This window comes from Falco peregrinus, chromosome 15 (assembly GCF_023634155.1).
Source record: "Falco peregrinus isolate bFalPer1 chromosome 15, bFalPer1.pri, whole genome shotgun sequence".
In the NCBI taxonomy this organism is placed as follows: domain Eukaryota; kingdom Metazoa; phylum Chordata; class Aves; order Falconiformes; family Falconidae; genus Falco; species Falco peregrinus.
The window spans coordinates 7,861,854-7,983,749 of NC_073735.1; the positions used below are offsets into that span (position 1 = coordinate 7,861,854).

The following is a 121,896-nucleotide window of genomic DNA, read 5'->3' on the forward strand; positions in this document are numbered from 1 at the left end:
TTGTGTGTGAGGAGCGCTCAGCCCACAGGAGCCGACAGTGCACGTAACGCACACCTACCCACGCACGTCGGTGAGCACTTAATTGGGCCCAGAGCAATCACAGCCGATTGTTTCCCCAACAAACAATGTCAGTGTGAAGTTGCAACTCGCTGCAAGCCAACCCCAAAGGGAGCTCCTGTCCAGCTCGTGTGGCACTCATTACACTCAGCAATCAAAGCCTTCATCACCTTGTTCTTCCCCTCTGAGCTGCGAGAGGGCTGGCAGCCCGCTCCCTCTCATCCTAGCACGGGCAGGCTTTGCCTGCGTGACAGCGCTGGGAGCCAAAAGCCTTTTTCTCTGTTGTTACCAGAAGGAGTTTTATTCCAACTGAAGGGAACAATGTGAATGGGCTCCACGGAGCGCTGGCTGGCAATGAAAAGTTCCTCTGAACCAACAGAGGTTTGCTTCAAGGGGGCCCGTGAAGAGATTCTGCTTTAATTATGAGGAGGGAAGTGCCACATAAACTAATTAATATATGCACACAAATACGTACATATGTAAGCATACACACACAGACATCCCCCAAAACACACGGAGCATGAGAGCACTGCAGAGTAGCGTCCTGGTGATCTGCAGTTCACAGACCAGACTTCTGCACTGAAGTCACATTGCCACCAAAGGGAAATGAAACACAGATTTATTTTTAACTTGGTTATCTAGAGGGAAAGAGGAAGGAATTACTTGCGGTGGAAGAAGTAGATGAGGACCCTGGAGATCTTAGCTTGGTTCTTGGCTCTGCTACAAATTCCCCATGAAACCTTAAGCAGGTCACTTCATCTCTCTGCGCTTCATTTCCCTTCTAAAAAGTTTGGAGAGCGTGATCCTCCCTCCGGTCTTGTCTGCCTGGGTCGGGAGCACACATTTATTTTATTCCAGTGCAGTGCATGGAGTTGGCACAGTGTGGGAGATGACTGCCAGCCAGGGAACTTGTGGGGCAACTTCTCCCGTTGTGCCTTCATGCAGGCTGCCTGCTCATTTCAAAACAGAGCTGCACAGAGGAAAGGTTTTCTTCTTAAATCAGTAAAACATTACACAGGGATAAAGCAGGTCTGGAATGGCTGTGCTTCTTGCAGCATGATTTGCAGACACAATCTCTTTTGTTGTTCCCTCTCCTTTATCGGTCTGTTCAGTCTGCAAACATTGGCTTTAGTGGGAAAGACAGAGTCTTAGCCATGTTGAACACTGCCTCGACGTTGCCTGGCAGGTTTTTATCCTGAGATGTGTTGTGGCCAGCGGGGGGAGGACCGCGTCCTGGGCTGTGGCTGGGAGCAGCCCTGCGAGGGGGCACCACAGCCCCCGGGCTGTTCGGAACCAGCTGGGACAAGTGTCCCCAGCTCAGGTCCTGCTCGTGGATCTTCTGGGAGAATATCCGCAACTGGTGAACACCTCGTATGGGAATTTTTAATTGAGGAAGAGGATTGGGGGGTGGAGGGTTGGGGGTTTGGTTGGTTTTTTTTCAAGTGGCATTACTTTAAGGAAATAAAATCAGCTTTGCACTGGCAAAATGCAAACCGAACCGTCCATGATATGAACAGCAGCATGCCTTTCACCCCGTCATTTTGAGCATGGGTAAGGTTTGGGGACCCCCACTGGAAAACAACGTTTGCCACCACATCGCAGTCGCGTTCTAAGAGGAACACAAACCATCTCCAGGCAGCAAAGTGGACAAAGAGGGGGGCTGATGTGGTGGCAGGCAGGCGGTGGGCAAGCCTGGGGTGGTGGGCAGGTGGTGGGCAAGCCCTGGGTCCCCAGTGCCAGAAGGAGCCTCCGTCCCCATCACTGGGGAAGGTCTTCCTCACCACAACCAGCATTTTGCCCTTTTTCACTCTCTTCCCTCCGCTCAGGCTGTTCTGCTTTCTCTTCCGCCTCAACGTCAGCCCTCGGGATGTTGGGGGGTGGCCTGTCCTCCCCAGGACCAGGGCAGCTAAAGCAACACAGAACTTTCTGACAAGTTGTGTTTTACAGAGTACTTGCGGGGTAATTTTGCACGTCCTTGTTTTGTCATTTAGGGCACTTAAAGTGTCATGGAGATTTTGCTGTCCTAAAAGCTTATCTGTCAGCATCAGTGAGTTATTCCATTTAAAATGTATCATCAACAGCAGCGGGCGGAAAAAAAAATAAAAAAAGCAAAAAAGACATGCCTGAAGGTTTTCTATTCCAGGCTCTCTCCCGCTGACCTTGAGCTTGGACCCTGTCAATTCCCACGGCCAGTGGGCAGTACTGGCAGCGGTGCCTGGGGCTGGGCTGCCCACAGCATCCCTGCTGCTTCCAAGCAGCCGTCCAGCTTTGACTAAACGATCTGGTGGGGGATTTTGCTGGGAGGGGTGCCATTCCCTCGCCCACCTTCATAAAGGCAGCAGCGTGCCGGTGCTGCAGGCTGCAGATGTGCAGAAGCTCTCTTGGATGGTTGCAATGGAGCCAGTGGCTCTGCTTGGGAATGGAGCGAGAAAGGGCACAGTCATTTCTCTGGGAAAAGTGGGAATTCAAGTGTGCTGCTCTGAAGCCAGGCAAAAGCAAGAAGTGCAGAGGTCTAGTTCTCTCTTCCTTTGCTTCAGTGTAGCATGAGCTGATCTTTTGCCTGATTTTCATGGTTCACACCCGAATAGCACAGCGTGGATGGATGAATAGACTGAGAGGTGCAGGGAAGGGCAGAGAAAAATTAGTTATACCTGGAAGGATGGATGGATAACTGGTTATGCTGCCATCGTGGCAGCTCGACTGCCTTGTGTCCGGAAAGGAGCTTCCACATGGAAAACCCGCCAGTCTGGCAGTGCCTGGAGCTGCAGGGACTCTTGTTATGAACAGCAAACCAGAAAACAAACACACCTTGTGCAGTAAACAGGTTTTAATGTGCTGTTAACTGTCTTTATGCGGCTTTCTGTCCAGGGAGGTGGATTTACATATGTATTAACGGGCTTTCACCCTGCTACGTGACCGCTGTGCCGTATTTCATTTACTTTGGAAATCCAGTGGCAGGCTGGATCATAGAAAAATGTTGTATACAGATGCATAAAATATTTATTCCGAGCACAGCAGCAAATAAAAGAGTTGGTGGGATGGATTGGGAGCCCAGGGGCACATCGAGCAAGAGGAATCAGAGGGAAATCGCACAAGTGCCATTTGCAGGTGTTATTGGAGGTGCTTCCCCACCCCAATAATGGCTTTGCTGAGCAGAGAAGCTGCACAGAAGGAGCTGGAGAGGAACCGGGAGGCAGGGAAAGACCTTGTCTGACTGTGGGCTGGGGCCAACAGAGCCTGTGCCGCTGCCTCATTTCTTTGCAGAGAAGGCTGGGAAGGAAAATACTCCATCCCACTGTCTGACCATGCTCAGGAGCAGCTCTGTGTGCAAAGGGCAAAGATGCTGTTATTAAAGCGGACAGAGAGCTGGTGTGGGATTTTTTTTTAAGTGGGATCACTGCAGCTCCAAGCTGTGCTGAAAGCCTCCTGCGGGATCTGGAGCCGGTTGACAACTGTTTTGGTTTTCTGGGTGGGTTTGTTGGTTTTTTTGCCAGATATAAATAATTAGAGCTTGATAGAGCGTGGGGGAAAATGTTGGCTTATCTCTTGAAAAGGGAAGCACAAAATATTTCTAAACAAAGCAGGTTATTTATTGGTAAACCTCCCCCGCCGGAGCCAGCTGCGGGTGCTGCCTGCACTGCCTGCACCTTGCCCTCTGTGGGAAGAGCCCTGGGGTCTGTCCGCTGCTCCCTGGGGCACTGGGGTTATTGCCTTTGTTTTAATGATGGGATAATGCTTTTGCCGCACCTTTCAGCAGTGCTGAGGGTGTTTCCAACTGGAGCAATTCCACAGTCAGGGCCAGAATGGCTTCAAAACCTGGGCAGAATAACTGATGCAGTTTTTTAACTTGCTCTAGAATTGTATCCATAATCCATGGTTACATTATTAATGTAGTATTAAAAGGACTTGAGGCCTCTCAGCAAACTCCTATTTCAAATAAATAATTACTGGAGCCGAGATAATTTATTAAATTAAATTGAAAAACCCAGGCGCACTCCATATTTGCCTTTGAGTAATTTTTTTTTAACTACCATGTCCAAAAATACACTGTTATTCACGTTGCCGTATCTAGAAGCTGTAAATGGGCTGGAATGTTGATGGCAGCAGCGGGTGGTTTTGGCAGGACTGAGTCCACAGCCTGGGTACCACGTTGCTGGGTGAGGTCCCATCTGCATTTCCCATCTCCAGGCAAGGGCATGGACATACTTCCCAGAGTTCATTGGAAAGCAAGCAAACAGAAGTCCATATTGAGTTTTATGCCCAAGACACCTTGGCAGGAAGCAAAGGGATGTGCTGCATGTTATGTCACTTGTGTCCCATTTGCCTCTTACAGAAAGGAGGGAGGGAGATGAAAGGGAGGAACGTTCGTTCGATGGCTCTGCCCGTCCTCTCCGCAGAAGGGCCCTTTTGCCAAAGCGCCAGGCTTCACCACCCGCGGACAGTGGCGCATGGCATGAGAGAGCAGGAGAAGGGCAGAGATGGTGCTTGCTCTCATCCAAACTCATCTCACATCTTCACTTAAGCCAGAATAATTTAGCACTGACGTAGATACCGCGATGGACACGCGATGCAGGACAGCCTAGAAAGCTTTCCTCTGGTAGAGGGATTTAATGGCAGCGTGTACAAGATTTTCTTGCATCTTGTCTGTTGGCCATTTATGAGCGAGGCCATTTCAATTAATCAGTAATTTTTCATAAAGCGCTTTGATTAAACAAATAGCAAGACTGCAAGCACAAAATACTATTTTACTATTCAAAACCTCTGTGGTCACAACTGCAATATTGATTGAGCTTTCAGAGCATCACAAACAGAAATAGTGATTCGTGTAAATACTCCTGGAGGAGTGAAGGGTGTGCGAAGCTGGGGCGGGGGGGCTGGTGCTTGTGTGGAGGGCCTGCATCCTTCCCCCCTCCCCAGCCTCCGCACAACTTGTGCAGAAGAGTGCTCCATTTCCAGCACAAAAATAACGCCTGCTTTGGTGGGTTTTATCTGCAGTTTGCCGAGGCGCGTGACAAATTTGTACTAAATCAGAACCTCAAATGATGCCAGCACATAAAAACAGGAAAGCTATGGCATAATACAGGAAAATGAGATAAAAATCCTTCATACGGCACAGTTACTTCAGAAGCAAGAATAAACAATATTTAAAAATGTATAAACACAGATGGCATGTTTTCCTTAAAAAAATGTTTTGAGAAAAATAAAAGCCTCTTAAAAAGGAATAAAATATGAAAAGGAGGAGAAGTAGGTCAGAAAGATGAAGTCAAAGGAAGGGGGGAAAACCAAAAAAATGGGAATCAAAAATAAAGCATATTCCACCGGTACATGGCCATGGTGTGGGTCCTGGCAGCTTTCTGCCTGGGCGACAGCGAACTGCACGTCCTCGGGTCTAATCCAGCACCATCCTGGGGTTCTGGCAGGCAGAGAGCCGGCAGTGCCACGGGTGATGTACCTTGGGCGTCTCTGGGGAAGCTGGCTATGGTGAATAATCCCACGCAGCATTTCGGGGTAAGCAGGACCAGAGGCTGCCCAGCCGCAATGGCAAAGCGGAGGGTAGAGATGCCCCTCAGAAGCACCTGGCTGAATCAGGGTCTGAGCCCACCTGCAGGTACCAGTGCGCAGTAAATAAAGCACGTTTCAATTGCCCACTTACCCAGGAATCAGTGACAAAGGAGAGGGATGTTCAAAAGACTCATTTATTTGCACCATTAACCATTTTAACAGCCTCTCTCCAATAACGATCATTCCCATGATTAGAAGAGCAGGTGTTCAAATAATAAGAGCGATTGAGAAGCCTTGGATGGTCATTATTATTAATACCCATAATAAAAAAGATACCCGTAATAAAAAAGAACCAGGAAGACATACACTCCGCATGCTCTTTTATACCCTTTTTGTTTAGAGACTGGTAGCTCTTTCTCTGGGACACCTCGACGGAGGCTGGGCAGTAGCAGAGGCCAAGAGGCAAGATGCCAGCTGTGAAGGGATAGTATAAAAGCATCACAGGGAGAAGGCTGCACCTGCCGCACGCACAGGTACCTTCCCGCTGGCCCTACAGGGAATAAGGGACACTTTCTGGATTGGTTTTGTCCTGTTTTCTGCTCGTATTGTGCAACTGGGGTCAACAGTCTCCTCATGCGCTGCGCTGTACTAGCTCCCTGAGCAAACCCTGCTGGTTGGCAGGCAGTGCAGTTATGAAAATACATCACTTGGTCTAGACGAGCATTTTGCTCACCAGGCTGTATCCCTAAAAGCTGTGACATGGGGCATGTGCACCCTGTTCTGTATCTCTTGCTTTGGGTTGCCAGACACGAATTAACTGTACCGATAGTCACGCCGTAATGATCAGAGCTGTCCGGGTGGTTGGACAAGGTGACCACTGTAGGTCCCTTCCAGCTGAAAACAGTCTGTTCTCCTCTAAGCTGGGCAGCATGCTGCAGGTAATTTGCACCCCAGGAAAAAAATTTCAGTGCTTCAAAAGTATGGAAAAACAGCTTAAATGTTTGAAGGATATGCCTGGATGAAAACAACCCCCCATGGGAGTGAAGCTTCCATGTGAAAACAGAGTTGAAGGTGCTCCATTTCCCATGCAGAATAAATACCACACATGGCGGTCAGTTATCTCACAGTGAAACCTCTGCAGCAAGAACTTAATTGATTCTAGACACAGAAATGAAAGTTCATTTTACTGGTGTGAAGTTCAAACTATTGCTGCATCTCAGGGAGGAATAAATACATGCACGCTTTGTAAAAGCAGCGATGAGACTGCAGTATCCTTAATCCTCTGGCACGGTGAGCCCATACAGCCTCTGCAGGTCTGCCTCTGGGGACTGTACCTGTTATGGGGGGATCTCCTAGCCCGGCGGAGAGTGGGAAACTGCGCCAGAGAAATGCAGGTTTGAAACAACACACGCCTTCAGTAATAAAACACTGGAACGCTCTGACAATAGAAATGCTACATTCACTGTCGGTTGCTGTCCTCAAGTGGAAGTTGAATGGGTTTCTGGAAGATTTAAATCGAGGATGTTATTGGACTCTGCAGTCTGAGATGCCACCGCAGAATGAGTAACTCCTTGCGCTGGAGGACTGAGGGTGAAATACCCTGGGCCATGTTCAGCAGGGCATCAGAGGAGATTATCATGGTGGTCCCTCTCATCGCTGAAGCCTAGAAATATTCGCTCTCCTAATTATTTCTGCTATTGCTCACACTTGGGTAAAAAGAGTTCAGAGCCTTCTGAGACAAATCTCACCACTGCCGGAGCCCATATGCATGCTGGCGTGGGCTGGGGTGGGGACTGGCAGCATGGTGGCCACTGTGCGGACCCCTGCTTGGGTACCTGCCCTGCTCCGGAGATGTGCTGCTGGATGCTTGTACAGCAAGAGCAGGTCAGCCAGGTGTAACGAGGCTTCTCACAGACCTCCATGGCACCTCGTCATCTCAGGGACCTTGATCTCGTCTGTCCTGGTTTCAGCTGGGATAGACTTAATTTTCTTCTCGGTGTCTGGTATGGCGCTGTGTTTTGGATTTCGTGTGACAGCAAGGTTGACAGCACACTGACATTTTCCGTTGTTGCTGAGTAATGTTTATGCTAAGTCAAGGACTTTTCAGTCTCTCAGACCCTGCCAGCAAGAGGGCTAGAGGGGCACAAGAAATGGGGAGGGGACACAGCCGGGACAGCTGACTCGAACTAGCCAAAGGGATATTCCATACCATGGGACGTCAGACTCGGTATATAAACCAGGGGGGGTTGGCCAGGGCTGGCCGATCGCTGCTGGGGAACTGGCTGGGCATCTGTATCTGTCAGTGGGCAGTTAGCAGTTGTATTGTGCATCACTTGTTGGCAGGTTTTTTTCCTTTCTTTTTGGATTTTATTCCTCTCTCCCTCCTTTTCATTTCAATTGATGTTGATTTTGTTGTTTAGTAGTAGTATAGTTCATTTTATTTCAATTATTAAATTGTTCTTATCTCAACTCATGAGTTTTACCTTTTTCCCCATTTTCTTCCCCATCCCACCAGAGGAGGGAGGGCAGTGGGCAAGGGGCTTGGCTGCTGGCTGGGGTTAAACCACAACATCATCCCAACCCCAGGCTTGGCAAGAGAAAATGGAACCTGCTGCTCCAAAGCTGCTGTGTATTCCTTCCCACTTAAGCTTGGGGGCTTCAGGTCTAACATGCGCTGTGGCACTGGAGAAGAGCTCTTTAGCAGTGGTTTCTGTTAGAAGGGAACCTGGTTTCCAAGGCTGGCGGAGGTTTCAGGTGGTGATGAGTGGCATGTAGCTAGTCCTTCGCCAGCGCTTGTGGGGCAGGGCAGAGACGCTTCTCCCTGCCTGGGATGCCACAGGAACAACCTGCAGGCATGGGGATCCTGGCAGCATGGGATCCTCCAGCACATTCAGGCTTGGAAGCGTTTTCTTGCTGAAATACTACTGAGGATAAATTTCTGAGTCCTGCTCCTCCATCTCGGGCTGGCTCCCGGAGCCAGCAGCACATCTCCCCATCACCGGCTCGGTCCTGGTGTGAAATGCCTCTCTGAGCTATCGATTGCAGTTTTCAGAGGACTTTCATGCTGTTTATTGAAGGTGGTTTATTTTTTAATGGTAGCTCCAAGTTACATTTTTCTCGGTTGAGGCTGGCAGCAGCAACTGCCCCTCAAAGCTGTGGAGGTGTTGAATGTCAGGAGAGACTTTTCTTTTTCCTAAGAATCAGCATTTGCAGTGGCTTGTTAGCTTCAGGAGCCAGCTTGGAGTCCCTGCACAAAAACCAGCAGAAAGAGTTGGGTTTAGGGTAGTTTATTTTAATGAGCTGAGCAAATAAGTTGGTGGAGGGAAAAGTAGGGAGAGGAAAACTCAGGCAAATTATCAAATGTCTGATGTCAGAAAGTTGCAAGGCATAGCTGTTTAGTCCTCTGTCGCTCACTCTGTAAACTGAGGTTTCCCTGCCTTCAGTCTAATCTGCACCAGCACTTGTTCTCATGTACAGATAAGCCCCTCGCCCACCATCGGTCCTCTCTCTCGTACTCACCTTCTCCTCATGTCCTGGCATGGGGCAGGAGAAGTGGTGCTGTGCAGGACGCTTCTGTGGCCCCAGGTTTTCAGGGGCAGGGGCTTGCCCAACAGTACCTGTTTGAGGGGGGAGTGTCTGGTGGAGCCCCCGTAGGAGCTCGGGAGGGCTTCTGGGAGCGGGTCCCCACACCTTGGACCCCGATGGAGAGAGCCTAACCTGTGAGAACCACAAACCAGCAAGAGCCACTTCAATAAGTCAGAACAGGCATTGGTGGGGAATCAGCAGATTATCATACTTAACTGAAATGCAGAGTACGTCTTGGCGGCAATCTGAAGGTTTTGCCACGTGCATGACAGATAAGGTATCAGTGTTGTTACAAGTAGGTCTGCAATGCATGAAAGGGCATTTTTCTATTCAGATGGCTCAGGACGTGATCTTATGAAAGGCCAATATGTAAAACATATGCTGCTGACACGGTCCAAGCAGAAAGGCAACAGGCTTTCATTCTGTGTGGGAAGGCAAATGTGATAATCCTTCCCCACCTTGCTATTTAGGTAGCAGCGTATCAGCTGTTGCATGAGGGCACGCTGCAGTGGCGAGATGGAGATCTCCAAAAAACAGCTCCCCAAATGTAGCCTGGGGCTGCCAGCTTCTTTCTGTCCACCATGCCTTTAGCTAAAACTTACTCTGTCCACAAGGCACAGGGGTTTTCTTATGGCATGTCCCGCAAACTGACTCCAGGATTTCCAAGACTTGCTCGCTTATCGTTGGTGATGATGACCCTTCAATTAGAATTTAGCTGGCAGCTTTGGTGATGTGAGAGGCTGCAGTGACATCAGTAACAGGAGTAAAAACCTGCTTGTGTCCCACCAGCGTTGGGCTGCCACCTGCACAGCACCTCCGGAGCCTGTCATCGTATACGTAGTAATGTATGTAGTAACATATGTAGGAATATGTGACAAATGTTCCAAATGCAAATCTTTGTTGTTATAACACCCCAGAAGCCGAGGGGCTAGTTGCATCTCTTCCATCACCCACTCTTTCTGGTTTTGATGAATTAATGCAGAATAGATGATTTGTTTTTTAACATGGCCGACTAAAAGCGGTAAGACACCTTTACTTGGAAAGCAAATTGGTTCTGCTGGTGTGCTCACACTGCCTAACACTGTAACGTGTTGTTCTGTGCGTGCTCCTCCCTGTCAATCAGAGCATGAACCCACGCCACAGGCTCCATCCTAAAACACCAAACATGCAAAAAGGGTCAATGAACATGTAAATACTCCCATTAAATCAACGTGATTCCTTGTGCGCTTCAAGCAAAGCATTTAGAGAGCTTTTAGCCTATACACTCACACTGCCAAGGGAGCAACAGAAACATCACACACCAGAAACAAAATTGAAAAGGGGAAAAATGAGCGAATTGTGGAGGGGGGGATTGGATTTGTTCGATGTCCTTCAGCAATTAATGATAAGAAAGGACATCCAGCCAGGTTTTGACCTTCCCTCTAACAGAGCTTGCAGAGACAATGCCAGTGGTCACCCATGCCATCTGGCCTCTCTTACCCGCTTGTGCCCAGGATTTTTTGCAGCGAGCACCCAGGCACTTCCCTCTGGCAGGATCAGCTCCCAGCCCAGCTAGGCACTGCCAAGACCGGTTTTCTCAGAAGTAAAAGGAAAGGTAGCATTGTGAGGGATCCCCCATTCCTCCCCTTGTATTCATGAGCCCCCTCTGTATTTTTGCACTGCAACTGAAGAAAATGAACATATCTCTTGTGAACTGGCAAGGTGGAAGGGGGCAGCTTCAGTCATCACTGGGGTTCCAAGCCAGCACTTCAGACCCCTCCCCACTGATATTTTCATTAGCGAAGAGCTTAATGTTTGTAAAGCGCTGTGGTTCCTTCTCCTTCAAAGCCGTTACGCTGAAGTAATTACTAGGGCAGCAAACACTGGGGATGCGCAGACACAGAACCACAGAACGATTCAATTCCGTGTGTGGTTTTGTCCAATGGCGGGTAATATATTTCATTTTCTCAGTCCTAACACTTGTGCCATTGATTTCTGGGATGTCACAGCTGTCTGTGCTACACATGCATTTACCTACCCTACTACATGACTTGCACGTAGCTGTTTTGAGTTAAGTCACAGTTCCTATTGTTAAACAAAATATTTTAAGAATGCTTTCATTTTAATGCCAATGTTCTGAAAAGCATGCTGAGCAGAGCACGCTGCTTTTAGGGAAAAGTTCAGGCCCCTCTCCTGACATACACTCCTTTTATATTTCACTTGTCCCAGAGGGTACATCTGAAAACCAGTAACCCTTTCTCCGCAAACCTGACACATGGGATGGTTTAGGTCACAGAAGCAGCTGTTTACGTTTCCTGTTCTCACAAGCACATTGTGAAAATGGGAAGCGCTACAGATCAGACACTTTAGAAGTTATTATTAAAGGCCAGTAGCTACCATAGCAGTATCTTCCATCTTGACCCAAAAGACATGCAGCACTTCAGGTTTTGTTTAAATTGAAATGTCACCCCCACACACTCACAAATCAAAGGTCTCATGCAGCTGCCTCGTGCAGACGTTGCACACGGGGCAAACAGAGATGGCAAAGCAGCGCTCACCTCAGAAACGCAGCTTTGTGGCTTGAATTACAGCACACTGGGTGGGGAGAAAGAAAAGGTGGCCATGCCGTGACGCCAGTGTCTTGCGCTCAGTGGGCCATACCAACTGATGGGCAACGTCAGCTTGTTTCTGAAGGGTGGTGTCGCACAAAAGGGCTTGTTAAATGCCCACGAATGCAACAGGTGCACGTACTGTACTGATATACCATAAGTCATTCCCTAGAGCGCTTTCTTTCTCCAACCCACGTTCACCTAGCAGCTTATGGCGAGCGCAAAAGAGAGGCGGTATGAAAACACCACCTTTCAACAGAACCATTTTTATTGTGTTGTGAAAGACTGCATCTAAAACCAGATGAAGAGGAGTATCAAACAGCATGTTTTACCTAGTGTGTACAAAGACGCACGCCACTGAGGCTCGAGTGTGTTGATTCCTTGCTGAAACAGAAAAGAAGCAGTAACTCAGGCTTCTGCATTCTAACAACTGTTAAGAAACAAGGTAACTGAAGGGTGCAGCTTCTCGAGAGACTGGCAAACAGAAAAGGACCAGGAGACACATCTAGTATGTGCTACAGGATGGCATGGTACGATGAGAAATCAGCTGGTGGTTTTATCGCTTTCTCCATTCTCTATTAGTTTCCTTTTCTTTTCATCCGTTTTCCTCTTGAAGATGCTATCTCTGTAGAACTGAAGTTCTTTGATGCTTTCCCTGATGTCATCAAGCGCTCTGAAAAGAGAATTAAGGAGGATTTCAAAATGTCTGTGCCCATCTCCAGTTACAGCCAGATTCTAATGCTTCTGAAAAATTCCAGGCTGTAGGAAGCCAAACTCTGATATGCACGGATTGCACATCCGTCAGAGATGAAAACAAGCCTCACTAGTCTCAAGTATGCGGAAAGCAGTAAAAGTCCAGCAGCACCGATGGGTCAGGGAGTGACGTACAGCTTTTTAGCTGATGTTGCCACGGGACACAGAAGCTCCTGAAAGCCAACAGGTTCTACAGCTTCAACTATTAAAAGCAATTCAGCCCAAGAGAAGAGACGAGGGCTCCGGAGACCTGCTTTCAGCACCTGCTTTGGCCAGTTTTGCCCGCTCAGACAGCAAGGTCTGTACAGGTCTGCACGTTCCTGTGGGGTAGCACACCAACCTGCCAGTTTGATCGAGACCTCTGCTATAGATGAGTGCCCTTGCTCTCCATACAGTATACACGGACTTACCAAAGCCTGTGCATCCTGCATGACCCACTGTCTCCTCCCTTCAGAAGAACGAGAAAATGTAGCTTTCTTGGAATACATGTTAACATTGCACAGAATCTTTTATTCCAAAACCTTGAGGTAACTGCAACTTTTAGGGATGCCTCAGATGCTGGCAGAAGCGTAACTCAAAATTAAGCCCTTCCACAGAAAGGAGAAACAGCTCCCTGACACACTACGAACCTCGGAACTGGGCAGGAGCAGAACTCTCATCTCCTCATTTGCCACCTGCTGATCTTAGTGTCTGTGAACAACTCAGCACAAAACAAGGGCAGGTAAAACCCACTGTTAAGCTACCGTTTTCACATAATTTCTCCCTGCGATATCTACAAAAGTGACAGATGTACCTATGCTGCCAAACAAGCATCTTGGCTCAAACAGCAGACAGAGTGAATCAGAACAGACAAGGAAAGTTCCAGTTCTCTGTGTTTTGATAATCCCTTTCCCTATACTAACCAGGCTTTGGAGAGGAGAATACAAACATACGATGGGGAGCACAAGCACAGAGCCTCCGCTGTTGTCTGCGCTAGAAGCAGCAGTCTAGAATTCAAAGGAAATTCCACATTCTGCTCGTGAAGAGCACAGTTCCTGCCTGACAACCTCCGCTACAAGCAAACATAGAAACCTTACCTGTGAGAAGCTGCCTTCTTTGGTGCAAACTCATATTCTTCTGGATACCAGCGTCTGTAAGCCAAAAAAAGTGCCACTTAGAAGAGGAAACTGGGATTCCAAAACACATCTGGTGGCTGCTATGGGTTTGTTACAGTCAGTGAAAGAATTCCAGTTTCACTGGCATCCACAGAAGCCTGTACTCTATAAGTCAGGGTGCTGCAAACTCCAGAGCACACCTCGCACAGAGTACTTCACAGCTCTCTCTGCGCACCCCCTCAAAACAGAAGCAATGAAAGAACGAGGTGGCTGCAGGCAGCCCTCTCCCAGCAGCCTTGAACCTTGTTTTAGACAAGCACGCATTATGCCCTTAACAGGCTTCCCTAGATTCTCTTTCATATGACTACTTAATTTGGGGAACATTTACCTGCAAAGTTCTTTGACGGTGCTCACATCAATGATCCTGTAATGAAGATGCCTCATGAACTGAGGCATGTATTTGTCAAGAAATTTCTTATCTGCATGAACAGAGTTACCTACAAAGACACAAAACAAGACGTTTCTTCAAAGACATTACAAAGCCACCACGAGCAACATCTGAATGAGAAGCAGGCTAAGCGAGCTGGGGAAAGATCATAGGGTAAGAAAAGCTGTTCATAAACAGCTTGTTTATCCCATTTTCTAGTAAATATGATTGTAAAGGTTTGTCAGATTTTCATTGTGGGATCACAGTTTAAATACGTAATCCCTCTAGTAATTCTTCAGTTACTACGGTAATTTCTTCAGACTACTACAATTTCTGTTGCGCAGATAAGTATCACAGTATTATGTGATCACTGGATTTTCTGCCAAGTGAAAATAGGCACTGCCATTCATTTCACTCAGCACCAGTCCCCAGACTGTACATGAACGTCCTGAATGTAGTTGCAGGACATCTGGAAGAGTCATATTTGGCATGTGGTTCGATACACAGCGAAGAAGACACTGTCAGGTCTGCCGCTCAAACTTTGCAGTCACAGACTGCAGTCAGCAGTTCAGTTGCCCACCCCAGTTATAACTGTATATGGAAACAGTAATGCAAAAAAGAACCAAAGTTTCCTGCAGCAGTGGCATGCAATACTTGCTTTAGGGAATCTGCAGGATGGATGATGCCATCACTGAACCTCTCCTTACTAAACAGGTTTTGATTTGCATGCCAGATGTCAGCATAGAGATGAAGGCATCCCCACCATGTGCATCAGCTGGCCTTTTGGCATCCAGCTGGCATCCGCACGAGGGATGATACTGTTATTAATAAGAATAAACATACTTTACCTGCAAGAGGACAGAGACCCGGGGGTGTCTGTTGTCGCACAAAGGACAGGAACTCATACTCTGCTTGCTGCAGTGAAATCTTACTCTCCTTCACAGCCTTAGTAAGGCCAGACTGCAAAAAAGAGCCATCCGTCAGAAATCAGAAACACACAGTGCCGGAAAAGATACTTCCAGAAATGCTCAGCAGCAAAAGGTCAACCCTTCAAGTGTTATTTGTTTAAGGAGAGGCATTTGCCTCCCCAGCACACAGCAGTAGGTATAAATAAACTGAAATAATCAGGACCCTGGCTTAAGTGTTTATCAAGACTCCTATAAATCAGAAAAGTTCCTTCCTCCTTCTTTTTTTCAATAGTTAAATGTCAAATCTGCTCCAAGTGTTCTCAGTGACTTGTTTCCATCTGGCTATGCTATATATTTCCACGACTGTGCCGCAAAAATCTACTTGACAGATCCAAGTGGTGGTTAAAAAATTCATTATGTGGCTGCATTTTCATCTACATTCTAATTGCTTCTCTTCTCTTAGTCAATTAAAAATAAGTAGCTCCTCAGAAGCAGCGATAACATTATGCTACCATCTCCAATTCACTCGTGAACTGAAGCTGAATTTGAGTCAACTGGAGAAGGGGAAAAGCACCCATCACAGTAAATTAATATTAATTTTCCAAACTCGTGCTAATCCTTCCCAGGGAGAGTGAGATGCCGAAGGAGGAAGGAGGGGAGGGGTTACAGATGTCTTAAAACTTCAGCCCTTAATTGAAAACTAACTTGAATTTCAATTCATAATCACGGATTGGAAAATCCATTCACTTTCTTGCTACCGGCAAGGAGGAAGCTTTCTTTGGTGGCTGAAAGAACTGCAAATAATCTCTTGCTGCTAAAGTTAAGCTCTCAGCAAAAAAACACCAGGTTTACAGTGCTGAGGGGACAGGCAGAAACAACAATACAGTGCTTACAGTAAAACAGCCACTTTAAATTGGCAGCAAGAAAACTACATTTTGTTGGCTCTGGACTATTCTACACCAATCTTGTGCCTCTTCTTACTTAGGGCTTCAAGCCACATCTTCCCTTCTCCCTCAGAATTACTCTGTGAATTATTTTAGGCAACGCAGAACAGATTTCACCGGGAGGAGCTGTGAGAGGACTCCATCCAACCCAGCCCACAGCCTGGGCTCCTGCAGAAACAGGCCAGGGCCAACGGCTCAACAAGCAGACCAGGGAGCCAAACCGACATCCTAACCTCACACCAAGAGGCACGATGCCAAGCCTCCACCTCTGAAGACGGGAACCAGCTGCACATATCTGAGTGACAGATGCCATTCCCGGGCCCACCGACACTCGTTTCACCCTGCCTGCAACTCTCCCATGAGCTGTCACTCCAGCCATCTCAGGGGACCGCTCAGCAGCTGTTGGCCTTTGCTGATGCTTCCAGCTCTCAAGTCTGACAGCAGCTTCCAGAGCTATCCAAACTTGTAAAAAAACCAGGCTACAGGGCACAGGCCACTTCAGGACAACTTCGCAGCTGAGACATGGGACGAAGACTCAAGATACACAAATACAATAAGCAACTATGCCATGGATGACTTGCGAGACCTTGGCCAAAACACTACACATCAGCTCCTTGGTACAAAGTAAGGAGGATACTTGCTGTCTCCCATTCTTCATCCCCTCTGAATGCAAACTGTTCAGCACAGGACTTGTCCCTTTTTAGGTGACTGTACTGCAACTAATAATCCTGAATTATACGTCATTCTCATCATTGCAAAGAACGAGAAATCATCTGCTCTAGAAGGGTTACCTTCCCATGATGCTCCTTGCACCACTCGGACATGCCATCCAGCAGCTCGTCAGGCTGATTAATAATCAGGTTAGGGCCCTGCCGGGAAGAGAAAAAGACAAAAGTAAGGAGAAAAAGTTTAGTACCAAGTGGTTTCAGGCCTGAGACACAACACTGCCACGCACAGCGACCAGGGTGGCAGGAGTTGCCGCTTGGAGAACACAGAGCGGGCGCTCGGAGGTGTAAAGCGAAGGCCGCACCCCCATGCTCCCGCCTCGGCCCGAAGCGCCTGCCGTGGGCGGCCGAGGCGGCCCGAGCCCCGAGGCAGCGAGGGCCGGTGCCCGGCAGTTCCTCGGTTCCAGCTGCCCCTGGAAGCAGGAAGGTGCCGGCGGCCCAGCAGGCCCAGGCCCCCAGGCGGCAGGGCCGGGTGCCGGCAGGGCCGGGTGCCGGCAGGGCCCGGCGGCTCCCCCTCACCCACCTCGGCCAGGACGTTGAGGTCGCAGTCGGTGATGAGGCAGGCCATCTCCAGGATCTGGTCCTTCTCCACGTCCAGGCCCGTCATCTGCCAGAGGGGAGCGGGCTGTCAGCGCGGCCGCGGGCCGACCGCGACCCCCTCCCCTCCCCTCCCCTCCCCTCCCCACCTCCCTCCCCGCACCTCCAGGTCCACCCAGACCATCCGCTGGCCCATGCCGCCACCGGCCATGGCCGCCGCCCGCCGCCGGCCCCGCCACAGCCGCCCGCTGCAGCCCCGCAGCCGACCCAGGCCAGCGCGGCTGCCGCCCAGCATCGCCGCCAGGCCGCAAAGCGCGGCCGCACCACAACTCCCGGCAGGGCCCGCGGCGGCAGCCCCCAGGCGGGCGCGGGCGGCGGGCGCGGGGGCTGCTGGGAGATGTAGGCGCGGCGGCACGCGGACACCCAGCGCTGGAGGGGCATGCACCGGGAACTGGCTCCGCCGGGGCGGGACACGACGGGGAGACCCCGCGGCTGGCCCGGCCTCGGTGCCACGCAGGCAGCGTTACCGCCCCAGGCCCAAGGGAGGCTGGTTCACCCACGGCTATGAGCTTTCTTCCAGGGAGACTTTTAATTCTCTAAGGAACATTCACATTTTCTGTATCAAAAATGCCGTGCGAAATATTTTAAGATGGCAGAAAGCACCCGTCCCACCTCCGTTTAAAAGGGGGTTACCCCCACAGCTGGTACAGACTGGCCCCCTTCCACCCCACTGCAAAAGCATCAACAGCTGCTTCCCTGCAGTACGGTTTCTCCGAAACGGCAGCACATCGGGTCATTTCCCCACAAAAAGCCCTGAGGTACAGAGTTAACACGCCTAAAATTCAGATGCTAGTTTTGGAGGGCTACGCCATTAGTAGTTTTACAAACATTAAAAGGTAACTTTGATGGATTGGTCGGTATTTTTTTATATGTGTACTCAGTAAGAAACAGATTGAGCATTCTCTGCTGTCAAGTTCTTTGAAGCCTGCCGCACAGGCGTTAATGCCGCGCCGGGTGCCACTTGGCCTCTCTGTCTCTGTAGCTCTCCCTCCGGTAGTCATGGTTCCAGCCATCACCGTGCCTGTCGTCATAGCCAGGTTCCTCTCTGCCTGCCCTGAAGTGATGCTCGGCACCAGCATCGTGCCCCCTCTCCTCAAAGCCGTACTCCTCCCTCTTGCCCCTGCAGTAGTCAGGGCCCCGGTCCCCAAAGCGCTGCTCACGACCAAAGTGCCTGCCGTCCAGGTGGTAGGGGTGGGCGCTCAGCCTGCCCTTGCGTGACACAGGCATCTCTGGGCGCCGTGGCATTTGGGAGGCTGGCAAGGGGTGGAAGCCATGAGGAGCATGCTGGTAGCCAGGCAGGGCAAAGCCAGGCTGCTCATACTTCCCCCCGAACGGGGGCTGCTGCCACATGGTGCTGTTCATCTGTGAAGAGACGAGGAAAAGGGTTGGTGGGTTTGGTATGCTTGCCTTCCAGGAGAGCACTCCAACCAGTCTGGGGCCGAGGAAATGCTAACCCCTGAGGCAGCCGCCAAACCACACGTTAATTGTGCTGCAAAGGCAGGGGAAAACAAAAGTTCTTTGTTTGGAAATGAGAGTAAACACTAACTTACAGGACAGCTATTACCAATGGCTTCATCTTAGGATTGTTTCATCTTGGGAGCTGAACTCCTAAAGCTCAAGGCCCTCCCTGACTAACCGCCTTGGTAGCAGGAACTGTAAACCTCCTGGAATCATCATTTCAATGCTCCCAAAAGATATTCCCACCACCTCTCACACTCATTACAGGAAACAAATACTCAAAACTAGAGACAACTCCACCAGATGTTATCTGTCAGCTGCAGACAACTGCAGGGTCAGATGCCATTAGTGAGCAAACAGCATACCACCGCTTGTCTCTGAAGGTTCTCAGCAAGCGGCAGAGACCGCTGTGATGATGTGAATCCCGCTGCTACCATGCTGTCAGGACCCCTGTCATATCTGCAGGCAAAAAAACAAATAAGGAATTTTAGCTTTAAACACAGTTCCAGTGGCATCTGCACCTTAGTGGCGTTTCTCCCATTAGAAGCAAAACAACCATCCAAACATCAGCTGGAACTCACTACCATGGTCAGAAACTGGGAAGAAAGACCAAACTGCACTCAGAAAGAGAGCCAGGCACACAGCGAACCATGCAAATGCTGCTTTCTACTTCAAGCTATGCGCACGTACCCCCCATGCGTGCTGATGGGGCTCGTACCTGCTGCAGTTTGAAGCCGGATGCAGCGTGCTAGACAGGCTGGTGCTGGCGGCTCCGTGAGGGGAACACAATGGATTGCCATCTTGAGATGCGTGACTGCTCCCTTAAGAGAAACAAAACATTTCATGAGGCCAACAAACACGAGTTAGAGCAACTTGAGTCTGAAGAAAACTGGTAAGACACTAAAAGTTTTCACATGCCAAATCAGCCCTTGAGTTTTGGCAGTGACCCACACAGGCACACGATCCAGTCTCCAAAACGAGATGTTGCAAGTGTCTTAATTAAGATGCAGTTGGGTGGCAATATTCTGGCCAATCTGCCTCATTTGACTGACATCAGAGGCAACTTTTACTGTTTGTGTGATAATTTCGATCAGCTTTCAAGGGTAATATATAATCAAAAGAATATAACCAAAATAATAATTTTAAAAAAAAAAGAAACAAAAGACTCAGCTCAGGGATTATGCTTGGCTGAAAGGTGCTCTGCTAAAGCCCAGGGACAGAAGCACACGCCTGCTCGCCACCATCGTTCCGCTAAATCACCGGCTGTGAGGTGTGGGGTCGTCTGGTGAGACGCGCACATGCAATTTACTCAAATAAATATAAATCCGTCGGACGCTGCGAGGGGGCAGCTGACAGCCCATTTGCTTTCTCTCGAGGTTATTTACTGTTTCTTTTTGTGGGTACCTGATCGGAACTGGATTTTGATGGGCCTTCCGTACAGTTTGATCCCGTTGAGCAGGCTCAATCCGTACGGGACGGATTCCTCATGTTTGAAATTCACGAACGCAAACTGCTTCGGCCTGCCGTCTCTGTCCTTGGGGATTTTAACCGTAATTACCGGGCCTGCCTGCGAATCACGAAATAAAGGCGTTAAAAGCAAAACGCAGCCGCTCTCCCAACAGCCGGGGGGCGGTCGCCACCCACCGGCCGCGGCCCCTACGAGCGCCGCGCTTGTTTGTCCTCCGGCGGCCGCCGTAGCCCGGCCTGGGCCCGCCCCGGCGCCCCCCCGGTATAAAGCGCGGACGGGCGGAGCGGCTGCCTGCCGGTACCTGGTGGAACAGCTCGAAGATGAGCTCCTCGGTGACCTTGGGGTCCAGGTTCCCCACGAAGAGGGTCCGATCGGCCTCGGCCGCCGCCGCCCCCATCGCCGCGGCCGGGCAGCCCTCTCTCAGCGGCGCCAACGTTTGGCTCTGCGCAGGCGCCGTCGGCGGGACGTGCTGCGTCAGCGGGCGTGAGCGGGCGTGCCCTGCCCCTGGCGGCGGCGGCGGGGCCGCGGGGCGGGAGAGGGCCGCGGGGCCGGCGGCCGGGGGAGTCGCGCTCGGGGGCCGGGGCCGAGCGAGGAGGCAGCAACCTGTGGGCTCAGAAACCGGCCGGGGCGGCGGGAGGGCCCCGCGCCTGCGAGACGCCGCGCTCCCACCGCCCCGCTGCCTCCGGGGCCGCGCAGCTCGGCGGTAACTTAGAATAAACCCTGTTTATCGCGGTGGAGTTGTCGCGGGCACCAGCTGTGCGGCTGCAATGGCTCGCAGCGCCGCGGGGGTCGCGGAATCTCTTCCTCTTGGTCAAACGGCACCCTTAAAAACTGGTACGGACTGAAAACCCACCTGAATTAGTGGTTTGCGGAGCGGAAGATCTGCACGGCTCCCGGTCCCTGCAGCGTCATGGTGGGAAGCGGGTGGCCCCTCTGCAGGCGCTTTTCCCCCTCCCCAGCTGTGGTTTCAGCTGCACCCCTCGTGGAGCTGGGGTGTCCGTGTCCCCGGCCCCCCCCTTGCGGGGCTGGGGTCCCCCCTCGGCACGAGCGGCAGGCACGGACACCGACATCGGTTGGTGTCAAAAGCAGCGCGGGGAGGAGAGGGGTGAAGGCAGCTGGAGAGCAGCGCTTTACGTTACGGGCCGCCGTTGGGTGCCGTTGCTGCAGGCCAGGGGGGCCGCTTGGGCCCCTCTGTTACATCTCAATACGAAGTGGGCGCTTTGGGGTTTGTGTCTGGGCAGAGCGCTGGCCGGTTGGCCCCCAGCTACTTTACATCCCCAGGTATTACACAAAACAGTTCCCTGCCCTCATCACTTGATCAAGTACTGTTCTTCCCAGCAACTGCGATCCCCGGGATGTTTGTGAAGATGCCGGGTGTGAAACAGGGGTGTTTTCCATCTGGGAAAAAAATGTTGAAAGGGGAAGTTGAGCCTTCATTTTTCATTAGATTCCAACATGTTATGGCAGATCCTATTTTCTTGTTAATTAGGTGCTGTTCATTTTCTTCACTTCATTACTTACTACCGCACCTAGAATTTATATTCATTTGGTTTAATCGTGTTCGCCTGGTTAAATTCTAAACAGTTACTCATTCAGAAAGGAAATTACTACCTCACTTTGCCAGGACTTCCACTTTGCCTTAATTTCCCCAGAGCCTCGTTTGCTTTCCTCTGCCTTTTGGGTTTTCCCCGCCCATCCCCCCCCACCCACCCCTTTCTGGGTCCCCCTGGGCTTGGCTGGGAGCGAGTGTGATGCTTGCACCTTCCTTGGCACGGTCCACATATGCGGGTGTCTTCCAGCGGGCGCCGTGGCCATGCGCAGATAAATTCAGAGAGCTGCAGAAGGTGCCGATGGGCTCAGGCGTTGCCCATCGCAGCCTCGCGCTGCCCAGGCTCAAAAAAAAAAAACCAGCAAGAGAATGGGGAACTACTTCAGGTTCACAGGCATGCTTTTGTAATTCTGTTGTGGGTTTTTTCCCTTTTTGTGTTACTATTTTATGCCCTTTTTGCTCTTCAAAGAAGCAAAATGGAAAACCTGAGAGTTTTTTGCTCTGAGGGGGCAAAACACATGCTTTAGCTGACTACTTTTGCTCTTAATGTGAAGGTGCTCTTAAATATTACAGAAATTTCAGCCAATGCCACTCACTAGGAATTCAGAAGAGGCTCTTTGTGTTTTACTTCTCCCTCTTGCACCTCCTCGCCTCCTATAGCCCAGCCTAGCTGTCCAGGACAGCAGCGTTCATGCAAAATGAGCAGCTAGTCCTCAGAGCTTTTGCTTGTGCCTCGTGCAGCTCTTGCCCTGCCTTCTGGGTTACGACTCAAGCTGTAGCTCCCCAACACCTCCCTTCCAGCCAGAGGCTCTGGCTCAGCTCCAGGGCAGTGCAGGAGCCCAGTGGCCTCTTCGCCCTTTCCACATGCTGCCTCTGCCCCTGGCGCTGGTTGCAGGTGTCAGCTGTGCCTTCCCTCTCACCTGGCCACGGCTCCCGCTTCTCCAGTTGTTCAGCCATGACTTCTCTGAGAGTGGCAGCGCTGTGGTCGTGGGGTGTCACAGCACTAGCAAAACTAGCCGGCTGCAACAAGGCTTTTACCATCACATACCAGGTTAACTTCAATAAGTAGTTATTGCCGCACCTTGCCCCAGCACAGCCACCAGCAGGGCTGCTCGATCAAAAGCTGATGCCCAAAAATTCCTGCGGCCTGACAGCCATAATTATGCCCACTGATAGAGAGCAGTCACAGAGCTGCTGCAAATGATGGTCCTTTCTCCGGAGAGCAGGGTCACACCAGCTAATGCAGCAGCAGCCCACCTCTCCCCCACGCTGTTCTCATTATGGCCATTGAACTTCTGGGGGCTGATGGGCAGCTGTACAGAGAGGGAGAGCAGCTGACAAAAATAACAGCCACGGTTACTACTGAGTAGCGTGAGCTTCAGTCGCTGTTTTGCTTCGCTGCTTTGGCTTCATACTCAGACACGGGGTGAGCTGGGGTACATCACCACCTGCAAGAGGAGGAGGGAGATGGGAGGAAGGAAAGGTGGGGTCCCACCATCTCATTTTACACCCTCCCCATCATGCTGGCTGCGTCCTGCCGTTCCCAAAGCTTGCATGGGCAAGGGGAGAGCTGAGCCATTCGTCACCCGAGTCAGCGTATTCCCGGCATGAGCCTGACCTGCCACCTCAGGTGCCACCATGATTCCTGTTGGAGAGCAACAGGCAGAATACGGCCCAGCCTCCTTGCTGGGAAAGGCTTTCAGCAACTCCTGGCAGTTGCAACAGAAGGGTAATTGTAGCTACAAACTTCTCCATAAGGGAATCACTGTGCTTTTTAAACAGACCATAAAAATCCCCAACGATGCCGACATTCGAACAGTTAAACAGCGATTAAAGACGCCAGCACTACAAGACCTGGGCATGTTATTTCCAGAGAACATGTCAGCAGCTGCTGAATTTCTGCCTTTACTGCACCGCGCTAGCAGGCACGGAGGTCTTTATGGAAACAGTGGTGTTATATTCAGCGTTAATTAGCGAGCGGCACAGGTCCTGAGCTGCCTCTGCATATCCTCTGCTTGTCAGCTCCGTTTCGTGGAGCTGGGCAATGAGGCCATTGCTGGCACTTGCAGCAGTGCCAGAAAGCCGTGCTGCTTGCACAGGGCATGCCGGTGGCTCCGGGGGTGGTCACGCCAGGCACAGCTGGGGCTGGCAGTGTCATCAGCGTGGTCTCTTTCTTACTGTATGCCTCTGTCAAAAGTAGTAAGATTTGTGACAGGACTCTTATCAGTATATATCCTGTGAGAATATTGCTGGGGCTGCAGCATTCTGTCAAATGATTTTTACAGGTTTACCAAAAAGATCAGCAGGTACTTTTGGCTCTGCGAGTGCTTGGGGTTGTCTGGGTGCAAGGTGTGCTGCTCCCCTTGAGAGCATCCTGGGGTTTTTTCCCCAACTTTTCAGACAGGTCATGCAGGATTTGCCCAGCAACCAGTCTGGGTTCGGACAATCTCTCTGCATTTGCAGCCAAAGTCTTTTCCCCACAAGAATGGATTTTGGTCTTAACAAAGCACATTGCGGTTGGAAGAGGGAAGCTTCTTGGAAGCTCTGCTCCAGCCGGGGAGGGTGGCAGGGAAGGGAACTTGGGCGCAATTACTGTCTGTGGGCTGGGGTGAGCCAGTGGGGTTACCCCAAACCTGGTTGCTGGCGTGCAGATCGGGCTTTGAGTGCTGGTGCTGCCCGTGTCACACAAATCCCAGCCTGCAGACACCGTTAGAGCACTTTTGAGTTTATTTGCTTTCAGATAAAGGGGTAAAAGGCTGTGGGTTACATCGGCAGGCATTTTTGAAACCAGACACGCTGCTGTTTTCCTCCCCAGCACCCACACCCTATTCGGTATTTGAGGCACGCCTGCGTGCCACGAGGCTCAACGTGGCTTCGCAGTCTGTGCAGACATTGTCGGGCAGGTACGACTGGACCTCACAGAACCTCACATCAAAGCCAGCACCCTCCACAGCCTCCTCCACCATGTTTCTGTCCAGGTGGAGGCATGAGAAAACCTGCTTGTTGAAGGCATAGTAGGTTTCCCGGAGGACAGTCACCATCACCAGGTGCCCGCCTGGCTTCACGAGGGCACCAATGTTTCTCACAGCACTGCGGAAAGTGGCCAGGTCCTTGCAGGCAGCCTCCAAGCAGAGGGTGGAGATGATGCAGTCGGCAGGAGGCAGGGGCACGGGGTCTGTGGGGTTGGCTTTGGTCACATCGCACTTCAGAACCTGCTTCACCTTCTTTCTCAGTTTCTCCTCTTTCTCAGCCCACTTCTCCCTAGCAAGGAAATATAGGAATAAATAGGTGAAGGCTCATTAGGTGGTTATTTGCATCTGCGCCTGCGGCTTCATGCAGAGCGGTAGGAAGCCTGTCTCACCTGTCCCCTTCCAGCTCACAAACGTATTTCACCACTGGCCTCCAGTCGAAGGCTCCTGGTTCATTCTTCAGCCACTTTTCCAGCTCCTGGCGGTTCTGGTCCGTGTAGTCCAAGGCGATGATCTCCTGAAAGTGCTCACAAGCAGACAGAAGCTGGTAGATGGTGGGGCCGCAGCCGACATCTATCAGGGTATTGCCCTTCAGCCCATCTGGTGCAGAATGGGGGGAGAGACCAGTGAGGATGGAGACTGTGCCCCGGGACAGAGACACCCCAGAGCCCTGCCAGGCTGTGCTTCCCCTAACCAGAAAGGCGATCCCGAGCGCCATGGGCCCAGAGCACTGCCCGTGGGCAGGAGCAATGCCCGCTTCGGGGGCAGAGGCGCTGACTCCATGCCCACCCTTGCCCAGGCTGGGTTTAACGGGGTTTCCAGAAACTGCAGAACAACTCCGACTGGCCGTACCCACCGTGCATAGATATACATGCGTGCGTATGTATGTGTAATTTAAAAAAAGGCGTGCATGCATGTATTTACATAGAGCGCGGCTGGCTCCGGGCCGGCACGCGCAGAGCAGCCGCAGCCGCGAGGCAGAGCTGCAAATGGCGCCGTGCGACGTGGCGAGGCGGCTGCTCACCCAGGGAGAACATCTTGCACAGGCTCCTCAGGTTTTGCATCAGAAACGTGTTCGGCCGTCCCTGGCTGTCGCTCAGGTTGTAAAATTCTTTCAGATACTCCCGAGAGTCGAAACTCTGCTGGTAAAACTCTGCGTCGGTGAAGACTGCTGGAGCGGCCATCCTACCGAGAGCCAGCGCTGCTGCCCGCGGCGCAGCCCCCGCTGTACTTTCACTTTCAGCCTCCTCCCTGCGTCCTCTGCTCCGGCTGGACACGCGCCTGCTCACAAGCAGGGCTTTCCCTCGCCCGCCCCTTCCACCGAGCTTTACTTTTTCCGCAATAACTTGCTATTGAAGTGCCCCCAGCGGCCCCTGAGCCGTACGATCCCCTGCAGGAACAGGCATAATTAATGGCAGTCCCCGGGATTACATTCCACGTCCCCGGCTTTACAGTAATTGGTGGCACTAAACCGGTACGGTGCGAGTTGGTGTTGCTGGCAGTCGCAGCCCGACAGCTCTGCAAACAGCACTAGTGCGTCCGACACCTTGGCTTCTTAATAGCGGATTGAAATCGGCGTGTTTGGTAATACAACATGGCAAGGAAGTTTTAAGGCCATTAGATGCCCTGGCAGAGGACTGCCAGCACCTCTCCTGCCGGAAGGGGGGATGGCTGCCAGCCCACGCCTGCAAAAATTCCCATTCTATTTCAGTGATTTTGTTGGGTTTATTTTTTTTTTCAGGTTTTCCGTGGAAAACTGCAAGTTCACCTCCATGCCCTGAAAAGCAAAATATTCCCAGCCTCGGCGCCCGGGTTTTGTCTCCAGAGCCAGTCCCAGGCCCCGTGCCCCTGCCTGCAGCATGCCCGACGGGGTATCCCTGCCTGCACCGTGATCCTCCGGCAGCCCCTCGCCCGCAGTGCGGGGGGACAGGGAGCAGCGGGGGGCGTGGAGGGGCTGCGGTGGCAGCAGCCTCATTTGCCGTCCCCACCACGAAGAGGCAGCAGAGCCCCGCGCTTGGCGCATCCCCGCAGCATCTCATCCTCTTCTCACTCGCCCAGCAGCAGCCGAAATGATCAAACGGGCTTAGGCTCATTACCGACTCCGAATCTATATAATTGGCCTTTGCTTTTTTAAAGATCTGTCATTAGGAGTGACAGGCGCATCATCCTCAAACTAATAAGCGCTCGGTTAGATCCTGAGGTGACTTTGCTTAACAAACCCTGATCGCCCGCACCGCAGGCACAGCCAGACCTGCCTATGCAAAACCCACTGCTGAAGATATGAAGCATAAAAAAGGATGTCAGCTTGAAAGATGAACACGTTAAAGAGGTTTTCTTCCGACAGCAAGGCCAACAAAGAGTGGACACTGCTCTTTTGCTGCACTGGCCCCACAAGAGCTCCACCGGCCTCAGCAAGCAGATCTAGAGGCATCTTTGCTGTCAGACATCAGCCCTTGCAGCAGACCACGGGCACTGCCAGCCTGCGAGCCCTAAGATACATCCTATTAATGCCGGGGGGGTTGTTTCCACTGCCTGAAATCTCAGCACTGCAACAGGAACGGGAGGCAAAGGAGAGGTGAACCGGCTTCCCTGTTAAATCCTTGGAGCTCAGGGAAGCGTTTGAGGTGCTGCACACTGTACCAGGATGTGGCCATCCAGGCTTACACCCCATCATCACGTGCAGCAGGCTGCAAGGGGATGCTCTTAAGAAAGGGAGGATGCCTGCAGCAAAGCTGATACCAACAATTAGAGTCCAGCGATGCTCGCACCTGTGCCCCCAAGGAAAGTGCTGGAGCTGGGACTGAGCAGCAATGCCACCCTGCCAGCCCCGCACCTCGCTCTGGGGGGTCCCTGTTCTCACTCCTCATGGTATATTTACATTTTTTCAGAAGGTTGCTTGGCTCACTTGCTTTTCACTCCCAGGTCAGGAATCTGCCTGGGTCTGGGGGGCTGTCAGGAGGAGGAGGAGAGGGTTCTGCTTTCTGCAGGGGAACACAAGGAGTGAAAGGAGCGGTGGGCAGACATTCCCTGCTCCTCGCCACCCTCGGGAAGGACCAGGGAATCATCACAGTGCCCGATGAGAGATGCCAATAAAATCAGAGCGATCCCTGTGGCTCTACCGGGCTCAGCTCTGTGCTGAGCAGCACCAAGTTCACAGCAGGGCTCAGGGAGCAGCCTGAGCCTCAAAGCCAAGCCTAAATGCACGTGCCTTTGCCAGGCTCTGAATTTATTGGTTTTTAAGATACCAAGGTGAGGTACATAAAAGCAGTGCGGACCTGCAGCCGGATGCACTGTCGGGGCTTGGGCTCATTTCTGGTGTTGTTTGCCAGTGCAGCACTTACAATTCAGTTTGTAGAGCCTGGTTTTGCTCATTGAATAACTTGACTTGGGGATAAAAGTATAAACCATCAGCGCCCAGAGTGCTGCAGGGTACCTGAGAGTGGGAGCGGTGGAACATCTTGGGGCTAGCAAGCCCCTGCTCAGCACACCTGGTTGCCAGCGCTGCCAGCCTGGTACTCCCCACTCCTGGAAATCGTATGCAGTGTCTCTGCAGCCCCCTGAGCTGGGAGTAGCCCCTTGAACAGCTCTGTCGCTCCAGCTCTCTGTCTCTATTGAAATCTCAGCTCCAGATGTCTGATTTCCATTTCCCCCCCATACTTTTAGTTCAATCAAAGTGTGTGATTAGGGCTCTGCGGGCTCCATTGTCATCTCTACCTAAGTGCTTCTCTGATTGATATAAACAGCATTTTGATATTTACGCTGTGGAACGTATTGCTCTGCTTACTTCCCTGGATAATGCACAAAATCTGCCATTACAGGGAGGAAAAATAACACACACACACACAAAAAAAAAGATGTCCCTGCAGAAAACTGTCAGGAGGGGAGAAGCGGAACCCTCCTTGGTGGGACAGGACCATGCCCCATCGACCTAAGCAGGAACGTCTTGGCCTCATCTCATCACCTGGGCAGCAGCAGCTGGGGAAGTCATAAAGGGCAGCGAGGGGGTCACAGGGGTTTTGGCACCTGCAGCATCTCAAGGTGTTAGTGGTTTGGGCTCTGTGTGGCATCTGCTGCTAGCACAACTTGTGCCGGTATCCGAGAGCCAGATTGAAAGCAGCCAGCTAGTGCCTCGAATGCAGGCTCTGTGTCAGGCTCTGCCTGGGTTTGAACCTTCACAGCCCCAGGGCTGGTCCTGGGCTCTGCAGCCAGCAGCACCAGAGCCCCCCGCCTGCTCCATCCCACCCCTGGTACCGGTTGCACCCTCTGGCTGAGTCCTTGTCCCAGGGCAGAGGTAAGGCACCCGGTGCTGTCGTGGGGCACAGAGCTGAGCTGGGGTGCACAGGGAAGGGAGGTGTGCTTCAAGGCTGGGACTAAAAGCACCCTTTTATCTTGTTGTATGTGCTTTTTTATGCTGGACTGAGCTTTAGATGCTTCCTCCTTCATATTTGCAGGAATATGTGTAAAGAAAACACGTGAAAAGTAAATGTTTCTTGTCTCGGATACTTTTTGGAGAAAGGGGTAACTGTTCTTTTGCTGAAAACAGTGGTTATTTGGAGAAGGTGTAGACAATTGTGCTTTTAAAGGATAAAATGCACGTATTTTCTGCAATGCAACAGCTCCTCAGGGGCTTTTTGTAAACTCCACAGCTTTCTCTTGCAAGTATCCTTAGGTTTCTATGGGTGGAGGTTCCCCCTGGGGTGGATCTACGTGGTGTCCCTCATGGCTATCCGCTGGGATACTGGTGCTTTTGATGGAGTTGGTTGGAAGTGTGGCAGTTTGTTGTTTCGGTTGTTGCGGAGAACATTTTTTTTCCATGTTGTACTTGATCAAAAGCATTAGACTTCAAGCTTCTTGCTGGACTTGAAGGGATACCCCCCCACTGCCGTGCCTTTCCCCCCAGGGGCAGAAGCAAGAACAGATGCTTGGCCAATTTTCTCTCTTGCGCGTTCTTCGATATTATCTTAGTCAAACTATATGTAACTAACAAAGGGGCACGCTGCTGGGATCTTGCCCCAGGTGTCACCCTGCGGCTTTTGCTCCCAGAGAGGCTCCTGCCTATGGTGGGGAGCAGGAGCAGCCGGGGCTGGGCAGCACAGAGCTGGGAACAAAGGATGCCTCTTCCTCCGCGTGGTGCAGAGGATCCTGAACAAAAGGTTCACGTTCCCCTGCACTTTTTTTTTGTCGTCCGTCCCGTCCCCCCCCCCTTTCTTTTCTCCTGCACTTCAATGGAGATCTAAACAGTTTTCTGCCTTAAATTTCTTTGTACTGCAACAAGAAACTAGCAATTAGCTATTATAAAGCTGTTTTACAGTCTTGTGGAAACCCTTTCCATCCACTTTGTTTTAAATGGGTATATCTTTTATTCCTAGTTTTCGGGAGTGTAAAACTTTACAGCATTTGCTGCAAACCTTCATACTTTGCTTTGTGGTTTATTGCTCCCTCTGCAGATATATCTTACTCATAAATAAGGCTTTCATCCCTACAGTACTTGACTAGAAGCTGCAATGCCTCTGAGCAGTTTCGTTAACGGGACTTTGCCTAGAAAAACTCAGACCTCAGTCTTTCCTTTGCGTGATGGTGCAGAGCTCTGTAAAAGAGCAGTGGCAGCAGCAGGTTACTCAGCCAGGCTATCTATGTCCCAGCTGGCAAATCCCCATGGCTCTGGGAGATGGGGAAGGTGGCTGCAGAAAGCTTGGCACGAGCTGGGTCTCTGTGCTGGGGTCGCTCTGGGCACAGAGGTGGTGGAGCCTTGGAGCAAAGGGACATGTGAATGTGCCTGCTGCAGCTGCGCCTGCAAACGCGCTGAGCTGGTGCGAGACTGCTCCCGCCACTTGTCCAGCACCTTGTGCGGTAAAGCAGCATCCATAGGCACATCTGAGGGGCAAAGGTACCCATGGCACTTGGTGTCAGTGCTCTGCCCTACGGCTCAAGAAACCTGCCTGTGCTGCAAACCTGTTCTCGTTGCATTGTCAGTGCCAGGGTGCTCGCCAGCCTTGGCACTTGTGCGCTCTCCCCCAGCACATTGAGCTGGGTGACAGGCATTTCTTTGGCTCCTCAGGAAGATGAGATGAGATGTCCAACTGCCCTTTTCCATGCTATTAAGTGGGATGCCCTAGCTCCCCTCACAGCACAGTAAGTCAGCAGGGCTCTGGGTGGCAGAGCGGCTGGGTTTGGTGGCAGCAGGAGCTGCAGAGAGCTCTGGAGTGCACTCAGGGCTTGTGTCCCTCGTGCTGGCAGCCGAGCAGTGTTTGTTGCCAGCAGTGCCATTAACCTCTGATTGTGGAGCCAGGAATGCAGCAGAAGAAAAAGCTGCTTCAGGGGGCTGATGCCTGCAAAGGGAGAAGCATTTGCAGAGAGATGTACTCTTAGGGCCATGCCCCTCGTGGGTGCAGAGTGGCTGCAGCAGTGGCTTCAGTCAGTGGAGCTGAGCTGTTGCTGTGCAGCTACTTGTACTTGGTGGGCTACTTCAGGTGGAGAGTTTTCTCTCTTTAATAGGGATTGTTTATAGGTTACTTTTTCAAAACCTCTTTATTTTCCCTTGATTAGCAATGAGTCTGACTGCTCTCGGCTCCTGCGGTATGGGGGACAAAGCGATAGAACCGATGAGGCTAAAGACAGGTTTAGGTGTGAGTGGACGCGCCGGTGTCTGATGACCACCCTGTAGCTTTTAACTCAGTGGGAACACTGAGAGGGGCTCTCTTTTAGCCTACTGCCTCTTTATGTGAAACTCGTAAAGATGTGCTGTGCTTGACATCCCTGACTGTGGCTGATGTTGGCTCAGGTGTCCAAAAATCATGGCAGCCGGGTTAGGGGGCAGCAGGCTTGCCAGTGCCTTCGTTCTTGAGCAGGCAAACCAAAAGCCATGGTGTGGAAATGGAGGCATGCTGGGGTTTTATGCATTGCTGTTTCTGTCTCCATCCCTGAGAAGGGGATGAGCCGCTTGACATCCAGGTGCTTGCAGTGGGTCCAAGGGGAGAGGCAGGGGGACTGGTCCCTGCTGCAGACCCAGACCAACACTATTTTTCCAGGACTGTCATGACACAAAGGATTCGGAAAGGTGTGGGATATTAATTGCAGCTTTCAGACCCCTGCATGCTACATGGTAATTTCATCACATTACGGCGATAGCAGTTTTAAAAATCACCCTCCTCCCATCCCCTTTTAACAAAATACATTTTGTTTTGCAAAAATGCATTTAGGGCCAATTTGTTTAGAGTCCAGAATGGCAGCAATTAAAGTAGTGTTGTGTATTTGGAATAAATGGAGTAACACTCATGTAAGCATGACCTCTGCTGAAAGAATGAAACTGGCTGGGGAGCAGCAGCGTGGGGTACCTTGCTGCAAGTCACCGAAAACAGGATACTTTATGTTGTGCCTCTGAGCATCCCCACAGCTGCATCATTAAAAGCTACTTTACCAGGGAAAAATGAGACCTATTTAAAAATACATCGGTTGCGTGTGTCCCTCCCTGCCAGCCAGGCACGATGCTCCTCTTGGCTCCCCATGCGCGGCAGCAGCACCCCAGCATCCCCGGCTCTGGGAGGTACCAGGGTGGCCATGCGCTGGCAGGCGTTGCATTAGCGGATGGTTTATGGGACCATTTGCCAGTGCCAGTACCTGCCACCAAGCCTCCAAATGTCAGCGCTAGGTGTGGGGAGACAGGTGATGGGAACAGGTGGGCTGCGTGGATCTCTGGGGCCCCACTAATTCACAGGCAATAAATTAATGACGGGAATGGGGACAAAGTCCTATTCTGGGTACAGGTGATTGAGCAATTCCCTTCTGGCAGGTGGAGGGAAGGAGGGAGGGAGACCTGTCATTGTCAGACTGCCTTTGATTTCATTGTCTGAGCCAGCCTTAAAGGTATCCTGTGTTCGGCACTGACTTTGCTCTTGCTTAGGGTTTTGGAAGTGGTGGTGAGTCTCACTTAAAATGACGAGTGCCTCTGCTAATTACACAAGGCTGCTTATTTGCAACATGGGCTGTCTCTTACATCTTCCCCATAAAGGAGCCAAAGGTTTCCTTTGCTCCCAGAGAGATGGGAGATTGTCAGAGCTAATGACATCAGCCCTGTCAGTCAAAGGTGTAAACCCATTTGCACCTGCACAGACCTGGTCCCCAGCCTTCGTACCAGGTGTGGGGTGGGAGCTGGCTTGGTGGGGCAGGGGGAAACCCTGGCAGGGCGGGACGTCTTCCTCAGCCCCCTGCCACCCTCCACTTACATCCCACCTGCCTCCAGGAACACGAGTCAGTGCTGTGCAGGAGGGAGCTTATGGGCAAAAGGGATGCTTTGGTAAGGAGCAGTGCTGAAAATACTGAGAAAAGGGAAAAATATGGGAGTGGCACTTGATGAAGCCAGCTGCATAACAAACCACCCTTACCCGCAGACTCTGTGTCAGCATGGTTTCAATTTAGTCTGTGCTGTCTTTATAGGATTCCTGAGTTAGCCTTTGGAAAACCAGTATAGGATTTTTGATGCCCAGTGAAGATTTTCCCATAGCAGCTATCCTACAGGAATTGTATTCTCAACCTGTGACTTGCCTGGGAGGGGAAAGGTTAATGAACACCTACTGTGTTACTTTTATATTCATTAAACTTGCTTGAAAATTTCAGGGGTGGGTTTTTACTCCAGGCCATGTTGGGTCCTCCTGACATTTAAATTGCCCTTTCTCCAGGGACAGCGATGCTCATCTACAAGCAAAGTTTGGGGTCCCTGTGCTGCAGCAAGGCTGCAATTCAGAGTGTGAAAAGGAGAGCGGCTGTTTTATTAATCGCATGCCTGCCCATGATTATCACCAGCATTTACAGTGGGAGCAGCCAGCCCTGTGCTGAGGCAGTGTGCCGGGTCCCCAGCATGCCTCTGGAGCCCATCCGGATCGATGGCTTGATAACCTACAAATTAACAGGGAATAAGCATTGCACCTGCTTTAACTTTTGCATTGCACAAATGAGATTTTTGTGGGTTATTTACAGCTGCAGCTGGCCATTAGGGATATTGCTGAGTGAAGTTGCTGGGAGTAATATGTTATTGTGAACTGGGAGATGTGAACCTATAACTGGCTTGGAGGGAAGTGGGGCTGGCTGGGCTCGGCTGGTGGGAGGCAGAGAGCGTGGGGCTCTCTTCAGCTCTGCCTCTAGGAAGCACTCTGACCTCGGGAAACTGCTGTCATGCTCCCCAAAATGGAGAAAATAACTCAGAGTAACGCTTGTGGGTGTGCACAGCTTTGATAGTGTCTGCTGGTGTTGGAGACCCTTTGGCTTGGGACTGGGCAGAAAGCATGGTCGAGGGATGTACCCCATTGTGGAAGAGCTTGGGTCTTGGCAGTTCACTTTCAGCTCGAGGGAGAAAATGCTGGGAAGGAACCATAGGGGCTGGACCTGCCTGGTCCCACAGCTGGAAGCCCCTTCCCCTGCAGGTGTCCCCTTCTGAAATGGGGGTGTGTGGGATGAGAGGAAAGCCAGCCTCAGTGACTGTAGTGCAGCACGCAGAGGGATCGGGGATGGGGGGAGAATTGTTAACAAGGCGTGCTGGGTGCTGCTGACGAACCTTCTCACCCTGCAAAAAATGAGGCTTCCTGGGAGTAGGCTGCTGCTACCCGGCCCAACAAGCCCGCGCAGATGGCGGGGAGATAAATGACGCCATCTCCGTACTGTAGTGGCTCGGCTGTAATTTCTGAAAGACATTTATTGGAGGCAGCCTTCCCTTTTTCAGGGACTGTGACTCCTCGGGCAGAGGGAATTGTGACGGGGAAGGTGGAAAGCGCAACCCCGCGTTACTGATGAGAGCGGTGCCCAAAACCCCATCCATTCCTCTCCTCCAATTTTCTCCTCTGACAATTTATAGGTTAGTTTGATGCTTGAATAGCTGTGTCTCTCTAGTAATATGTATTCTCTGTAAGTATTCCCCGCTGTGGCATATCCTAAGAGAACTCCATCAAATAATTATCTTCCCTTTTATTTATTCACAGTCTTTTCACTCGATCTGCATCACGATAAAATATTCCAATGGTTTCCTCTTAGCACCGAGCCTTCCCCAGATTGTAAAGTGTATTTATGTACAGTATTAAATCCGCCCTGTGTGGCTCTTTATCTCGGCACTTTCCCCATTTGATGCTGCTGTTGGGTGCTGGTCCCAGCCGCCTCCTGCCTTGACACCCTGCATCACCGGGGCACGCGCTGAGCCTGTGCCACTTGCCTGAAGCCTGGGGCAGGAGCAGTCTGCAGGGGGCTGAGGACAAGGCTGCAGGCTGGTATAGGGGGATAGAGAAGGGCAGCCCCACCGGGGAACCTTCTGGTCTCCTTCGTGCTTTGAGCCGGGATGTCACTGCCTTACAGAGCAGAGTTGCCCGCTGTCAGCAGCAGGACGTGACTGCAGAACGGCTCAGTGCAATCAGAGCAGGGAAGAAACCAATAACCTCTTTTTTTTTTTTTTTTCTTTTCTTCCCCCCCCCCCCCCCCCCTCCCCCTGGAGGGTCTGAAAGAGCAGCACTGCTCTTCAAGAACTCATCTGGTCTCCCTGGGCAGCCAGCTCAGCAGACGACCTCTTGGGGAAGGCTGCACCTCTAGAAAGGGCTTGCCATGCAGAGGGCAGCTTCTTTTTTATATAGAAGGTGATTTCAGGGGACAATACATGGAGTCTGTGTGATGGTTTCCAATGCTGGTGAGCGTTTAAGAGCCATCCTTGGAGGATGTGTGGGCATGCTGCAGCACAACTGTCACCTGTGGCAGGGCACATACCTTCTGCATGGAACAGTGGGTCCATCTTTGCAACCGGGGCAACTGCAGATCTTGCATAATAGCATTTCCCAAACCATTATATCCTTACCTTCCTGTGGATTGTGGTGGGCTATGTGTCAGCCTAACAGGGAATATTCCATGTTCCATGCATCCGTTTGCTGCTTTAAAAATCCACCATGCAAGAGGGTGGGAGTGGTGGCTGTGCCCACCCAGACTGTGTGGGCAGCATCTTGGTGAGTGCCGGTGCCCCTCTGCGGGCACAAGTCTTCTAAGGGTTTTCTGGGCTGAAAGAGTCACACATTAAAATTGAAAATCCATAGCAATGCCAGGGAATGTCACAGAAGAGCTCTTCCACCCTCCAGGGCTGAGGGAAGCAAAGCAAGTTTAACTTTATTTTTAAGTTTTCTCCCACTGTTCTTTCCAAGTATGTGAGCGCTTCGAAGCTGGGAGCCCGTGCGCTGCAAGGCAGAGGCAGCGTCTGCGCTCTCTGCCACGTCTGCTTGCTGTGATGCAAGGACAGCGGTTAATAAGTTAGTCATGGAGCAAAATAGCGGTGACCGTTCATAATCGCGGCTTTTATTCCCCACTTTGCCTATAGTCAGTGTAGCTGGTAGGCGGAGAGGCCAAGAAAAGGGGTTGCTCCCAGAAGAGGGAAATGCTGGGGGGAGGACCAGTCATGGTGAGGATGATGCCCATGACTCTTCCGCTTGCTCAGCTCTGGCACCTCTTTGACGTGGCTTCCCCTCAAATTGCGGAGAGGCGAGTTCCCTAGCAAGGGTTAACTGAGTGTATAAAATTGATTGCGATTTTAGTAATTCAGTATAATCACAGTCTACCAGCAGGTTGCTTTTCCAGCAGGAGGGTTTGGAATTATTTTCTGGAGTTTGCAATATAGAACTTAAATTAAGCCTCAGAAGTCAGAGGAGCTCTGCTGCATCTCTAATGTGGTGCTAAATTCTCAGCAGCACATTCTCTGTATTAAAGCCTTTGCTAGCAATTAGGTTCATTAACTATCACAATACCTTATTTATTACTCGGCATGCCATATGGTTTCCCAGCTAAAGAATGGCACCCATTCTAGCACAGACCATTTGGCATCATAAAAATGTTAACAAATAATGTTATGGCTCTCAAGGGCAAAAGGGTTCGCTGGGTTGCAGGTCTGAACGGCAGGAGAGAATATGAAAACATTTTTCTTCTATGGCAAAATAAAGAATTCCTCGAGACAGAAGTATTCAAAGAATATCACGCTCACATCACGCAAATGGGAGTTTTATACATGCCCATAATGGTTATGTCAATATTTGCAGCAGGCAGCGCTCTCACTCACCTCCTTTTCTTCCCCCCTTTTCTCCTCCCTCTGAGCATGGACCTCGTCGGGAGCACTGACAGAGAAGGACCCACCTCCACATACGTGTGCCGTGCTTTATACCTTGGGATTGTTTGGGGTTTGGAATTTTGTTTATGATGATGCTAGCTTTCTGGTGTGTGCAACTCCTGGGGCTGGGATTAATTATCAAGCATGTGTACATGGCATTGACTTCTACACCGCAGAGGGACCCGTAAGGGTTGAAATTGCACCAGCGGAAAGAGCAAATTGGGAACTTGATCATGGATTATAAAAAGTTAGGTGTTCTGACCCTGAAAAGAGCAAAATCTTAGCTGTACGCTTGTCTGGTGGTCTATGGAGGAGAGCACCACCTGCATGCAGCCCAGGCTGTGAGCATTACGCAGAGTACGCTTGCGCCTGGTTCCTGTTTCCAGCAGGATTAGGATTATGAGAGACGGGCAGCATTTCAGGTCACAGAGACTTGAATTGTCTCATCTTGGGCATCATGTGGCCAACATGCGAGGAAAACATACTTTTTCCATTTCTGGTCTGTGACTGGGTCCCCCTGGAATAAACATGTCCAAAAGGTGATTCTGGCAAAGTGCAACTTACATCAAAGTAGCAAGGAAAGCACAGATTAAAGCAGACTTTCTGATCCTCTGACAGTACCCCCTGACAGCCTCCAAATTTCCAGAAATCTGTCAAACAGCATGGTCTTGAGGCACAAGTAACGTCACTGAGTGTCCTGGATGATGCTCACTCTGTGCCGAAGCGAGGCAGTTTCCCTCCGAACCTTCTCCAAGCTGATTCCTGGTGCCAGCTCTCTGATTTTCAGGATTCACTGGCAGATGCAGGGTGCTGCTGCCCCTTGCTGAGAGCACGGCTGGTCTCAGGAGGGAGGTGGTGCATCTCACTCGGCCTGCTCCCCAGATCAGTGTCGCACTCTGCCCTCAGGTCCAGCCTTGCCCTGGCTCACCAAGTGGGAAGGGATGCCACAAGCACGTGAAGCCCAGCAGACTGGAGACGCATGTTGCATCATTTGCAGTTGCAGTCCTGGTCAGAAGCCTGAATGATATGAAAACCAATGAGAAAACAACTCTTTCAGTGTCTGCATGAGCTGAGATACAGTGGCTGCAGTCCTGTGAGTCTTTACACAGCTAACCACAGCGCATGGTGTCAGCTTCATAATTCCCCTGCCGATGGTTGTGTGGGTTGAGGACCGGGGGACACGGTGTTCTCCTGCCAAGAGCAGCCAGTGATGAGGCCGGAGCAGTTTGGTGCTTCAGGATGTAGGGCAGGATGCTCTCAGATAATTACCATGGCGATGACCACTTCAAAAAAAGCCTTCGATGTACAGAATAACTGCTCTTCCCGTGGGTGGCAGCAGAAGTCAGAGCACTCGCCCCAGCGATGGGCTCGGTCTGTACCACAGCTTTGCCGTGCAGCCAGTCTGGTGGTGCATGCTCCAGAGCTGCCCATGTCCTGCTGGAAACACTCCCTGGGGAGGGATGCGATGAGGAGAGGTAGTACTGCAAAACTCACAGGCTTTAAAGCCAGCGAGGATTATTTCTCATTACCTCAGCTGAACTCTTAAGAAACACCAGTGAAGTGTTTCACCTGCCAGTTAACACAGCACCACTTCATGTCTGAAATAAAGCCATTTCTTTGGGGAGCCTATGAGCTTTGTTTTTTATTGCAGCTGATGGTGTGCAGCACTGTAAGCAAAACCAGACCCTGGGAACAGAAGTGCTCAATCAGAGAATGAGTGTGTCCGAAGATCAGGCCCCAGAGCTGGGCGTGGTGAGCGCTTGAGACCTGCACTGCTACCCTTGAAGAAAATGCTTGAGGTCAGGCTTTTCTCACCTGGAAAAAACTGTATTTAAGCAAGCCCCTTCACTCAGCACCACTATATGGCATCCATCGATGAGCTGGCTGGGAGTTAAACCACCTTTTCTGTACCCTGTTACCAAAACCATGAGCCATTCCTGTGCCCCTGGCAGCTGAGCTGCCACTGGGGTTAAGCTCTGCCCCCCACCCCGGCAGTTGCTTCAACATTCCCCCCTTGCTGGCCTCAGTGCCCCTCTTCAGCGGCTGCACATTGCGCTTCCATCCAGCACCTTGGTCCCATTGCTGCTGTGTGATAGGCCCTGTGCATCACCCGTGGGCTGTTGGGAAGCATTTATAATGAGCGAGGTACCCATGGGGAGAAAGATGCCCAGCTTGTTTGCTGCGGGGGTATGGGTCCTGCAGCCTCTGGGGGGGCTAACAGCAGTGGAAGTGTTGCCTCCCTGAGGCGGGGGAAACGGTAGAAAATGAGCTGTTAGTGCTGAGGGAACCTCTCGGATGCTCAGAACTCGATGTGCTTTTAGGACTTTTCAGTATTTTTTTTTCCTTATTCCAGTTCATCCTCCTTTGAGATAATTACTTTTTTCATGAGAGTTTCGTTTGGGGTTCAGATACCTTGAAGGGATATGTCCAAAATGTGCCCCTTCAAAAGCCTCTGGGGCTGGAATTCGCCCCACCACCCCACTCCCCCCCCCCCAAAAAAAAAAAAATCCTTTTTGCTTTGTGAATCTGGGAGCGTGCTCCCTACCCGCCCGCCTGTCCATTTGCACAGCACCAAGGGCCCACAGCAATCTGGTGATGCTGCGTCCATTTCTGTAGGAAGATCGGTGAAGCAAATGCTCCAACGTTGAGTGTGGAACGGCAAGCTTTTTTCAAATGGCAGCAAGAAATGGTGTTCTGGTCCATTTGTGGTGGGATTGGTCTCTCCCAGGCTAAGGATGAAGTATCTGCAGCAGCAGAAGTGGTGGAGGAGAGGGACATGCCGGTGAGAAACAGTGGGCTGGGCTTCAAAAGGGGCTTTGTGCCTTGAGAGGAGTTGGGGGCAGTTTGGGCAGCAGCCTCCCACCTGGTGAGAGCCATGTCAGCTGCCTGCGCAGCAAGCCTGCCTGCCTCCCCCTGCCTGCATCCCCAGCCGCTCACAGAAGCACATGCGAACCTCTGGCCCTGGGCAGACAGGTCTTATCCAGGCGCAGCTTTGCAGGAGTGTTTACTTTCATTCCTGGGAAGCCGATCGAGCCGTTCCAGTAGGGAATCTGGCATAGACAAAGGTGGACCGTGCCAAGCTCCTTCTGGCATGAACGTTGCGTGGTCCAAGGGCACAGAAGCTCCTTCATGCTGGCCTCCCCGTGATGACCCCATCGTGCAGCTGGGCTGCTGAGCCCACGTCCGTGGGATTTTCGGTGATGGACATCGTGTCTGAGCTGAAACACACAGATTTCTCCCGACCTTTGCCAGGGATTCATAACTATCTCCCCTGAAAAGGGCGTTTGCAAGCTGTCTTGCCACACGAATGTTATCTGAGGTTTCAGTCACTTAGGAATCTGTGACTAGATAAGATACCAGGGGTTTATTGTGTCTTCTGGCAATTATTAAGAAAATAAAATCAGTTAATATCTAACCTTGAACCTAGACTGTAATGTTTGGCTTCTGACTTTATTCCAACTCTCTCATACATTCTGGAATTGTACAGTTTAGAGGGGTGATAGGAGTGATGAAAAAGATGAAAAGGAATTTAAACAGAGACCAAAATACCTTCATTATGCAGCTAGATCATCTTAGAAACACAATCTGTATGATGTGTGATTCAGCCACTAGATTATTTTTTTTCCTGGTGCAAGAAAGGGAAGAAGGAGGAGCGCCTGTTGGCAGAAGTTTCCCCAGCTGTGAAGGCATTTTGTGTGAATGCTTAATGCACAGACATGTGAAGGGAAGGCAAGGGATGGGGGGAAAAGTCTTCCACAAGTGTGGGCTTTTGTTTGCACTGTCAAAGACGGTAATGCCTTTTCTGTGCGTGCACACACAGAGCCACATATCTCTCTCTCTCCCTTTGGAAAGGGGATGAGATGACTCATGCAACTGGAAATGGGACATGGAGCTTTGCCCTTGCTAGCCAGGAAAGATGAAATTAGGGGTAAAGGTGTCTGCTCGGTGACTGACGTGTGGGATTTGGCTTGCTCCCTCCAGCAAGTGAACTTGGGTATCACAAGGGCATGAAACCCAGCTGCCTTCAACGGGATGGCTGACACTGCCTGTGGTTCTGAGTGACTTCCAGAGTTTTAAACTCTGAAGCCATTCAGGGGCTCTTGAAAACTGTCCTGTTTACAGGCAGGAAGAGGTTTAAGCAATATGTTAATGGTATATTAATCTTGCAATCGGAAAAGCATGCAATGGGTATTTAACTTGCCTGGAATTCTTGTTAGCATCTACCCTTGTGTATGATCCTTCTGGAGAAGGAATGTGCCTCTCGGAGGGGGCTCCCAGGTGGAGGTGTGGCCCTGCGCCCCGCTCCTGGGGGACCACCAGCAGCAATGATGCCTTGCCGTGCTGAAACCAGCTCTTTCCCCAGCACTGTGTGAATCCTGAGGAGAACCAAAACCCAAAAGGGGATCAGGGAGGCAGAGGCAAAGCAGGCTGAAACTCGGAAGCGACTCTTAGAGCATCCCCTGTTTCGTTGGGCCCCCCAGAAATGCTTTGCTGAGGCCCCAGTGTAGAGTCTGCTCTATTTAAAAGGTGGGATTTTTTTTTTCCGGGATGAACTTTACTGAACACGCGTGAAGCCCCCTTAGTGCTGTACAGTTGGGGCTGACATTTAAAGCCTTGGCACATCTCTTTTTCTCGTCCTGTGAGGATGTCAAATATTTTAGGTTAAGAGAAGGGGAAAAGAGGAAAAATAATTACACAGTAAATTAAATAAAGATGCGCCCCCCCCCCCCCCCCCCCCCCCCCGCTTATTAGGACTTCAAAAGTTGCTGCCTCTGGCTTGAGCTCTCTCGAATACGTACAAAGGGTAACGCTAAAAATAGGTACTGTACAAATGATTAGGTCATAGCCTGCTAGAGGGAGACATTTTTATTTAATTACCAACCCGGCAGCGCGTTGCTGGGGGGGAATACATAAACACGGCAGCTCAAAGCCCGGCTGTAAAGTTTCTGCTCCTTCGCTGACTCACTGTGGCTAAATTCCCTTTTGTGTGGGGGATTTAGGGGAGGAATGTGGGGAGGCTGGCCTGAGCTGCCACCCTCCTGAGTCACAGCTCACACTCACCCTCCCAGCCTTCGAAGGCTCAGGGCCCTTAAGCTGCTAATTAGCCTCATTGTCTTAGGGGCTGCGCAGCATCTATAACCTGGACAAAAGGGGAGGAAGGGAGGGACATGCTCCTGGAAATGCTCAAGCGGCGCAGCTCTCCTTTCACCCACGTTTTTGCATCTCAACCCCGTCCCTCTCGAGTCCAGGAGGGATGCTAATCCACTCCTTTGATGTAACGGCATCGATTTGGCCGCCACCACAGCGCAGACCTACGGCTGTGAGCCGCTGCCTGGATGAGCAAAGTTGTAACTCAGAGCGGCACTTACGAGCAGAAATGTCGCGCCATAAGGATTTTAGTGTCCCCCATTTGTTGCTCGGGTGCAATATCCCTTAAAGGAGCCTAGCTTTAAACAAAAAAGCAGAGGAAAGGGAGGGCGTTCCAGGCCGGGAAGCTGCCAGTCGCGCGCAGACGCACGCGTGAGCAGCCCCGCTCAGCCCAGCAGAGCCGCGCAGATGTGCGTGGTGACACACCAGACTGCTCAGGTCACGAGGCGGGTGATGCAGTTATCCTCGTAGCCACTACCATGCCTTTGTCGCATGCTCGAGCGTGGGCCGGATCGCACCCCTTGTTGAGCCAGTACTGGTAGGTTGAAGGGAAAAGGTAGGCGCGTGGGGAAGGGCGGACAAGGGTTTGTGCAGTGCACATGCCGAAAAGGTAGGCGCGTGGGGAAGGGCGGACAAGGGTTTGTGCAGTGCACATGCCCCGGGACGGTCCACACGCATCTAGTTGGCCTCGTCTGAATTGCTAGACTTCATGTGTTCACCTTTCCCACGATGGAAGGAGTGCTCCTATGTGGCTGCACTGCGTTTGGTTACAGCTGTGCTCCCGCAGCAGTTTACTTTGGCCTCGACTGCAAGGCGGATAACTTGCAGAAAAGAGCAAAGCCATGCTTCTTGCATCCCGCCACCCTGCACCGCAGCCCCCGACCCAGCTGCATCCTCGGAGCGACTCTCAGGTTCCCTTTGTGCGGCGAGCGGGGCACAATAAAGGGCCTGTTCCCAACTCCTCTGCTCCTCTGTGCCGCCACAATGTGCTCGGGTCCGGTATCCGCATGGCTCAGATGGACCCTGGTGCTAATCAATGGCTTTCACAGGAAGCTTAACGCGCCGTGGCTGCATGCTGAGCAGCCTTCCAGGGGCCTGCCGTGGCTTTCTTCCCTCCCCCTTAACAAACAGCTTTGTGCGTTTAGGGTTGGGGTTTTTTGTAAATAAAGTCTAACACATTTAATCATCTTTTCATAAGCTGTCAGCTTGCCGCATGCGAAAGTAGAGCACTGCGTGCTCTACCCTGTCTCCGAGCAGCAAAGCCACCGTGCCTGGCAAAATCCTGCTCTGGTGCATGCACGAGAGAGCTTGGAGGCTGTGGACTTCTCTCAAAGTCTGGAGTGATACCAAGAATCAGTTTTTAAAAGTCACGGATTTTTGATTTAAGATAAAACTTTGCAGAAAATCCTTGTTCCCATTGTTCCCATGTTTCATAACTTGGCTCCGCACAGCAAGACTGGAAAACCCTCCAGATACACCAAAAGCAGAGTGGAGGTGGTCGTAGGAAAATGCACGCAGGAAGGCTCCTGTCCCTTCACCCTGTGTATGGCGTGGGCGTGCGCCAGCCAGTTCTCCAAAGCGATGGGGAGAAGGGGTCCAGGGGTCAGAGCCAGGGTGGGCACAGCAAGCTGGAGAAACCGGGGGCACTTCATTGCACCCCTCACTGGGGTGGAAAGCAGAGGATGATGAGCCTAAGGTCACTGGAGGAGTGCAGGTGGTGGAAAAGGGCATGGACGCAGGGAGAGGGAAGGGAGCAGCTGCCCGTGTGGGGGTTTTCGGGGTGATGGAGAGGAGGTAGCCGGGGTGTGTGTGTGTTGTCCTCCTGCCCTCCTGTGCATGCAGGGTGGGTGATGCTGGGGCACCTCCTTGCTGAAGCTGCCTCCCGCGGTGGTTTTTTGTGGGCTACGCATCCTGAAGAAGAACTTCCCTTCTTACTGGAATTTTTGAGACCTTCCTGGTTTCTTCTCCCATTCCTCTCCATGCACCTGGCCGAGTCCGGGAGGGGCAGCCTGAGGCTGCCCTTGCCATCATCCCCTGGAATACTTCCAGGCCATTACTTTGCCCTGCCCGTGCTTCATGGAGCCACTCTTCCTGCAGACCTGCTGACATTTGCTGGGCTATTTCTGTTGAGAACGAGAGCGTTTGTGTCTCCCTGTCCAAAATAAATGAAGGGCTGGGGGCTCTAAGTGGATCTTGAAGGGATCCCTAGGTTTCCCGGGAAGGATGCCTGTGGGAAGGGTCCTTTCCCAGGAAGACCTTCCCAAGCAACCAGGGACGTCTCATGAGTTTAATGCTGGAGGTTAATAATAATCGCACCAGGCAGCACATCATTGCCCCCGTATCTGGTTGAGAGATTTACAACTGAAACTCGTGGCGGAGGAAGAAATTGCCTCAATCACTTGGAGTAATGGCACATGGAGAGGCACTTGGGCGTGACTGCTATTTAACACGGGAGCCCAGCTTGGCTTCATTTAACGTGCTGGTTCCTTTCTAATAAACACGTTACACTACAAGGTGGGGATTAAGATCAGAAAAGTAAATAAATTGGAAACTGATGGGAGAGATGGGAGGGAAATGGAAGGTACTGGGGAGAGTGATGAATGACTAACTCCCGTGCCAGGGTGTGGGGAAACGACCCTGAAGGCCATGGCTGTGGCTTCCGAGCATCGGTTCGGCACCTCCACGGGCTTCACCCTGGGGGGTGCCGGTGCTGGGCAGCCCTGCCGCTGCCCCTGCTTTGCCAGGTACCTCCCCACGGGGCTGCCAGGCCGGCAGCGTGCCTGCAGCTCTGACGCCTGAACCTGGGAGATGGTTTTCCCTCCCTTCTCAGGGGCACTGAGGCAAGTCGCTACTTCGGCTTCTTCTCTTTGGCTTGCAAATGCATCCAGATCAGTTCTTTCCGTTCTGGATCGAGGCACCCAATGTAAGCAAGGTCACAGGCGCCCTGGCCAAGACTTTGCAGGGAAGAGTTTGCGCTTCTTTAGTATTTCCCCCATGCAGCATTGGCGGGGGAAAGGGAGTTGATGCTCGAGGTCACGGATGAGGATTTTTGGCTTTTTCCCATTCTATGCGTGTTATGATCGCCCTGCCACTCTTGCCAGCCAGAATCCTACAGCTCTGTGTGCACACAGGCATGCAGAGGACTGCAAGAGTTTGGGAGGAAAGGGGGCTCGAGTAGGGGCAGAACTGGGTGGGGAGAAAGACCTCCACGGTGCTTTGGTGCAGCCCGCTGGGAAACAGAAGGGGGTGAGGGAAGTAGTCCCTGAGTGACGGGGCATCCCTTTGGTTTTGTCTGAGAGACGTGGCTCGTGGGAAGATGCTCTGGCCAGAGTTGTCTAACCAGCTCTTCCATCTTGTTTTGCCTCTAAAAGCAAAACCACCTTCAAATCGAAAGCCTCTGCTGCCCACGGGGGTCTCCAAAAGCACCAGCACGTTCAGCCTGCGACACCAGCATGGAGTGAGTCTGGGGAGGGATTTGGGCATGCCACGTTTCCTGGCTCAGGGTCGACAGGCCAGTCAGTACCTTTTGGGAAAGGCAGCTGCGGGAAGTCAGTCTATTAAACAACTCAGTAGCTTTTACTATATGTGCTAGAGGAGCAACAAAAAGTGCAACGCACCAGTTGACGGGAAGGACTGGGGGGTTAATTTTCAGGATGCTGCCTGGGAATTTAGCCGTGGGATTTCCATTATTGCTAATGGGACTCATGCAGCTTAATTTCATGCGAGCTACACTAAAAACATACCCCTAACTGTCTGCAAAATTTCAGTCCTGAAATCAAGCCTTTTAAAAGTTAGAGGAGGGTAAACAAACACCTGAAACCACACCGTCTCACTGCTTCCCCCCCCACCTCTTTGGTCGTTCGGATCTAAAAGTCTAGCAGGGGGAGGAATGCGAGTTTAGGCAATCGGGGGAAAAAAAACGTACCGCAGGCACATTGGGCTGCCTGCACTCCCCGCTTTCGCCAATTAAAATGGCAGAGTTATAACCCCTGAAAAAATAGGGGTAGCTGATGCCTTACTCTTAAGTATACTACCGCGAACACGGCATTATCATACGCGTCTAATAACCCAAGCAGCACCGCCTTTCATTGCGAGGCCTCCGTTATTAGGCTGTTCTCGTTAAAACGACTGCTATCATCTGGTCCCAAAGTACATTAAATCCCATTATAATTATAAACACACTTCCCCATAACGTTCTCCTTAGATTACATTTGCGCTGCTTTACCCCAAGGGTATCTTTGTACTAATACCGTCCGTATTTGTTGTTTTAACTGACGACGCCGGGCCCCGCGCTGGCTGCGGTGTGCGAGGAGGGAAGGAGAGGTCTGCGCGGCTGCTGCCTGGCTGTCCCCCGGGGATGACATGGGTGTCCCGACATGCTGAGCGTGGGTACCACTGAGGTGCCGGAGTGCACAGGTAGTTGCAAGCTGAGGATGCTGGGCACCCTCAGGACGAGGGGAGCAGCGTGCTCAGCTGAGGATGCTGGGCACCCTCAGGACGAGGGGAGCAGCGTGCTCAGCTGAGGATGCTGGGCACCCTCAGGATGAGGGGAACAGTGTGCTCGGCACGGGGTGCCGCGTGGCCCACGCTTCACCGTTGCCTTTTTTCCGTGGCTGTCAGTGACCGAGCTGCTGGCATCGCCGCGCTGGCCCCCGTCACCCACCCTGGGGCGCGGCGACCCCTGCACGGGTGGTGCCAGCGTGGGCTGTGGCGGCTTCGTGGGGGCAATGCGTGCTCGGCGAGCCACCGCCACCCGCCGCCCGCCTTGAGTTTGGGCTTTTCAGGTGAATTTTCCCTTCTCCTCCTCCAGCCGGGGGCTCGGTCCCGCGGTGCGGAGGGCGTTAAGGCGGGGGTCCCCCCCGGGGGCCGCCGCGCACACACACAGGGACACGGCGGTGGCTTTGTCTCGGTGCGGTGCGGGGCCCGCGCTGTCCCTCGGTGCCGGCCCCCCCCCCCGGTGCCGCTCCCCCCGCGACGCCCGGCTCCTCCATGTTTGCTGCCGGCAGCGCTGTCCAGCCGCCGGCGGGGCCCGCCGGGCGCCCGCAAGGTGCCGGGGCGGGGCCGGGGGGGGGCGCCCGCGCTCAGGCTGGCGCGGGCGGCGGCGGCGGCGGCGGGGGGGCGCGGGGGGCGCCTGACGTGGGCGCGGGGCGGCCCGTGGGCCGGCGCCGCGGTGATTTGCTGCGCGGCGCGGCGAGCGGCGGTGGCGGCGATGAGAGCGGGCAGTGCGAACTGCCGGAGCAGCCGCCCGGCCGCCGTGAGTGCGGGCGGGGGGGGCGCGGGGGGGGGCTGCGCCGGGCCCCCTCCCCACCCACCCGTAACCACCACCTCGCCCCGGGTCCCCGCCGTCCCGGCCCGCCGGGCCGGGAGCTGCGCCGGCTCCCGCCGTGCACCTGATGGGGCTGCGCTGCCCGACGGAGCCCCGCGGGCGGGACGGGAGCGGGACCGGGAGCGGGAGGCGGCGGCGGGGGCGGGGGACGCGCCCCCTTTCCCGGGCGGCAGCGGCGGGGACGCCACTTCGGCGCAGAAACTTTTCGGCGAGTCGCCGCCGGGCTGCGGGCTAATCTCCCCCTTCTCTCCTCACCTCGCCCCCCCTTTCTCTCCCTTCTCCCCTTCTCCTCCCCCCCCTTTCTCCTCCCCCCCTTTCTCCTCCCCCCCCTTTCTCCCCCCCCCTTTCTCCTCCCCCCCCTTTCTCCCCCCCCTTTCTCCCCCCCCTTTCTCCCCCCCCTTTCTCCCCCCCCTTTCTCCCCCCCTTTCTCCCCCCTTCTCCCCCCCCTTTCTCCCCCCCTTTCTCCCCCCCCTTTCTCCCCCCCCTTTCTCCCCCCCTTTCTCCCCCCCCTTTCTCCCCCCCTTTCTCCCCCCCTTTCTCCCCCCCCTTTCTCCCCCCCTTTCTCCCCCCCCTTTCTCCCCCCCCTTTCTCCCCCCCCTTTCTCCCCCCCCTTTCTCCCCCCCCTTTCTCCCCCCCTTTCTCCCCCCCTTTCTCCCCCCCCTTTCTCCCCCCCTTTCTCCCCCCCTTTCTCCCCCCCCTTTCTCCCCCCCCTTTCTCCCCCCCCTTTCTCCCCCCCCTTTCTCCCCCCCCTTTCTCCCCCCCCTTTCTCCCCCCCTTTCTCCCCCCCCTTTCTCCCCCCCTTTCTCCCCCCCCTTTCTCCCCCCCCTTTCTCCCCCCCCTTTCTCCCCCCCCTTTCTCCCCCCCCTTTCTCCCCCCCCTTTCTCCCCCCCTTTCTTCCCCCCCTTTCTCCCCCCCTTTCTCCCCCCCCTTTCTCCCCCCCCTTTCTCCCCCCCCTTTCTCCCCCCCCTTTCTCCCCCCCTTCTCCCCCCCTTCTCCCCCCCCCCTTCTCCCCCACCCCCCTTTCTCCCCCACCCCCCCTTTCTCCCCCCCTTTCTTCCCCCCTTTCTTCCCCCCTTTCTTCCCCCCTTTCTTCCCCCCTTTCTTCCCCCCTTTCTCCCCCCCTTTCTCCCCCCCTTTCTCCCCCCCTTTCTCCCCCCCTTTCTCCCCCCCTTTCTCCCCCCCTTTCTCCCCCCCTTTCTCCCCCCTTTCTCCCCCCCTTTCTCCCCCCCTTTCTCCCCCCCTTTCTCCCCCCCTTTCTCCCCCCCTTTCTCCCCCCTTTCTCCCCCCTTTCTCCCCCCTTTCTCCCCCCCTTCTCCCCCCCTTCTCCCCCCCTTCTCCCCCCCTTCTCCCCCCCTTCTCCCCCCCTTCTCCCCCCCTTTCTCTCCCCCTTCTCTCCCCCTTCTCCCCCCCTTCTCTCCCCCTTCTCCCCCCTTTCTCTCCCTTCTCCCCCCCTTTCTCTCCCTTCTCCCCCCCCTTTCTCTCCCTTCTCCCCCCCCTTTCTCTCCCTTCTCCCCCCCCTTTCTCTCCCTTCTCCCCCCCCCTCTCCCTTCTCCCCCCCCCTTTCTCTCCCTTCTCCCCCCCCTTTCTCTCCGTTCCTTCTCCCCCCCCTTTCTCTCCGTTCCTTCTCCCCCCCTTTCTCTCCGTTCCTTCTCCCCCCCCTTTCTCTCCGTTCCTTCTCCCCCCCCTTTCTCTCCGTGCCTTCTCCCCCCCTTTCTCTCCGTGCCTTCTCCCCTCCTTTCTCTCCGTGCCTTCTCCCCCCTTCTCTCTCTCCCTTCTCCCCCCTTTCTCTCTCTCCCTTCTCCCCCCTTCTCTCTCCCTTCTCCCCCTTCTCTCTCTCCCTTCTCCCCCCCTTCTCTCTCTCCCTTCTCCCCCCCTTCTCTCTCTCCCTTCTCCCCCCCTTCTCTCTCTCCCTTCTCCCCCCCTTCTCTCTCTCCCTTCTCCCCCCCTTCTCTCTCTCCCTTCTCCCCCCCCACTCCTCTCCACTCCTCTCCCCACTCCGCCTTTTGTTTTCGCAGATAGTCGGCACACAAAGCTAGTCCCAGATTTGAGCGACGGCGAGGCACCCTGATGAGTGAGCCTCGGGAGCGCAATGGATTTGACTAAGATGGGCATGATCCAGCTGCAGAACCCCTGCCACCCCACCGGGCTGCTGCACAAAGCCAACCAGATGCGCCTGGCGGGGACACTGTGCGACGTGGTCATCATGGTGGACAGCCAGGAGTTCCATGCTCACCGGACAGTGCTGGCCTGCACCAGCAAGATGTTTGAGATCCTCTTCCACCGCAACAGCCAGCATTATACCCTGGACTTCCTCTCGCCAAAGACTTTCCAGCAGATCCTGGAGTACGCATACACCGCCACACTGCAGGCCAAGGTCGAAGACTTGGACGACCTGCTCTACGCCGCCGAGATCTTGGAAATTGAGTACCTGGAGGAGCAGTGCCTGAAGATCCTGGAGACCATCCAGGGCCTCTGAGGACAACGATGCCGAGGTCACCATGGCCGATGGAGGCACTGCTGCTGCCACCGAGGAAGAGGAGGAGAGGAAGTCAAAGTACATCAAGGGCCTCTTCGTCTCCAAGCCTGCTGGCGAGGAGAGCAGCTACACTGGTACAGCTGGCCAGAGCCTGCCAGCGGCCACGGCGGAACAGAGCGCCTCCGCTTCCTTTGGCCCCCTCTCCGCCATGAGCCCCACCAAGGCAGCAGTGGACAGCTTGATGACCATTGGGCAGTCGCTGCTGCAGGGCACCCTGCCGCCCACCGCCTCTGAGGACTCACGCCCTGCTGCTGCCACCCGCCGCCCCCCCCAGCCTCACGGAGGTCAAAACTGAAGTGATGCAGGTGGACGAGGCTTCCAGCCATGACAGCCCTCGGATGGCCGAGCCCGGTGCCTCCGGCGGGGAGAAGCCTGATGAGAAGGGCAAGGAAGGGCCCGGCACCCCAACCCGCGGTAGTGTCATCACCAGCGCCCGTGAACTGCACTACGCCCGCGAGGAGGGTGCCGATCTGCCCGCCGAGCCCAGCCAGGGGCTGCCACTGGGGCCGGAGCCATCCGCCGCCACCCAGGGCGAGAAGCCCCTGGGCATCTACTCCCTGCTGCCCAACCACAAGACTGAGCCGGTGCTCGGCGTGCCGCCCTCCGTGGCGTCTGCCCTGCACGTGCAGCCGGCCTTGGCTGTCTCGATGGACTTCAGTGCCTACGGGGGGCTGCTGCCCCAGGGCTTCATTCAGCGGGAGCTGTTCAGCAAGCTGGGGGAGCTGGCGGCCGGCATGAAGACGGAGAGCAGGGCCCTGGGTGAGCAGTGCAGCGTGTGCGGGGCAGAGCTGCCGGACAACGAGACCCTCGAGCAGCACAGGTGAGTGTGGAAGCCGCGACGCTGCGTGCTGCACCAGCCGGGGGATTTCGGCATCTGACCAGGCGTCGCGCGTGCTGCTGCCAAGTTCCCGCCGCATACCCTGAAAGTGGGCCGTGGGGCTGCGTGCTTGGAGGGACAGCTGTTGCAACTTTCCCAGGTCTGGCAGCCATGCCAGAAGGTTCCTTCCAGCGAGCGCCGGCTGGGGAGGACAGCCTGGATGGGGCTTGGCTGTAGGTGTTTCCTGCTAGCACAAACCCCTCAGCTTTCCTTGGCCGGCAGCCGCCAAACGGCTCACAGCCACTAGCCATTGCGCTTAGGGATCTACGTGTAAAGAGACGCTGCGGGGTCAGGCAGCCCTCGCCCATCCTCTGCCCACAACCGATTCCTCCCGTGCCAGCACCCAGGCACATCCGTGTGGGGTGAGGAGGTGGGGGGGGACCCCTGCACCCGGCTGCAGTGATGACATTTGGGGTCGTTGCGTGCAGTGCCTTGCCAGCCCGGTAGTTTTACACCGCTCAGCCTTTTGAAAGATTTGCACTTTGTGTGAAGTAGCATGTAGGTTGGGCTGTGGGGTGAGCACGGGGGAGTGGTGCTGCCTCAGGGATGTGGGTTCTGGGTCAAACCTCCAGCCGCTGACATTTTGGGGCTCCCCTACTTGGGATGGGGGGTGGAATCTTTGTGCTCATGCTGAGCCCCGCCACTCGGAGACCTGCTGCGGGGTGGGAGCGTGGTGGTGGTTATCGGCACGTGACTTGGGTGCTCCCCCTGTTCTCTGCTTCTCGATCATGGGGACCAAAGCTTGTTCCCCATTTTTGGCCAGGGAACGGAACTGCACCTGAATTGGCATGGCTGGTCAACCCCTTTGGTGCTGGGTGTGCTTCAGCGAGCGCCATGCAGCGCTGGCCCTGGTGCAGCTCAGCCCCACAGCAGGACAGCAGCGGCCTGGGAGAAGGCAGTGCCGGCGCAGTGCCAGAGCCACTCGCAGCCTCCCTGGGCTGTGCACCCCGTCAGATTTTTTTTTAATGAATCAACAGGTTAATTAGTCCCGATGCACATAACGCGCTCCAGAGCCAGTGGCCGTGCTGGCACGCGCCTGTGGCAGGGGAGCCGGTGCTGCCGGCATGCTCTCTGCCTGTGGGGGCTGCCGCCCGCAAGCGGTGCGGGATGCACCGGCATCGGGTGCCGGAGCGGCGGCAACTCCCCACACGTTCAGCCCGCGATCGTTTCCAGTGCGGGGCGGCAGCCGCTGCTCTGGCGTTCTTGGCTCCGTCAGCGCTGGCAGCATCACCTCTGGCTCTGGCCGGTGACTCGGAGCTGCCACACAGAGCCTGCCGAGAGCAGCCCTCGCCCCTCAGAGGGCTCCCCTGGTCCTGTGCTGGGTGCATGGCCGCTTTCTGCTTTGTTCCCCGGGCTCACGAGCGGGAGAGCAGGGGCTTTGCGTTCGCCCCCCTGCCCGGAGCTGCCTCGGCGCAGCTCTTCCCTGCCAGCGCGGTGATGCAGACTGAACGTCATGGGGGGAGAGCTGCAGTGAGGCTCTGAGAGAATCTTAACGTGCCTTTCCGCCACGGTCTCCAGCATCTCCCTCTCCCCACCCGAGCCCAAGAGCGGCGACGGATGCGGTTGTGAGAGAGGGCAATGCTTGGGCTGCTGCTCCACTGGTGGGGGATCTGTCCCGAGGCAGGGTGGGCTGGAGGGGTGGGCGGGAGGTGGGGGGGCCTGGCCCGCCTGTCCAGTGCAGCAGCCTGTATTTCACGGCACCTTTTGGGACTTGGCTTGTTTTGACAGCCATGCCGTGTCAGTAGCTTATTTATTAATTATTCACGATCCTTATCAGGAGGCTGTGTATGTGCCCTGCTCCAGTAGACTGGAGGGTCTGAGCGGAGCAGGGAGCTGAGCGCCGTCCCCGGTGAGTGAAGCCTCGCAGGCAGTTGCTTAAGCCAGCCCCAAACTCTGCTTGTCTGTTCTTGCTTTCAGGCAGATTACCTGGCGCTGGCAAACTTTGCAGGGCGAGCCAAATCCTTTGAGCCGTTTTTAAACTGATCTGTAAGACCATCCATGTTGAAAGGCATTGGGCAACAGTCCAATGAGCTTACCCCACTACCACCACCAAAAGTCTAAATCCAAGGCTTTTTTTGTGTAGAGGGGGTCTCATGTGGCTTTTTCAGTGTTTGCTTTCTAATATGTTGTGAAAATTAACATTTTTGGGAGGATTTGTGGGATCCCATTGTATTCATGGAGCTGTTAAACAGCATCTATGCTAGATTGGGGTCTGTAACTCCCTTGCTGGAGCGGTTCTGCTGGCAGTGGCAGCTGCACCGCACCGGCTACGGGGCCCCTCTTCGCTCCGGTGCCTGACAGAGGGGTGGTCTGGGGGGATCTGCACTCAGTGCCGAGGTCCCAGCACGACCTCCCCAAGCTGGCTGACGGTGAGGGCAGGATGTGCCGAGGGCACGGTGATGACGCTCCTCGACTGGCGGCTTTCGCTGACCTCTTTCTGCTGTGCATTTGCTGCTGAGGTTTTGCTTTCCGAGCCCAAAGTGAGCGAGGAGGTGCCCAGAGCAGAGTTGCTCCCAGCTGCAGCGAGCTGGGGGCTGGCTGCCAGAGAGGGGTACCTCACCATAGCACAGGATGCTCGCTGATAGTGTTGGTGCGCCGAGCCCCAGCAGGTGACGGACAGAGCCCAAGCCCATCCAGAGCCGTCACGACTCTTTCTGCGAGGAGCTGAACGAGCCAGCGTGTGCCGTGCCTGTTTACATCACACAGGCGAGCGCATACATACACATATGGTGGATGTGTTTGTTTACACACGCACACATGCCTATATCAGTATAAATATATATGTTTATACTCTCAGAGCCTTCTGAGTGGCGTTCCCCTCTTCATCAGTGTGGGAAACGCAGGCAGGGAAAAGGAGAGCAGAGGGCCAGGCTTCAGCAGGCGCGTGATGGGGGCCGCTTGCCCCAGGTGGTGGAGGGTGCCGGAGGGATGGCCGCCTGCCCCGGCCCGTGCAGGAGCGCAGCTCCATGGCTGCCCTCGGCCTCGTGGCAGCACCACCTGCGCCGGGTCGTAACGCAGCCAAGCCAAGAGCACCGAGCTGTGACCTTTTGCTGGCCAAGCGGCTGCAGGCCTCGGCACTGGCTCTGATCAGGGGTTTTGAGTCTCTGAACCTGCCGGCTGCTGCGCAATCCATTTTTTTTTTTCCTTTACCAAGCTTATGATTTTGACTAATTGAGTCTATATTGAGTTGGTGACTCTTTAATTTTTTTATAAAAGATTTCCTCCTAGGTTCAGCAAAGTTCAAACTTAATCTAATGTTAGTATTGATCATCACTTCTAATTGCAGACAAAAAAGCCATAGTTCAGTGGCCCTTTTTGGGCTTGTTTGTATGAAGAAAAACCTCCCGAGCTGCGATGCGAGTGCCATGCTGAGCCACTGACTGAGCCTGGAGTAATTTGTCCTCAGGAAGTTAAATACCTTAAAACTTTATAAAAGACATGGTTTCATTTTCTGAATGTCAATAGCAACAGGGAAGACTGCAGGCGGGGATGTGATTCAATAAAGTTCATTAGCGGCACGGCCGAGCATCCAAACCCCGATGCTGCCCGGGAATTCACCCGCCGTAGCGATGCGGCTTGCTGTCAGTGTTTGTCACATGTGTCCGTGCGAGATGGAGGTGCTTGGCTGGAAAGTGAAATTGCTTCGTGACGATGGTGTCGCCAGGCCCATGGAGCTGGCGGTGGGTGACTGCTCCCCTTGGAGAAGTTTTGACTGAAAGGTGCCTTTCCTCACCGTCGCGTGGGGAGATGCACCTTGGGGAAAGCCTCTGTTCCCATTTTCAGGTCTGAGTTTTGCATTTTGAGGTTTCATGGCTGAGCTGTCACCTAAAAGACATGTGCTGCGGCGCAGTGTGCTAAGGGCAGCAATAAGGAGGCTTGCTTTTCCACCTTGGCTGCTGGCCAGCCACAGTACCCCAGACTGCAGTTTTGCCCTCTTCTTCTGTTTCTGAAGTGCAGAGGACCTGTAGATCTACCTGGCTGCTACCGGCAGCACCGGCATGCAGGACCCAGCATCGGGGCTCTTGCCGGTCAGATGTGTAGGACTGGGTGTGGATGCTCCAGCTGTCCCAAAACGCCCCTGCTTGGGGAAACTGCAGCTTCCCATGGGGAACCAGGTCCTGGTTACAACGCCCGGCGATCCCCGTGATGTGTAGGCTGTTGGTCTGCTGTCTGCGTGGAGCTGTTAATGCCATGGCAAACTTTGAGTAGCCACGTAGGGAAATACTCTGGCGTTTGGCTCTTTCTTTGCCAGCCTCACCTCTATTTGTCTCCGCCTGGATTAGCTGAGCGTTGTACTACTAATGCCATTAGGCATGTTGGCACTGCTCGACATGTCACAGTGAGAAACAGATGCACTACACCATTAAAGCAATAAACGTGATAAATCGGATCCCAAGCGCTTTGTGAGATGTTATTAGTGTTAATTTTGGTACCCTGATACAGTAGTTGTTTTTTGGTTTATTTTAAGCATTGGGTAATTTATGTTCCACTGCAATCGAAACTTTAAGAAAAGGAGGAAAAACAGAAAATGAGGGGGGAGGGAAAAAAAAAAAAAAGCCAGCAGCCCCCCAAACTCTGCCCGTGATTACTTCCAGAGTCCGAAGACAACTTGGCAGCTCTTGTTTCTTGCTGATGGGCCTTATTAGCAGCACCTGGCATCATAAGGGGCTAATGGAAACCAGCATTCCCGGCTGCCTGGCCGCTGCCACACGGCGCAGGGCGGCCGGGCGAGGAAGCTCTTATTAGCTTTATGGGCAGGGGGACGTGCCCCGCTCAGGAAATGAATGTTGCAGCTAAGGTCCGCGGCGCTGACCCCGAGCGTGTAACCTGTGAGCGCCGGCAGAGACCCCGCTCAGGATGCTTGGGATTTCGGGGGCTCTCTGGTTCTTGTCATAGGCAGAGGGGGAATACGGCATGGTATGTTGCAGCCTTGAACTTTTGATTTATTCAGTGGGGGACTTAACCATTTCCATACTCTGCTCCTAGCGCAGAGGGGTGAAAGCCCCCTTTGGCTTCCGCGTTATTCCATCCGTTATTCCGCATCATTGTCATCGTGCGGGTGATGCCTTGTAAAGCAAAACTCTGATATTCCCATCAGAAAACACCAACCTAATTTTTACAGTTTTTTTAAATTTATTTATTTTTCCCTTTACCCAGCGCATCTTACTTTTGCATCTTCTCTGCCTGACGGTGGCCGGCACTTTGGACACCTTGTGGCTCTTTGCGGGGGCGAGAGGGATGCTGCGTGCCCTCCAACCAGCATGCGTCCACCTTCCCCAGTGTTGCCCATTTCCAGGGACCGGGGAGGGTGGATCTTCACCAGCTGATTCCCGTCAGCTTGCAGGGCTGGGACCCTGGTGCCTAAAACCTGCCCGATGGAGGACACTTGGAGTAGCTTTTTCCCAAAAGTGCACTCACTTGACGTTGCTTTGCAGAGCCTTTTTGGTTCTCGTTATAACTCCTAGAGTAATGTTGGTTAAAAATGTATTTAGCAGCTGCACAGAGGGACCCTCAGAGAACCTGTGCTGTTTCAGGGGTGATGCTGTTAATTCTGTTTTTTCTTTTCCCCGTGGCACGTGGAGGTGGTGCAAAGCAGCCCAGGCACTTTGTGACCGAGCACCCCTGCAGCCTTACCCGCTTCTATGCAATGTTTGCTCTTTAGTTACACTGGTGTGTAAATCTGTTTTCCTTGGATAGAGTAAAACGATCTGCATTTTCCTTTTTGCTCACAATTAGCAAGATTTTTCTTTTACTTCCCACCCCCCCACACCCACCCCCCCCGTCCTTGACAGCTTCAAGAGAGGCTTTAAATGAGTAATTACTAAATATTTCCCGGCAGCCAAACACGGGGCCATGGCATCTCCTGTTGCAAAAGTGAAAAATATTTCTGTTTGCAGTTAATTTTAGTGGCAGGCAGATCATGTTAACTGGGTGTAATTGCTTCCAGATATGGCAGAGGGTTTTGTGTGTTGGGATGAAGGGTCTGGTAAGTGCTCACTTCCTGTGTAAATTAGCCTATTCCATTCATTCCTCCTTGCCTGGCAGTCCTGGCTTGTGTCACTCTGCCTGCAAGGTTTTTTTTCTCCGCACCCCCCCACCCCCCCGGGTGTTAGGCAGCTCGGTGCTTTATGGTTGGTTTAGTCCTTTGCTGGGCATTGCTCTCTGCTTTACCATCACAGGCAGGCGCAGTCAGGATGCGCGGGCACCTGCATCCCACCAATGAGTGACAGGAGCCCAGTCGGTGCCTGCGGGTGCCAGCAAAATGCTGCTGCAGACGGCAGTGTCTTCACACCTCGCAGCTTTCGTTGGGCTCACCAGAGCTCAGCTGGCGTTCTGGCCCCAGCAGAGCCTGGCGCTTGCAAAGTGGCTCCATGACGGGTACCCGCTGAAACAGGGAGGGTGACGCATGGGGAAATCCAGGTGGAAGGGATTTGTGTAACGTGAGCAGCAGGGGAAGGTTTATGCATCCTTTTGAATAAACGCACACAAGGCAGGCGAATCTGCGTGTGGTTAGATGCCTTTTAATACAGGCTTACGAGCTTTCAACGTAGTCTGACATCTGCTCTTGTTCCCAGGCTCGAGCCTGGCTGCGGGGAGCTGCGGGGGGCCTGCCGTGGCGTTGCGAGCATTGGGTGATCTTTGCCCAGGCTGAAGTGCGCCTGAAACGCTTGGTATAATTTTTGAACGCGGGTTTGTACTTGCAGTGTTTTGGATCACTTCTGCAGCTGACGTGCAGAGTGGCGGATAGCTCGGCAGGAGCGGTGAGGGCCGCTGGGCCACGTGCTTTCGCAAATAAAGTTGGATTCCTCTTTTTTTGACGAGAGCATCTGCTGGCTCGGTTGTTCCCCATCTGAAGAAAGGAGCATCACCGTAAAATTTGGGTTGCAGGAGCAAGCCTTTGTGGCCTGGGCTCACGTGCTGGCTGGGAGCCAGGGCCACCCGTATCATTTTCGCTGTAGTATTCTTAACTGATTTTAAGTAGATTATGGTTGGATATGCGCCCTGCTGGGCTGCTTTAAGTTTTCCATCAGCCCTCGTCATCTCATTTCTGTTTTATTGGCACATTGTTAAACAAACAAGTTGGGATATGCAATTGAGGAAATACTTCTCCACGTAGGCATGAGCACTGTAAGGCTTGCTAGAGCTGCCCACCATAAATCAGGGTTAAACACCCTGCTTTGTTACCAGTGTCAGTGCAGAAGATGGGCTGTTTATCTGTGTGTATCAGCCAGGCTGATAACCCCGTGCTCTGTTTAGTGCTGTACGAGGAGCAGCTGGCTTGCTGCGTGCTGGCGTCTCCTGTGTGCAAAGGCAGAGTGCTGGGGGGAGCACCGCTGGATGCTGGCACCAGTGATGCCATGGTACTTGCCTTACATGCTGGGGAGGGCACCTCTGCACCCCCGTCTCGAAAAAGCACACCTCCATCTGTCTGCAAGCATAACTTGTGGCAGGGAGGAGGACGCCTTGTTTTCACCTTGGTGACCTATAAAGAAGGCAAGCATCGAGCGGAAAACCAAAGAGAAGCTAAAAAAACCCAACCCACAACCCCATATACCAGGCCATTTCCATCTCCAGCATGTTCACGAGGTCAGCAGGAGCATAGCCAGCCTGCGGGAGGGGGGTACCTCCTGGCGCTGCCACCAGGAGAGTGCTGGGCTCTTGTTTCCATGTGAAATGACCGTGTCATGTGGGCCGAGTCAGCTTGCCTGCAGAGAAGCAGCAGAAAGCCGTCTGCCCGCCAAAACGCCTGCACAGCTCCCAGCATCATGCCCCGTGGCGGGCAGAGCCAGCCCCTGGCAGGGCAGGCAACCCCACGCCGAGCGCTTGGGCTCCACGGAGGCTAAAAATGGGGCTTCCCATTGGTGAGGACCTGTGTCGATCTTTAAGTAACTCCTAGGGACTTTTTTAAAGGCACAGTGCAATTACTATCTGTGTGTGTATAAAAAAATCCAACCCAGCGCTATCACCTATAATTTAATTTTGTTTCAGATTTGCATTTATGCACCAGGTGCTACACCAATTACAACCCACATGCTGTTTGCAGCTCCATTGTGACTATGGAAAGTGCTTTTATCCTCTTGCCACCGATTTTGGGGACGATGCTGGGCTCTGCACGCCTTGCCCTTTGTAACCTTCCCTCGTTCTTTTCTCTGCGCATTATTCATAGTAAATCATATTAGAAAGGAGTGCTAAAGAGGAAGTGTGATTCATCCTCCTTGAAACCAGCACTGACATAAATAAAGGCAAAGTGCTTACTACGTATTTTTTATTATGGTGTTTAGGGACAGGTTGTACTAATTTTGGCGTGCGCAGACTAAACCCATGAAGGCTACAACTCTACAAAATTCAATTTAACCGCAGCACTGGCTGCACGTTAAAAAAAAAAATCCAACCAAAGCCCAGCCAGTCTTCTTGGAAGTGTGCATGTGTGGCAGCACAAGGCTTTCGGGACAGCTCATTGCTTTCCAGATTTTACTGCGTGCCTTTGGCTGGTCCAGTGGCTTCTTGGGGGCTTGCTGGGACTTGCTGTGGCACCGGAGCAGGGCTGGCTGTGAGCTCGGGCATCCTCATTGCTTGGGTGTATCACAGGGTCAGGAACAAGATGCTCTAATTGGTCCACTAAAGGGCTACCTGATGGGGGCAAACCAGTGGGGAAGCAGCAAGGGGATGTGTAGAGGGGATGCTCTAGTGCAGGCAAACCCAGTAAACGCCTCGCCAGTCATGCGAGTTTGGGCTGGCGGCAGGAGCTTGCTGCCAGCAGCACAGCATAGCAAGAGCTGGTGATGGATATCTTATCTCCAGCTGGGCATGGGCTGTGGTTGCAGCCTGCTGCGCAACACACAAACTGCCTTTGCGTGGGAGAGATAAGGTGCAGGCAGGCGTTGTGCAACGCCTGTGCCTTACCGGTCCCCCTCTCCCCATGCCGGCATGGCACCGGCATCCCGCTCGCACCAGGCTGCGGTCAGCCGGAGGGCACCGGCAATGGTGCCAAATGCATCGCCAGCACCAGGGCAGGTTGTCTCCACTGGCAGCAGGCAGCAAGCCCGGCTCACGGTGGTCTGGGGTGGTCGGAGCACAGCAGGGCACCCACCGGGGCCCCTTTCTGCGAAACAGTGCAGCGCTCAGAACCGAAACCCTCTGCACCTCCCTGCTGGGAATTCTGCTATTTTTACCAGTAACACGGTGATTTCCTCTTTTCTCTCTTCCTTCCCCCTGTTCGTAGAAAATATCCCAAGCACCAAGAGCGGGTGGGAGGAGGGTGCTTCTGCGAACGAGAGCGGTAGCCAGCGGCACTGGCAGCATGCAAAGCCTTTTTGGGCGTCTCTGCCCACGCTGCCCTCACCTGTCGAGGGGCGGTTGGGGGACCTTCCGCAGCTGCCCTCTCCCACCACGGGCTGGGGCGGTGAGTGCTTGGAGCCTTGCATGTGGGTTGCCTTGCACAGGAACCAGCGGTGTGCGATGAAACTGGCAGAAATGCTGCTTCCGTCCAGCAGGAAACTTTCGGGGAAATTCTGACTTGGATCGAAACATTTCCCATGGGGGAAAAAAGTGAAAAGGGGTTGGTTTTGCTTGCTGGGTCCCTGTCGCCTCTTGCTCTCAGGGCAAGGGATGGGGAAACACCGCTCTGACTTCGCTGTGCCTTCCCCCAGCCTTGCAGTGCGTTGTCACCCTGGTTGAAGGGTAGCATTTTGCTGGGGCTTTTGCGGGGATTTTGAGTTTTGCATTTCGGAGGGCGGCAGGGAAGATTGCCTATCAGGCAGGGCCCATGAGAAATAGGTGCCACAGTGGGAACTGGGGCCACCGGCAGCTCCCAGCCCACAGGGTGCTGAGTCAGTGGTAACCAAGCCTGGGCAAGGCTGGGGCAGCACTGGGGATGCCTCAGCCCTACCCATGGGATGCCCCCAGCCCTGCCCACAGGGGCTGGGGAGGGGCACCGGGATCTCTGGATGCAGAGGCAATCACTTGTATTGATTTCTGGCTTATCTGACCCTTTAGCTGGAGGCGGCTCTTCCTTCAGTGTCTAACCACACATAACTTAAAGCAGCCCAGAAATGTATATCATCCTTTTCTTGCATTAATTAGGGCTGGCCAATGCATTATTTAACGGGGTAGGAGCTGCTGCGGGCTGCCCCAGAGCAGGTGCCATGACCAGCTGGCACGTGGGCGGGGGTCTGGCAGGTCGTGTGCTGTCAATGCGGGCATCTGCAGGAGTCTGGGGATGCTGGCCAGCGGTGCTGCTCTGGCACATTGTGGCAGTGGCAGGGCCGAGCAGGGAGGAGACCTCACATCAGACCTTGCTGTTGGGAGGGGACTGGTCCAGCTGTGCCTATCCAGAAGAAGATGGGAAGAAGATGGCAAAAGAAGGGACTCTGGTGATGGGAGGCTGAGCGAGGGGTGCCCCACAGAGGAGCAGAGATGAGCATCTCCAAGGATAGCACTTGGGATGCTTTCCTTATCCAGTAGCACAGGTGCCACATGGTGGGGTCCGCTCTGCCGGCCAAGCACTGAAGGCTCAGCCGCTGTCAATGTGGGCAGCTGCACCGCATTCTCCTCCGGCTGGAGGTGGAAAGCAGCTCCCTAATTAGCACCTTAGTTGCTAAGTGAACGAAGCGGCCATGCATGGCAAGCTACCTGCTAGCAATACGTGTATTGGGGAGGGGGCCATCAGGTGCCACCGCAGATAATGCCATGTTGCACAGCTGCAGGTACCAATGTGCCGAAGCCTGTTTGCTCGCTGCCCTGCAATGGGTGGGCATTGCGGGCTGAGACCGGGAGGGAAATGCCATTTGCTTTCATCTCCTCCCCTCCTACCTCATTTGCTTGGATGCTTGGTGCTGCCCACAAATACAGTTGGTGGGGGCTGATAAGGATCACTGACCTAGAGCAAGCAATGGGAACTTTCTTCCTGCTAAAATTAAAAGAAACCCACATCGCCTTCTGTTTGTATGGCCAGGCTGGGGGGCTACTGGGCTGGATGTGCCCAGCCGCCAGTCTTCAGCACTGTGGCTTCTCATGTGAATGTGCCACGCATGGGAGTTGTGTCCTCAGCGCTCATAGACAAGTGTGTTCAGTCCCCGGTGTCAAACGCGTTCTGCAGGTAAGGGTCTCTTCGGCCTTTGGTGTGGGGTAGCAATTTTCCACCCAGCTGAGAAGATGGGACATGTAAGTGGGATTTCTTGTGCATAGTCGTGCCGTGTCGGGGTTTACTTTACCATGAGCCCCATGGGAAGGAATGTTCCTCGTGGTGCTTCACTTGCATTCCTGCATGGGCCAGATACCATTTTCTTTTGCTGCCGTTGGTGTTTTGGGGATTTCAGTTCTCTCTCATTGGTGTACTGCGTGGCAGATGCATCATTGTACAGGCTCTTTGTGCTGCGACAGCTTACGTGGAAACCACGTTTTCTGCATAAGCAAGCAGAAGGCAAGAGGAAGGACCGTGGCAACGACGCGAGAGCCCAGGCAGAGGCAGGGAGACAAAGAGTGGCCGGGTGCAGTGAGGCATCCCCCAGCCCAGGCAGGTCCTGGTCCAGTTGCAGCTCCAAGCCTGGCCATGGTCCCCATATGACGGCCCTGGTCCCCACGCTGTCCTGCATCCCCCCATGATGCCCCTATGCTGCCCTGCATCCCCCCATGATGCTCCTACGCTGCCCTGCATCCCCCTGTGGTGCCCCCATACCGCCCTGCATCCCCCTCTGATGCCCAGGTCCCCTCACAGTGCTGGGTCTCGGTCCCACCATGATGCTGTGACCTCCCTGCTGCCCAGGCCCTGGGGGGCTCAGCAGGGGACCACTCTTCAGGCAGGTGGGTGTGTACGGGCTGGTGCCAGGGGACCACAGCCGGGCCAAAAGTACACTGGGTTTGCTCTGTTGGGGTATCGGTGATGACAGGGGGCTGCCACAGGGCCTCAGCTGTGTGCGGATGCCATCCCTCCTCTCTTCCAGCTAATCTATAGTTTGGGGCTGGGTGTATGTCAGACATGGGGGTCTTTTCCTTCTTTACGTACATTGGCTTAATTCTTGCTTCGGTCTGCAGCCACTCGCTTTTCCCATAGTAGGGTTTTTGTCACTGTTATTAACTAATGAGACAATTTTGTTGCCATTTTTAAATAACTGTATTTTTCCTTCAACGCAAGAAAAGGAAAATGCCTTTTCTTAATAGCACAGCTCTCAAAAGTCATTGAAGGCATGAATTTGCCATTCTTTCTCACAAATGCGTGGATTACCACACTTTTTATTACTAGGGCTTGAATTGCTGAATCATGGAAGCGGGGTAATAGGATATGTTTGCATACATGGCACTGGGGGGAAGAGCGGTTATTTTTAAAGCCACTCTAGCGGGCTGGGGTGCTTTTTCCCCTGTTGCTATGACATTTTGTGGTGTGGGATGCATCTTGGATCCCATGCTGGCCTTGGGTCAGGCTCGAACACAGGGCAGCCCTACCTCCTGGGGCCACAGCTCTGCTGCCTCGTGCGCCCCTGCTCTGCCCAGGCATCCCCGAGGTGCAGCCTCAGCAAAGCACTGATTTACCGTGCGCCCTGCTGGGGCGCGCACCGGTCGTCCTCTGCCTGCCATAGCTCTCACCTGTTGCGACAAGGGTTGCTGCTGAGGCAGCTCTTCTGCTGTGGCCCATGGTGCTTGTATTTTCAATTACCTTTGGTCACCTCTCGTACAGTGTCTGCCCTGTGCTGGCGGGGTCAGACATGAGTTAGCTGCAAGTGTCACTGTGTTAAAAGAAATAATAGTATCATCTTCCGAGGGACAGTAACAATGGATGTTAATGCCAGCATCCCACCAGCCTAGAACCAGCAGCTCTCCTCCCTCCTCCAGAATTAATAAATCATGAGCTTCGCCGGTCTCGCTCTTTCAGCCCAGCTAACAGCTCCGCTCTTGCCTGGCAGATGCCACAGCCATGGCAGCTCGTGGGTCTGAGCCCCGCTCTGGGTCCAGGGGCTTTTCCACCGGGCTCTATCAAGCGACAGCCAGGAGCGCTTGGTAAACAAGACCCTGTTTGGATTGCCACATCCCTTTGATTCTTCCTGCATCATCTTCTGCCACATCCTGGCTCTGTGTCCTGGGGTTGGGGTTTTATTATTTTATAGGTGCTGTAACATTCAGACCATGTTGTGCGGCAGTGGCCGGTATGGTCTCCCCACCGTCCTGCTCCTCAGAGGGATGCTCTTCAGCGGGGAGCAGGGAGCCGTTGGGTGGCCGGAGCACACAGGGGGCTCTGGGGCCCCCGGTTGCATTTCAGGACCAGAATGGCCCATGTTGAGGTGTGTGTCTGAGAAAGCACATCATATTTGGGATAAGGTATAATGGTTCTGCCACGCTCTGTGCATGTTGCTGGTCACGTTCCCCTGCGCGTATGAACTGGCGCCTTTTCATTAGTAAATCATGCCGGGGAAATAAGGGTAAGAAGCAGCACGTCTGCCTGCATGTAAAGGTTTGGTTATTCCTGGTGTGGCTGTCCCTTTTGGCCCTGCTCTCCAACCACTGGGCAGCCTTTAAAAGATCTGCAGAGAGCCAAAGCACCAGCAAACGGTGTAAAACTGCCGTTATTTCCAGCGCAGCTCTCAGCTGATGACCAAAAATATATGCTGGGGAGCAGGAATGGTACAGAGAATAATTTTCACTCCAGAAATTATTGTTCTTGCGAGAGCAGATTTAAAATCTATTTAACTTTTCAGTGTCCCATACCCCTTTAAACGTTTCAAGTGTATTCTCACTGATGGGTTACCTTTTCTTTCCCCTCAGGCTGTAATTAGTGTCCTTTACACAGAATTGCCTTAGAATTGGATTTGAAGAAGATAAGAATCAAATTACCAGTATTTATCTTGTAAATTCCAAAAGACCTACTGAGAGGCGCAGTATAAAGAGGGTTTTTAAAATTTTGTGCTCTGAAAGCACAAACTTCCCATAGGTCCAGGATTCCCTGGAGCACCACATCTGCAATACGCCAATAGGCGTGGGATGTGGCTAGAGGTGCCAGGAGGAAGAGGATGGCTCCTTCCCTGCCGGAGCCCCACTTGCAGGCTGGGAAGGCAGCTGGCTGGCAAGATACCTACAGAAATGGATGTATCACCTGATGGATGGTGGCTTGTTTGCATTAGTTGGGGCAGACACGGTGGTGATAGTTTGGATACTGCAGTGCCTCCAGGAGGGCGATTGCCTCCTGGTTTTGCTCTTGGGCTGCAGGGGCTGAGCTGGGGCACGCATCCCCTCTGCCCTGATGGGTCTTGCCAGTCCAAGGGAGGTGACCAGGTGCAGGATGGCAGCATTATCTCAGGCTGGGTGTATAAAAGAGTCTGGTCTTTGCTTTCACGGCTGGTCCCACATAGGCTGGAGAAGAAAAGTCTTGGAAATGCAGCCTCTCCTTTCTCCCAGGCTCCCGCCCAGCTTCCCTCCCAGCTCTGCCGGGTGGCTCTCCAATGACAAGGCAAGTTGAGCACCAGAAATGGATGGAGGCAATTTCGGTGGGCTCTGTTTTGACAGAAATTAAGCATCTGAATTTAAATTAAGGAGACGGAGAGCCTGGGCAGCTGAGACTATATTTTCATAGCGTAAACAGTTGCAGAAGAAGATTAATAGCATCTGTGTAAACACTCCCTCGCAGTGGTGAGGGGTTGGTTTTGTTTTGTTTTATTTTTTTTAAGAGTTTGAAAATTCTGAGGACGGCTAGAGGCAAGAGGGGCCATACTTCCCCTCCTGCTTGCCTGCGCGCACCTTCAGCCTCCCTGTCCATCCCATGGTAAATATTTCAGCCACCCTCAGCCCCGCTCTCCCTTCTTGCAGTAAATTACATATTAAAGTAGCCTGGTAACTGAGCACTGGTTGCTGCGCGATAAGCTCCGGGAAATCGATATGTTTGCCATGTGCCTGCTTGTTTATGACACCTGCCTGCAGAGCAGTTGAGCAATGCTTCGCGTGCCCGGGCTGCGCTTCACAGGCTCGCCTCATCCTGAAACCCAGCCTGCCCTCGCAGGAGAGGGTGCAACAGCACCTATTGATTTTTTTTATTTTTTTTTTTCTCCTCAAGCATGGTGTTGCACAGCAGCGCTGTCCAAAGCCACCCAGCAGCATCCCATTGTGGGGGGCAAAATAATGCGAGCGATGATATTTGATGATATGGAGCGTGGGGTGGGTGGCAGGATGAGAGATCGGGTCGTGTCTTCATCCATCTTTGGGGCTTCTCCCAGCCCTGCTGTGGGGCTCTGCTCTGCTCCTGTTTGTCACCTCCCTAGATCAGGGACAGGAGCAGAGCCCCAGGGATTTAAATCCTTGTTTTGTGTGCCCAGGAAGGGAGGTGGCTGCCTCTGAACATGCGATGCTTCGTGGGTGAGGGCTGGCATCTTTGGAGCACTGTGCCACGCCAGCTGGCATGGGGACCACGTGCCCGGGCAGTCACCAGCACATTGGTTGGACCCGTTGGCTGCATCCCAGTGCGCAGGGGAGGTCCCAGCCCCTCAGCAGCCGAGGCTCCCAGCCTGCGAGTGGCTGAGCCCACTTCAGCTTCTGGACTGGGACCAGCCTGAGTTGAGAAAACTCTTCCCCTTGACCTCAGAGCTCAGATGCTCCAGAGGTTTGGGTGCTTTGCCTGTGCTGAGGTTTGGCGCCTGCCTGCATCCCCCCGTGTGCCGGCAGGGCTTTGGGATGGGAGCAGGCGGGGTTTTTTTCCTTACGTCTCAAGTCAGCAAGCTGCAGTAATTGACCTTTTGACCCAGATATGAAGTTGGGAGGTAAAAGACACGGCTTGCAAGATTTTTGTAAAACTGTTGACCTCTCACAAGATTAACTCAGAGATAATAGTAATTATAAACAGATTACGGTGGGTCCAATCGATAGTGAACTTTACCTCCTGCCTAAAACTGAAGGTCGGCATTTTACTGCAGCAAAGATAACTACCAAGGGTTTTCACACCGTCATGAGCCAGTAAATATCCCTATACATAGGAAATGCGTGAATCGAGCACATATGGCTTCTGTAGGCACTTCGGGAGGGGGAAGAGGGACCCACGGGATGGTTCAATGCCCAAGTGCGGGGTTTTGTGATGCTGAATCCTGTAGGTGAATGTCGGTGCAGTGCAGGCTGCCTTCCTGAGTGCTGCAACAGCCCACCTGGATGGCAGCTCCCCCTGAATGCTCAGGTCCAGGGGAGTGAGCGCAGGGGGGTAGCACCCCACTCCCAAAAGGCACTTTCTCTTTGCCTAGCTTTTAATTGCTTGCTTTCACTTTTTATGTATAAAAGATTGTCCATTTAATTAACTCAAGAATGCAATTTCAAAAACGTTAATGCTTTACACATGACAGCTCTTAAAATAAAAGTAGCGTTCCAGTATTGCACCATGCTTCCTTCGCCTCTTGCGGGTCGTTCTGGAGAGAAACCGTCCCCCGTGGCAGCCCCTGACTCTTGCATTGGAGTTGAAAAGGTTTGGGGGGGCTTGATCCTGGGCTTACCTTATTAGCATGCCTGGGCTGGTGGGAGCCCTCCTTTAGCAAAGGCAGTGATTCCATCCATGTCCTTGTCTTTCCCTGGATGTTAGCTGTTGATCTCTGGCTGATGGCACCGGGACCCGTAGCATCTCCGGTAGCTGGCTCAAGGGGGTCTGCATCACTCGTCACCCAGGGACAGCCCAGTGCTGGATGGAGGTTTGCTTTTCTGCACCGCTGGCAAGGAGCTCTCATTTCCACAAGGATTCCTCAAACTCACACTAGCCTTGGGTTTCTCTTATTTATTTTTTTATTTTTTCTATGGAGCTGCTTCATGCTGGATGCGCTTCTGAGTGCAGAGCATACCCTCACCATGACCCCTCGCTTAAAACCCCCCCTTAGGGCCTTTCAAAGTCTGTTATCTTTTCCCGGACATCTGTAGTCTGAACCAAGCCGGTGGGGTGGGGACACACACTGCAAGCTGGCAAAAGCCGATGGCCGTGGGGTTGGTCTGGGCAGCACCCAAAACCTGACTGCCCTTGCTGGTGCGGAACCCCTGGGGTACCCTCGCCGGGACCCCTGCCCCAGCACGCAGGCAGCCCCTTGGCTCTTCTGCACTTCGCCTGCTGTCGAGGGGCTTTGCAGGCGGGTCTGGGGAAAGCCCCTGTTTTTCCCTCCCCTCTGCATTAACACGTGCCTTTCCCCCAGATTGGAGCAGGGAAACCTGGTGGGAACTTTGAGGCGAGTCGCTGAGTTCGTTGTTAAAAACCTGCATGCAACACCACCACCACCCTGCCCCTTCCCTCCCCTCCCCCCCCCGGTTTTTTTTTGTAGCTTAGAAACCTCTCTTTGTGGCAGAAGGCTGGGAGGGTTTGAATACCACATACAGGCGTAGGAGGCTGACTGAGACCATACGGCTTTATCATTCATTAATTCCTGTGCTCATTCATCCCCCTATTTAAACTTCTCTGTAAAGACGGGAGCTACAGATGGTCTTTTGGTACCCGCTTTAGCCTGCAGACCTTGGCCCCGACAAAGGGGTACAGAGGGAGCAGCAGAGTGTACAAAATATTTCCAACCATTAGAAATCGAGGTCTCATTCACCGGCAGCTTCTGTTTTGAAAGCGAATTTATGCAAGAGCGTCATAACCCGCCGAACGGGGTATTGCCAAGAGTCGGGCTTAACTGAGAAGCGTGCGTTAGCCGCGGTTCTGCTGGCCATAATTGTGCTTTAGAAACCGGAGAAGCAGCAGCAGCATTTCTGTAGCTGCATCCTTCCTTTGTGTTGCGTAATGTAAAACTCTGCTTTCTCCACCGACGGACCACCTCCCTGTCTGACGCAGAGAAATGACGGCTTTTTTTTGCCTGCATTAATTTGATGCCAGGTCACTGTTGCCATTTTTCTTTTAAGAATTTGGTACCATTACAGCACCCCTGGGTGCAACGTCGCATCCCTGCACAGGGAACAGTAACCCAGAGCATGCTTGGCAGGGATGCTGTAGTCTGGACACGCCACGGTAGCTTGTGCTGCCAGCGATTTCCTCCTTGCTCTTTGCTTGTGCAGTGGCCACCGTGTTCCCGATGCGGTTAGGTGTTGGTTTTACACGTGGTTGCAATGCCGTGCTGAGCAGGGGATGTGCAGTGCTTGGAGTAACGCTGGCAGCTTCTCTGCCTGCACGTGCCTGAATCACCATGGATGATTCAAGCCCCATGGGAGCAGGGCACGGTGGGGGCTCACACTGTCCCCCTGTTCGCCTCTTGCTTTTCCTCCAGGGTTTGCCAGGAGGTACTGGGGGACACAGGGATGTTGGCATGCGGGCATGCAGGAGCATCCCCCCTGGTGCTGGGGGGCCCAAGGGCAGCCCCTCGCTCAGCCGGATGGTTTGCACAGCTCGTGCCCTGGCTGCAGCAAGGAATGCATCCCCCTGGGATGGGATACAGCCGGGAAGCTGGCTAATGTAAACATCCTCCTCCCGCAGTTACCCACCGAGGGAAAGGGGCTTTGGCTGGCAGCTCCCACCTGCCTCCCAGCCAGCACTCTCGATTAAAGGCACTGATGCAGCAGAGGTGGTCAGACTCTGGGCAGCCTCCCCCGCTACTGGTGTTGCAGGGATCTGGGAGGATTGCACCTGCACCCCAGAGCAGGGGAGGCACTGCCGGGCTCACCAGCTGTTGGGGAGCTGCTGAGGTGGATGTGGGACGTTGCCTTGATAAAAAGCCTGGCTGGCTGCTGCCGAGGGGGTTGGAGACCCAGCCCCGTACACAGTGTGCAGCAGGAATGTCGGAGCCAGAAGTTTTCTCGTGGAAAACCCGAAGCCTGCCATCTTGTTTTTACACATGCTGTGCTTAAATATTAACACCAATTGAGCAAATTGCCTTTTAACTGCCTTTATTTGCTTTCATTAACGGTATAATTTAAAAGCTCCCGAATTTGCATGGAACCTGTTGTGCACGTTGGGGAGGGGGGGCGAGGCTGCTCATAAATTAATTAATCGTGAGCAAACCTCCTCAGGGAGGTCCCAGAGCACCCGGATAGTTCAACAACACTCAGGGTCCTCAGTTCGGGACGCCGCGTACTTTTGGCCGGGTCCGGGTGGAGCAGAGCGTGCTGTCAGGGCTGGCGTCCCGCTCATAACTTGGCTCTCCCGGAAGGTATTTATTTATTTTTCAGCAAAACATGTTGTAGGCTGAGCAAAGCTAATTACGGAGAGCTGAAGGCAACGCTCTTCCTATTAACACACCCCTATTAACACACCAGTGTTTGAACCGATGCGGAGAGTTAAAAAAAAAAAAAAAAAGGAGAAAGTTGCTGGTCGGGTGCCCCCCATCCCCGTCCCCCAGTGCAGCGGTGCCCAAAGCCTGCCTGCAGCCTGCAACATCTGCCCACATTGCTCTTCCATGGGATGACGAGTTTCCAGCGTGATTTCAGCTAGCGGCCTGCTTGCTCCCCTCCGTGCAGATGTTTGTGTGGCTTTGGGAGCGAAGCCAGCTCGGACACTGCAAACATGATGCAGGCAGCCCCGCATGCCATGCAGTGCTGACAGCTCCGCTGGGACTCAGGCTGCATGAGCTCCTTCGACACCTCCTGCTTTCCTAACCCTTCCCAAAATATATGCTTTCCATAGGAGGGTTTTGCTGTCGGACGGACAGTGATGGCCTCAGTCCAAGCCCTGGCTCCCTGCTCTGTCCCAGCCGTCTGCACGGACACTGCCCCGCTCCAGCCGTGCTCCGTTCTCCCCCACACCTCCCTGGTTTTTAGCAGAAGCAGATTGTGCCTGTGCATTGCTGATAAACATTCCGTGTCTCCACCTTGGGAACCTGGATGGAAAACTGGTTGCACAGCCAGCCTGGGTGAAAGCACTGGTTGTTCTCTGGGACAGCTGTCCTCATGTTCCTGGGGATCCTGCTCTTTGCTGTCATCGGAGCATCCCGACGGCACTTGCAGGATTTTCAAGAGGGAAGGGTTAGGAAGAAGCACTCCTTTCTGTGTGGTGCTTCTGGTTTGGGAGTTTCTTTCTTACTCCTGCATTTGCAGGGGGTACATCCCTGGGGCATCGGGATGCCAGCTGGCACCCAGGCTTCCGCTCCTGCCTCGTGACCCCAGCCCACGCAAACCAAAAATCAGCCAGGTGCCTCGGTGCCATCACACTAACCAGCAGCCTTGCATCACCAGCAGTAGTGCCTGTACCCACTCCGCAGGAGCCCTACGGCCATGCTCCCTGGCCTGGTGCCAGTTACTAATGCTGATACCAGACGAAAACGAAGGTGTGCTGGGGCTTGGTGTGCCCGACACCGTCCCTGGGCTGTGGCGCCTCCAAGTCGCTTCTGTTGCTGCCACCTTCTCGCCCTGGGCGCTTTGGGCTCTCACCAAAGCCCAGTGCAGTTCAGATGTGTTAATTTACTGGCTTGACAAGGTGCGTAATGTTCACCTCCCAGCTTCTAATTGGAAATAATTAGTTCTTTGTCAGCCCCGGGAACTCCCGAGGAGGCAGCATGGACCCAGGCAAAGGCAGCGGTGCTGGTGGAGGGCAGGAGACCAGCCCGTGGCCGGGAGAAGTCTTCCTGGGGAATCCTTGTGGAGCATGGTGTTTTCAGCCTGTCTGAGGGCATCTCTCTCTGCCGGGGAAGGGCTGCCTAACAGCCGAGTATGACGGTTTCATTAATCAAAGACACTTCCACTGCCCCTTTACAGCAACACAACTGCTGCGGCTGTCCCTCGCTGACAGCTCCCTAATTCATCTTGCCGGGGAAGGAGGGGGGACCTGCTGCCGCTCTCCACAGAAGCCGCAGCCGTCGCCTGCTTTCGGTGCCACAGATGCGTGTGTTTGAGAGGCTCAGCCCTGGCGCTTGGCAGGGGTTTACAGGGAGACAAGTCTTACCCCTTGGCTCCCACACCTGAAAAACAGTCGAAGAAACATAGGTTCTGCTCGGTTTGCAGGAGGCGGTTTTGGCGGTTGCTAGCCTTCGTCCCGAGGCAGGGAGAGCAGGAAACTTAAATCGGTATCATGGCACGTGCAGATAGATATGTGCTTAAAGGGGGGAGGTTGAGTAGCTCTCACTGTGACTCTGGGCAGTCAGTCCCCTCGCATCCTTCCCAAACTTCTCAAGCACAGCCGGGGGCGGGAGCGTTGTGGAGGCTCTCTGGGAGTCGGTGAGCCAAGAGCAGATGGTTTGCATGGCAGCAAAGGCTCGTGCATGCACCACTGTAGAGGGGAGCGCTTGGGGTTCCTCCCGTCCCCTGGCCGAGGGCGGCCTCTCTGCTGATGCCCAAAATACGGGTGTCAAACCTGGTGGTGCACCCAGCAGGCGCATCCTGGGAGCCTGCAGCCTGAAAGGGCCGTGCAAGAGGGCATGCGACGGCACCCGAGATTGGGATTGGGCATCCTTAATTCTAGCTGCAAAACCATGATGTTTTGGAGTTGGTAATAATAAAAAAAGTGTTTTCATCAAAGCACTTTATTTGCCTGTGTGCTGACATCTGGAGAGCGGAGATAGATATTTTCCTTAAGACTGTATTTCCAAGCCATGAGCTCTTCCCTGGCTGTTAATTAATCCTTTGTAGTTTAGCGACTGATGAAATCATGACTCTATGAAATTTTAATCCTTGTGCTGTATAGGCACAACCGACATTATCAGAGGACCCCAGGTGTGTGCTTGAAATTAGCTTGTTGAATCACTTGCATATTTGATTACCGTATAAAACTCCTCAGGATCTGGGCCGCTCGTTGGAAGGGCAGCGCTGGCCTGTGGTTTGTGCCTGTTCCTGGCTGCGATCCCCAGCCAGGCTGGCGCAGAGGGAGAGGAGCGGGGGCAGAAAACAGGGATGCGCTGGGGAAAGGGGGGTCAGTGTCTCCGTAACGAGGCAAGGGGTGAGAAGCACATGCTTCCCTGATGGGACAGAGCAGCTGAGTTTCTGCTGTGGGTTTATTTCATCCAGCACAAGGGACCCGAAGGGGCTGGCAGGGATAGGAGGTGGGTGTGGAAGTGTGTGTGCCCTCCTAGGAGTTGACACAGAGAGAGAAGTGGGACTGGGAGAAGAGGATGCTGTGCAAAACTTGCTGGGAAAATAAAACTGCACATGGCACTGATGTAAAGTCCTCGGTGGGGCACGTGGGGACGTCAGTCCTGGCCTGCTGCCCAGTGGCAGCCGTTCCTGCTCCCCAGAGATGAGCTCAGCAGAGGGAAGCAGCTCCTGGGCTCATCCCAGTGGCAGCCCTGTGGATACTGCCCCATCTGTGATGCCTGTCCAGCCTCGTCCCTGCGGCTGGGTCATCATAGAGAGTGGAAATTAAAAAAAAAAAAATAATCCCCCTACCCTAAAATTCTCCCCCCTTGTTTAAGTCATTCTTTGCTCCAGCATCCCATTAACATCTCCACTCTCCCCTCTTTCTGCACTTTTGGACCTCTGGGGACTTTTGCCTTCTCCTCAGTGCTCCAGGAGCTGCAGGCTCACTCTTCCCTGGGGAGTACTGGGACAATGCTGCCTGGACCATCCCGGGACCCTTCCTGACACCTCCCCAGCGAGCATCTGATGTGCTGTGCTGAGTGCTTTCCCCATGTCACAGAATCGCAGAATGATTTGGGTTGAAGGGACCTTAAAGATCATCTTGTTCCAACCCCCTGCCATGGGCAGGGACACCTGCCACTAGACCAGGCTGCTCAAAACCAGGCATCCTAACCACCCCCTAAGGCTAGGGGCAATGAGCGCCGGGGCTGGCACTTTGCCATTCGTGGACCACACTGGTGCTCCAATGACACACATGCCACTAAGGAAAGCAGATGATGAATATATTTTTAAACTTGGAATCTGTGAACCGCTTATTATTTCTGAATTAGGAATCAAAACATGTGCATCATCATGCCGCTGCTGCGGCAGATGTACTCGGCGCTAAGGTCACTTTGCTTTTTTGTCGAAATTTTGTATTATTTTTAAGAACAAACTCCCGCAGTGCTCTGCCTGATGCCTCTGACACCCATGTCATGTTTGCTCAGCGTACCGGTTGCAGCGGGTGCAATGCCGAGCGCAGCCCCGCAGGGTCAACGCCACCCAGGGAAGCAAATGCTCATCTCTTCATGTTCAGTACGTCAAGTGTCACCAGATGCCCAAAGAATGGATATGATGATTTTGGATGGCCAAATTACTGCGGGGCTGCATGCGGGCGGTGTGTTAACCCCTTGGTGCCCATGCTCCGGCCCTGCATTGGCGGTGTGAAATTTTGGAACTTCTTGCATCTGTCTCAAGTATCAGCAGTGATGCAGCAGAGGTGTAGGGGCCCTTCCCTGGCCCATGTTTCCCACTGCCGGCTGTACCATCTCGGATACATCCCGCTGCTTCCTGTCTGGACTCATCCCATCCAGCGTGAGCCTGTGGACCCGCTCACTCAGGTGGGCTGAGATGCACAAGGGGAGCGCTGGTGGGGATAAAGCTCCAACCTGGGAAATCCTGTTCGGTAATAAATATTGAGCACTGAACTGAGACTGAGGCGCTGGAATAATTTACAATAATAATAATAAAAAGAAGAAGCATAATCTTTCTTCTGCCCTATTTGCTGGGGTCCAGTTTGTCTTTTTGCCAGTTCCATGGGGCTGGAAGCAAGCTCTGCTCTAGGGGGGCTGTTCGGAGCAGGGGGTGGGAGATGCTGCCTGCACATGCTCTGCCCAAGCAGATGGTAAATTGGGAGAGTTGCTGCCCTTTTACAGCATTTATTAACACGTGTTTGTGGGCAGGGTCAAAAAAGAGATTCAAATCGTGCTTCTGATGTCTGTTGCTTGTTTTTTATGTGAGACAAAACAGGAGGGATCCATTCCTCAGCTTTTTTGCAAAGGGGAAGCGTTGGCATTGTGCTGAAATGACAGCACGCCACAGCATCTGGTTTAACCTCATAAATTAGTTCATGGTAAATATAAATATTGTACGGGCAGGGAGTTTCAGTGCTCTTTATTGATAGCTTTCCCCTCCCCCACCATTTTTTTTTAAACTTCAGAAATAGTAAAATCTTTATTTCCAGTTCCTCTAAGATTTATTTAATATTTTTTTTTAGCAGCAGTGGTGGTTGGAGAGCATGGGTTTTTTTGGTGGGGTTATTTTGCCCTTCTTAATTTATTAAACCAAAAGGAAGGTCTCAGCTCCCTTCCCCCTTCCCCGTGCCCTTAATAGCTCTCCCTGCTATTTTAATCCAACGGGTTGGGAGATGAGGGCAGAGCAGTGACTGGGCAGGAGCCGAGCCTCCCCAGCACCGTGTCCCATGGCCAGAAAGAGCAGCTGAGCTGCCTGATGTCACCGGGCATCGTAAATAATCGTGTCGGGGGGAAGATGGCCCTCTCCATGGCATGGATGTAAAACTCTTTATCAGAGGATGCATAACATGGTTTTTGCAGACAGCTTGCTGCCCACCGACCTTGGCTTTCCGCGAGATCCCCACTGCAAATGAGATGTGGCACCGCTGCCTCTATCTTGATAAAATAGATCAGGGGATGAATTGATTTTCATATCGATTTACCCAAGCGAGGGAGGCACGGGTGGAAAGCAGGCAGCGATGAGGGTTTTTGGGGAGTTATTTAAGCTGCTTGCAGTGGGCATGCATAGCTGCACCAGTCCCTGTTTGCCTGCCTGGTGTTTGATGCCGTATGCTGTGCGTGCCGTGGCGGGGATGTACAGGCTGGCAGCCGCCCCTCCGACTGGGCACCACAGTTACAGCCCGGTATAAATAAAATCAGAAGGCTCCTATAAAACTCAGTTATTGCTGCGGCACAAAGTTAGAACTGCTTGAGGTTTCTGCTCCCTGGCTCTCACGCGCGGCAATGAATATTTTATAGGAAAGGAAATACTTAGCGTCTGAATCTTTTTATAGCGCTGCTGCTCCCACGGGCGGTAAGCTGCCCCCTCGCACACGTGCCTGCCGCAGCCCCCTCACCCTTTGCAGCTCCACACCGATGCTGGCGGGGCTGAGCCCCAGCAGCACCTTCCCAGCACCACATCCCTGGGAATTGCAGCAGCACGGGGGGAGGTGCAGCAGGATGAGGGTCTCGACCTGTTGCATGGGCATTGCGAGGTGCAAGCAAAACCACTGTAGAATTGACAAGGATGGATTTCTGTCTGTGCCTTTCACTTTCAAGTTGGTGCAAGACTCTTAATGTTGCACTGGTACATATTTTCGTCTTGCTTTTAACAACTTAGCACTCTGCCATTTTGCTTACATCATGCCAGCCTCACGAGCCTCCCACTGTCTTTGCACCGGCTGCCAAAATACGGGTTGCAAGGGAGATGGCAGTGATGTGCAAACCTCCGAAGCCCCTTGGTGTTGGTCTTCCAAGGCCAGGCTGCGTTGCAGCAGCACTCAGGTTCAGGCTTTGCCTCAGGGTTTGCTGCTTCAACAGGTATCGAGCAGAACTCTGCTGCGCCAGAGCCTTTCCCTGGGCGATACGGGGCTTTTTTGCCTTTGCCCGGTAGCCAGTATCCCTGCCAGGCTGCGCCCCAGCCTGGAGATGACAAAGTGCCCTTTAGTTAATTGCAGAACGGATCGCCTGGAGTTAAAAGTTCTGATTTATACGACTATGGCTCTAACTGCTCAATAACACGGGCCTGTAATCTACTTTCATTTCAAACAGAAGGGTGATTTATGGGGCAGCATGCCGCTTTAGCTCAGAAATGAGGTGTTCAACATATGCTCTGTTGACATAAATTTGGAATTTATCGCTCCTGTCAAAACTGCCTGTTGGACAAAGGTGTGCATTAAGGCAATAAATGGCTCGGAATAGTTTTCTGTCAAATTTCCTAACCATTGTATTCACTCTGTTTGAGGAGAAAAATATACACTTAAAAGTAATCAAATGGCCAAAAGCCATGCGTCTTGTTTGGTGCGGAGGGGAGGAGAGGGGGTCTTTTCCCTGCTTCCCAAAGGGGTGGTAGGTGGGGAGGGGCCAGACAACAAGAGATCCTTACACAAAAATAGCAGAAAGCAGTTTTATGCAGGTTTTCAAGTGGGCAGAGCAGCTGTTTGCTCGTGGTGGTGCTGGGCCACTTGCAGGGGTCCTTAGGTGCCAGGGCTGCAGCGGTACCCAGCCCCCTGGGATGCTCCGCCGAGCCCCTGTGTCCCCTGGGAGCAGGCAGTGGCGTTTGCCACCAATCCTGGCCTTTTCACACAAAGCACCCTGTGGGGAAAACTCATAATTTTTACACCGCACGGTCCTGCTAGAGTCGCCATCCCTTTGAAGTGCTTTTTGCAGGGCATTTACAGGCCTTTTTAATTACCGGCAGCTTGTGAGGGGCCAGCCTCCCGCCCGGCTTTTGTTTGCCAGTGCTGGGTGAGGAGGGGGTATCACCCCACAGCCAGTTTATATCCCGCCTGGAGAACCCTTTGCCAAACCCCCGTGCCAGGGCTCGCTCGGAAAGGTGACCGCTGGCCCTGGGATGCCCTGCTGCAAACATCCTCGCTGCCCTGGGCAAACCTCTGCACTGGAGCATCCTCCAGCAATATCTCGCGATCCAGAGGCCTCGGGCTTGCTTTGTGCTTCCGTGCACCTTGAGCATTGCACAGAGGAGGAATTCCAGAGGAAAAGCGCCTCTTTTACAAAAAAGGTGCCTTTCCCAGTTGCCACTGCCCTCTATCACACAGGCATCTTCTCAGCTGATTTGCTTGTAGGGACCTTGTGGGAGCAAGGGAATACACAGAGCATAATTTCAGCACAACCGTGGAACAATAGAGAGTAGTTTAACTTTTTGCACTTGAGTTTGGGCAGTATTGCCGATCAGTGATGTATTTTATCGCCCTTAACTTCCCCCCCCCCCCCCCCCCCCCGCCTTTCTGGAGGCACAACTTTAGAAGCACATATTGATCTTTCCCCTCAGATCTTAACAGCCCGAGCAGCCGTAATACCTTGCTTACATCTGCCAGGTTTTTGTGCAGTTTTGCAACATCTCCTTAATCCGCCAAGCAGAAATAGAACATTTCAATCATATTTTGCTACCGGGAAACCAAGCAGATAAAGCGCTTTAAGACCTTGTTGAAAGGGACTGTGCAAGATGGTGAGCGATAAGATCGTCCTATAAGCAGGCGCCAAACAGAAAACTTTTGTCGCCACTGAAATTTGTTGATAGAGATATTGCAAATAAATTACTCGGCAAGCACCCCAGTGTATTAAAACAATGAGGTTATGTGGGTAGGGGAGATGGCAGCACCTAAGTGGGATGGCAGACATGGATTTCCAGGGAGCCCTCTTACCAGCAAGGTCAACAAGGTTCTCCCGTATTTTCCCCTCTGCTTTCTGGGGAAGGTGGGAGAAGGGGGTCTTTATCCTCACACCCTTCCCTCCGACCGCACTTGGCGTCACGTGCTGTTGTCTGCCTTACCGTTACATGCTGAGACTAAATTGCTGCACCCAGGAAGGTGGTCTGGGTTTGACCCAGGTTGCCCTGGATTTTGGGGATCTGTGCTGGGAGCAAGGTTGGTTCTCTAGGCTTGGCCGATGCAGAGAAAGGAAACAGGTCCTATTGTTTCTGCTCCGTTTCTTGAGATTTGCTTTTTAAAAAACCAACCCAAACCTCCATGTTTTGCTTGAACTAATTAACCAATTACACTTTAATTCACCAAAAAGGCGTTCTAACCTTGCAGAGGCAAGCATTGCAGCGTTGGTGTGGGGGGTGCTGTGCTCTTCCTAACAAAGTGGTTTAAGCCCAGCGTTAAGTGCAGAAGCAAGCTCAGCCCAAGCCGGGGAAGTGTGACAGGCATGTCCCTAATTAAAAATGCAGAATGAGAAGGTTGTCACTTATTTAGCTGACTTGTTGGCAGCCGAAGTCTGTCAGGAGGCTGGTGTTTTATTTATTTTCGCAAGGCAGATAAATCCTTTGGATTGTAAACCTTCTTGGCCTGAATTCGTGCATGACTCTTAATCCTCCACTATGACACAGTGAATTCAGGACAAGCCTGATTAATAATTACATTATACAGCAAAGTTGAGAGTTGAAACCAACTCCCGCTCTTTGCCTTTCTCCTCCCTTTCTGCTCCGAAGCGTTCACCCCGCTGTCGAACACCATGGGTTCTCCTGCCAGGGTCTGGCACGTCCAGCACAGCCGTTCGGCATCACTGCAGAGCGGGATGCAGGGCAGGATGCAGGGCTGGATGCTTTCCACGCTTGCGAGGGAATCAGACCCTGTGAGCCGTGGGGCTGGGGAAGGCTTGGGGCTCCAGGCTCTTTGCAGCTACAGGGGCTGATCCTGCTAGGGCCTGGGGCAGCAACAGCTTCACACCAGTAAAGCTTACCCCAGGGCGGGGAGGTGGAAATAAAGCTCATGCTAAGCTAAACCCCCCCAAACCCAGGCCGGGCACGGAGGGTGAGCGGCCCACGCAGCTCTGCGTGGCTGGGGCTGAGCCCTCCTGCGGGAGCAGCGGAGGGAGGGTTCAGCATCCAGCCTGGACAAGACCGGTTCTGTTTTGTCTTTGGCAACAAGGCCGTAAAAATATGCTCGTCTTGTTGCAGCGGAATAATAAACGGTGGATGCGATTTGCCACATTACTCCTCAAACACATACAAATACTTCTCTGTTTACAGCATCCGAATTTGAAACTTTGCACGTGCTCCTGTCGCGAGTCCTCCCCAGCTGTCGGCACAAATGGCTCACGTTATCCAAGGTGTGGCCGGCGGGCAGCAGCCAGCACATTTGGCTGGAAGCGTTTGGGGACTCAGGGGGCTTTTATCAATGCCGCTGCCATGCGCAGAGCCAGGTTGCTTTGTGAAAGCATCCATTTATCACCAGCTGACACAGTGAAATAAAGCAATGAGCACCCATCCAGGCATTTTGGGTGCTGCGCCCTGTCCCTCTGTGCGCTGGGAGCGGCGGTTGCTCCCGGGATGCTGCTCCGCAGCACAGTGGGCAGGTGCCGTGGGACGAGCAGTAGCTAGCCCCAAACGGGAGGAGGAACGGCTCAGGGAGGGGTGGCCCTTGGTGGCAGCGAGGACTCGGAGAGTGAGTTGGAGGTTGGTTGGTTGGTTGGTCCTAGTAGACATGGTCAATATTCCTGCCCAGGCCTGTTTAAACACCATCTCCTAAAGGTTCTTCTGTTCAATAGAGAGCTCCAGCCTGCTGCAGGTTGTCTGCTACCTGAAGACAGAGCATCAAGGTTTTGGCAGCAAAGAGAGGGAAATAACGCGGGGTCTGGCCATTGCGGCCAAGCCCGGCACCCTCTGCCTGCAATGGCAAAGCCGGGGAGATGCTGAGACCAGTACCCATGAGCAGTGTCCTGGGTGGAGGAGCCCACCCAGGCTCGCCAGGGGATGCTCAGCCCCTTGGCATGGTGCAGGATAGGCGATGCCGTCGGGAGGTTGTGCAATGCCGCCCGGGTGTAGCTTAGTTTGTACCTCGCGCTGCCAGGAAATGGTGAGTGGCATGTTTCCTGTTTGCTAGCTGGTGGTTACGTTTTGTGCTTATGATTTTTGTCACACTGAATTTGGATGGAAATCGGGATTCAGTTAGAAATGCATGCAAACAACAACTTAAAGTTGTTTTTTTGGGTGGTTTTTTTTTGGCGTGCAGTACCTTTTTCAAAAGCACTCTGTGCATGGGAAAGGAGTTTGCCAACGCATACTTTGCATAACTCCAGATTTCATATTTATCAGGTTTACTAAAAGACTCCAGCTATAGAAACGATGACAAACATTAAATAGGAGAAGGTAATCCCATCGGTCTTGGGGAGCCATGTAGGACCTCCTGTCTGTGCCCTTCCTGCAGGGCTTCTCAAACCAGAACTGATTTTGGGTGACACATAGGTTGCGTGAAATATCGGGAGGCTTCTCACCGCTGTTTGGGATAACTTATCCCTCGCACTCAGGACTAACACCTCTCTGCTCTCCCCTAGGAAGCTGCACAGCGGGATGAAGACTTACGGATGCGAACTGTGCGGGAAGCGGTTCCTGGACAGCTTGCGGCTGCGAATGCACTTACTGGCTCACTCAGGTGGGTTGGAAGGGGGCTGCTGGGGGCCGGGGGGATGCACTCTGTGCCCACCCAGGGATGCTGCAGCTGCCTGGCGCCGCCTGTGCAGAGCTGGCTGTGCCCTTCCCAGGGCAGCACGTTGTGAACTTGTTCTCCAATGCCTGGTAATTAGATTTATTTAAATTTTCTTTTTTGGAGTTTGTTTTCAGTTCCTTAACTGGGGAAATATTTTCCGGGCTAAGCAGCTCAGAATAACAAACTCCATGCAGCTGCTCATTGTCCAGCCCTGCTTGTAGCATGAGCATCGCCTCCACTTCGGCTCCTGCGTGCGTCCCAGCACCGTGTCCCTCGCGTACAGGCGTCCACCGCAGTTCCATTAGCAAAACTGCTGCAGAATTAAGCATTCTCTGCCTAATGAATCTAACTAGCAGGTTCACATGATGCAGGCCCTTTAATTAAATAGAAGGAGAAGGGCTGGAGCACTGCACTGGTGGGAAGACTTGGGCTCTGCAAGTTGATGTAGGCTGATGTTTCTCTGGGGTGTGCAGCCCCTTATGCAGTCAGGGCTTTAATGTAAAAAACAAATGCAGCACCCCCTTGCTGGAACACAGGTGGGAGTCCTCATCCCGCTCCTTGGAGGACAAATCACTCGGGGTGGCAGGTACCGCAGCCAAAGCTGTGCTTGGGGGTAGCTTTGCAAGAAAGCTTTATTATATTTATTTTTATCTAATTTTTTCCACCTATTTTCATATATTTTTCTTCCCCATTGCCCCTCATCCATGCAGAGGAGCCCAGGGCAGGAGCCCACCTTGCATGTACCCGAGGGAGCGACACAGGGATATCTTCCCCACGCTTCTTTGGTAGTTTCTGCTTTTCGGTGTGTTGGAGCCAGCCCTGACCCCACCCCCACTTTCTGGGATGGGTACCAGCTCCTCAGAGTGCCCACAGGCAGCAGCAGGTTGCTGGGACTGGTCCCCGGGGTGCTGCTCTCCCCCCTGACACTGGGGTGCAGGTTCCCAGGATGCTGGTCCCGCCCGGTACCGGGGTGCAGGATGCTGGTGTGTGTGTGTCTCAAGTGTTGGGACATGGGTTACTGTTCCCCCCCAGTACCGGGGTGCAGGATGCTGGTGTATGTGTGTCCCAAGTGGTGGGACATGGAATGCTGTTCCCCCCGGCTGGTGCCAGGGTGCAGGATGCTGGTGCGTGTGTCCCCAGGCACTGGGATGCGGGATGCTGGTTTCCCCCGGCACTGAGATGTGGGATGCTGGTGTCCCCCCAGTGCTCGGGTGCAGGATGCTGGGGGGTATGTGTGTCCAGTACTGGAATGCAGGATGTTGGTCTCCCTCGTGCTTGGTTGCAGGATGCTGGTGTGTTTCTCTCCCCAGCACTGGGATGTGGGACGCTGGTCCCACCCCGGTGCTGGCGTGCGCAGCTCGTGTTTGTTATGGTCGCTTTGGCTCGCAGCCCGTCCCTGGCAGGCAGCCAGCTTTGTGGGTACAGTATGTACAGTGAACACTGAGCCAAACTTCTCATCGCGCAGGATTAATAATTATTCTTTTACTTTTTTTTCTTTTTCTTTTTCTTTTTAAATCCAGCGAGGGCGGGGGGGGGGGGGCAGGGGGGGAAAAGCTCTGCCCTGTGCTTGCAAACAGCCGCCGTGAATTCCAGCGCTGTTATTTATTAAAGCAGGAGACCTTTGCACCTCTCCCCTTGCCTCCCCCCACCGCCAGCCTGGGATGAAGTGAGGTTGTGCTGGAGCAGCAGTGTGAGGGTTTGTTTTTGGTCCCAAAGGCTGCTTGCCTCTGTGCTGATGGATGATGTGTTTAATTGGGAGTTTGCCCCATGGGAGAGCATTGTGGTGGGATGCCTCATGCGCCCCCTCCAGCACCCCCTCACCAACAACCCTCAACGCCAAAGCAAATGATGGGTTTAACAGAGGTTAGCATCTCAACCTTCCCCACCCAAGCATTTCTGGGAGATGCCTGATAGTTAAAGGTGCGTTTAAATTAAGGAAAAAATTGGAGAGCAGCTCTGAGGGGGAGTTGCAGTGCCCCTGCAACACAGCGGGTGCTTGGTGGTGTTATCACAGCAGCCTTGCAGGTGCAAGGTAAATACTCAGCCAAATGTTTACACTCCAATATAAAGCATAAATATAAAGCCTTTAATGCCGTGTAAAGCCTTTCCCCTACGTGCTGCCCAGCACCACCTGCTCCTGCCTGCAGACAGGCTCTCAAAAACCTGTAAAGATGATATTAAGAGTTGCCCCTCTCCCAGAAAAACAAATTGCTGGGGGAAGTGAGGTGGGAAGCCCGGCTCGTCGGTGGTATGGTCGAGAAGTGCCATCTATTTGACCCAGGGATGTTGGGGGTCCTGGTGCCGCCGCTTGTTTCATAGGCATCCTCGCTGGAGCCGCTGCTCAGTGGGCAAGCTCATTTGCACCCTGGGATGCCACTTGCCACATCACCTGCCTTGAGTGCATTTTGGGTTACCTGCATCACCTGCATCAACCTGTGGCTCCCCTCCCCACCTGAATATGCTCAGTTCATCCTGCGTCAGCAGGAGGGGGCAAAAAAAGCATATAGGTCCTGTTGGGTGAGGGGACAGGCTGTGACAGGGGAGCGTGGGGTGCTCAGGGAGCATGGAGGGGAGAGGGGGAATGGCGCATCCCACCCCTTGCCTCCTCATGTCCTGTTTTCAGGGGAGGGAGCTCATCCCACCGCCATCCGCCTCTCTAACAAGCATCACCTCTTCTCCCCTCCACGCGCCGGCATTTTCTCCCGGAGCACCAGGAGGCGATGCACTGGTGGTGGGGGTGACGGTGGCTGTGTCCCCCTCGCCCCCCGGCTGGTACCCGTGGTGGCTCCCCGGGGACGCCTCCGCCCCCCCGCCCCGGCTGGCCGGCGGCCGGCGCTCGGTCCCGGGTGATGTCAGCGGCCTGCCGGCAGGTCTGGATGTTCTGCCAGCGTTCCCGCGTTTATGATCATCCGCAGATGTGCATCCAAGAACACACTGTACCCACAGCAGAAATTAATGCAGGCTTGACTGCCGGCCAAGCCGCGCACACGGGGGAGAGGAAGAAAGAAAACAAAAACTGTTTAATGCTGTTTATAAATTATACACTGGCTGATGAAAAATACATTTCTCTCGTCCCCCCTCCCCTCCTTCCCCATCCTCTCTGCCTCGAGAGCCTGAGCCGAGACCAGAAGAATATGGTTTGCTTTTTAGCTCCTGTTTTGGCTGCGTTCCTGGACCTGGCCGCTGGGTCAGAGCCAGCTGCTTTCTTCCCCCCCGCCACCCTTACCTGACGAAATACGTTTATTTTTCACCCGCCGCCTGTCCCCACTGCCCGTTTTCGGCCGTCCCTTGTTACGGAGGGTGGGGTGCAGAGCGGGGTGCTGGGACCCCTCACGCCTCTCCCCATACCCAGCGCATCTGATGCACGTCCCTTAGCGTTGTTACCAGTACACGTAACAGCCATCACCACTTCCCCCAGCTTCCCTGCTGGATGGGGGAAACTTCTCCAACTTCCCCCCGGTGTCGTGGTGCTGGAGACCCCCCTCTCCTGAGGCGGAGGGAGGTGGTGAATGGGGCAAGAGCCCCCCCATCCCTCCACACACGCTCGCCAGCCATTCATGCGGCTTTTGTGTTGGTGTTTTTTTTGTGTTGTTTTTTTTTTATTTAATACCAGTAATGTTTATCATTTGCCCAACAGGCTTGACAGATTTTGTTTCCTGTCGAGCGGCACGGCTGTGAAGCCCCCCCAGTTGCCAAGGAGCCGCCTCCCCGCACCGTCACGGGCTGATTTGGTATTCCGCGCGGCGCCCCAACGCATTTCTGTATGCAAGACAAAGTGTTTTGATGGAGGACGATTGCAGGAGTGTCTGGAGGCTGTTTGGAGTTTTATGGGCTGTGCAGTACGCGCCGTGCTCGCTCGCTTGCCGCGCGGGGCTGCCGAGGCTTTGGATGGGGTTTGTCATTTTTTCCCCGCCGAGAGGAGGCTCCTGGCGAGAGCAGCGCTCGCGGGGTGGAGGGGAAGGGGGAATTATGTAAGAACCTGCCTTTTTTTTTTGCTCCCCAGCTAAAAATCCAGTTTTATTGATTTATTTATCTATCCATATGAAAATACCCCCTGCTCCACCCGTCACCATGCAGCATGGCAGTCAGTGGTGCCAGCTAGTGAAGGTTGGGTGATGATGTTGCTGGTGGCCCCCCTGCCTTGCCCACCCCCAAGCCCCTGCTCCGTCGTTCCCCATGCTTTGCCAAGCCTCTCCGGAGCGGCCCGTGGGTTGCTGCTGGAGCATCCTTCCCGCAAGAGCCACCCGTGGGTCCGGTCACGCTGGGGTGATGCAGGGCTGGGAGGAACTGCTGAAGCCCCCCTGGTGCTGCCCCCACAACTGTTCCCTGCTCCGAGCTGGGGAGGAGGGCCAGGAGCGACAGCAAGGTGGTGGGCACGGGCTGGGCGCATCCTATCTGCTGGCTTAGGCTGGCGTTCGTGCTCGGCTCAGGAGTCCCTCCTCACCTCCCAAAGCCTGCGCCTCACTCATTTCCTTATATTCAATTATTGCCTTTTGATGGCACTTTGGGAAAAAGGAGGCAAAGCCGTTTGCCTCTAAATCCAGCCTGCTCTGCAGGCTTCGTCTTTTTTTTTGGCCCTTCCTGGGTTTCTCCGGCGTATTTTTTTAGTGCAGAGATTTTTCATGACTGTCTCTTCCACTTGGGTGAAACAGGGGAGAAGGGAAATAATAATAATAATAATAACAGCAATAATAAAAATCAAAATGCAGCTTGATGTGGGCAAAAGGAGAAAACAAGAGAATGGGGTAGAGAACAGGCTAAATTTAAAATTGTAATTGGCTGACTTCCACAGGCTTGCGGGTGTTTTAATGACTCATAATAACTTCATTTAAAACCAGCTGAGCAGAAAATAGATTGGAGAGGAGCCTCAGGCCATTATGGATTTGGGTTTTTTTTTTGACAAGCTCTGTTTTCGGCAGCCAGGAAGGCACTCGCAGAGGGCTTGGCTGCTTCGCTTTCCCCGAGTTGGTGGTCTGCCCGACAGAGATTGTATAGAAACTGAGGCCGGCTATCTTTTTCCACCCCCCGCCCACCCCCCCCCCCCGCCCCCTTTTTTTTTTTCACTGATTAAAAATAGATGCCTTGAGGTATTATTTTAGCATCACTGTGGTTTGGTGCTTTTTTTTCTTTGCACTTTTGATGTGGTAAATGGAACATAAATAAAATTGTTTTTGAAATTACTGAATTAATTAGGTAGTAAAGCGACGACAGTGCATAAATTTACTTGGCGATTTTTTTTAATCCATTTTTCCCCCCCCTCCTCCTTCTCACCAATTACAGCCTGTTAATAATATATAATCCCAAATTCTTATTAATCCCCTGTGCTGGGAGAGGGAGGGGAGTAGATGTTGCATGGTGCTGGTGGGGCCATTGTGGTGAAACCACGGTGGGGAAGGGCCAGGGTGCTGTCACCGCCAGCCTGTCTGTCCGTACCCGCCACCATCCTCCCCATGTGGCCTCGGGAAATTGCCAATTTCCCACCTTCCTCCTCCTTTACCCATCATCCCCCTCCTCCTCCAGAGGATGCTCACGGCCTCTCTCCTTTTCCCTTGTTTTTTCCCTGGGGAGAGTTTGTCTTTTCAGAGCCCCTCTCCCCACAGCCTCTTGACCCCCAGCCCCACAGAGTTTATCTCGTGGCGAGGAACGCAGGCGCAGGGAAAGGGGGCTTTGATGGGTTGTGGATGGAGCTGGGAAGGGGAAGGGGGCGTTTGCTGCACCTGCCCCCTCGGCTGCACTCCTCTGCCAGGAGAGGGGTGGGAAGCTGGGGCCGGCGCATGGCCGAGGGGCTGCAGCCCCCCAGTTAGGGGCAGGCAATGGCAAGGGAGGGGGGCCGTTTGCTGCTTCCTACCATCCGAAGTGCTAAGAGTGGACAGCCTATTTCTCGTCCCCAATAAAGTAATTAAAGCAAACGGGTGCTGGGAGGTACCGTTGGGATGGTAGCAGCTTGGACTAGAGGAGCTCTGTCTTCAGACTCGCCGAGCTACGCCTGAGCCGTGCGCAGGGGATGCTTGCCATGACCCTCTCGGACATCCCATGTCTGAGTGTTGCTTCAAACCCCAACAGCGCTGCCCGTCCTGGCCAGCGTGAGGCTGTTCCCTTGCACTGCTTTTAGGGAAAATTAAATAACTCAGCCCTGCCCCTCCTGATTGCTTTGCCTCGGGGACACTGCGGTCCCTGGGCAGCGCTAACCTTGCCGAGGGGGGGACATGGGGCAGCGATAACTGTGCAGATAGCTCTGGATGGAAAAGGCAGAGACTCCTCACCCGTTTTGCCCCAGCCTCTTGCTACGGGGACCTTCATTAGGCAGAAGCTATAAATTTGCCTGCACGGATATAAATGTACGGTGGGGAGGTCGGTGCCAACTGCGGGGCTCGCGCTGAAACACGGCTGATACTTGGCAGCACGCGGAGTCCCGTCCCATCGGGAAGATCATCCGGAGATATCTATATACCGTAGGCGATACGAGGCACTTGCTAAAAATACCCTCCCCAAACTCGTGCGTACATTTGGAGAGGCTAATCGTTTCTATGGGTGTCATTTAAAGGATGGAAAAAGGCGTGAGGGAGAGAAGAAAGCCCTGACACAGGCTCTGGATGCGCTGCTTTCAAATATGTCCTGCTCCCTTTAATAACAAACATCGAGCTGTGGTGTGGTTGGTTGGGGTTTTTTTCTGAGCCTTGTTATAATAAGCTCAGATGTTGGATGACATTTTTCCTGGTGACTCACATAGTAAAATTAACCTTGAACTATTTACATATTCAATTGCCACCCTCCCTCCTTCTCCTCCTCCTCCTCCCTTCTCCGCGAGCATGTGTACATTACAGGAATCCTGGCTCTGTATCAGTTTTTGTTTTGCTGATGAGAAAAAAAAAATAAAAAAACCACAGAAAAAAATTCCCCTGCCTGGAGTACACATCTACTTGAGGGAAAGAACACGCAGTCCTGGCCTTTGGAAATTGGCAGGCAGCGTGCTGTTCCCGCGCTGATAAGAGGTACTGTAAATAAAACTGTACGGCAGCGCCTGCTGTAAAATGCCCCGCGTCTGTACTCATTGTTCTGACAGCTCTGGCTTTTTTTGGGTCCGCTGTTTTGGTACACACTGTGCTTCCTTATGTAAGCGAGTGCACCCAGCTCCTCCTGGCATTCGCCCTGTTTATTTTTGCCTCACCAGGAATTTTTTTCTGTGTGTCCCCCCCCCGCCGCCTGCTCCCCAGCCAGATGCTGGCCGCCTTTGCCTTCCCTTGCTGTGCACCCCTTGGGCTGCTCTGCGGGCTCCCTCCAGCCCTGGCCCTGCCGGTGCTTGGCTCTCGGGGGGAAGGGCACAGGGCACCAGCGCGTATGTCCTCCCCTCCAGCCCCACGCAGAAACAGGGGAAGAAAAAGCAAACCCTGCATTTAGCACGACTGCCGCACATCGTGGATGCAGGGAGCTGCTTGCCCTGAGCACAGGACCCCCCCAGCATCACCGGTGCATCGTGGTGGGGAGGGGGCAAGCGCCAGCAGGCTGCTCTGCCCGGGGAGGACCTGTTGCCGCAGCAGGTTGCCGTATCCGCATGGATCATGCTTCGCAGCAGTGGGGCTGGGAGAGCTTCGAGTGGCGATGGAGAGTCATTGCCTTGGCAACTGCCGGCTGCACATCGCCCTCGCCGGCGTGCCGAGCGGAGGGCGGCCCACGTCCACTGCCCTATCGATCCCTGTCCCCTTGCTGCTGCGGCAGCTTCTCCCCATCCCGTCAGGTCTTGGTGCCCTTTATGGTGCGCTCCTCTCCCTGCCGTGGGTGAACTGCCGGCAGCACCCACATCCCTGCAATGCTCCACATCCCTGCGAGCATCCTGGGCTCGTGGCTCTCCGGCCAGTGGCATGTGCAGGGGGAGCTGCCCCAGCGCCCTCCTCACGTCACCCCAAAGCCCTTTTTGTTTTTTTCCCCCCTGTGTTTATCCCTCCATGAGTGGCCATGTGGCCTGTGTGCACTCGGGTTGTTTGAATGCAAACTTGACATCACGGCGAGGGCGGCGGAGAACAACATATGCACAGTAAACAGGCAGACTGTCATATTGATTAACAGATGAGACCTCTATTATCGATCAACGCTTGGCGAGAAAATTTATCACTTTTAATTTCACCACTGCCAAATATTTCTGCCTGTGAGCCAGCCATTACTGAGACAATTTAAAGGCGAAGGAATTCTCTTTTGAATGCATCTCCTGATACCTCCTTCTCTCCCACCTTGGCTTTTCTGGGCACCTTTCTCCACATCCCAGCCTGACAGCCGGGCGGGGGGCTTATGGGGGACGGGCAGGGGACAGGAGACGCTGTCTGGACCCTGGGAAATGTGCAGTGCAGCATGCCACGGAGTAGTGGCCCCCACCTCAAAGGCTGCTCTGTCATGCTCAGCTCCTCACAACAGATGAATCAAACCTTGAAATCTAAGAAATGGTTCCGCAGCTTTGTCCCGGCAGCAATGCTTTGGACGTGGTGTGTATCGTTAATCTGGTTTTATCTGGAAGTTACTTATCTGCTGCTGGGCATCGTGGTTTTTTCCTCACCCGAACTAGCAGCACATACTGATAGTGATTTTCTGAGAACCTCCCCCCCCCCCCCCCAACACCATTTCTCTCTCCAACAATTGAAGACGTCTCTGAGCTGCTCGCTCAGTCACACCGTTCCAGCCACATTTCTGACCAGATGCATCCTCAGGTACCGTCCTTGGGTACCAGCAATGGCAGCTGTGATGGGAAGGGGCAGGAAACCAATTACAATTAGATCAGTTGCAACGCTAATGAAACGCATTGAAGTTTAATGATTTTTTTTTTTTTTAAATATATTTAATCCTTCCTGGCAAGTGACTTCTTTATTTTGCATAAGGAGCGGGACCATGGGGTCAAGCAAGGTGCTGCTTTTTGTGGCTGTGCAGGGGGACGTAAAATATGAAACCCCTCCAATACTTAACAATGTGGTCTTAACAATGTCCCCCACACAGGTTTGGGCAGGCATCCTTCCAATAACCCTCCTCTCCCCTTTCTCTCCCCAGCGGGCGCCAAAGCCCTGGTCTGCGATCAGTGTGGCGCTCAGTTCTCGAAGGAAGATGCCCTGGAGACACACAGGCAGACGCACACGGGTACGTGGCCCTCATTTTCCATCCTTTGCATAGGCACAAGTTTAACACTTAGGCCACCCGTGTAGCCCTTGGCCCAATGGAGAGCTTAACTCTTTGCGGTTCCCACTTCTGACGTGCCCAGATCTGTTTCTTGACTTTGATTAAGGTAAGTTGGCTGCATTTTCTGCTTGCTACTCTTAATTGGAAATGGGTTTGTATTTGCATGGAAATCTGTGTGTGCGCAGTCATGCATCTTTGCAAGGGAAACCTCCCCAAATGGCTTTTGGGTGTGGATATTTGCTGCTGACTTGCTTTGGTCTGGTTTTGCTGAACTCGTAATGGTGCTGTTGGTGGAGTGAGGAGCGCAACCCGACTGTGGTTAAACCAAGCATCCTTGCACCGCTCGCTGGTCAGCCTGGGTTTCTCAAGCCATGTGCATGAAAATTTTACCAGTGTGACAGCTCTTGGCCACCATTGAGGTTTAAGAAGCACCTCTGAAGGGATAAATACCTTTGTTGGGAGTGTTTGGATGCTCAGGAGCCTTTGAGCGATGAGTTACAAATCATTTGCAAATCCCAGCCTACGCTGATAGGTCCGTTGCCCTTTTTCAGAGCATTAATGGGAATAAACACCTGGCATCTGGAGCTCTGGGGAGGTCGCGTCACACTGGCGCGTGGTCATGGGTGCAAGTGTCTGCTGGACAATGGGGCTGTGTGGTGGGTGAGCAGCCGCTTGCAAGAAAGGGTGCTCTGGGACCCGAGCACAGGGGTTTGGGGAGGGCTGGACCCAGCTGTGCATGGAAAACCTCTTTCCCTTGTGCTCATACAGGTTTCAGACCCCAACCGGAGTAGTTGCCATGGGCAAGCTTTGCCTGGTTTTGCAACTCAGCCAATTAATTCAGCGTCTTGGCACCTGCACTTTGCAGGGGCAAGGCAGCCCCACCTGCTCTTCCAGTACAACGCGGGTACGAGGCAGTGGTTCGCACAGCAGTGTTGCGTGTTGCTCAGGGTTGACATCCGCACACGAGAAATGCTGGCACGGCAAACGCAAGGTAATGCGTTCCCTCTGCAAGCAAAACACCGTTGTCCCTTTCCAAATGGCTCTCAGCAGCTGGCTCTGCCACGTTCCTGCTGTTGTGCTTCCTGGTGTGGCCACCGCCAGGGATCACAAGGAGCTCTTTATGCCTCTTGCAAAGGCCGCCTTGCCCTGGGCAAGGTTTGCTGGAGGGCATGGGGGAACTGGGGGCCGGGTGGTCCCAGGTGGAGCTTCAAACCCCCAAAAACAAGCTAGAACAGGGCAAAGCGCCCGCTCCTCCCTGTGCTATATCAGGAGCGGTTTAACTGAGCATAAGCTTGTCTTTCAGCACTGAAAACCCTGGTAAATGCCACTGGTGGCCAAGGTTGCGCTCGGGGCAGCTGGGCTGGCACGGAGAGCCTGGCCAGCTTCACGCTGGGGGTTTGAGAACCGACCAGCGATGCAAAGTGCTGTGTCACCAGGCGGGAATATCTCTGGGCATCATCCGATCTGGGAGCAGTGCTGGCCGAGCACCAGTTCATAAATCGTAAAGTAATTGCCCTCCTTTATGCAGAGGTGTGCAGCAGGAGGCTGGGCTGGGCAGTGCAGGGTCTATCTAAAAAACACACGCGCTGCAGGTCAAGGAGGAGGAAAAGGGCTTGTGACAGGGCAGCCAGCGACCCAGAGGGACTGACTCTGCCCAAGGCAAGCAACCCAGGCAGGGAGTTAAAGGTGGCCAAGCCAACAGCAGCTAGCTCCCCATTCCCTTCTATTCCCTGGACCTGTGGAGCATTCTGCGGCATCAGTGGGAGCCTGGTTCACCGTGGTACCAAGGGCTCCTTCACCCCAGGCGTATCGTTGGGAGCGGGTGCTGTTGAGCAGCTATTTAGTGATGCCCTCACCCAAAACCACCATTTGGATGCAGAGCAGCTACATGGTTTTGTGAACGACCTTGGCCCTTCTGTGGGGATTAAAGCCCCTTTGGTTGCTGAAACCTGGGGGCTGGACCACGCCAAAGCTCAAAGGGCGATGGGGAAACGGAGCACAGAGGACACGGTGACCGAAGTGAAGTGGGTTTATCGTTGTCACCGCCTCCAGCTGTAAACACGGGTGGCTCGGTTACACGGCAGAGAGGTGCTGAGCAGCCAGGGCAGATGAAATGAATCGCTTCCTCTCCTCGGGTGGCACGCAGAGAGCTCTGCCCTGGCATGGAAAGCATTCCTCCCCTGCCATCGCTATAATTAACCCCATTCCCAAATAACGGCATCTCCCAGAACAGATCTTTTTTGGGGGGGAGGGGGAGCATCCTCCCTTTGCCCTTAGCAGCAGGTTGGTTTGAAAAAGACTTTCTGACCTTCCAGACAAAAAAAACCCCAGCCCTTTTTGATAGAGATGCAGGTAGATTCCTTCAAGCATGGCATCAAAAACTGAGTGGGGCTCATCTGGTTGCGGCTGACCCAACATGTACCCACTTTGCTCAAAAACATGGTGCTGAAGGGAGGATGCGGGACCGGTCTCTAAACAGTCGCTGCTTCTCCAGATGACCTACAGCTGCAGAGTTTTTCTGCAATGGGTGGCCAAGGTATAAGGTTTCTTTTCAGCATGTAGGGCTGAAATGTTTCTTGGGTGAACAGCTGGGGTCTAGGACCCTCTATTTCACTTTTTTTTTTTTTTTCCTGTTGCCCTCACTGCTCCTCTGAATGACAGTGCAAAATACAAAGCCAGCCTGTTGTACATGTGCTGCATCAAGCGCTGCCCATCTCTTGCAGCAGAAAGCCTACGCCCTGCTTTCTGAGGCAAGGTACAAAATAATAATAAATAAAGAAAAAATAGTTTATGCTTGTAAGCACAGAGCTGGCTGTGTGCTGTGCACAGCCCCATCAACTCGGGACTGAGACGCCCTGTCCGGGTGTCACTGTCCTTGGCCCCTGTCCCATGGCAATAGGAAAAGCAGGAACTGTTTTGGCTCATCTTCCAGCAGCGCAAGGTCGGTGCCAAACTGCGAGGACAGTGTGGAAAATTCCTTACCCTTCTCCTAAAAAGTTAGAGGAATAAATCGAAATGCATTGAGAAGACAGCCCGAGTACCCCAGAGCAAGCGCCACTGGGGCTCGGGATGCTCGCATGGCTGGTGTTCACGCTAACGGGTTTTGGGCTCGCCGCCGACTTTTATAAATATCAGAGGTGACTTGTCTAGAGTTTCCTCCCGTGTGCCAAGGCAATTAACGCGCGCGAGCATGTATGCGCTGGGTGGCCGATGTCCGTCAGTGGGCCAGCATAGATTTACTCCTGACCCAATTTCACGTGGGCATGCTCGACACCTGATGCAGAGTCTATTTTCTTTGGCATGTAGTTGCTCCTTGATTTGTGGGGTCGGTGTGCCCCCGGCCGCTGTGCAGTTTGCACGGGAGCCTTGCCCCGTTCCTGTGAGCACCCCCTGCCCACATCCCTCAAACCCTCTGGCTGGCAATGCCGGCACCAGGACACAAGTAGTAAAAAGGAGTTAATAAAACCTGCATGGAACTGAAAATTGAAAAGCTATAAATCTCCACACACACCCTTTTTTTTTTCCTTTTTTTTTTCCCTGGGATGTTGGTAGCGTTTTGATTTAATAGTTGGCCAAACACAAGGGTCTATTTTATTCAGAGTTTACAGGCCTCAGGGCTGTTATTCCTCCAAATTTAATAGCATTGAAATTGCAGGGTTGGTGATAATTTGCCTATCACTTTCTGCTCTCCCATTGATGTTTATTGTCAGCAGGATGGAATCTCAATCCGATTCACTTAGATAACATGTCTGTTAAACATTTAGATAATTGTGCCATCATTAACTTGTCACATTATTTTAGAGATTCAAAACAGTTGTGCGGTATAAGCAGAGGTACAAAGGGAGAAGGAACTGGCGCACAAGAGCAAGAACCCAGGAGAGGAGGCGGTGGTGGTGGGATGCCCCTGCAGCGGGTCCTATGGGAAGTGTCAGCAAGTGCAGCCTTCCTCCCTGTCTCAGCAGGGCTTTAACTGCTTTTTCCCCAAAAAAAATCCTGTTCTTGTTCTAAACACACATTGAAGTACATGATGATTTTTTTTAATTTTTTTTTTCTTTTCTTTTTTTTTTAATGCCAGAGCACTTGGCATTTTTCTGTGGAAGAGCATCCCAGCAACCCCATTATGAGCTTGGATTTGCCAAGGGGATGTGTGGGAGCCTGGAGGAGGTGGGGGCGGGGGGGGGCACAACAGAGCTGTGCTGTCACATGGGCACACACCATCTCTGTTCTTTGCAAAGTTAGCATTTACTGATTAATTATGTATATGTCTTATTTCCTTTCTTTGGCTTCGCTCCCCCCACCTCAAAATGGTACCCACCTAAAAAATACCAGTGATGCTATAGACATATGTCACACTTGGGTTTTTTGGTGTTGGAAATTAAGGATTTTGAGCGAGTGGAACATAAGGTGCAAGTTTGGTGACGTGAGCCATGAACTGTGTTGAAACATAAATTCTGTTTGCCTTACGCTCAGCTGTGCGGCAACTGCGAGCTGCGGCCGAGCCGGCTCTCTGCTGGGATGCTCCTCTGACTCCACCGACGGCTGGGGCTTGTCTTGATGGTGGCACTTGCCATAAACAGCTGCCTGCAGCATCCCTGCTCTGGCAGCAGGTGACTGGGGTTCAGGAGATGTACTTCTTGACTCGTCTCGCTGCATCCTCTCCCAGGGCTTGCTCGGAGCGGTGCCCGGCCATGAGCAGCCGGCACACTTCCTTACCAAAACCAACCCAACGCCTTCCTGGGCTGCCTGTGACTTTCTATTACTGTTTCACAGGACTCATGAGAGTTTTCAGAGAGCAGCTCGGTGAGGCTTCTGGGGGAAATACTGCCGGATCACATTTTTCTCCGTAACTAGAGATAATGCACTGTAGTATTAAGTACGCTTAGAGGTAATTATCCCTCCCATGCTCGCTTTGGTTCCGCGGTCCCGGATGGGGGAGGGAGTGCGGGCGATGCTGTGTGGTGATGCCCAGAGGATGCTTTGCAGATTTTCTCTTGAAAAATCCAGATGAGCCTGGATCTTGGATGCTCAGGTACGGAAGTGCTGCAAAAGCTCCTGTGCACGACTCCAGCATGTCACTGTCCCCGAAAGCTTCCATCAGAGGTTGCAAGCAGCAGACGCTGGACTGAGATGGTCTTTGGCTTGGGGGCAAGGATCATGGCTCATACAGAGGAGGCAGGAGTGCTCCGTGCTGCACTGGAACAGCGGAAATCAGTTCAGACTGACTCCTGAGCTTAGGAAACAATTCCATTTAACCATTGCACGCGGAGGGTGCAAAGACATTACTCCTGGCACCCTCAAAGGCTGGCAGCGCCCAACGGGCATCCTTGACCCAACTCGAACAGTCAGATTTGGGGAAGCTGCTGCCAGAGGGAGCCCTGGGGGTATGGGGCTTCAGCAGCAACTGAAAACGTGAAATGCCAACAGCAAAGATGTTTTCATGGCTGCTGTAACATTTCTGGGTACAGGCACCCGACTGGAGCCAGATGTGCCATGCTCAGGTGCGGCACCTTTTGTGCAGCCATCACCTGTGAATGTATTTAGAAGAACCTTGGTAAAAAATGCTCCATGCTTAATTTTGGCTGCTTGACACAGAGCAGAACTCACTCGCTCCAACCTTCAGCTGTGCCAGAACAAAACACAAATGATGAGTTGAGGAAGGGCTGGTAAAACAGAGCAACTCAAACGCATCAAAAATGCAAAGCCCTGAGTTTTTTAAATACTCTTGCAGTTAAGTTGGTTTTCAAAAAGGGCTGAAAACAGTACAGGTCAAGGGAAGGACAAGTGGAAGCGTTCAGCTTGAGCCCATTGCCTCTCCTCTGCTTCCCGGCTCATGGCCCAGGTCCTCTTCCCACACAAGCTGGTGTCTTCAAAGGAAAGCACTTTTTGCAAACACTTATTTCTATAAAAACGAGGGCTGGATCAGCAACGCTTCCCATCAGAAGCTTCCATCACTCAGGAGTGTAATTCACATTTCAAGCAGCTGCCCCGTGGCCACCAGGTTGCCCCACACCACCTCCAAGTGCGGCAAGCAGCCATGGCGTGCCGTGCCGGGAGCCGGCCAGCGCACACAGCGAGGTCCTCATCAGTGCCTCGTTAGCACCATCCCCAGCCAGGCTGCTGCAGGGTCTTGGGGCGGCAAGTCCTGGGGGGCTCAGCACAGAGCCCCTTTGTCTGACAGTAATGTCCTGTGACAGCACTTGAAATCTGAGTCCCGGTGCGCATTCCTGAAACCGGGAATCCCCCTGTCTCCCAAACTGCAGCCGCTTTTTCCACCTTTATTTCAAACGGCAGCAAAAATTCCCTGAGGTTCTGAGCTTCAAGGTGGGAAGCGCAATGAGGTCAGGCTTTGTGCGGGCAGGCAGATTCACCACCACCGAGCCAGGGGATGGAAACGCGGCAAGCACCCGTGGCCAGTGGCCGATGGTCGGCCTTTAATTTTCCTGTGCAAATACTATTTAAAGCACGATGAGAAAAGCCCTCTCGCTAAGCTACAGAGAAATCTTTCTTGTCCTTTAATTCTAGATGAAGGGGATTAGTGTGAACATATTTAACCTCTGACCCGTGGACAAAAGCATTATCAAATTTAGTTGCCGAGTGGCTCCCCATTTAACCGAACCAGCGCAGTATCCCAGCAATTTTTTTTTTTTCCCCCTCCTTTGAAAGCTTTAATATCCATTGTTGCTCCTGGAGCACGGGGGGACTGGGCAGCCCTCTACTCGCATGCGAGATGCTTGTCAGAGCCCCCATAAGGGAAACCAGCGTGGGACAGTTGCTGCTAGAACCTGTGATGGCTTCAAAAATCAAGAGAACCCCCCCCCAAAAAAAGCAAAGCTTTCTGTAGATGGGGCTGGTTTCTCCCAGGTTTCTGTGTGCCCGCCTGCGATGGCTTTGGAGGATGCTTGGCCATCCCTCCAGAGCACAAAGAGATGCTTCTTGAACCCCTTCACTCCAGAGCGGGAAAGAAAGCGCGCTCCCAGTCTCTCGGGCAAGCTTGAGGATGCTCAGCACTGCCGTGCCAGGGCTTTATAAAATAGGGATGGAACGCGGGCGAGCAGGCGGCTGGGGTCTCCTGGTCCGGCGGAGGAATGCCGAGAGGGGCCTCCCGTCAGGAGCCGGTGTCCATTTACAGTGCATCTCTCATAAACCCGGCGGCGGGGGCGAGGGCAGGGGGACCGGCCCTCCTGGTATGTGATTGATTATCTGGTATTTATGCCATTGAGGACTTTTCAGCGGCTCGGGGTCAGGGGGTCATCTCATGTGTCTTGCTGCAAATCCGCTTCCTTTTGTACAGTGCGGGCTGGGTGAGCAGACACACAAAAACAGCTTTTTCTTTTCCTTGGGAAAAAGGGGAGGGGGGCGGGCTGGTGTCAATGAATTTTTTTTTTCAGCCTTTCCTGAATAGTGTCCTTTTTAATTCCAAAGAACTTTTAATTAAAAGTAGCAGGAAAGTTCATCTCAACAAGGTTTAACTTACCTTAGCAGTTACTTTCGTCCCCCAGGATTCGCGTCTCCCTGCTTTTAAAATAAAATAAAAAAAAAAAAAAACCAACAACAAGAATTGAGGGAGAGGCTGCGCTCGGTACCATTTCGTGTCTCCCCAGCTTTACCAAGAGGGCCTTTTCATCTTTTTTTTTTTTTTTTTTTTTTTTTATAATGATGGGGGTGCAGGAATAATAAGCAGATGCTGCGAATCCTGGCTTTGTGCCTCATGGCAGCCGGTCACTCCGCTGGCCATGCTCTGCTAGGGGTGGCCGCCCATGCCACCAAAAGGGTTGAGACGTGACCCAGGACTCGCGGCATCACCACAGGGCCGGAGGGTGCCAGAGTGGCACCACCTCAGCTGGGGGTGATCCAGAGTGGAGAGTGCAGCAGGTCAGCGATGGGCAGGCAGGTTAATGGCGATGGCAGTGATGGTGATGGTGGTGATGCTGATGGTGGTCTCCCATGGGGTGGGATGCTACAGCCCCGTAAGGGAGCACAGGGGCACCGCAGAGGGCAGGATGTAATGCTGCTGACCAGGGACAGCATCTGCTGCCCCCTAAAACCCTCCTGGCAGGGAAAAGCACACACCCACCGTGATGTGCCGGTTGGCAAATGCTTATGGTAGAGGATCTTTGGCCAGAAGGACCCAGGGCTTGGCTCTCAGTGGACCAGAAACACTGGATGAGGCTTTCATCTCCTCGCTGAAGCTCTTTGTTTAAAGATGGAGTGGTTTCTAATGTGTTAATTTAACTATCGCTCAGAAAGCAATGGGGAAAATATTTTCAGTTTTCAATGGAAAGTCAAATTATTTTTTCAGCTGGTTTCACTCCAAATTCCAACTGGGAAGAGGAAATCTGGGAAACCAGCATGGTGATGACGAGTGAGCGAGTAGATGACAGCTTCCCTTCCAATGTGGTGGCCAGAAACACCGCCACAATTTGCCTCCTGTCGCCCCGGGGAAACTCTTATCCTCAGGAAGGGCTGGAATGGTTCTGCAACGTGCAGCTTCCTTGGGAATGGCAGGAGTGGATCCAGCATTCTCTGGGATGGAAGATGATGGGACAGGCTTAGGAGAAAGTGGCACCAAGGGGAGATGCTGCACTTAGATACCTAGGTACTGAACAGATCAATGCATTTTGGCCAAGTGATGTTTGTTTTGCTGGGAAAGAAGGCAGTTTTCTATCAGTACCTTTGGGGATTGATGGAGCTGAACGCTATTTTTTGCCAAGGGTGATTGGGAGCAAGGGAGTTCGGATGCACAAGGCATGTGCATGCAGATCGATTCGGCAGCGCCAGCATCCCCAAGCACCATTCCCTTCTGCCGGCACCAAGCTGGCTCCGGGTCATGCTTAGTCACTTCAGAGGAAAACCGCATCCCCCCACTCCAAGGGACTTTTTCCCTTCCCAGGAGAAGTTTCTTCTGGCTCCCAGCTGCCCATTTTTCTCAAGGCTGAATCACTGTTGCCAGCTTCTTCAGGGATCTAAACCAAGACGTGTTTGCGAGGGTGTGATATGGCCCGGCTCTCCCTGCTCGGCTGCATGGCCAGACGGGGCTTGATGGTGGCATTTATCCCTCCCGCCGACACGCAGAGAGGCCTTTTGTGGTGACCTCTGTCTCTCGTTGGCTTTGTTCGGTGGCGGCAGGATGCAAACGTGCTGCCCCTGTGTCCCAAAGATGCACCCTCCTGTCCCAGCTCCCCAGAGGGGTTATAGTATTCCTGGTCTTACAGAGCTTCCCGCGGCCATAAGCTCGTTGGTGCCAAAGTGCCTAATGGGTGCTGGAAAGGGCAGGTTGTCCCCATTGATGTGGTACATTTTTGGCTGCCTGAACGTTTTTTGATACATATTGGTATATTTTTGGTAGATACTCCCTACAAGGATAAGGCTTTGGGGACTACAGCATTGCAAGGAGGGCATGCCTCCAGCTTTGGCCAGAAGGCTTTAGGGTTTGCAGATGTCATCAAACAACTGTTTGGCCTAAAAAAAATAGAAATTAGGCTTGAAAGCACAGCACGCTGTAGGTGTGAAGGCTCCACAGTGCGTTCCAGGGCTCACACAGTGTTAGGAAGCTGGGAAACTCTCACCTCCCCCAGCCGGGAGGTGGAAATGCAGTGTAACGGGATCAGTCCCTAAAAGCGTCATCGGATTTTCGTTTCCAAAGGCTGGGTTTGCGCAACACTTGGTTTCTTTGGGAGGAAAACCTGCTGGTACTGTGTTGGTGCAGGTCTGAGTGTTCCCCCTCTTCTTTCCGAAGTCTGGGTGCCATGTTCCAGGAGGCATGAAGCAGCTGGGTGCTGCAGCAGCCAGAGAGTGGAAGCGGCTCTTCCCATGTGCTGGGGACAAGGAGCTGGGCAGGGTGTGCTTGGGGACGGCTTGTCCCCTGTGCTGTTGGCAGGGCCGCGCCTGGGCAGATGCTGTCCCCCTGCGGAGCATCTCTGGCAGGCAAGGAGCTGCCCACATCCCTTGGTTTGCAGGCAGGTCTCTGCAGGTGGGCTCAGCATCTACCCTGGAGATAGGGGGCATGCTGCAGCCCTCCTCGGCAGCCAACCCCCATCTCACCCCCAAAAAAATGCGTCCCTCAATCAACGCCCCATTTGGACCCATGGGCTGCCTGGCAGTGCTTCACCCAGTGCGGGTCCAGCTGCCGCCGTGATTGACGCAAAGCCAGTCTATAAATAAAGTCTTTCTCTCCTCTCATAAAGACTTTGTGGTTTAGTTTGCTTTCAAGGTCAAGATCAGACCTTTCTAAATAAACACATATCAAAGGATCATTAGCGGAGCAGCACTGTTAAATTGAGATATTAACTTCTGTCAGCCGCGCGTTTCCTTTTTGTTCTGTAACTCGCGACTGCGGCGGGTTTTTATTATTTTGGCCCTAGGCGGTAGCATCTGGCTTCTGTAGAGACTGTAAAAATTAAAAAGCAACACAAATCATTGCGAGAGAAAAGCAGTAAATTCAATGATAAGAATTTAAAATTAAAATGTTTCAGCGCTTTTATATTCCGCGAAACATGAAACGAATGAGTTGTGTGCCTGTTGCCATAAAGCCACCGCCACTAATAGTCACTGGGCTCTTTCCCTCCCCGCTCGCTCTCCCTCGTAATCATTGTTGCCTGAGCAATCGCAGAAAAGCTCAATGAAGAAAGGTGATGGTGATGATGGTGATGGTGATGGAGATGCAGGGCAGTGGGGAAGATGGCAAGGTGCAGCTGATAAGACTGGGGGGAGCAAAGGGCCCCCCAAAAAGGCAGCGAGAAGGGGATGCTCTTGTCTCGCGGCGCTCAAAGAGATGGAGAGGTCGAGCAGGGAGGGTGTGACTAATGCGCCGGGTCACTGGGATGCAGGACTGCATTGTCCCCCTGGTCCAGATGGCCCCCGGAATAAATCACCCCCAGCAGGCGTGAGCTGCCCATGCCAGAGCCACGGCGTGGGGCTTGCCGCCTGCTCCCCCAGTTCACTGCGGGCGCCCGTGTTCCAGGCATCCTCTGTATGCATCCTGCCCCAGGCAGTGGGGAGAACAGGGCTGCGGCTGGGTGCTGGGCGGGGTGGGGGGAAGTAATCCCCTGTGCTTGCAAGGTCAATGTCATACATCTGCTCTGAAACACTTGAGTTTTTCTAGGCGGTAGTAAAAAGGCGAGTGGGTGCCGCCACGGCAGGCAGTGCCAGGGAAGGGGCATGCCCTGCCCTTCTGTTGCATCCAGCCTGGCTGCATCCAGCCCTGGAGGAAAAGCAGCAGCAGAAGAGCAGGCGGTGCCGGCTGCTTTTTAAGAATTAATTTCCCGTAGTCGGTTGAAGTTGGGAAGAAAAGCTGCGCTATCTCTGAGTAAATAATAATAATCAAACAATTGCCCCCTTGGGAGAAGTTGCCTTTCATAAAGATGTTAATTAGTGCAGAAGACGAGCAGTGGAGACTGGAGGCAGCCTTTGAAACCGGGATGATTTGGTGACTCTGGCACAGAGCATGCACTTCTCGTGTGTTTATCATCCGGGTTTTTTTCCACCCCGCCTTGTCTTTACTTAACCATGAAGGTTGTAGGGGCTGTTGGGCTCCAACCAAGCAGCCGGCATGGTAACGGCTGCCACCGTCACACCTCAATAGCACCTTTGTGCTGGTGCTACACCAGAACAGCCAGGGGGTCGTAAAGGGCTGGCTCCGCTGTCCCAGCATGACACCCTTAAAAACCTGTGCATCCACGTGTGCATGGGCAGGCGTCGTGCATCCCAACAGCAGCATCCAGAGAAGGGCTCCCTACACTGCCTCGCAGGTTTGCTTTGGTGCTGTCACCAAAAACGCTGCTTTTGGTTTCGTAATAATCCTGAAAATGGACACCAAAACTGGATTAATCTCCTTACTCTGAGCAGTGCACACCCACCACCCTCCCAGGGCAAAACGCAACCTTGGTGCTGGTGCCACCAGCCAGCATCTCTGGGACCATGCCAGTGCCCATTGCTTCTGCCTGTCCTTCATCACACATCCTCCTCCTCAGCTTGGTGCCAGCGAGACATACGTGGTGGCTCCAGGGAGCCCTCCATGCCAAGCTGAACCCGGTGCCTTAAGTACGTGCGTAAGTCCCACTGGCTCTTATGGTTCTCAGTCCTGTCCGTACACATGTTGCCCGAGCTGGGCAGCCGTCGCCTGCCGAGCCCCTGCCCCTGGGACATCAGCCGCCAGGCAGCGCGGGGGCCAGCCTGCACCCTCCACGGTGGGCGTCCTGTGCCGAAGCCAGCAGGGATGTGTAACAGCAACGATGGGGCAAGTGCTGCTGCCTGGGCACGGGTGATGGAGTCATGCATGGGCTGCAGGAGTGGATGCTCCGGGCGATGCACCCCTTGCCAGCACTGCTGCTGCCTCCCTGTCTGCTCCCCTGTGGGCAGGGCTGGAAAGGAGGGTTACCTGCAGCTCTCCAGCTGCAGCTGCCCATGGTTTCTTCCTCCCCTAATATTGCTTTTCATGCACGCCAGCAGCCTGCAGCCTCCCCTGCAGCCAGCAGCGTTGTCCAGGAGGTGGAGGCTGGTAGGGACCCCTTGACACACTGACAAAAAAAATCAAACATCCCTGGATTCTCATTCGGGGAGAGCCAACAGCCCTTGAGCTCCCCATTTGCATGGCCAGAGTGTTTCAGAGCTGTCTGCTGCAGTCCTAATGATAGCGGCAGTTTTAGTGCGCCTCTTTGGCACGTGCATCACGTAAGAGATTTTGTTGAATCGGAAGATGGAAGGAGGCGTGGTCTTGTGGAAGACCCCAGATTTGCAGGACATGAGTCAAGGGTTTGGGGGGTTTTATGGTGGGCATGGGAGGCAGCAACAGGCTCTGCTGGCACCCTTCGATGAGTGCACCCTCATGCCTGCTGTAATGCCAGAGCCTTCCCAGCGTGCCCCTCTGCAGCCTTTGATTACAGGTTTCTGATGCTATTGATTATTGCTGCAGTGGACGGACAGATCTGCCTCATTTTTCGAGTCGTGTAACACCACTCTGAGGAAAGACAGGGAAAAGATGGCAGCGTTAGGAGGAGGATTTGGGGAGGGGCAGTTTGGTTTGTACATCCCAACGTTGGCTCCGCATGCCTGGGGACCACCAGAGCCACGCTGCTGCAGCTGGGGCTCAGCAGAGGATGCTTCACCACCATCAGTCCCCTTCGGTCCCCCCTTCCCTGCTGCCGGAGCATCCCCGGGTCCCCCTAGACCTGCCTGCGTTGGGGGTCTGGGCTCAGCGGTGCTGCTGCAGGGTCTGGGGGGCTAGCTGGCTGGCGCGTGCGCACGCACATTGGGGAGAAACTTGAAGTCAAATGTCTGAAAGTCAGATCCCTTTTTAGTATGAATTTGCTGTATCTCATTCTGAGCACTAATTCCAATTTAATTGCAAGTGGCCTGAAGCCTCTTCAATAGGAGTAACAAATGGTTTGATTTTGTAAACTTCATCAGACTGCATTTTAAATGCGACACACTAGCCCGGCTCGAATGCCAATGAAGCACTGAAGTAGCTCTCTGTTTACTAATTATCCGTTTTTACTTCAAGCCACGCTGGCTGGCTTGTCTGATTAAATCGGATTTGTGGGATAGAGAACAGCTAGCAGAGTTTTCTCTATAGTAAACGAGATTGAAACTATGGGCCGCCTGGCTGCACACTGTAAATTATATTTCCTTTTAAAGGGGACGTGTTGCCTTTCTCCTGCCGGCGCACCTCCCGCATCCTAAACTTGGCTGAAACCCACCCGGCTCCTTCCCAGCACAGAAGGGAGACCCAGCCTGCCTCCCTCACCCTGTCGCCACGCGGGTTTTTATTTTAATTCCTCACCTCGCAGAGGCGGTGGGCGGGAGACAGCATTGCGCTCGACGCCGTGACGCCTGCAGCATCCTTCACCGTGACTTGGACAGGGGCGGAAAAGCCCCTGACTACTGCGCGTCGCATCTTGCTTGTCTCCAGTGATTGTGCTTATTTGGGATTGGGCCGCCGGAAAGCCGGGATGCGCGCCTTCAGGCTCATGGCTGTAGGGTTTTTCCTGCCTCCAGCAAACCTCTATCCCCTAAAAAACAGACCTTAGACCACCTGCTATTGAAAACTGCCCTGCACGATGTGGCTGGCGCGCTTGCCCAGATAGCATCTGAAACCCAACCTGCTCCAGCCTCTGCCTCTGAGCCCCGCGTCAGCGCCAACAGCCACCCCACTAATAGTTTACGGCTGCCGGCAAACAGCGCCGGGTCTGTCAGACCTATATAAAACCGGGGAAGACGGGCGAAGGTGGCTGCCGAGCACGGTGCAACGGGGCTGCACTTTAAACCTCCCCAGTTGCTAAGACTTTAATTCCACGAGCTTGACCTACGCCGCCCCCTCCCTCAGTATCTATCTTTGTGCCCAGGGGCTTTTTATATTTTAATTTGCTTTTGAACGTCCTGCAAAATTAATGGCGCGCTCGGGGCCATTGTGCGGTGTACAGTAGAGGGAAGGGCCAGCGGCGCCCGCCGAGAGCTGCCACGTTTCCCGGGGAATGAATTGCTCGCCCGCCTTCACCCCTTTTAATTGTTGACAGTAAAAAGCGTTTAAATGCCGCTTAATTTGTAATCATCTTCTTGCAAAAAGGGGAGAAACCATTAAAACGTCAGGGAAATGAATAAATCCATCTCTCACTGGTTTGGGGCAGTGGCGTTTCTTTATCGGGGGTGATTTTTCTTCTGATGGCTGAGGGCTGGCTCAGGGCTGCTCCAGCTGGGAGCCCAGGGATGCGCATGGGGTGAGAGAAGAGGGATGCGCTCCGGCCTGGAGAACAGGGATGCGCTCTGGCCGAGAGAACAGGGCTGAGTTCCTGCGTCGCCCGGTGCGGCTCTCCTTGCGGCAAGCCTGGTACTCCCAAAGCCCAGCAGCGGCAGGGACAGCAATGACCCCGGGCATCCACTCATGAGCTTTCTCATTTTTTCCCCCCTCCCATCCTCTCTCAAAGGTGGGACATCAGTGCACATGAAGCTTAGGAAAGCGGGGGGGAGTGGGGGATATCAGCTTAACTGAACACCCACAGTGGAATGGTGCCCGGCAGAGTCCCTGCTTGGTGCCTTGGTCCTTGGCTGCTGGAGAGCCACCTCGGTGGAGCCTTGGGGCTGCGGACCAGCAGTGCCTGACCTCAGTCCTCAGCGTCCCACCACTGGGCGCTGGGCTCAATGCTGGGAAGCTGGGCCATCTCCTGTATCTTCCGCCTCTGCATGGGCTGGCATCAGCCTTCACGCACCACAGATGCTCCACTCCTGGAGGGCGGCTAGCACCAGGTATCCCCACGAGCTGTGCCAGCGCATGGCAACCTCCCTGTCTGGCATGTTTGTGTATTTACTAATGCGTTACCTAAAAAAAAAATTAATAATAACATGAAAAAATGCCTTTTGCAGGTGTTGGCAAGCAGCACCCCGGGGGATGCCCAGCCCTGGGGGACCAACATCGTCCCCATGGGCCGGCGGGTGCATGCCCCTGTGCATGCATGAGGCAGCTCATCCCCATTGCTGTGGCTGCTGGAGTCGGCCCGTTTTTGTTTTTTTTTAAGCAGGGGCCAATTAGTTTCACAAATGAGGGCCCTACAGTGCCAGGGAGGATTTGTTACGGCCCCGCGCGCCAGCCCGGCGGCATTGTCCTGCCCTCCGCCCCTACGGGAGCCCATTGTCCCCGGCCCCAGCGGGGGCTGCTGGCGGCAGATTTATCGGGGCCGGCATCCCGCCGGCCGGGGCCTCCGCTCCGCAGCTGGCCGCGGCGCTGGGGGCTCAGCCTCGGGGACCTTTGACCCGTCCTGCTGTCACCGCCTGGGCCGCCGAGGGCCTCGGGGCCACATACCTCTTGGGATTTGCTTCCTACAGCCCGTTGGGGATGCTTTTTTTTTTTTTTCGGTCTTGGGAGCGTTTTGTCCGCAGCTTGGGGGGGGTGGGGGGGTGGTGTGCGTGAGCCCACACCCCCCCTAGAATAAATCCCTGCAGAGGGAGAAAGGCAGCTCCTATGCAGGGCCGCTTCTCTTGCTGCTTTTATTCCCATTTCACTAGGGGGTTTGGGCAGATTTGGAAGCATTTCTGGGTAGCCCACTGCATGCCCTGCCAAGGCTGTGGCTGAGCATCCCTCCTGCATCCCCAGACTGCAGGGCAGAGCTGGCTGTGGCGTGCCACTGTGCAGGTGCAGGTGACAGCGTGATGCCGGGGTGGGTGACGATGCGCACCGAGATGCCGTCAGGGATGCCCATCACCTGGCCAGTCCCCAGGTTTGGGGTGCGGAACTGGCCGGGAGGATGCTGCATCCGTAGCTGGCACCTGCCCGCACACCAGGCAGGAGCCCAGTGCCAGCACTGCCACAGCAGGTGCCCCGCAGTGCAGTGGTCCCAGCAGGCTCCCTCCATCGACTCAGCTGGGTCGTCCCCCCCCGGGCTGGTTTTGGCAGTGCAGCAGGCAGCAGCCCTCCAGCCCCTGCTGCGCCTAAAGGCAGCGCAGCCTCGTCAGTTACCTTGAACATCTTGCTGCTGCTAATGAATTGCTAATACAATTTTCTAGATAATTTTATTTCCATAGTCCTCACATTTTAATGTCTCCAAAAAGCTAGCATTTATTTGCTTAATCTCCCCGCGTAATACAATTTGCACTGACTCATAGGTTCTGAATAATCAGCTATGCATAAACGAAAACAAATAGTTTAATAACACAAAAGTCTGATATTTTTATTGACGGTGTGTAAGTGTCTGGGATTGGGGGTTTTTCCTTCCTTTTGCTGTTGTGTTGATGCAGCCGCTATTACACCCACGGTCGGTGGGACGGAGCTTGTGTTCATATTAGGGCTTGGGATTGCAGGCAGTACAGGGGTGGGCATGTGGCCCTCTTGCATCCCACCCACCGCACCTCGGGGTGGCTTGGTGGGGCACTTCTCAGGGTCCCTCAGCATCACAAGGCCTGAGCTGAGCAGCTCTCACAGGTGTGTGGGGGTGCAGTGATCGCCCAGCTGCTGCCTTGCATTTGGGCATCGCTAGGCATCGCAGGGCTGGGGCTGGCAGCCAGCTCTGATGCAGTGAGGTGCTGGGTGATTCTGTGGTGCCTGAGTGGGATCTCTCCCTCTCCCGCAGGTACAGACATGGCCGTTTTCTGCCTGCTGTGTGGCAAGCGGTTCCAGACGCAGAGCGCCCTGCAGCAGCATATGGAGGTGCACGCCGGGGTGCGCAGCTACATCTGCAGCGAGTGCAACCGCACCTTCCCCAGCCACACCGCACTCAAGAGGCACCTCCGCTCCCACACAGGTACGATGGCACTGCCACCAGGATGCTCAGGCTGGGGCAGCTAGGGCAGGCTTCTTCCCACTTTATGAAAAAAAAAAAAAAAAAAAGTGTGGGGGGGAAATGGTGAAATTGTCTTAAAAGTGTCAAGGCAACTGCAGTTGAGGTTTTGTGGATTTAAAAAATGAAACGGGGGAAAAAAAAGAAAGCTGCATGTAACCAGTTGATCCAGTGTAAGGTGACATGTGACCTTCTTAGGGGGTGTGCGGTCATACCCACTTCGTCGGCTTACAGGCAGTAGATGCACATAATCAGCCAGTGCTTGGCCCTAATGGGATTAGGGCGACCTGCGCTACGTGTAGCTGGTGCTTCAGTGGCACAGCCTGCTGGGGCAGGGCTCAGCTCCAGAGGAGTCGGGCAGGAGAGCCGGGCTTTGACCGCCTTATGCCGTGTCCTCAAAGTGCCTGCACCGCGTCCTCAGCTCCCCCACCAGCATCCCCAGGCAGGACCAGGGGAGGGCAAGGGGAGAGGTCCTGGCCACTCAGTGAGCACTGTCACTTGGGTTTGGCTGCAAAACACCCCAGGGCAAGAAAAAACAAATCCTTGGGGGATGAGCAGGATCGTGCAGGGGGGAGCCTGCCTGGTGCTCCACAGCCCCGCCATGCATGGCAGCAAGCACCACGGCTCTCTGTAGCTGCACAGGTGAAGCCTTCTTTGCCCACCCTGTGCCTACATGAGCTGGAGGGTTGGGTACCCTCCCCAGCTGCGCTTTTATTGCTGGAAGGGAGGAAGATGCATGCCAGACCAGGGTACCCCTTCTCCTTTCCCCTGTTCAGCAGTGTGTGTGCGTACAGCCTCCAAAGGCGACATCAGAGCAGCTTCTGGGGGAATATGCAAGCAGCACCACGGGAAGGTCACCCCATGGAGGCTGTGGCTGGCAGCTGCCGGACCTACACGAATGCTTGAGCTTGGGATCCCGATGTGGGAAACAGGAATTGCGCGCCGGTGATAAGCACGTTAATGCCAAGTGCTGGAGCTATATATAGCCAGTAATCCGGTGACCTGGGCTGTGGGTCGGGCCATGCGTGTCCCACCCTGACCTCTGCTGCTTTAGCAGCTCTTGGCTGTGAAAAAACAGCGGGATCATCGGTGCTTTAGGGGTGTGTAATCGTGTTGCCTGGTTTCATTCTGCACTGATGCAGGATGCTCACGCCCCTCCTGGGGCTGGAGTGCTCCGGGGGCCCCATCCCCCATTTACACAGCTTCTTCTAAAAATTGAGCACATGGAAAATGCTGTCTGCCTCAGGCAGCGACATTGCTATCTTTGACTGTAGTATCGAAACCCAAGGTGATAATTTGGAATGTGGAACGGGGAGGTGAAACGCAGATGCCAGCAGGTACCACCTGCCTCGCCTTTGGAGGGGGATCCGAAATGCATCCCGAGCATCATCCTCCTCTGGTGCCCAGCCACTAGCTGTGGGAGGGGGCGAGGAGCCGCAGGTCTCGGCTGCAGCACGCAGGGAGAGAGTAAAATATCATTTTAAAGAGGAAGCGAAAGCACAGGCATGTGAGTATATAACGAGAAGGACAATTTATGCCCAGGCACGAGTGCAGTTTGACATGGGGATAATGAAAAAACGTAGGTCATTGTGGATGACTTAAGCCTTCACAGCTGAAGAAAATGTATGAAATGCGGGGAACATTACACGCTTGGCAGCTCCGCACATCTGCAGCAGGACAAGTGAAATACAGTTCGCCATTCTTTACCATAAACTGTGCTTGTAGGATATGCGGCACAGAGAAATTGTAATTACAGTGACAAGACAAATCAGTAATATTTAAATATTCATGAACAAAGTCTCGGACGATCAATCTATCTTTATTGTCCTTGCCTTCGCGGCTGTAATAAATAAGTAGCTAGAGCCCTCACCTTTCCTTCAAATCATTCTGCCTATGGTGCCGAACCGGAGTTCATTTATCAGCTGCCCGGTCTGGAGCACAGGAGATGTCTGGGGCTGGGGCCACGCCGGTGATGCCGGGCGAAGAGCCTGGGCATGGGTGTCGGGAGGGTCACGGCACCCTCTGGTGTCTTCACCCTGCTGTGGACCCGAGCATCCCACATGCACAGGGATGCTGGGGCCAATGTGCCATGCTGGGGTGGCTGGGCTGCTTCATCCCCCAGGATGGCGGCAGCAGGTGCCGGGGGTAAATGCAGGCTGGGCAGCCAGTTTTGGAAGGGTGCAGTGGCCATGGCGGTGGCTCTGACATACCCGTGTGTTTGCAGGTGACCACCCCTATGAGTGTGAGTTCTGTGGCAGCTGCTTCCGGGACGAGAGCACGCTGAAGGGCCACAAGCGCATCCACACCGGTGAGAAGCCCTACGAGTGCAATGGCTGTGGCAAGAAGTTCAGCCTCAAACACCAGCTGGAAACCCACTACCGGGTCCACACAGGTAGGTGCTGCTGGGGGGATCTCCGGAGAGGCCTGTGATGCTGGACCGCTCCCTCAGTGGAGATGCCAGAGTGTGGACCTGGGTGGCAGCCGGGGATAGCAAATCATTGGATGCGCCAACGAGTAACTATTGCAAATAGGAGATCAATAGTCAGATTGGTTTTGCTGTTCATTACTTGGTTATCGGCTGTGCCTGCCACGGCAGCATCAATGCCGGTAGTTAATTACCACCTGGAGGCCCCAAGCCCCCGCTGACACCCCTGTTTCCCACAGGTGAAAAGCCCTTTGAATGCAAGCTGTGCCACCAGCGCTCCCGGGACTACTCGGCCATGATCAAACACCTTCGGACCCACAACGGCGCTTCCCCCTACCAGTGCACCATTTGCCTGGAGTACTGCCCCAGCCTCTCCGCCATGCAGAAGCACATGAAGGGCCACAAGCCGGAAGAGATCCCCACCGACTGGCGGATAGAGAAGACCTATCTCTACCTCTGCTACGTCTGAGGGAGGAGGCACAGGGGCGGCGGGGCCAAGTGGCAAAGGACTGGGCAAAAAAAACCACCAAACCCGCAGCGTCCACAGCCTTGTTTGTTTTCAGTTCTCGTTCATTGCTTCTCGCCGGAAGGATCCTGCAGCTCGCGCCGGGGCGGAGGGATGCACTCGCCCCTTTGCCAGCCCCATCTGCGCCCCCTCCCCGGCTGCTCAGGCTGCTTGCACCTTGCCACGGGGCAGCTTTCACCCCTTGCAGCCCCCAGGTATTTGGTTCCCAGTCAGCCCCTCTGTCACCACCGGCGCTGCCAGGAAGATCGGGTAGAAACGACATGCTTCCCCGAAAGCACACACATGGCCGGTGCTTTGGGCAGGCTTTAATTTCTGGTGTGCTCTGTCACCGCATAGACCTCACCATGGATGCCCTGCTGAGGAGACCTGAGCCTCACACGTGGGACACAGCTCCATGTGGGGCTCAGCCCCTGTTTCGGGAGGGTTCCCACACTCCTGGGCTGCAGCATTGCAGGTGGGAGAGCACCGGCGTCCAGCAAGCCATAAGTGCTTTGGCAAGAGCATCCCCCGGGGGGGTCCCAGCTGGAGGAGGGTGTTTGGGGCAGGGAAGCGCGTGCGAGCCAGGCTGCTTCGCAGTGCTGCCCCATGGTGCTGCCCCACAGTGCTGCCCGGGGTCTGGGCGGGTGCGAGGGGTGCCCGCAGGCTGCCGCCCTCCCCCTGACCAAAGACCTCTCTATGCATTTCCCCTTCCTTCCCTGCCTTCCCAGGGGGCAAGAACAAAGCCTCCCATGGGGAGATGCAGCCGGTTTGGTGATGTGTGGTCAATGCTAGTGCCATGGCATTGCTCTGAATGGGGGGATCCTGTTCTTTTCTGCTAATTTGGGGTGCCTGGAAGGTGCCAAGCGTGGTTTTTTGCCCAGCCCTCATCTGCAGGAGCACATAAGCGAGGGATGCCCAGTGGCAGGCAGCTTCGCTCGCCGCTTTTTTTGCTTTTTGTTTGTTTTTTTTTGAACTTTCTTTTGGAATATTTCCGCGTTTAGCACATTTTACTTGAAATTACCTCGGTTTTTTGTGACCTCATGAGCTTTTATTGATTTTGGGGGGACGGGGGGCGGTGTGGCCGGGAAGGCACGAGCCACATGCTCGGCGCTGGCGGTGGAGGGGTGGTGTGGTGGCAGCATCCCTGCCGGCCTCCCGTTGTGCATTATCCTTACCAAAACTGGTATTTGTTGCCTGGCCCCACGGGGCCGGGGGCGTCGGTTCTGAAGCTACCTCTTGTGTTTGTTTATGTTGTGTTTCTCCTTCGCGGTTGTGGAAGCAGGCTCCGTGGTTTCCATCCTGTGCGGTGCTTGCGGCCACGGCTGCTTTTTGTCATTTTGCTGTGTTTGGGTAAAAAAGGGGGGAAAAGAGTAGGGGGGTGCGGGACGGTGTCTGGATGGGGTTTGGAGGGATGCTGATGGCCCCTCTTGGTTTGGGATGCCTGTCCCACCAGAGCCCATCCCACCAGAGCCCATCCCACCTCTCCTCCTGCCCAGCAGGGATGCGGTTGCAGGAGCAGCATCCTCCCTCGCGCCCTGGTCCGGCTTTGCACGCACGTGTGCCTCTGCGTGCAGGACCTTTGCTGCTCCGCGTGGGGTGGAGGCCGCTGTTGTACAATCCGGGATGTGACGGTGGAGAACGGCTTGTTTAATTGTTGTGCCTAAGAAAAAAAAAAAAGAAAAAGTATTAAAAAAAAGCAAAACAAAACAAAACAAAACAAACAAAACCAGTTCTTTCACATGGAAAGTTGCTGCAATTTCTGGCACGTGTGCAGTAGCTCCCTGTGGTGCACCAGCACTGCTGGCCATGGGTGCCATGGTGCCATGGAGCACACGGCCGAGCTCATGTGGCTTTTTTTTGCTTTAACCTCCCCTCCCATCCCCTTTCCTCCTCTTAGTGCTGCAGCCTCCCAGCTGTGCCAGCGTTGGGATTGAAGTTGGAGCGGTGCCATGGGCACCTGTCCCCACACCTGTTTGCCATGGCGCAGCTGGCCGTGGCACAGCCCACGCCACCCCTCCATATATATAAAAGTATATATATGTGTATCGTAGCAGTGAGGACCAAGCGCCCCGCAGGGCCCCGCAGCCCCGGGCTCCCTCTCCCCTGGCTTGTCGTCAGTGTCGTGAGCGCCCGCCTGCCTGTCCCATTGCTCTGTGTTGCCGCTCGTGGTTCGGGTCCGTCGCTGTCCTCGTTCCGTCTACCTCAGCACCTCTCTGAGCCCGGGCGCAGAAGGTGCCCAAGTTCCCCTTTGATTTTCTCAGAGTATCTATCGGCTCCTATTTTTTGTACAACTTCCTCCTTCTCCCCTTGCCGTTCACTCCCTTGCGGTTCTGCTTGCGAGTCCTCTCTGTCCTCTAGCCACAGATGCCGTTAGCTAAAAGTTTCCTGAAAAATAAAGAAAAAAAACAAAAACAGTTGTGGTGTCTCCTAGTTGCAGCTCTCTGCATCTGCCTTCGTCCTGTGTAGATTCAGATGCATTTCTTTGTAAGACTTCAGTGTTTCTGACAGAGGAAAAAAAAAAAGACAAAAAAAAAAAAAGAAGAAGAATATACTGCTGCAGTTTTTTTTCTCTCCATGTGTCACTAAGTGAAGTTCGTGCCTTCTATAGCAAAGAGAATATTTTTTACATCCTACTAATGGTAGATTTTTTTGTAGTGAACATTTTTTGTATTTTTATTTATAAGTCTCATAAGGAAAATAGCAATGTTCAGTTGTATACCTTGAATCTGCAGTTAGAAAAAAAAACAAACAACCAATAAAGGTAATTCCGTTGTCTCGGCCTGCCGTCTCCTGTTCCTGTGCCTGTGCCTGCCGGGAGGAGGAGGAGGAGGAGGAAGGATGCATCCCACCAGCTCAGGGCGAGCCATGGGGGGACCCGCAGTGGTGAGTTTGGGGGTGCCTTCTCTGCTCCTCTGGGGCTGTGGCGGGGACGGGGGGGGCGGGGATCCCTAAAGCAACCCCTGCAGGTGTGGGCTGCCTGTGGGATGCGGGGATGCCAACATCCCCACAGCTGGGGAGCAACCCCGCATCCCTCGTTCGGGGACACGCCGCTTCCCATCCCACAGCGCTCTGCCTGCCCGCCTGCCTGCCCGCCTGCCTGCCTGCCTGCCTGCGTGGCTCACCAGGGAGCTGAGCAAGTTTGCCTCAATGAAAGTGAACTCGTTCATTTAAACCTGACTGCAGAGTAGTCTGGCCCCCCGCTGTGTTAATTATCCTGTAGTTCTCAACTGATTGCTGTACACTAAGCTTAAGCCCTCCTTTATTTATTTACTGACTACATTAACAGCAGCGCCTGCACTCCTTTTGTGCTGCGGCAAACTGTATGGCACACTGCAGCGGGGCCAGGTGGGTGCTGACAGCACTGCCCGGCCATGCCCGTGTCCCATGGGTACTGCCCCCCACCCGCCTCGACGTTCCAATGCAGTTAGACATTAATTACAGCATGACTAGAGGATGCAAAGCATCACTTTTTTTTTCCACAGATAGATGACACGTGCTGGGCTGCCACACGTGCTGCTTTCAAGGCCGGGCTTGTCCCATGGCCCAGGGCTTCCCCGGTGGGTCTGGGGGGCTGCACGCCCACCCCAAGGTCCTGGTTGGTGGTCCCTTGGGCTGCCCCCAGCACAGCTTGTCCAGGGGGGCTTTGTGCAGGTGGGGAGAACTGTGGCCCAGGTTCAGGCAAGCAGAGGTGGTCCCGCTGCAAGCAACCTGGCGGCTGCAACATCCCCGGGAGAAGGGGGAATGAACCCCCTTTCCAGCACTCGGCCTGGTACAAAGGCGTTATTATAACAGGGAAATTGTCATAGGACCAGGCCTTTGTCTGCACATTCGCGCAGCAGCTGGGAGCGATTATGCTGCAACAATGTTCTGTTCCATCAACATTATGTCCTCATTAAACCTTTATTAGGAGATTAGATTCAGATTTATTGATTTATTTTTTTTTTAAGAGGAAAATCCAGGCCTCTCTGGGAGACATGGCTGGAACTTTTTCCCCGTGTGTGGCACTTCCCAAAGCGGCAAGAGGGCAAAGGGAGAACCTGGATCTTTCCTCCAGCTTGGGCAGCTTCTCTTTCAGAGGGAAAGGAGTGCTGAGCCACATAAGGCGGGTAGGTTGGGTGAGGGATGGCTTTTTAGCACAGGGAAGGGCAAGGACCAAGCGCCCATGTGGCAACTGACGTGGTCTGTGGGATGCAGCAGCACAGGTGAGCATCTCATGGTGAATCCCCAAGGGGCATCCAGGGTCGCAGCTGGCAGGAGAGGGATGGTGGAGGCTGGATCAGGGGTCCTGGTGCCCCATCCCCACCTCAAACATGCAGGCTGGGTGGCATCGCGTGCCTGGGTCAATGGGCCCATTGGATTTGTCTGTTGGAGCGTTTGATGTTACACGAAGGTGGCTCATTCCAGAGGGTGTTAATTGCCCACTGCAGTGATCAGGTCTGTAGCACCATCGATCTCAGCCGAATCAATGGGCTGATTTAGTGTCTTGCGAACTCTTTAACTGGACACCTCATCAATAGGCAGCCACTTACAGACCATCAGCACATTAGCGCAGGCCGGCACCAGCAGGAGTCCGCTCCACCCATCCTCAGCCCCCCTGTCATTCAGCAGGAAGTTTTCCTGCAGATGACGTCTCCGTGACAGTGAGCAGGGCCCTTGGTCTGGGGCCAGTGGGCTTGCAGGTGGACTTAGGGGAGCCAGGTGATGTCAACCCACCTCTCGCCTGCAGCCCAGCCGTATGCAGAGATGCTCCTGGAGCATAGGACAGGCTCTCCCATCATCTCCAGCGCTTTCAAGAGGATGTTGCCCATGCTGGCTGCTCAGGTACATTACTGGCATGAAAAGCGAGCTATACTTTTACAGGGTCTTAGGCAAGCCTAACAGGGCCAGGGACCACCCTGAAAACACTGTCAGTGTTTCCTGCCACAGACCCCTGACACCTGACATGAGAGCAGGTGCTGCACCGGGCAGCTCTGCTCCTCACAGGTTGGGCTCAGCGCCCTGCTCTGGAATGCAGCCAGTGGTTCTTCCCTCTCTAAGCCTCGTGCCCCAGCCCTGGCTGGGGTGGAGAAGAGGCCACATGGCGACTGACCATAGGTGTAGTAGCAATGGGTGACCCTGTGGGTCTCTTCCAGTGCCAAGTATCGACAGCGCTAGTCCCATTTGCACACCACTTCATTTGCTGTTGGCTAGCACTGGTTCTCTCCCGGTTTACGGTACCGCTGGCCAGGAGCATGGTGGGAATCCGCTGGGCAAGCCAAGGGCAGATAAACCCCTGCACAGGGTCCGACGAGCAGGGGCAGCAGCAGGGAAAGGGATGCAGGCGTGTGGCCCCTGCTGCTTCATGCAGGGAGGTGCGGGCTTCCCCAGGGCAGTCAGGGTGAGGGGTAGGGGAGCCCCGGGGCAGCAGGACCCCCTGGCAGCGGGACCCTGGGACAGTAGGACCCCTGCGGCAGCGGCACCCCCGAGCGGCAGCACCCCCGGGCGCGCGGCAGCCGCGGGGCCGAGCCGGCGGGGCCGCTGTCCGCGGTGCTGAAGCGGCGGCTGCCGGGCGGGCCGGGCGGGGGGCGCTCCCGGGGACGGCGGGGAAGCTCCGCGCAGGGGCCAGCGGTGCGCGGCGCTGCCCCCCGGCGCTGCCCCCCGGCGCTGCCCCCCGGCGCTGTCCCCCGGCGCTGCCCCCCGGCGCTGCCCCCCGGCGCTGTCCCCCGGCGCTGCCCCCCGGCGCTGCCCCCCGGCGCTGCCCCCCCGGCGCTGCCCCCCCCGGCGCTGCCCCCCCCCGGCGCTGCCTCCGCGCTCGGGTGCCGCTGCTCCGGAGCTGGCGGGAAGGCGGCTGTAAGCCATCCCGGGCCGGCTAACAGCGGCAAATCCCGGAGCCGAGGAGCACCCTCCAGAGCAAGGCAGCGCCTGAGGTCCCCAACTCTCCTGCCCCAAAAGGTGGACGGAACTCAGACGTCCCGCCACACCGACCAGAGGGTGCCCAGTGTGATGCTGTAGGCCAGGACAGCCACCAAGTACGCCCGGAAGAGCAGGACATCCAACACGTAGCCCACTTGCAGCCACTCACGGGCGACCTCACGGAACTCCTCTCGTTTCTCCAGGAGCTGGCGGATGGCAGTGATCTCGCGCAGGACACCGTGCACCAGCCCAGAGCCCTCTGCCTGGCCGGCAGAGGCTGGTGCTGGCCTCTCACTCCCCGCCGCCTCACACTCCCGGGGGTCCTCGCAGCTATAGTTGTTCAGCTTGGCTGCAGGATCAAGAGAGGCAAGTGTGAAAAGTCTCTTTAGAGCGCAAACTGGGATTTCTGCATGATGACCTAGATCACCATGCAAATTAGGGCTACATAGGCAGCTACGTAGGACCTAGTACCCCTCAGATCCTGTGGGCCCTCTCTGTGCAGCCCTTACCTGTGCTGTCATTGCTCTCCACCTGCCTGGAGATGTCCGAGCTCTGCATCCTGCTTTGCCTGAATTTCTTCCTGTCCCAGATGCAGAGCAGGATGGTAGCTTGTTCCAGCAGCAGGCGTCTCACCCACCCAGGGATGTGGGGCTGCAGGTCTTGCTTGTGCACCAGGCACACGATCAGGATGGTCTCCATCAGGCTGATGACGAGCAGTGCCATGCACACCACAAAGTAGATGCCTGTGGAGATGCCCATGAGGTGAGTGGCCTGCTAAGACTCATGCACTGAGCATGTTCCTGAGTGAATGCCCCCTGCCCACATTTCTAGGGGGCCTGTGGTGTCTGTACAGAGCAGCAGCTCCTGCTGCTCCAGGCCCAGGACTGCCGGGGCAGCCAGCTTGCAGGTAGTGCTGCCATACCTATCAACGGGGTGCCAACGGCAGTAGCTGGCAGCGTGTCCGATACGATGATGAGGAAAACTGAGTAGCCCAGCAGAAGGGTGATCTTGAAAGAGACCCTCTCACCACTGTTGGGAGGTAGGTAGAAGCCCACAATGTCCATAACCATCAGGAAGATGCTGGGAAGCAGCAGGCTGACAGTGTAGAAGAGGGGGCGTCTCCGGATGACTACCTGCAGGACAGAGAGATGGGTGAGGCTCAGTGAAGGGTTGAAATGAGGGCATGAGCTGGTGCAGCTCTGCACCAAGGCAGGTGAGGATGGTGGGATGCACTAAGGGGAGCCAGAGGAAGGACTCAGCGCAAGGGGCTTCCCCTCCTGCGGGCAGGAGCACTGCAGCACGGAGCAGCTGGGTGATGGAGCAACAGGGTTGGTGGCAGGACCCTTCCCTAGCACCCCACACCTGAGAAGTGCAGTGGCCAAAGACCCTTACATAGAACTTCATCTCAGCGTAGCTGTCACTGCTTTTGACGCTGAACTCCTGGAAATGGCTGAGGACATAGAGCAGCTCCCACTCGCCCTGGTTCATGAAGACGCTCCGGTCGAACTTGACCAGCTCCGGCTGCCGCCACAGCGAGAGGTTGATGTCGCGGACTGGGGGTGGAGGAGGAGGAGGAGGGGAGGTGAGGACCAGGGGTGTCTGGCCTGAAGCGCCTACAGCTGTGTGCCTGCCCTCCCCACACACATCCCCGATCCACTGGGGCCATCTAGAGGGGTGAGGGGCCTTCTGCATGGAGCTCCAGCCTGGCGGAGGTCCTGCCCGCTCCCCCTGAGCCCCCCAGCCAGCTGTGGGGGTCCTGGCACTCACTGTGGTGCAGCCAGCTGGTGAAGGTGAGTGAGCAGTTCTGGACGTCGAAAGGGAAGTTGTAGATGTCCAGGCTGCAGGCTGTCATCACCTGGATGGGTTTGAGGTTCTGCACCTCCCCGTGGTGGCCAACGTAGACATAGGGCACATGAGGGGACTTTCCAACATCCACGCTGCAGGGCACGAGGGACAGAGATGTGGTCTGGGAGCACTCTGGGCAGGGACTTCTCCTGCTGAGCTGCATTTGCGAGGGGAATGGCCCAGCAGGAGGGCATTTGCCCCGCCCCCCCCCCCCCCCCCCCCCCACGCCCTGTGCCCCAATCTGCTTTTTTGGCAATACCCATGCAGGCATGCCTGCCTGGCTTCACCTCTGTGGCTGCCCAGGCTACTGCCCTCTGCCAGCCCAAGAGGAATCTGTGTCCTTGCCCCAGGGCTCTTTGGATCCAGTGGGAGTACCTTAAATCCCCGCAGAGCAGGAAGGATGCCGGCTGGCTTCGCAGGAAGGACCGGCAGATCTGCAGCTGCCCTCTCATTGTGCTGCCTTTACAAAGCCTTTCTCCAGATATCTGGATCCCACCCCCAGCATGGCACGGGTAATTACCGATGGTTGCGGTTAGCCAGCATTGGAAATGGCCCAGCTGCCAAGCCGTTCCCCATCTGCAGCTCGCCTGATGCAGGGAGGCTGCCAGCTCTGTGCCGGGAATACAAAGCATGGGGCGGCACATGCCTGAGACGGGCAAGGGGGGTCCAGCCCCAGGCTGTCTGCCCACCCGGATTTTGGCCACACTCACAACTCGTTGATGAGGATGTCAGGCACCCAGATGCTCTCCATGGGGAGGGAGATCTGCGTCAGGTTGTCGAAGAGTGCTGGGTCCCACCTGAGGAACTCGTCCGTCCAGTGCTGGGGACAAGGTAGAGAGGGCTTGGATGGCAAGGTCCCTTTCACCCTGCCACCACCTGAACCCCAGCATTCTGCCATGGGAACCCATCTTCAAGGCTATCCATGGGAAAGAGGGAGGAAAGACTCGTCCCCCAGCTACTGCACCATCCAACAGTGCTAAGCACAGAGCATGAAAGCTGTGCCTTGTTGTTCCTGCCCTAAAGAGGTCTTGTCATCCCCTGGGAGGGGTTCTGCCTTGCCATGTTCCTGCAGGGCTGCACACCTCTCCCATGGGAAAACCTGTGTTTACAGGGGTGCTCAGCCCCAGTGGGGCCATGGCAACGGAGGGGCAAGATTTCACAGTCTCATCTGCTCACCTGCCTGTACCAGATGTAGGTAGTTAGCACCTGGTTCTTTTCATCCTGCAGGAAGAAGAGGACATGGTGTCAGCACAGTGGGTGTTGGCACACTGGAGGATGGGAGAGCATGCCAGGAGGACACTGCATACCAGGTAACATTCCCTTTGTTGTGGACATGGAGAAGCTGCCTGTGCTGAGGGCAGCGGCCCTGACCAAACATGGGATGGGAGCAGAGGACTCACCACGCTGAGGATGGCGTAGACCATGAGGTCGATGGCCACGTTGGTGGTTGTTCGCCAGTCCTGCACAGGCCGGGTGCTCTTCTGGTAGTGGGACAGCAGGTAGTGGGACAGCCGGCGCAGGGCAGGCTCAGCAGGCTCTGGCGTCTGGCCTCCCTGCCAGGTACCTACTGGCACACGGAGGGAGGGAGGGAGCACTGCTGACACCGAAGCAGAGGCTGCAATCATCCTGGCCCATACAGCAAACTGTGGGATGCTGCTGGGTGCCATCCCTCACTTGCTGTTTGGGGTTTCCTGTTGAAGTTCAATAGGAGCATCCTGATGGGAAACAAGCCTGCCCGCCAGAACCAACACCTAATGTTTTATTAATGCATGCTGCTGTGTAGGTGGTTGGCACTGTGACCTTCCCCCAGCCTCAGAGGGCAGGCCTGCCGTCTTCCACCTCTCCTGGACAGATGCCAGGACAGTGGCAGCAGGGGACCATGAGGGACTCACTGCTCCCAGATAAGTTTCCTACCACCCACTCCTTCCAGGGGCACTTTTTCTTTGCTCTGCAGGTAGAGGCAGTGAAGGTTAGAGATAAACCAGGATGCTAAATTCATTTATTAGGTATCCTGGCATTTGCTTCCTGTGGAAACAATCCCTTGGCTGGTGCCGGCAGCATTAATCGCAGAGCAAATTGCTTGTGGCACCCGCGTCTTCACTGTAAGGCAGCTGGTGACGCCACGGCTGAGCCAGGGCAGCAGAGCCACACTTGTGGCTTTGCTCTGCAGCACGCCCAGCCCCAGAGTCCAATTCCCCTGTAATGAAAGGGACTAATTGGAATAGATCTGTGGGAACTTGGGGAAAAACTGCTGGGAAAGGAACTTTAACCTGTCTTTTAAGCTAAAAAAAAAAAACCCAAAAAAAACCAAAAAAAACCCCAGCAGCCTCAGCCCCTCCAATGTTGCACACAATCAATAATGCTGGGGAGCCAGCCAGGCGCACGACCCTCGCCCAGGCAGGCATGCGCCGATGGAGGCGGCGAGGGGGGGCGAGAGGCAGCAATTAGGGCAAGGGGAGGAAAACAGCACTGCCGTCATCATGGCTGGGGCCAAGCGGCCTTTCCTGCTGCAGCTGCTGGTAGCTGGCTCACACACGTGCTCCTCCTCCTCCTCACACCCGCACCACAGAGCTCTGGGTCGGGATGCTCTGGCAGCAGGGAAATGACTTTGCAGAGGGAGAACTGGGCTGGGTTCACCCCAGCCGCTCTGTGCATCTGCCACAGACACCGTGCCCATCTGCCCGGCCCCAAACCTGCACCAGCAACTCGCCAGGCGCAACTTGGCAGGGCCCTGGCATGTGGGGGCGCATCTGCACAGACCTTCCTACCTCCTTACCTCCAGCATCACTAGGGCAAGAGCATCATTGCCCCCACTCCTTTTCTGCCACCTCTCCCGTGCTAACTGTGGGAGAAGGTTTGGATGTCGGGAACGATGCCCCACTGCGAGGGGCTGCCTGCCCGGTCCAAAGATACAAGTTACAAACCTGCTGAAAACTTCCAGCTGTGCTGCTGCAAAACAGCACAATGACTTTTCTACTATTTCCCAGAAAAGTTAAATGAGAAAATAATAACAACAGCTTGTGAACATTTCAGCAGTCAATTTTGCACCGTGCGGAGCTGAGATTACAAACTCTAGGCACAGCATCGCTTCTATGCACTGTCGTCCCCAAAACTCAGCTCTGCATTACAAGGGGTGGCATGTTATATTAGAGAAATCCCTTGATCGGGTGGAGAGCTTGGGCTGCAGCTCCCAGATGGAGGGATGCAGGCAGGCGATCACCCTGTTTCCCTCTATCCTCAGGGCTGCGACTCTGCATGCTTCCAGAGTACATCAAAGTCCTGTCCCAAGGAGCCCACAACGCAGAGCTGGGTTTGAACACTACATTACCTTGCTGCTGGCATTCAGCCTGCATTGCCCAGGCAGGCAGCATCCCTGGGCTCTGACACCAGAGCTTTACCACACTCAGGCTTCTCCCAGGTACGTTTCTTTTCAGTAGCATTGAGGTCTTTCTAAAAAGCAGCCTTTGCCTGCTGTACGGTGCTGCTTGGGCTTTAGGAAGGTATTGCACCGTGCCTTTTGATGCCAGGAGCACCCTGCTCTGCCCCAGCTCTCCAGCCCTGCCCGCAGGTCCCTCGCCTTACCTTGGCTCTGCAGTGTCGAAATGAGGGGCAGCAGGGCCAGAAATGCTCCGAGAGTAGTGGGCGTCATGGCTCTCCTGCCACCACTCTGCTGGCTCCCAGCCGCTGCCTGCCTCCTCCCCAGCCTGCTGCCTCCACGGAGGAATGAACCTGAGCAGGGAGGCAGGCAGCACTCCTTGCTCACTTTCCCCCCACCGTCGGGTTTTTATGAGAACGCCCAATTAATCTCACGATTGGCCTCTCCTGCTTCATCAAGTTTCAGGCTGGGAGGTTTTGAGATGAGCACACTCAGCCATCCCCCACCCCACCAACTCCCCCGGGGCTTCCCCATCCCCTGCCCAGGTGCCTGGCCATGGAAAAGTGGGTTTTGGGGGTGCAGGCATGGTGCTCATGTGCAGCAGGGCAGGGAACACGGCAGGGGGGCAGAGGACACGGCAGGTGCCAGGGCTGTGGCATCCTCAGTGGTCGGAAAGTCAGGGGGAAACCCTCTGAGACGGGGTGGTCTGTCCTGGGAGGCTGCAGAGATACGGCACTGGCACAGGGTAGGTTTCCATCAGCAGGGAAGCAGTGGGGCTCTGGCGTTACCAGGCTTCCCTTCACACCCTACAGATGTGTGGATCCATCCCACCAGAGACTGACACACTGACAGATACAGGTCACAGGCAGCACGTGCTA

General features: G+C 53.9%; 5 protein-coding genes across 5 annotated transcripts; 1 reads left to right on the forward strand and 4 right to left on the reverse strand.

Moving 5' to 3' along the window:
* Positions 1-11,982: 11,982 nt before the first annotated feature.
* REXO2 (RNA exonuclease 2) lies at positions 11,983-17,461 on the reverse strand. Its single transcript, XM_055819362.1, has 7 exons — positions 17,284-17,461; positions 17,107-17,190; positions 16,650-16,727; positions 14,855-14,966; positions 13,968-14,076; positions 13,562-13,615; positions 11,983-12,405 (listed from the first exon to the last, which is right to left on the reverse strand). The coding sequence occupies exons 1-7, from the start codon at positions 17,413-17,415 to the stop codon at positions 12,276-12,278; spliced, it is 699 nt and encodes a 232-aa protein (XP_055675337.1). The 5' UTR covers positions 17,416-17,461; the 3' UTR covers positions 11,983-12,275.
* A 224-nt stretch (positions 17,462-17,685) lies between these two features.
* On the reverse strand, positions 17,686-20,573 carry RBM7 (RNA binding motif protein 7). Its single transcript, XM_055819361.1, has 5 exons — positions 20,408-20,573; positions 20,043-20,205; positions 19,357-19,459; positions 19,004-19,097; positions 17,686-18,542 (listed from the first exon to the last, which is right to left on the reverse strand). The coding sequence occupies exons 1-5, from the start codon at positions 20,501-20,503 to the stop codon at positions 18,120-18,122; spliced, it is 879 nt and encodes a 292-aa protein (XP_055675336.1). The 5' UTR covers positions 20,504-20,573; the 3' UTR covers positions 17,686-18,119.
* Positions 20,574-24,364: 3,791 nt separating this feature from the next.
* NNMT (nicotinamide N-methyltransferase) lies at positions 24,365-25,879 on the reverse strand. Its single transcript, XM_005240084.4, has 3 exons — positions 25,649-25,879; positions 25,017-25,224; positions 24,365-24,916 (listed from the first exon to the last, which is right to left on the reverse strand). Exons 1-3 carry the CDS (start codon positions 25,806-25,808, stop codon positions 24,481-24,483), a joined length of 804 nt encoding a protein of 267 aa, XP_005240141.1. The 5' UTR covers positions 25,809-25,879; the 3' UTR covers positions 24,365-24,480.
* A 23,264-nt stretch (positions 25,880-49,143) lies between these two features.
* Positions 49,144-112,683, forward strand: ZBTB16 (zinc finger and BTB domain containing 16). Its single transcript, XM_005240056.4, is given in 8 exon segments — positions 49,144-49,680; positions 49,682-50,016; positions 50,018-50,569; positions 80,407-80,504; positions 89,589-89,675; positions 106,769-106,939; positions 109,200-109,367; positions 109,640-112,683. Coding segments are annotated over 8 exon segments (2,019 nt in total). The 5' UTR covers positions 49,144-49,302; the 3' UTR covers positions 109,870-112,683.
* Positions 112,684-115,775: 3,092 nt separating this feature from the next.
* Positions 115,776-121,291, reverse strand: HTR3A (5-hydroxytryptamine receptor 3A). Its single transcript, XM_005240083.3, has 9 exons — positions 121,225-121,291; positions 119,043-119,206; positions 118,819-118,863; positions 118,353-118,462; positions 117,565-117,734; positions 117,190-117,350; positions 116,720-116,930; positions 116,307-116,540; positions 115,776-116,146 (listed from the first exon to the last, which is right to left on the reverse strand). The coding sequence occupies exons 1-9, from the start codon at positions 121,289-121,291 to the stop codon at positions 115,848-115,850; spliced, it is 1,461 nt and encodes a 486-aa protein (XP_005240140.3). The 3' UTR covers positions 115,776-115,847.
* Between the last annotated feature and the right edge of the window lie 605 nt (positions 121,292-121,896).

Coding starts and splice junctions, on each gene's coding strand:
- REXO2 (XM_055819362.1), bottom strand. CDS start 17,415: ATGCTGGGCGGCAGCCGCGCTGGCCTGGGTCGGCTGCGGGGCTGCAGC. Junction 16,728..17,106: donor ACCTCAACGTCCTGGCCGAG/GTGGGTGAGGGG, acceptor TCTTCCCGGCAG/GGCCCTAACCTGATTATTAA. Junction 13,616..13,967: donor ACCGTCAAAGAACTTTGCAG/GTAAATGTTCCC, acceptor TTTGGCTTACAG/ACGCTGGTATCCAGAAGAAT.
- RBM7 (XM_055819361.1), bottom strand. CDS start 20,503: ATGGGGGCGGCGGCGGCCGAGGCCGATCGGACCCTCTTCGTGGGGAAC. Junction 19,460..20,042: donor CAAAATCCAGTTCCGATCAG/GTACCCACAAAA, acceptor GTTTCTCTTAAG/GGAGCAGTCACGCATCTCAA. Junction 19,098..19,356: donor CCGGCTTCAAACTGCAGCAG/GTACGAGCCCCA, acceptor TTTTGCCTGCAG/ATATGACAGGGGTCCTGACA.
- NNMT (XM_005240084.4), bottom strand. CDS start 25,808: ATGGCCGCTCCAGCAGTCTTCACCGACGCAGAGTTTTACCAGCAGAGT. Junction 25,225..25,648: donor GTGCAAGATGTTCTCCCTGG/GTGAGCAGCCGC, acceptor ATTCTGCACCAG/ATGGGCTGAAGGGCAATACC. Junction 24,917..25,016: donor TGTGAGCTGGAAGGGGACAG/GTGAGACAGGCT, acceptor TTTCCTTGCTAG/GGAGAAGTGGGCTGAGAAAG.
- HTR3A (XM_005240083.3), bottom strand. CDS start 121,291: ATGACGCCCACTACTCTCGGAGCATTTCTGGCCCTGCTGCCCCTCATT. Junction 118,864..119,042: donor TCTACGCCATCCTCAGCGTG/GTGAGTCCTCTG, acceptor TTCTTCCTGCAG/GATGAAAAGAACCAGGTGCT. Junction 117,735..118,352: donor GACATCCTCATCAACGAGTT/GTGAGTGTGGCC, acceptor CGTGCCCTGCAG/CGTGGATGTTGGAAAGTCCC.